Consider the following 107,839-nt stretch of genomic DNA (forward strand, 5'->3'; position numbering starts at 1 on the left):
ATACTACTAATACAACTAATGTACATTATTACGAATCATTATCAATAATCATAATAAAATATATTTTAGATGTTTTTATAAAATGATGCACCTTTTTTGATACAATTCAATAATGTTATATATTTTTAATTATATAAAATTATACTTATTAATAATAATCGATGATAATATTCAAAATATAATAAATTATTAAATCAAAATATTTAACATCTACACACACACATTAATAATAATAGACAATAATACTAATTAATAAATTAAAAATAAACAAAACACACGCACATATATATAAAGATATTTTATTACCATTATTGTTATTGTTACTATTATTACTATTACTACTAATAATATTATAATATTTTATTATATGTTCAGTAATAATAAATTAATAATAGATTAATAATAGTAATATTTAACCTTTTTATGTTAATGTATTGTTACTTGACTGATTGTTATCTCTTTACAAAGTAAAGCTCACAAACTATTTAATGCAGCAAAATTTCTGAAAAGAGCTGTTCTCTTTTTTGTCATCTTTTAACTGTCAAGTGTGTCTGATGATTCAAACATAATTTAGTGCAGCAAACCTACAGATATCCTCAAGTGATCTAAAGATAGGGCTACTTTAATATGGAGTCAGTGCTGAACCCAGAGTTACACAGACTGAGTGTTTCTGCGCCCGTCTGTCTCTAATAGCCTCCTGCAGCGTCTCTCAATGACAGTGTACTTGGCAGGAGGAAGGGACCATAAGCTGTGCTCAGCTGTTGTCTGGCAGTACTTGGCAGCCGCTGTGTTGGCATGTTTTATTTCTGTGTGTACGTCCTAGTGCAGTGCCACAGTAAGCTATTAGTGTCTACCTTCACTCTGTCATGGTCTCGTAAACCATTAATGGTAAAGCTGTTCTCCTGTTATCAAAAAATGCCATGTGGACCCTTAGAAGAATCTACTAATCTTGTTCAAATGCTAAACAAATCCACTATAAACACATTTCAGCTTGCATATTGAGAGAATAGGTCTTAGTAGCTCCATTTTTGTAAGCAACAAAGCAGGTAGCTTCTAAGTGGGATTGAATCTCTATGTAATCCACCATCTGTTGGGCAATGGGCATCATCCCGAGGTGTGTTACGCAGCTAATCTGATGCCATTCAATGCATCAAGCTGTGGAGCATCCAGCTTTACCTTTAAAACTGTGTTTGTGCCCTTGAGAAGCGTACCGTGCAACTCCTGCGGACAGATCTGGGCTTCAGTATGCTGCTATATTACAAAACACAGGTAAGATTGAGCCTGCTGCTTACAGATTTCATTACTGTATGTAAGGGACCACATGTTTTCCCAGAAATGAACTTTAAAAATGTAAATATTAGTTAGAATAGCTATTTATTTCACATCAAATTTCATGCCTTGAATGAGATAATTTGTTAAAATGATTATAAAATAATTATTAACAAATATAATACTGATATTGTTATGAACAGTAAGTAGTAGTTTGGCATTGGTTACAATGCTTTATAATTATAACATTAAATAATTTCTTTAAAAAATCTACGAGATATTACATTGTTAGATAATTTAATAATATATTAAAATAAACGAATACACTAAAAATTGATAGCCTGAATGCACTGTAAGTGGCTTTGGATAAAAGCGTCCGCTAAATGCATAATTTTTTTTTTTTTAAACACACAAATAAGTTTTTTAATTAATTTTCCTTTTTTCGTTGTCGTCTACTTTGTATTGATTTATGTTAGTAAATAAATATGATTTTATTATACATATGTAAAACATGAATAGTACAGTTGTAGAATAAGGTTCAGTGATCATATATTAAATAAAAACATATATAAATAGAGCAGAAATAATACAATTAACAATCTGAATTATCTTTTTTTCTATAAGGTTGTTTCACAAAGAATGGGACAGAAGAATCAGAAAACAGGTATTTAGGTATTTTTTAATCCCTGTATGATTTTCTCAAAAACAGTTGTATGAAAGAGCCCATACATTCATAACCTCACATCTCTTGATAACATCCATCAGAAAGCTCCAGCTGTGCTTCTACTGCATCTCAGCAGACTACTGAAGGCCAGGACGATCTCATCCGGCCGAGGAAACTGTTCAACCCTGTCCTGGAGTCTTCCAGTCGAAGAGCTTTACATCGTGAACTACTAGTCAGCCACAGATGGTGAGCTAGAAATGACAACAGCCCAGACGCTGTAAGAAATGAGCAGTCTATTACAGCTGACTCATACAAAACAGGGCGCTTCTGAGATCTGGTGTGTGTTGAGGCCGTGCTTTCAATTATGTGTGGATGAGTAAAGGCCAATGCACAGGGATCAGAGCATCAGAATCACAACAGACTTCTCTGAGATCTACAGGACACACAGAAAACAGCAACACCAACAGGCTAATCTCGAACTCTTGAGTCCGAATTCTTAAAAATCACGTTTGACGACATTAAAAAATTATAAGCCCACATTGTACTTCGGTTTTGGTTTTTGATTAGTTTGAAAAAGACCCAGTACAAGAACAACAAACTACTGAAGACGGCAGCAAAAACAAACACCCGCAGAAAATTGCCTTTAAAGTCAACTAAATTAGGTTCTTAGCATTCCATTTTATGTAAAATGAAGTTTTGATATATTTACAATAAGAAATTTACTAAATATCTTCATGGAACATACTCCTTACTTAATATCCTAATGATTTTAGGCATAAATGTAAAATCAATAATTTTGACCCATATAATGCATTGCTGGCTATTGCTACAAAGATACCTGTGCTACTTATTTATCTACACTGGTTTTGGGGTCCAGGATCACATTTGGTACTTACCTGGAAAGGTGTGTTTATAATAGATTACATTAACATTAGGCTTTAAGTATTTTTTTATTTACAATTGCCATATTTTGGAAAATTATATTAAATATTTGTATTCCTAATAATAGTGTAAACAATCAAGTGAGAGATAAATATGTTTAAACTTTTCAAGAAATGAATTTCTACTATATTGCATGAATCACGTTTTTTGCTAATAAACAGATGAGGTGTCACTGAAAACTGTTTGCAGGGGTCTCCTGCCTGAAGAGAAGCCAGAGCTGAAGCGGGTGCTGGAACAGAGGAGACTGGAGCAGCACAGAGAGAGAGAACAAGCCTCACATCCGCCGTCTGACCTCGAGCAAGAGCTGCACAAGAGACGCCAGAGACTCCTGGCTGTAGGTGTTCATGCATGATGTCAGTTCTGTCATGACGACTTTCGGAGGGACTGGGATGGTAATATTCATGAGAATGTTAATGTGTTTGGTCTCGGTGGAACTGCTGCAGAGCAAGTACCGAGATGTGCTACTGCCAATACATCCACAACATACTGCTGTGAGCATGTAAAGAATATTGGAATAACCTCCCAAAGCATACATGATCACCTCGTAGCAGATCTATACAGGTGGAGCTGGGGAAGGGGGAGGGTTTCCGAAGTGCGCTGCTACTGCTACAGCAAACACTGTCAAATATTTGAATGTTGAGCAGAGAGCTTATTGGCTACTCATGCAGGAGAGAACCAATCAGCTGTGTCATGTGATAATGATGTCATTATGTCATACTTTGTTAGATCTATCGGACTGCACCATCTAGAGTTTCATGCCAGAACTTTTCAACCAAAGGCATTTAACACTGCTGTCAGTGAATCATACTTTGAGGACTACAATCACAACAATGTTTAATGAGTACAAAACATAAAAAAATCTTGCCTACCCAAAACATTTGTACAGTGATGTACCATCAAAAAAGAGATTTTTTATTCTGTATTATTAGTATTTCGGAGACTCATTGGACCTGTGATTCTTTACTTACAGTGTGAGCAGGAAGAGCTGAGACGCAGAGAGGACCTACAAAACATGCCAGAGTTTGTTCGAGTGCGGGACAACCTGAGACACATCACCATCACAGGCTACTGAACCAACAGAAGAACTACGAAAACAATAAAATACATTTCCTCAAAGAACTGCTTTTTGTTCTGTCAGAGGGAATCATTATCATCAGCATGATTCAGTCATTTTGTGTTGCGCTCTCTCACCGCAACCATATCTGAAATGGCTTTTAAAGGGTTAGTTGACCCAAAAATGACAATTAGCACATAAATTACTCACCCTGAAGTCATCATAGATGTATATACAGTCAGAGTTATATAAAAAACTGTTTTTGATCTTTCAAGCTGTTTAATGGCACTCAGTGGGTGTTGCAGTGCATCAGTCCAAAAGAAGTAAAATAAAAAGCGCCCCTCCTTAACAAAAAGTGTCTCACACGGGTCCGAGGGGTGAACACAGTCCCACTGTAGTGAATCAATGTGTTTTTGTAAGAAAAATATCAATATTCAAAATGTAATAATCACTTTAATTATCTTGCACCAACAGTTGTACACAGAAGCAGTTCGGGAGCATGACGTCTGAGGTCAGCGAAATCCTCCGAAATTCTTCTTTACAAATCCTCGTTTCGTACTAATTAGTAATTAAATCGAATTTGTGACCATTTTGCTTTGATCTCTCCGCTGCGCTTCCATGTTCATCACTTCTGAGCGGCGCATGTGCAACGCCAGCCTTATACGTCATCCGCCCGAAGCCGCTTCCGTGTACAGCAGTGAGCGCAAGCTATTAGTGTGTCTTAAATATTAAAAAAAAAAAACCAATCAATTTGCTACAGGAAGACTTTGTTCACCCCCTGGAGCTGTTTGAGACACTTTTTTTTTTTTTTTTTTTATAAAGCCTGGGCGACTTTTTGTATCATTTAAAAACTTTTAAATGAGCTTTTTTCCCCAGCCCATGCTGTGAGCAAGAGACTGTACTAAAAATCAAGCCTGTCCACTGTTCTATATTCTTGTTCACTCGAAAATACGTCACAAAACTGAAGTTGGTCACAATTTCCAGTTCACATGGACATGGATTTCAAATTGAGACGTGGTCACATTAGCGAAACCTAGGTAAAAATCTACTGTTCACTGTCCATTTATCAATAGTGTTGTGATGCACAAAGTCACTTCAAATTAAAGTAGCTTTAAATTGCTCAACATGGCGAATTTGGGTGTTAAAACTTAAACAAATATGAATCCAATGTGAAATCTGTATAATAAAATGCAGAATTACACATTGCGCTATTTTTAATCGAGATGGATGCATTTTGTCCCACAGAGTTTCACTGTGCAAAGGTAAATATGATCACATCCTAATACATGGTTTTAATTAAAACTACTCTTTTATAAAAAAAAAATCATACAAGGAGACTGATCTGGTGTAAAAACACAACAGAAACATTTAATAAAATTTGAGGTACATTATTTACAATTCAGTCACAACACATAAAATACTAGAAATACTGCCAAACCTGGCGGCCAAGTTCTCTAATCTTCAAGACGGCTTTATAATTATATGGCAGATTTGTGAGCAACACTCACAAAGAAAACCATCTCAGGTTCTCGTCAAAATACTTTATGAACATTTATCTTCAAGTTTCTTTCCTCTCAGTCTGGCACATTCCTTTTCTTATCCATGTAAATTTATTTCAAAAGATATGCTCTAAACATCTAAGGAATATAAATGAATGGATAAGATGGACAATTCTATGGGTGGACGTCAAGTACAGAAAGTGTATGCAGAGAATACAGCAGAAATATCTAATTTCCCCCAAAATCCCAGAGGCTCTCCGTACAAGCTGACTCCACTTCGAAACAACCTAATGAGGGAAAACCTATGTAGATCTCAAAAAGAGCAGCTTTTCGGTAACATCATCGCCCACGTTTCGAATTTAAAAAGCCTTTTCAAAAGGTTAAGAAATGCTGTTTCAGCTCGACACACAACACAGATAATAAATAAATAAATAGCGAATGAAAAAAATGCATCTGATCAAGGGTGACAAAGAGTCAGGGGATGCCATCCTTCCGCTGGCAACACTGGGAAGGCGGGACGCTCCAGTCGTAAATGTAGGACAGCCTAAGTTTGACTTCCTCTTTGCACAGACGCCCATCTCGCTGTAGTGTCTGATGCTTTTCCAACATGTCCTCTAAACTCTGCTTGTGAGTGACCAGGTACTTATTGCTGCAGCCACGCGACTTGTACTCCGTGTCGAAGCGCGGATCGTGGACCCGCTTCACGTCCACTGGGGCCAACCAGGCGCCCAAGGACACGTCCTCACTCTGCCAGGTCTTCAGAAACCCCACGTTGAGACGTACGTAGTGCACGAGGTCAGCGGAAATCACGTAGCCTCCACCCAGGGCATAAGGTAAGTAGTAGTCACACAGTTCCCACGCACTTTCTTTCCATTTCCCACCCGTTTTCACTCTCCCGCGGCCGGAGAAGAAGCCCCAGTAGAGTCGGCTGGGCTCCTTGGTCTTCAGCTCCTCCTTGAGGAGATCCAAGCGGGTGAAGGTGTCGTCGTCGGCCTTCAGAACGAATTTGAACGCCACGTTTTGGTCCAACCAGGAGTACATGTGAAGCAGTTTCTGCGTGAGGTTCTCGTACGAGTCCCGGAGCTCAGGGAGCAGGAGGAGGTCATGGTGACGGACCTGCTCGGTTCTGAGGTTCTGGAGGTCTTCCGGAGGTAAACCCTCGGTGCCAATAACGAACCAGTAGAGCACTTCGGGGTCGTGTTTGGTCAGCCAGGTGCTCCGGATGATACTGCGTCGCTCCGTGTACTTCGGGCCCGTGGTGATGAGAACGACCAGGAACGTGGAGAGCTCTTTGGCGTGAGGAGGTCCTGCCGGCTGCTTCTGATGTGACTCGGCCCGCGGCGCCACACCTGGGGACTCAGCCGGCTTCAGCGTCTCAGACGTACATTTGGCGAGGAACAAACGGACGACGGCGAATAGGAAGAAGACACCGAGCGCCAGGGCTGTCTTGTGACGACACACAAGACGGACAAAATTCATGATGTCACTGAGGGACAGAAGGAAATCATACCACTTTTAAAAACAAGCCTTGATTAAAATGCGTGCAACCTTAAGGCCTGTTCACAACGAGAAGGATGTTTGGTGCACTAAAGCATTTGAATTTCAATGAACGTCCATTAATTATGGAAGCCTGTTTCCACCACTGAATAAAAAAATAAAACAAAATAATTGGGACTTTTTAATCTCGCAATTGCAAGTTCATCTGTTCCAATTCTGACATTATAACTCACAATTCTGAGAAAATAAAGTCTTCATAACTCACAATTCTTTTTACCGCAATTACCGAAATGGGCTTCCATAGTTAATGGGCCCGTTCAGGTAACCAGTCTCACTTTTCCAATACAAATAAGACCAATCTACCTTTTCCAAAACTGAATTTAAAAAGTTATGATCAGACTTGAAGAAACAATTAGATGACTAACTTTTTCAGACTAGTCCAAACAGTTTATGCAACCAGACCCAGCTCGTCTGATCTCTTTTTCCATTGCACTGCAAAGAAAACTGGCTAGCCGATAAGATTGTAGATTTTTGTCACATGCTGTTTGATTGACTTAATTCTCCATGATAAGCAGGTTTAGGTGGAGTCACATTTGCTAAATTTTGTGGCCGAAAAAGGGCCACTGTCCATTCTTAATAGTGTAGTAATGTATGAAGCACGGCTCACACAGAAAACACTTTCAAGCCAAGCAGATTTCTGTTGGTCAAAAATCTGCGCCCTGATGCATTAAGGGCTGGTCACATTACAATTTTTCATTCCATCGACTTCTATTCATACATGCATGAATACAGAAGACAGGAAACAGAAACATTTGCACATTTCACTGCATTTAAAAGTTTAAACTTTAACCAAAAATAAAAATGTGCTGGTGTAAATTCACTTGTAATTGTGGCCGTACATTAATTATTAGAAACAAAAGCTGCTGCTTTGAGCAGCTTTGCTTTGTGTAACCAGTGTTTACTTGGTTAACCAGGGTAACTGCTATATTTATTATTTTCTGTAAGTGCCACCTACTGTAAGAGAATGAATCTGCACTTTCATTCAGCCGGTCTGCCACTTTTTCTTTGGTCAAAGAAGGGGAAAAAAGAAATAAATGCATACAAATTGCAAGCTAAATATTTGAAATCCGTGTAGTTGTGAACAGGCCTTTAAGGCAGATCAAAGAACATCAAAGGCTTAAGTTATTTTTTGCCCTAATTCACTAGTTATCTCAAAATGTCGCGGATATTTTTTAAGAGTACAAATATACTATACAGTCAATATTTTTTTAATTAATATTGCCATAAATCTGCATGGACAATAATAATAAAATAATTACTGTTCTTAAAAAAATGATTAAGTATAGTATGTAAACTGACAAAACAAAACGATAAATAATAAAATCTAATTAAAAAAAATTAAATCAGAAAAACACATCTTGAAAGACCATAGTGCACACAGACACCTCTAAATATTCCTCACATGCACATTACCTGCTAGATTCCCTGCAAAGAGATCATTTAACGTTACTGCGCTTATGGCTCGTCCTGGACATCTTTATTACAAGAGGCGGTTTTGTTTTGCAGTAGCAGTTGATGAGATGGAGATGAACCACAACTCTCCGTCTTCTGCCTCTCCAGACAAAGCGTACAATATTCACACACAGCAGACGCACACACCTCCCGCAACGACTACAAATATCAGACTTTCTGATCGCGTCATTTCTCTCAGCTCAAAAGCACGTACACACTCCGCACTTCCCGTTCACTACCACAGACTGAAGAAGTCTTGATGTTCAGACGGATACATTAATGACCTGCGCCACCCACCGGACTGGATGATCATGTTCATATTTAGCGCGCGCACACACACACACACACACACACACACACACACACACACACACTATAGATATTGTAAAAGAAGCTAAAACAGCAAGACACAAAGTTGGTGGTGGATGGTTTGTTTATTTGATGGAATTACAATGGGGGAAAAAAATGTTCGGTTTTTTTTTCCATAGTTGCTTGACATTACAAAAGGTGTATAGTACTTTCTTGGTTGATGGTTGAACTCAAAAACACTGCCAAACATGTTGGAGAGAATGTCAAGGCACATCATGTTATCGAGACCAGAACAAGAAGGACCGTAGAGGTCAGTCACAGTGTCATTTTGAGCAGATTTCATGTTTGTCACTGAGACCGCATGCAGTGGTCAAGGGTCACAGACATATTTGGTGTACTCTAGTTTGAAAAGCAGACTACTCAGAAACGCAGCAAATTAACCACACTTAATGTCAGAAAACCAATCGGTGTGTGATCGTGGTATTCAAAGTAGCTTTGACATCCCAGCTCTTCTGTTAAATAACCCCCCTGTGGTCCAGGGAGAGTACTGACATGATTAAACTATTTGAGCTAAAAAAATGAACATTTAAAAGAAAATAAAAGTTGACGTTACTCCTCATATTCACTGATATTCCTCACAACATACACTCTACGATTCTACCAGGACTAACATATAGCGCTAACTTAAATAACAATACGACCAGGGCACATAATTTTTTTTTCTCCTTTCAACATCTTGAGTAACTTCCAGTAAAGTGGTTGAGAACCAGTCAGCTTCACAATCAAACATAACTTAAAAACAAAAGAGATCCTACGTCAACAAAAACACGGCACTGAATCTAAAAACAAAAATGGAGTATAAAACAAGTCAACGATTAGTGTAAGGATTTTAGTTGAACAGACAATACACGGCAGCATGATCCCTGTTCCTTTATGTCAGCATTATTCCACTATTGCTTACGAATTAAAAACACGTCAACTCGCCGAACCGGACACTGGATCTCTCAGTAAACGGATGCAAAATGACATGATCGGTTTCTAAATATTAACATTCTAAAACATAAATAGGACAGATAAAACCAGGTGCAGCAGGTGTGTCGGTCGTAAGATCTGAAGATGAGTCTGTGCGTCTCATATGTAGGGGTACTGAGGGACCCTCCGCGGGCTCAGCTGATAGCTGCTGTAAGCCCCGCCTCCTCTAGGGGTGCTGGTGTAAGGATGGGCGGGGTAATGTTGCTGGTAGTGGGCGGGGAGTCCGTGGACCACGCCTCCAATGGATTCCTTTGGGATAAGACTGGCTGCATAGTGACTCGTGGGCGGGACGTGTATGGAAGGGGAGGAGCCTTGTACGAGTAGGTGCTTCATGTGGGACGTGGGGGTGGGGTAGGGGTACAGGCTGGGGGTGCTGGTGAACGACGGGGCCTCCTGGAGACAGTAACGAGATGAGGCCGGAGGGTACGTGTGCTGTCGACGCAGGGAAGACGAGCCACCGGATGATTCTTGGGATGAGGAGACAGTGGTCTGCAAAAAAGGAAAACAGGAAACTGAACCACACGTTCTTTACGATACGTAGAACCCTCTGACTTGCGCGATGCAGAATACAGTCTTAAAAAACGGAATTTACTGTACAACGCGGAATGTCACAGATTTTTGTCCAATTTTAAACGAATTAATCAAAAGTAGGTCATTACACAAATTGTATCGCGATATGGAGTAGTATTTGTAAATAATAAGCTGTAATAATGTAATGCAAGGCAAGTAATGCAGATGCATGGTTTCCATTACTACCGTATTTTTCAGACTATAAGTCGCATTTATTTAGAACCAAGAAAAAACATTACCGTCTCCAGCCGTGAGAGGGCGCTCTATGTCTACAGTGTAAACAACAGGAGCACTGAGCAGCACAGAGCGCCCTCTCACGGCTGTAGATGGTAATGTTTTCTCTTGATTCATTTTTAGTTCATTTCTCTCGATAAATAAGTCGCACCTGACTATAAGTAGCAGGACCAGCCAAACTATGAAAAAAAAAAGTGTGACTTATAAGCCGGAAAATACGGTACACAGACACACTGAAGCAGAAATACATGAACAACATCTCCGAAACTGCTGTGAGAGTCACTTCATGAGCATTTTACCCTTTGATTTGAGTAAAACTAGTGTCATATCAATGTTATCAAAATTAATTTGACTTGAAGACATTGTGCCCGAAATATTACTATTGTTCAGTAGAAAGTACATAATACAACTATTACTTCTACAAAAATGATTAAAACTTTAATTGTTAAGGAATAAATCACAACATTTCTGCCATGTTTTAATGTTAATAGTAAATCTCTTTTGTTTGAAATATAAAATAAATATAAAACGTGTTTATTTTTCCGTAATTAAAAGATAAATGAAATTAATGCTTTATGCCTTCATTTGATAACCAGAAAAATACTAAAATCTAATCTAAAAATGCCATTTTTAGAATAAATTAAGTTGTTTTTACGCATTTAAAATGATAAGATGTGCTAAAACAGAATTTGGTAACAAAACATCATGTAAAAATAAAAATCCAATGGACCTAGACATATCGTTTTTTAATATATATAACTTAAATAGATGTGAAACGGTTTCATGATTTTAACTAATTAGACTTTTTGATTAGTACAAATTAATCTAACAATTAAAAAGGGGTCCAGAAAAATAAATGGAATTTGGGGAAGTTGATTTCATAGGACCCCAGATACGCTGCGGCGAGGAGCATGGACAGAAGTGGTCACCTGACTGAGGTTGAGAGGTTGAGATCTGCTGGGCTCCTGTTGGTGGTCAGTGACACTCTCTCCTGAGCTGCTCGCATGCCTTGCAACAGCAGCTCTCTTGGGCTTCATGTAGTAATTCTGTGGAAGACCTGAAGCAAACACGACGAATGCAGTTTTTAGTTATGTATTTCTTTTATAAAGAACTGCTGACCAAGCCATGTAAAAAAGAGGGAAACCTGCTAATACTCGCCTATAGCCGATGGGATTTTGGCTGATATTGAGCTTTCCACAGGCTGTGCTTTCACAAATGGAGCCACCACTGCCAGGGATTTGAAGAGTCGTGAGGACTGGACTCCTGTGTGACTGTCCTGGGGCTTGGGAGTCAGAGGACTGGCGGTGGAGGAGTCCGAATCATGGACCGTCAGACAGCTGATCACATTAGTCCTGTGGCTGGGGCCAGAGCTGAACAAAATTGTATGAAATTATTTAAAAATTGTGTTTCATTGAAATTATATGGAGCTACTTCTCATTGTGAAAAGAGGAATCAGACATTAGCCCCTTTCACACATACAGACTTTACCGGTAAATTACTGTTAAGAGATCGAGTGTCAACAGGATTTCAAAAATACCGGTAAACATTTTACTTGTATAAAAGGTTTGACCAGTAAATTGCCGGAATGGTGCTGTGCGTAAACGCAGGATGAAGATAACCAGTATGAGCATGTACCAGTTCAGGACGTCTACTGTGGCCCAATCATCACATTCAGACGCAGAGCACGCATTTACACTACGCTGTGTGGTTCGGTTTTGAAGTTGTATAAGGCAGTGTCTCTTGGGCAAAAGTGCTGCATGAATGTGAACGTTTGACACAAAAACGAAATAGGATAACATCAACAAAAACACTTGAGTACACCCATCCATTAACAGCAGTGAGGTCATTTCCGGTTAATGATATCAGAATTACCGTTAAACACACGTGTGTAAAAGTAGTTCTGGTAATTTTAAGGCAATTTACTGGTATTTCTGTATAAAAGGGGCTTTTGCAGAATGTAATTTATTTTGCATTAAATGCATATATTCCTGTTAAATTTTTTATAAAATATTTCTAAAAGAATTGCAGATCAAGGCTACTTCAAAATACTGCAAAATACTGTATCATTTAAATTAACTTTTCTATTTTAATAAATTTTAAAATGTTATTTGTTCCTGTGATCAAAGCTGTATTTTCAGCATCATTCCTCCAGTCTTCTGTGTCACATGATCCTTCAGAAATCATTCTCATATGCCGATTTGCTGCTGAAGAAACATTTCTGATAATTATCAATGTTGAAAACAGTTGAGATGCTTCATATTTGTCTGAAAAAATTGGATTTTTTGTATTTGTTCTTTTCTGGATTCATTGATAAATAAAGTTTTAAATAGAAAGTTTGTTGTGTATGTGAAAACATGGCAATCATACCAGGAAGTGACCTCACTCACCTAGCAGGGTAGAACTTCCTCTCGTCCTCATCTTCAGTGTCACTGTGTATGGTGATGACGCTGACAGCAGGACTCGGGGTGTCACAGATAATGATGGGCTGAGTGAGAATAGCACTGAATGACTGAGAGCTCACCAGAGCACTGCTGGGAATACAGAAACAGAAGATTTCACATTTAAAACTTAATCTATGTCCTTGCATTAGTATGCCAAATCGTTGTTATTTATAAAAAACATTGTGTGGTACACATTCCAACTCAAAAACTTTTTTTTTTTTCAAACTATACTATTTTGAGTGTCATTTGAGTGGCCCAATACCTGCTGGCAGTGTCACAACAGATCCTGCTCCTCTTGTTCTGCGACCGTGTGACCGCAGACGTTCCTCGACTGAGAGAATGAGTGGGATTAAGGCGGCCAAGGATGTGTGGATTCTGCTGGACAACGCCATTGTGCTGACCGCTCTGAGAAACCCTGCAGGATACAACCAACCAATCGCTTTTGACCACATTCAAACATCTATTGTACTCACATTGTGTGCAGATAATGAAAGTTTACGATTCTTCCTAAACATTTACTTCCAGCTTGCCGTCTGCTGCGTGGAGCTCTCAGACAGCAGGGTCTCCAGAGGTGATTCGGTCACTACGGACTGGTGGCTGGGGTTGTGGATGGTCATGCCAGGCACCTGCTGCCATGCAGATGGTATAAGGATCTGCTGGGTTCCCGCCGGCCAAGCCTGCTGGAAGACGACAAAATATCTGCCTGAGTGACAATGGTACTTTTGAAAATGTTGAAGCCACTGAATGTTGATCAAATTTAAAAGAAGTTTCACTGGCAAATCAATAGTGGGTAGAAACAGCACACAATGACTGACACCTGACATCTATGGCCATTTAAATCTGAATTTAAACATTTGTGTCATGCCAGAATGATGACAAACTTCAACTAACATGCCGAGGTGACTGCACACAATTCAAAATTGAACACCAAGAAAATTAAAAATAAATCATTGCACAAAATAAAATAAAAAATCTGCAATTCTCTCCCGGAGCATAAGGCAGCTTTAGATGTAGCTTAGCCATTTTGTATGATTTTTAAAGCCAAGACAAGCACAGCATGCTTAAATCACACACAAGCCTTAAAAATTAAAGATGTGGGGGCAGGAAAGAGTAGTCCGGCGACCTGTTGGGAAGAATCATGGCTGTTAAATAGTCAGAAAACACTGAGCAAAACTGGCCAAAAGATCTGCCATGCCAGTATGGGCAGCACTAGAGTACCTGCGGACAGACATGGCTATATGAGAGGGAGAGGAACATGGCTGCGAGTGTTTCTGAGCTGTAGACAAGGTCAGTCTCCTCCCCTGAGAGAAGGAGGAGGGCCAAACAGACGGTGGGGCTGGCAGGAGGAGGGGTGGGGGTCAAAGGAGGGACAGAAAAAATAAATAAATCACACAACAAAAAGCTGCAAGCAAAGCACAGAAGAGTCAACACATGCCTCCCATGCCAGACCTGCACTGAGAGAGAACGATGAGGGAGGGACTGAGAGAGAGAGAGGAGAAGACCAGAAAGATGGAAAGGGAGATAAAAAAAGGGAAGAACTGAATGACAAAGAAAAAAGAGGAAAAATCTGAAAGAAAAATAAAGTGGTCAGAAATAAAAACAGAAATCAGGAAAATGGGAGAAATTCTAAAGAGGAAAACCATAAGAAATCAAACAGAGAGAGAGATATCAGGAAAGACAAAAATGTCACCGAAAAACACAAAAGATCAGTAAATTTCATGGAGTATCCATAAATTAAAAAGATGGTGATTGGAAAAAGAATCAAAGCTTCACTGAATGAAAACAAACAAACAAATAGTAAAAAAATCAACAAGGGATCAATGAGAATCCAGAATTATCAAAGTCAGATCACAGAAAAAAAGATCAAAGTGCCAATGAAAAAGATAAACAAAAGATCAGTGAAGAGATTAAATAATTATTAAAGAGGTGGAAAACAAGATCAATAAGAGACAATAGATCAGAGAGACCAGGAAAAAAGTATCAAAGAAACAAGTAAATATAAAAGATCAAAAAGTGATCAGAAAGAAATGAGATATGACTAGTAATATGGAGAGACCAGAATAGGAGTAGAGTTAGAAAGAAAGAAAGAAAGAAAGAAAGAAAGAGGCATTTAAGCAGGATTTTGGAAAGTGCCACAGAGGGTCAATGGGAGAATGAGAAATGCTGATGTTAGTGGTAGAGCGCTGGGTGGGTCTCTCTTTACCAGCACTGTGGCTGTCTGCTCCAGCAGGGCAGGCCTTCCTGCCCCACAGCCCAGTGCCAGGGGCAGCGGGTACTGGGACGCCACTCCCGCTGTGTGGGGGTGCAGCGTGGCCACCATCAGAGGCGTGCAGGAGCCCTGTGGAGGAGGGGCGCCATGGAGGGACAGGGGCAAAAAGCATGGAAAGATTAGACAAAGGGTCAGACTCAGGTCAGGGGTACAAGGCTGTGATCTCACGTGCCATTTACAGGCACTTGCCAGCAGCCGAACAGCGGTCCATGCAGACTTTAAGGACTGAAGTTTCCTCTTCAGCTCAACTGGATTAATTAGCAGTTCATCAGATCGCAGTGATGGACCGTCAGCGTTAGACAGAATGCCACCGTTTCACAAACAATGCACTTTATGTATTACCTGCGTCAGCATGCTGGGCTGAATCTGAAGAGGCTGGGTGGACTGGTTCTGCTGGACAACAGGAACACCGTTCTCCATCCGGACAGGATAGCTAGAGGTTTTATTAGAGGATGGAAGCCCTTCAAGAATAAAACAAGAGTGCTTTTCAAGAGTGGGGAAGCCTTGCATTTGTATCAAACGAATAATCCAAGGTTAAACATCTTGCACTAATTGCAAAGTAAACACAAAAAATGATGAATGACTTAAATTAAACCAAATACATATTCACGCTGCCATTGCAGAGATCAAAAGAAAAGAAAGCAGGACATTTTCTCATTTTCATTAAATGAAACAGATATAATGCTTATTCAAGTATTTTGTGGTGATCTGTATGATTAAGTTATCAAAGGTGAGCAGCAAAGACACTGGTAGATTAGGTAAAAATTAATGTTTTATTTAATACAGTAGTTATATTCTTAAGTTCCTTATCAGTTCCATGTGTTTCAGGAGACAATATACACAAATGAACCATGACGCAATCCTTTATTATTATAATTATTATTTTGTTTAATTACACTAGAGGTTAAGGGAAAAGGATACTATACAAAATTCCAGCACAGTTTAAATCTTACAAAAAAAATATAAGCAAACACGGGTATTCAAAATTATGCATTTTTCAAACTTTCAAAACTCTTCTGCGCACCCTGAAATGAGATCTTAATTTTTGTCACCGTTTTCAAGATTAACTTCTTGCAATCCATTTTAATTGCCGCTTCTGAGACAAGGTAATAAAAAAAGAAAAGAAAAAACACTTCCAGTCCAACAATGCACGCAGCTCCGGCTCACCTTGGATAGTGGTGGGGGGGCAGACGATGAGGGTTTGCTGGAAAGGTTCGGTCTGAGCACACAGCTGAGTGGGGCGACTCTGCAGGGGGATGCTGGGTTGGGCCAGGCCTGGGATGTTAATGGTGGCCTGCTGGTAAAGTGCCGGTTGGTAGTTGAGGAGAGGAACAGCTCCACCAGCAGACGGAACCTGAGAAAAATACCAACACCGATAAGATTGAAGCCAACCCTTATGAAAGCGCTTACAGTGCGTGTCTTTTTAACCAGCTGGGTTTCCCCTCACCTGGCTGTGCTGGTTCAGCTGGCTGCTGAAGGTCACAGTCAGGTTTCCTGCAGCTCCAGGAACAGCGTTAGCAGCAAACAGGGATTTCCCACTGTCAAAGCTACTGTTCCTTCTCTTACAGATGTCCATGTTCTGGAAGCACGACTTCACACTACAAAAATATGATACGAGCATCAAATGTACAACATTTCAAGTAATTTTTATAAACGTGTCTTTGTGAAAACATTACTGGTGTGTATCTTGAGGCACTGATACATGTTAAAGGGTTACTTTACCCAAAAATGAAAACGCTGTCATTAATTACTCACACTCACGTCGTTCCAAACCTGTTAGATCAACATCATCGATGTTATTTATGTTCAGCATGCGGACGCCGTCTACTGTGTGTAAATAATGCTGATTACGTTCTGTGGTACTCTCCAAAATGGCGGAAGACAGTAACTCATGGAGAATAAGTTATGTTATTATTGTTTTCTTTTTGCGCAAAAAGTATTTGCGTAGCTTTGTAAAATTAGTACTATTTTAACAATGTCCTTACTACATTTCTGTGCGTTGATCGTGTTAGGATCCTTGCGGTCTATGGGAAAAATATCTTAATTTGTGTTCCCGAGATGAACGATGGTCTTACGGGTTTGGAATGACACGAGGGTGAGGAATTAATGACAGACTTTTCATTTTTGGGTGAACTCTCTCTTTAAGATCAGTCAGTGCAAGTTGCTTTCATTTGAAACAGCTCGGACCCGCATTTTAGTCTGGGACTAGGCTTAAGCCTAGTGGGCACAGATGTCTTAAAAATGACGTACTGTGAGCTGTGTGGGAAGTTCAGCAGGTGGCTCATGGTCACAAACGGATGTGCCAGGGTCTTTGTGGGCGTAATTCTTTTATCAGCGTCCAGCCGCAACATCCTCTTGAGCAGGTCAATCAGCTCCCGGCGGTCCGCCTTCTCCGCCAACATGTCAGTTCCTTCTAAGTGAGTCGGCAGATTGACCTGGAAACCAATCGATGCAGTCAGAAAATGTTTGACAGTTTCTTTTAAACCAATGACAAGTTACATCCTATACATACAAGTATTTCTAATTACCTGCATCATGTCATCCAAACAATTGAAGATGTATTTTCTGGCTTCTTTTGACTTGACGCCCATTTCTGCCTCATGCTCAGATGGGGTCTAGAAAAAGACATACGTGTCAGTCTAATACAATATTAACCACCCTTTTTTAAAATATGAAACTTATTTGCATTTTACGCCACCCCCCAAAAAACCCAAAAGTATGGGTACTGACTTTTAACCTCCACAGCGGGTAGCTGGAGTCTGGTCCTTTGTTGAAGAAGCGGCTTGTCTTCGTGCCAGCACTCAAGAGATACTCAGGAGGCAATCCCTGTGTCTGAGAAATGTACCGAATCTGGAGGGGGGGGGGGGGGAAATAAGAAGTTAGTACAAAGACTAGAGGAGTGTGTGTAAATTTCTGCAATCATAAAGGATTTTTTTTGCTATAGGGTAAAGTCATTCAGTCTTGCCAGTGTGACATGTTCACAGATGGCCAATTAATGGTCTTGGTGATGATTTTTGACGTCCCTCTTAAGAACGTGAGTACAGAATGACGTGTCCGTTGTGCGACCAGCTGTCAGTGCTGAATCATGTTTGGATGTCTTGGCTACAACATAGAGGCTGTCGTCATTGTACAATCTGCCAGGTCTAGCTCCTTAAGGTCACGTTGTACAATCTGTCAAGGTATTATCTGAACCCTCAGGTTGTGTTTCCAGTCACTGACCTGAGGATTTTCCTTTTCCACAAATGCTAGTTAATGTAATCATATTTTGCGGAGTTTGCGGATTCAATCTTTGCGTTTCAAACTCTCAATTTCCAGGTTTTCCAAAAACAAAACATGTAGTGCACAGTTGGCTATGATTAGTGTAAAACATTTCAGACAGTGCAATTTTTGTTCTGGTTGTGGTGGATGCTTTAGACTGCCATACTATGCTTGGACTGTACAATATTGGCATACTGCTACGACCAAGCCCCATATAAACAGTGCATTTTATAATGAGCCTCATTTGCACAGAAACTGCCATATTTATGGATCATAAATACTAAATGCCAAAGGTTTATATGTGTGCATGACACATTTAAAAGGAAACAAGTATAGAAACCATACAGTTATAGAGCTTCTTTATAGGAGAACTGAGAAGGTTGAGAGCTAATAATTTTTCTGATAATAACAGTAACATAACAGTAACCTGGTCATATTCTGAAGCTCCTGGATATAATGGCCAGCCCAGAAAGAGCTCTGCAATCACACAACCCAGTGACCACATGTCAATGGCTTCGCAAAACGGCAGACCAAGGATGATCTCAGGGGCTCTGAAGATAGAAAGCAGAAAACATTTTCGTGAACCACTTCAATCTCATAATCTATGCATTTAGGCTCGATGTTTAGGATTCAATCGGGTGATTATTACAACAACACAATCTCATAACTGTGGGATGTGTGAATCATTACCGCTCACCTGTAGTAGCGAGACTGGAGGTAAGTTGAGCAGCTGGCTTTGGAGACGTGACTGGCTGACCCGAAGTCAATGACCTTCACCCTGTAGGGCTGTCGGATGGGGTCCACCAGCATGATGTTCTCAGGCTTCAGATCAGCGTGGATGAGACCCAGGCTCTTCAGCTTCATCAGGGCCGTGGCCACCTGCTGCAGGATGGGGCGGATGTGCCTCAGGGGCAGTGGGCTGAACTTACTGTGCTTCAGGAAATCGTAAAGGTTCTGCTCCAGCATTTCAAACACCAAACATGTGTGGCCCTTGTGCTGGAAACACTCGTAGGAGCGGACAAAGTTGAACTCGTCAGCGTTCTCTGCACTCAGCCGGTTCAATATGCTCACCTAGAGGAGAAATTAGGAGTCAGCGTCAAATCAAGTAAATAGGAAAACCCCTTCATCTCTTAATTTAGTTGTGCCAGGGTCTTAGAAATGTCTTCTTTGTATTCATGTTGGTTACATCTGTTCCATCATATATCATGAGCTATTCATTCATAAATTTTGATTCAGGAAAAGGCGCTGTTATTTTTAGGACTCAACTTTTTGAATATGCATTTGTACGAGTTTTGCTTTCAGATGCAAAATTTATGGGAGGGGAGTATTAAAATCAATTGGGCAACACTATTTACTAATGATTGCGCTCGTCAAATTACTAGTATTTGTGCCATTATTTAATGCCCAAAAATAGCATATCTTCAAGCAAGGCGGTAATTTGCACTGCTCTTGGTAGATGGCACTGGTCATTGTAGAAATTATTTAGTTGCAGTGTTTTTTATTGTGAGCATTATTAGTAAATCACACGCAGAATTTTCCCTCCCATCTGCGCTTTCATGGAATCGCGCACAAATGCTAATTTGCCCTGTTTAGTAAATCTGGCAAATGGAGTTAGGCTACGTTCACACTTATCGTCTTTTTTGAAGCTGCCAGTGTCTGTTTTACATTATAATCCTATGGATAAACATTGTTTTCAAAAAAGTCCTGAGGGCTTTTTGAAACACCACCACCGGAGTTGGTGTATGCACGCAATTATTGTAAGCACCATACTGCATCGTTCCTTGTATAATGTCGCGCACTCACAAACATCGTTGTGAACTGACATTCTCCTCCCCATTGACTTCAAAAGCCAACATAAGAGCCAACTTTTTACTCAGCAGCGCTAGGTTACTGTAGCAGTTGTTTTGGCAACAAAAAGTGTCCTCGGCTGCTATTTGTAAACAAACACTGCCAGCTTTTTACTTTACTTAAAAAGTGCTCGTCAAGTTTTTCTTGTCAAAAAAAGATGCCAAGTGTGAACACGCCCTAAGAAGTAAAATAGGCAATGCTAGTTGCAATTTCTGCAGTAAAATCAGGCAGAAATGAAATACACTTGATTAGGTGATAACCCAAGATAGGAAAACAATAACCCAAAAACATACTGTAGATCCCATCATAACATACCTCGATCTGTCCCTGACGTGCATATGACGGATGGTTCTTCAGGATCTTGATGGCCACAATCTCACTTGTTCCTCTTTTCCAGCACTTAGCCACCTGCCCAAACGTGCCCCGGCCGAGAAACTCAAGAACTTCGTAGCTGTTGGAGACGGAGCAGAGGATCTCGTGCTGGACCAGCTGGTAGTCCCCTTCCCCGTTGGAGCTGCTGCTTTTGGTGGTGGGGGCTGAGTGGGGGATGGACTGGGCGGTGGTTCCCGCTCCTCCCGTCCGCGCAGAGAAAGCAGGAGCAGAAAGCTCCTCCAGAATCTGAACACTGCCGCTGCCGCTTCCGCCTCCTCCGGAGCTCTCCACCTCCTCATGCTTCCTCTTCATGCCGTACCGGTGCCCACGGGAGGAGTGAGACTCCGAGTGGTGGATGTTGTGGGAAGTTCTGCGGCTGGACCCCCGTGGGAGGCTCCCGGTGCTGTCTGCAGCACGGACCACCACCTGGCCCCGGGACGCTGGGGGGAGGACAAGGCCAGAGGAGCCGAAAGGGATACCTGCTGCGGGGTTGAAGCTGTACTGGCCCACAGAACTGTACGCTTCATTGGAAGCATCCCAAGCACAGCTCTCCACTTTCATTTTTTTCACCCTACAGAAGGCACTGGAAGACACAGATGGAGGGGAGAAAACCTGCAGCTGTGAAGCCATGCCTGCAGATATTGGATTTATAAGTTCGGCAATGTTGAAGACAGAATGAACACAGAAGTGCCCCTATAACACCATTTCCAATATTGTAATCGATCAGCAAAGTTGTAAAGCTGAAAGTGCACGATAAATAAAGTCGTCTCCTAAAATAAAGAATCGACTCTCTACAGCCTAAACGAGTCGTTAGTTACAGGTAACACTTTTGCATAATTCCCACCACCCATGTTCTACATTGTCCAGCAGAGAACAACTTGACCCCGGCCATAAAACAATTTTATTGACAATGGCTTCTCTAATCTAGGGGAGTTGCTGCAGGAACTAGGGCTGCATGATAAAAATCGCATGCTATATTTAATTGCCGTTGTTCACTGACCAGATGTGCAAAACCACGATCATATTTTGCGTTTCAGTGAACAACGGCTCTGTGTAGTTAATGCTGCTCCATGTGAAAGCACGCAGGTGATAGTGATTTACCGCTGATTACAGAACCGGCTTAACTGACAAGATGCGCATTTAATATTGCACGCCTACAAAGTAAACCAATCACAACAAACTGAGCCATCTGACCAATCAGAGCAAAGCAGGCTCATGGAAAGGAGGGACTGAAATCTTTTAACTGCTTCGATCTAATCGTTTGAGAATCACTGGGAAAAAAAAATGGCATGAGAGGGGCACTTAATAAAAATGACTAGGGCTGCAAAACAATTAATCGCAATCAATACAAAATAATGTTTACATATTGTATGTACTGTTTATATTTATGTATATAAATAGACACATACACATAAATATTCAGGGAAAGCATTTACATACAAATACATTACATGTGTATTTATATATACACATAATAAATATACACAGTACACACAAATAGTATGTGAACAAACTTATTTTGAATCGATTAATCCCGATTAATCATTTTGCAGCCCCAAAAATGACAATACGGATTTATCAGCATGATTGAACAGTCAGATAATGTTATAAATATTTACAAGCATTAACGTAAATGTATTGAGATCTGAAAATGGCATTGCAATGACTGTCAGCTCCATGTGGTAAAATTTCGCGATAGCACTAGAGAGAAAATCCTGCCTTGTTGATCAGAGTTTAATATTAAATTCAATAATTCAGTAAGTTGTTTTTCTTTCATTGATTGTTACTACAAAAATAACTGACCTATCAGTAAGCCCCTCCCCTCAAATGCAGATGAGCCAATGGCAATCGAGTATCAGTTGTACAGTTTGAGGAACTCTGACATCTTTAAGTTTCAGCATCATAGAGAAACATAGAACGATCCGAAGCTTTCATTGGTTTGATGGTGTTTATGCTACAAACATGAAAAAACAATGTGCCTGGGGTACTCGTAACACTGATTCCAGGTATCCCCAGTGGATAGGCAATAGAATTTATTACATTCCCTAAACCCAAACAAAACAGAGCCAAAATTTCCCTAAGCAACCCCAATGAAGAAAAAAAAGTTCATTTTCTGATTGCATACTCTCTTAAGTTACAATTTTCATCTGCTCAAGCACAATCTTAATGTTAAACCTTGTGCTTCAGCAAGGGATCTCCGGCTAAAATCTATGTTAAAGTTAGTCAGTCAACGCTAACGTATAAGCATAAATAAACTGTTCTTACATCATGAAAAGTGTCGGGCAAAAACACAAACGAAGATATACATTAAATTATGTACATATACAACTTAAATTTAATTTGATCTGACATGGTGGTACATAAACAGTTGTGGTTCCGGGATGTCATTGTGATTAAAATGGCTGTAACATGAGACTTCCCCTGTTTGCATTATGATCTGTATTTTTACATATTTATTCCCTCCATGGCATATTTCAGGCCCACTTAAATTATGGTCCTTCTGTGTCCAAAATGTATCAAAAACATCTTGGGACAAGACAGCAGCAAAACCTGTTAGTTTATTCTAGTTCTAAATGAACGTAACAGGAAAAAGATGAATGCACTTTTGGACGTTGAATGTAAGGGAAATGCCATTTTGGAATTTCTGTGGTCTAATGTGAGATTGTTTTTCATGTTCTTGTTCATGATGAAATTTTATTTTATTGCTGTAATTAATTTATAGAGTTAACAAGATGACCAGTTGAATTCATGTTGGGATTTTTTGTTTGTTATTATAACCTAAAAATGCAATGTGAAAGTTTTAAACAGAGATATATATATATATATATATATATATATATATATATATATATATATATATATATATATATACACACACAAATATACATATAACAAGAATCATTTTATAATGGAAATGTTGCTAGGTAAACAAATAAAACCTTTATATTATTTATAATCTCCCTATATGATAGAAATGATTTTAAAGTGGAAATAATTTCGAGTTAAACTACAGGCAGGTAAATGCGTAACATGTTTTGTCCCATATCTGAAGCATCAGTGTGTACTGTATTACATGCACCCAGGGATTTCAACGGACGACAGACCAGACAGATAAAATAAACTGAATAAATAATTAGTATTATATTTAGCTTTTAAAAACTGATCGTGTTTCTTAGTCGGCCAAGAATCTGCATTGAGGGTCTCTCTGCCTGAAAACGATGGCTGAAACAACTGATTTACGGTCTTTCTGAATGTGCTCATGTATCTAGAACAGTTAATCCAAATAAAAACCATCAAATCACCATAACAAACCGAAATATCAAACATTAACTACGAGCTGCACAGTTGTAGTGTGTAAACTGAATTATTATCGAGTTTTAACGCGAAACCAACCCGCTGTATGTTTACAACACCAGACGACTCCACCCTTTTCGAGAAAACTGCGCTAATGTCACGAAACCGAATAAGAAAAACTGAAATTAACGGGAAAACCACGGCGTTTGCTTGTGTAAATATGAGCATTAATATCGCAATCACTGAGCTGAGTGTCGTCGAAACTGCAGACGCCATGAGTTTGCTACACTGTATCCGTCAGCTATATTTAACGAATCGTAATACATTATAAATTATATATGTTGTATACTGTTACAATACAACATATATAATATCCAAAATAAAAAAAAGCATTCTTATTCAGAATTAATCATTGGAAAACATGACCAGAGCTCAACAAATCCAACCTCCTTTACAAAAACCCATTTAAACGCATTTCATACCTATATTAGTTTAATTAAAGACACTTCTGCGGGTGTATATATTATGGATGCGTATTGCCATATTCATACCTGAGCGTGTTATTGATCCTTGTCTGGGGCAGAGGAGAGCTTTAAATCCCTCGGATCTGGATACTAGGCCTTCATTGTTAGTGAGCAGCCCCGGCCCTACAGTTAACTCGAAAATAAACCGCGATCGGTATAAAAATACAGCTCCATCTGTCGCAATGAGCGGTGAGCGGGAAAGCTGCTCATGAAATGATCGATTTCTGATCTTCTACTAAAAAGCCCTGTTTAAAATCCAGGCAGAAAGGGGCTGTTGTGCTCCCCAGAACATCCAAAGCCTGATTATCAGCTGCTTCAGTCAGGCTTCCTGTCCACGGACTCGGGACCGCGCATGCGCACACGGCTCACGCGTTTTGTAACACGCACCGAGATGAGCAATTGTGCAACTGTTGATGATGGGAAATACCATGCCGCTGATCAACATATTTCTCGTTACTACTGGAAACACATCACTGACGCACACAGAATCACTTCAAGCCAACTTACATGGAAGAAAGAAGACGAGCATGGCATTTTTGTTAAAAAAAAAAAAAAACGGTTCATGCTTTATAAGACTAGGTTTCCAAAGAAGATGGATGAGAAATACTGGAAATACCGTGTTCAGCTTTTAAACTCATAGTCCACTTACATAATCAGTGCTAAAAAAATATTTTTAGAGATGAATTTATAATTTCTGGGTTTTCAAGTGACTACAATGACTGCTAATGATCCACTGTTGTAAATGTAAAGATTTGTAGTCATGTTTTAATGATAGTTCATTGAATGCCTGTGCAACTTGTTAACGTCAAAATGAAGTTGAATCATTTTCTTGCTTCTGATTCAGATCCAAACAACCTTGGGTCAGATGTGCTAGTAAGTGCAGTAACCTGCAGAATTGTTTTTCAGGCAAAAACAATAATCCATGAAAGAAACAACAAAATACTATTCTGGTAACGCAAAATAAAAAGACAGATATGTGTGTAATCAGAGAGTTAAACACTTTTCCAACAGTCACATATTAAGTAATGTATTCCCAAACTGTTGGGAACTGATTATGAAAGCAGAATTTGAGATGTCATAACTGTAATGAAAGGATCCGAAAAAGAAAATAAACAGGATGAGAATGAATTATAACATGGATAATAAGGGGCTCAACAGAAACACTGTTGACAGTTAATTCTTTAGTTTAACTGGTCTGTCATACAAAAGCTGCTTTTCTTTTCCACCGTGTCACAGTAGAAAAGACTGCTGGTTTCATTTCAAAGTGGCTTTCTGAGGTTTGGCTTTGGCTGATGACTGGCGTCGGGCCACATGATGAGACACACATGAGGAGGAGTCCTTCGCTTCACCTTGATCTCCTGTAAAGGAGAAAAAACCTTAACATGTATAACTAAAGGAAGACCCCTTTTGTTTAGATTTCTTGAGTCAGATTTACCTCCACAACCTCAGGAAACAGCTCAGACAACTCTGTCCTTCAGGTTGAAGGCCAAGCTCTGCGCAGACATTAATACAAATATTAATATCAACTAATGAATATGTTGAATATTATGGAATAAAATTATATGATGATGGTGCTTTTACCTTCCACAGAGAAAAGTTTTGTCTGCAAAACCTTTTGTGATGGAAATAATGAGGAGAGGAAAAGCTATATTTCTGTGCTTTTGTGAGCGAATGCGAGGGAATGAAAACGTTTAGTGAAAGACAGCAGAGGGGAACGTTGGGGTTATGTAAAACTTTTGCGAGAGAATGCAGCGTTTCCTGGGGAACTTAATAGTTCTGCGAGAGAATGATTGTTTTTCTATGGAAAGATGGCAAGTTTCACAGGGGAACGGAGGCAGCATAAACTTTCTCAGGGCAATGGAAACGTTTTGCGAGAGAACACACATTTATTTCTAAAGAAAGGAAAGTTTCTCAGAGGGAAGTTTTTTTAAGTTCAACCACTCAGTGTCAATCACACATATACAGCACCTTTAATTTATAAATCAGTGCATAAAACAGTGACCTGACATTATTTCCTAGCGTAGGCCTAATTCAGTCTCATTTGTGTATTCCAGTATATTAGATGGCAGAGGTTCAGCACCAGATGCAAGGCACGAGCTCTTTCCGTATCCTGAGGTGATCCTGCTTCAGATGCAGTGTTGCTCATCTTCCTGTTTCCACCCACACTCATCTGAAACACAGTTTCATTTAATATTAAAGTCATCATGAAAGAGAAACAGCTTTCTTTAGCAGCATATAGACATACATTGATCCTAATGTCTGAAAAATAATCAAACAAACACATTAGCTGTAATAATTACAATAAATGTGACATGATGTGCTGTTTTAATTTGTGTTCCTAATAATATAATGAAATATGCACTAATGTATAGTATGATACAGAACGTATACACACATATTAAATGCAGGAAATACCGCTGGAGTGAATTCAGAGCAGATGAAGGTGAAGTGAAGAGTGTGTCCTGCTTCACATTGACTCTCAGTAAATACTGGACGTGTCACATAAACAGCACACGCACGAATCCTGCAGTCAGTCTTCATGCAGTGATTTAGGAGAAAGAGAAAATGAAGGCAACATCATTTCTGTCTGCTTTCACTTTTGATTTAATCATTTAAGCAGTGGTACAAGCCATCATTTTACTTTCTTATTATTAGAAGTAAGGCTCACCATATGAAAAAAAAATTCCATCTTTAACATCTTAAATATGCAACACATCTGCATATTAAAACAAAATCATTAAGATTTAACAGGTCACTTATTTGTTGATTGTCTAAAGTTTTTTTTTTTTTTTTAAAGATAAACCAACCAATATTTAAGCAAAATCTCAAATGAGGGCGAGACCAACCTATTATAAAACAAGGCAGCATTTGCTATAAAAGCAAAATGTCCTGCCCCAGCTTCCTGTTTCAATATGAAATATGACAACTTGTGAAAGAAAATGAAATGGCTTGTCAAGTCATTGAATGTTATTTTTAAAGAGCATTGAAAGGTCAAAAAATGTAATTTAAATATCTCATTTCAACTAATTGTAAAAGCAGAAGCAATGCGATAATCAAAAATGTAAATGTTGCAAATTTGTTTCTTGCTCATTATTTTGGATGTTTTAAAAAATTTTAATGATTGAAGTCGTAAAGTTGTTGCAGAAAGTAATACATCTATAACCAAAATCACTAATAATGTATATTCCAGTTGTTGAAGTTATCCCTCCAGCATTTAAAAAACAACAAGCATAATTATTCAACTATTTCATCCATTATTGTGTAGCTTGTGCTCACTAGATGTCACTGTCATCATATTACAGAATGGTTACATGCGAATTAGACTTTTTATTTGCATATAGCATTCACATATAGCACAAATATCACAAATTTAATTATGGGAAGCAAATTCACACAAGGGATGTCAACTTTTAAAAACTTAAAATCCCATACAGAGCTTTAGGAGAGAACCAAATCTAAAAACATCAGAAACCCATCACTATCCCCAAGCTCGTCTTTAGATGTTGGCATATATTATTCTTCTGAATCTTCATCGCAGTCCTTCGTGTCCTGCTTGAGGGCGTCTGGTTTAGCAGGACAGCTGGTTAGTGTTTTGGAGGCGTGTAAAGCCATGTGCGGAAACTCCCGAAAGATGACAGTGCACGAGGAGATGCCTGCGAAACGAAACAAGTTAACAGACTTCAAGCCTTGGACTGAGAATAACAAGAGCTGAGCAGCCGAGTCCCTGCTCTGGAACACCAGAAACTCATTTATCATTATTCTATTAATAGATTATAAGCTAATGTAGTGTAATATAATATCACATGATATCCCAGCATTCTGCAAAACTTCCCCATTAATAAAAAAAAAAAAAACAGTAGCTGGGCAGTTGACATGGGATGTAGAGACGTGACAGTAGTTTTGTAATGAATGTAAAACTATTTTGAACTATTTCCATTTTTTATAAATGCATTTTTTGTCCTTATGTTATGAGACTATATGGAATATTTGTATTTTATGTAAAAAATTATCACACATAACTTGAATAACTAATAAAAAATAACTTTTTTTTTTAAAATATGGTTAAAATGTGAAAAGAAATATTAAACAGTAACTTACCAAATAATAACAACAACAATTAATAATAATAATTGCAATATGTGTAATATATAATGTGCATACACAACCATTCAAAAACCATTTAAATTAAATTAACACTTGTAATGATGCATTAAACATAGCCAAATTGACCGTAAAACTTAAAATTTTTTTACCGTTTTATTTTCTGTTAAATCAAATAATTTAGAGAAAAAAATATACATTTAGAATGATTCTGAATTAAGGATCATGTGACACTGAAGACTGGCGTAAGGATGCTGAAAAATTTAGCTTTGATCCCATAAATATAATATATCCCAAGAGAAAACGGTAATATATTTTTCACAATATTACAGTCTTTGATAAATGCAGATTTCTTCAAAATGTTTTTCAAATTCTAACTTACCCCAAATGTTTGCTTGATGGTGTGTAGATACACTTAGAATGTAAGTAATGTGAAACTAAAATCATTGAATATATAAAAAAAAAAAAAAAAGATAGGAAATGTCAACTACCTAATGTGATTGTGATTTAGGGAAGAGAAAAAGAGCAGCATTTTTAAGCTGAAATTATGACTTTCTTGAGTCTACCACACAAGTATAGGCAGAGAAGCCTTTTAAATGAGGCAAGAGACCCGTAAAGTGACCACCACTGCAAGTGCAAGACCCAAACCCATAGTGAACGGTCTGTAACATCACTCACTCGGGAACTCTTGCGCTTTACCCTCAATGGACTCGCAGGTATACTGGGCTCTAAAAGAGGAATAATACCTAGTAAGACAATGTTACCATCACAATGACAATAAAATCACAGAAATCAACTGCATTATGGGTGAAAAAACCCCACCCCCAAAATCCACTGTCTGCAAAAGCCTTTGAATTCCTTAAGCAAACACAGCTGTTGGAAAGGACTCGCCGACTGATGCAGAGCGTGTCGTAAGAGAGAAGGAGCAGAGCAGAAATATGAGCTCAAGACCTTGTTTTATTGTTTGTCAGTGTTTTTTAAAAGACAAGCTTCTTTTTATAGATTTCTGTCGTACAAAAACAATTGTACAAACAATACAAGAATGTCTCCACACACAGAATGTCATCTAACGGATTGTAGCAAATGTTGCAAGAGAAAAGAGTTAAAGGTCTGAACGCGAGAACCACAGCGAGAGAGCAAGCAGTCGAGAACAGTTCAAAGGTCAAAGCATATTCACAGCACAGTAGTTAAGAAGCATTTCGCAGTTCAACTTTGTTTAAAACACATCCAAATACAACGACTGAACTGGTCCCCTTAATGGCAAGTATCTATTCTGTACACTGTCTCTATTCTCCGATATTAAAAAAGGGAATTTTAAGCTCAGCATAAATTGTTTGTAAAACAACAACTGAAAATGTACAATTAAGCACATTTTTATTGAGATGAATGTTTGCACTGAAAAGATATTCTACTCGTTTAAAGGGGAAGTGTATAGTTTTGATTTCAGCACTTGAATTTTTCACCGTTAGCTTAATAAGTTGAAACAAAGTAAACCGTTGGTAGGTTGAAGCCCCCAAAATGCGTAAACACATTGCTATCAGTTTAACAAAACAATACCATTTGAGCATCACCAGCCTGACACAACAACAGTGGCTCAACCAATGGCACGAGTTTGGGGGCGGGTCTATTTGTTTGTTGACTAATCAAAGACTGGGAGAGTTTTTGGATTGTATCTGCCAATATCATTACTATTATTTTTATTTACTTGCAAAAATCCACCCACAAATGCCAGTGTCGCATAGAATCCTATCCCCCTTACTTCTCAAAGTTATTACTTTAGCTGAGGCAACTTGTTATGGGTACTTTATTCATTGCTTTGTTAGAGATCATTTACTGTCTTTATCATATAACCTTTTAATTTGTATGTTTTATTATTGAAGCTTAAACTGTCACATTAATTCCTTTTTCTGTTTTCTGTTATTTAGCAAGCTAACAGCTTAGCCTACTAGCTTAGCATATAGCTAACTGCTGAATAAAAGTGGTGCATCTGAAATCAAACAGGTACTTAATTTGGTTTGAAATCTGGAAATTTAGACGTTCTACATCTTCTTCCATGGCCTCATGGGATAGTAAAGTATCCATCAGATGCACACTTCAGATCCTCTGTTACAGGACGTCATCTAGGTACTGTTTTAGGAATACTGGACATACTACCTGGCTAACATACTGTTTTTCACCTACTATAAAAGTATGAAGGCAGGCATATTCAGATGCATATTTTTTTTCATCAGGGATTAGAAAGGGAGACAGGATTCTAATGGCTCTTCGAACTGGGATCATCTGAATCAAACGTGGGCAAAAAATTGACAACACTGATGTCTTCATGCATTTTTACATAGTGACAGAATCAGGTGGTTAAAATAAGGAACCATGCTTGCTAATGCAGATGGGCACTTGAGCGGTTAAACGCATGCAAATGCTGACTGCTTCTACACAGACTGCTCTAGACAAGCATTTCTCGTTAAAGATCACATGCCAGTCATTTGGGAGCTTGGCAATACAAGTACAAATATATAAAACAGATGGTTGTTATAAGTTCTATAAATAATTTTGAATAGCTGACATCTCTTTAAAACTTTAAAGGGGTAAAAACACCCGTTTTATTAGCATATAAGGGGAGTCCGATGTGTTTTTGAAATGTAAAAGACAAAAAAAAAAGTCTAGTTAGCTAAACATAAAGGCCTTGTTTTCTTTACTAAACAAGAAAATGTACATGGATACATATTTCCATATTCCAATTATCATTGCACTAATCCTCAGGACGGAAAATAAATAAAAAGCACAACAAACAACATTTACATGACGCAAAATAACATATAAAAAGAAAACAACTCAGTTGTTAAAAAAATACTGTCGGTAGGAAAAGTGCGCACAGTCATATTTACGGAAATGCTGTTTCGAACCGCTAATGAATTCAAATTGGTTTAAACAAATTAGATTAGGCTATTAACTAATCGCATTTGACATTATGTTTGAATGATACACAATTCAATACAGCGGCGTTCTAACCATGGCATACTGTAAATAGCCATTCCATTTCAATATTTTGTGTTAACCACATACTGTACATATACATACATACGAACACGTGTAAACTAATTGGTCAGGTGGGGAGGAGGTTGAAGATAGCACTCGATCCTTGCTAAAGCTTTCCTGTAAAGGGCTACAAACTTAGTAGGTAGTTCTCTTCACAGTCTGTCAGTGCTCGAGAGCGCCCCCTAGCATTCTTCAATGGAGAGGCAGATAAACTCCTGAATACACTTTCTATACTGCTGCTCTGTGGGACTGCTGCTGGGGTATTGACCTGGCTGTCCAAAGGGCCCGTCCGCTTCGCGCATCTCCTCGTTCATCCGGGCTAACCGCAATCTGACCGAGAGAGAGAGAACAAAAACATTGGCTTTCATGTGCAGTGACACTCAGAGAGTATCTACTAAGGGAAGTGAAGTTCTTGACTTACAGCGTGACGATGTCTGCATTGGCTGCCTGAACAGCAATACTTAGAGGGTCCTGCCCGTCCTCATCGACCTCCAGCTGAGAGGCTCCTCGCTTCAGGAACAAACACACCTGTCTGTGGACACACGCATGCAGTACACAATGTTGTTAAATTATAGGTAATTCTAAGGTAGATCGGCGTATTACTACAGTTTGGAAAAACTGTCTTAGAGACAAACAGTGTTGGGGAGTAACTAGTTACATGTAATGGAATTACATAAATTAATTAAATTACAGTTACTTTTAACAGTTACAGAAAATGCTAACGATTACAAATTCGGTCACATCCGACTATTTTCACACACGTACAGATTTTATTTGATGCCATCTTTGCAATGCAGAGGAAACACAGAAGCTGCATTTAGACATTCAGGTGGGATTACACACTGTTTAGTGCAGGACATGAATGCTATTAACCTGCAGTTGCAAATGCATAAATAATGTTTGGATATATTAAACATTAAAACATAACTGATATAAAACTGTTATTTGAAATGTATATAATAAAAACATACTTTAAATGTGAAAGTAAAACCACCAGTAGGTGGCAGCAAGTGACAGTTAATGAGTGAGTCATTGCGATTGAACTGAATCATTTAAACAGTTGATTAATTCAGGAACGAATTACTGTAACACATCTAAAAACACTTGTTGATATCACGTTCAAGTTCATGAGTTCCCCTACCAATGTATGAGAGGAACACCGCTTTCACTCTCAACCAAACAACATTACTAGCTAATCAGAAATTTTTGTATGATTCGCCTTGTGAGCTGTACGATGTGTATGATTCGCCTCGTGAGCTGAACGATGTGTATGATTCGCCTTGTGAGCTCTTGTGAGCTGTACGATGTGTATGATTCACCTTGTGAGCTGTACGATGTGTATGATTCACCTTGTGAGCTGTACGATGTGTATGATTCACCTTGTGAGCTCTTGTGAGCTGTACGATGTGTATGATTCACCTTGTGAGCTGTACGATGTGTATGATTCACCTTTGTGAGCTCTTGTGAGCTGTACGATGTGTATGATTCACCTTGTGAGCTGTACGATGTGTATGATTCACCTTGTGAGCTCTTGTGAGCTGTACGATGTGTATGATTCACCTTGTGAGCTGTACGATGTGTATGATTCACCTTGTGAGCTGTACGATGTGTATGATTCACCTTGTGAGCTGTACGATGTGTATGATTCACCTTGTGAGCTGTACGATGTGTATGATTCACCTTGTGAGCTGTACGATGTGTATGATTCACCTTGTGAGCTCATGTGAGCTGTACGATGTGTATGATTCACCTTGTGAACTGTACGATGTGTATGATTCACCTTGTGAGCTGTACGATGCGTATGTTTCACCTAGTGAGCTGTACGATGTGTATGATTCACCTTGTGAGCTGTACGATGTGTATGATTCACCTTGTGAGCTGTAAGATGTGTATGATTCACCTTGTGAGCTCATGTGAGCTGTACGATGTGTATGATTCACCTTGTGAGCTGTACGATGTGTATGATTCACCTTGTGAGCTCATGTGAGCTGTACGATGTGTATGATTCACCTTGTGAGCTGTACGATGTGTATGATTCACCTGGTGAGCTGTACGATGTGTATGATTCACCTTGTGAGCTCTTGTGAGCTGTACGATGTGTATGATTCTCCTCGTGAGCTGAACGATGTGTATGATTCGCCTTGTGAGCTGTACTATGTGTATGATGCACCTTGTGAGCTGAACGATGTGTATGATTCACCCCGTGAGCTGTACGATGTGTATGATTTGCCTCGTGAGCTGTACGATGTGTATGATTCGCCCCGTGAGCTGAACGATGTGTATGATTCGCCCCGTGGGCTGTACGATGTGTATGATTCGCCTCATGGGCTGTACGATGTGTATGATTCGCCTCGTGAGCTGTACGATGTGTATGATTCGCCTCGTGGGCTGAACGATGTGTATGATTCGCCTCGTGGGCTGTACGATGTGTATGATTCGCCTCGTGAGCTGTACGATGTGTATGATTCGCCTCGTGAGCTGTAAGATGTGTATGTTTCGCCTCGTGAGCTGTATGATGCGTATGATTCACCTTGTGAAATGTCATGTTTTAGATTGTAGGTCATCTTCACTGTCAAGGACAACGCTAACCAGCAAAACTTGATATCAAAAGCATCGTTACATGTGTTTGCACCATATTGTAGTGAGTAACCTTTCTTGTTATTGCTTTTTCAAATATCCCACCATAATCTGTAGTCTGTAGTCAAATTACCCCGTGTATGTGTCCAACCCCACAACCCCCAAGCCCTGAAAATAAATTAGGCTAATTTTTTTTTTGCTTTAACCCCTGTGATTAGCTATATGAAGTGGCATAATACATTTTCTGCCCACATGTCTTGAATTTGAGATCATTCTAGATGTATTTTAATAGACTGAATCATGCAGTGAAAGAGCGCACTGTAAATGTGCATCACAAAGCAGGTGTGCTTTGAATGGTTTTTACAAAATACTCAATAATGTCCAATCACATTGTTAAAACAACAATTTGTCACGGTAGGAAATCCAGTGTTTCCTCCGTGTCATGTTTTGTGGTTGTTTTTGTACTTACGTTGTCTCCATGTGCTCGTTTAGTTGATTGTGGTCACCTGGGTGTTGATTGTCTCGCTCCAGCTGATCCTCATCACCCCTCAGCTACATATACTCACCTCTCTCTCTGTCTGTTGTCAGATCCTCACTCATGTTGCAGTCTCCCTGTTGGATTACCGTCTCTCGTGTTAGTGTTCTGGATTGTGTTCGTGTTGTCGTCTTCGTGTGAGTGTTCCGGTCACTTCCTGGTTTCATCCATCGACCGTCTACACCGTCACCACCGACTTCACCATCCAGCACTTCTCACGCCACTGTAGACCTTCCGTCACCATTGCCCACATCCTGGACTGTGCCTTCATCTTTCAGTTTCGCTGTATTTTCTACCATCAATAAACAACCATTCTAATTACCTGCAATTGCTTCCTCCTCTCTTACGTACCATCACAGTAGGATCTGACACTCATGGAAGCAGCAGGCAATCGCTCCCCATCTCATCTAGAGGACATTCTGCAGAGAGTCGGTGATCGTATGGAGCGCCAAGACAAGGCGATAGATGAGATGGGTCAAGCCTTCCAAGCAATGGTGACGAAGGTGTCCGAGCTCGCTCTCCAGGCTCAACAGCAACAACAACCGCCACCCGCTGCGCCTCCCACGCCACCCACACCGCCGATCGTCTCCGGAGGGATTTCCCAGCCCGAACCACGCCTCCCCATTCCTGAGAAATACGCGGGTGAGCCAAACTTTTGTCGATCATTTCTGTCACATTGTTCTCTACACTTCGCCTTACAGCCCCGCACGTTCACCACCGAGGAGATGAAGGTGGCTTTCGTCTTGTCCCTACTGACGGGGAGGGCTGCCCTCTGGGGAACGGCGGTGTGGGAGAACCAGGACAGCTGCTGTGCATCGTTCCACACCCTTTCGGTGGAGATGAGACGAGTCTTCGACCGCTCCGTCGCCGGGAGGGAGGCGGCTAGACTTCTCACGGATCTATGCCAGGAAGAGAGGTCCGTATCCGACTATGCCATCGAGTTCCGCACCCTGGCGGCGGAGTGTAAGTGGAACGAAGAGGCGCAGTGGGATCACTTCCTGCATGGGTTGGCTGACCGCATCCAACAGGAGATCCGCGCCGCTGAACTCCCCACTTCTCTCAATGGTCTTATTGACTTCACCATCAGGATAGACAACCGACTCGACCAAGCCGACAGACGGAGGGGGAGAGTTGTTCTCGCGACCAGACCGGAGGCTCAGCGTCAGCGCTCAGAAGTTGCGGTCAGCCCACCTGGAGATTCTGAACCCATGCAGGTGGGGCGAGCTCGGCTCTCCCGGGAGGAGAGGATCAGGCGGAGATCCCTGGGACTGTGTTTATACTGTGGCAGCCAAGAACATCACATCCAGCGCTGTCCGGTAAAAGACCAAGCCCGATAGTAAAACCAAGGCTACTATCGGGTGGGATCTCTGCCAAGAAGACCTCATCTACATCGACACTCCTTCCGGTGAGTCTACGGTGGTCTACCCACGCACTTAATCTTCACGCTTTGGTGGATTCTGGGGCCGAGGGCAGTTTCATGGACTGCAAATTCGCCAGGAAGCTCAACATTCCTCTCACCTCCCTCAAACACCCCATTGCACCTTTTGCACTCAACGGACACAAACTGCCGATCATCACACAGACCACTCTACCGGTTTCGCTCATCACAGCTGGCAACCATACGGAAGAGATGTCATTCTTCATCACGGACTCACCTCTATCCCCCATTGTTCTCGGTCACACCTGGCTCCAGAAACACAACCCAAGGATCGATTGGCTTCTCGGATCTGTGGTTAGCTGGATCCTTACGACCTTGCATTGACTACCGAGGGTTGAACAACATAACGGTAAAGAATACCTATCCTTTACCGCTTATGTCTTCAGCTTTTGAGAGGTTGCAGGGAGCGTCTGTTTTCACTAAATTGGACTTACGTAATGCTTATCATTTGGTCCGCATCAGGGAGGGGGATGAGTGGAAGACTGCTTTTAACACCCCTAGAGGCCATTTTGAGTATTGCGTCATGCCCTTCGGGCTAACCAACTCGCCGGCAGTCTTTCAAGCACTCGTTAATGACGTGTTACGAGACATGGTCGATCTATTTATATATGTTTACCTGGATGACATATTGATTTTTTCTTCGTCTCTCCAGGAACACGTGCAACACGTACGACGAGTGCTTCTGCGGTTGCTAGAGAATGGGTTGTTTGTCAAGGCGGAGAAATGCGTTTTTCATGCACAGTCTGTTTCTTTTCTAGGACACATCATTTCGACTGAGGGTGTTCGCATGGACCCTGATAAGGTTAAGGCTGTGGCAGATTGGCCATCCCCAGAGTCTCGCAAGGCCCTGCAGAGATTTCTGGGGTTCGCCAATTTTTACCGGCGTTTCATTCGCAATTTCAGCCAACTAGCCGCGCCTCTGACCGCTTTGACCTCCCCTAGATTGACGTTCAGGTGGTCAGACACAGCCGAGGCTGCGTTTACCAAACTGAAGAGCTGCTTTGTTTCGGCTCCCATTCTCGTCACCCCTGATCGCTCACGTCAATTCATAGTGGAGGTCGACGCGTCAGAGGTGGGGGTAGGAGCAGTGTTGTCCCAGCGCGCATCCTCAGACGAAAAGGTTCATCCTTGCGCGTATTATTCTCACCGTTTATCCCCTGCGGAGGTTAATTATGACATTGGTAATCGAGAGTTGTTGGCAGTCAAACTTGCACTGGAAGAATGGCGTCACTGGCTTGAAGGGTCGGGTGTACCCTTCATTGTATGGACGGACCATAAGAATCTCGAATACATTAGAACCGCCAAAAGACTTAACTCCAGGCAGGCTCGGTGGGCATTATTTTTCGGTCGTTTCGATTTTACACTTTCTTACCGGCCGGGTTCCAAAAACATCAAACCCGATGCTTTATCCCGTCTTTTTGAGCGTTCCGATCGTACTGCTACTCCCGAGCCCATTTTACCGGGGACCATCATTATCTCCGCGCTCAGATGGGAGGTCGAATCGAAGGTTTTGACTGCCTTAGAAGGGGTAACGCCCCCAGCTCGTTGCCCACCGAACCGATTGTTTGTGCCGGAGGGGTTACGGTCAGACGTTCTCCAGTGGGGTCATTGTTCCAGTGTTGCTTGTCACCCAGGGGTTAGTAGAACTAGGTTTCTAGTCATGCAACGATTTTGGTGGCCTGGTATGGCTCGTGACGTCCACGACTTCATCTTGGCTTGTTCGGTTTGCGCTATTGGGAAGACTTCCAATCGACCTCCAGAGGGGTTACTCTTACCGATGTCTGTCCCTTCGAGACCCTGGTCCCACATCTCGCTAGATTTCATTACCGCCCTCCCGCCCTCTAATGGCAATACGGTGATTTTAACCGTAGTGGACCGGTTCTCGAAGACGACTCATTTCATTCCCTTGCCCAAATTGCCATCAGCCAAGGAAACAGCGGTAGCTGTCATTGACCACGTCTTCCGTATACATGGCCTTCCGACAGACGTGGTTTCTGACAGGGGTCCCCAATTTGTGTCCAGATTTTGGCGAGAATTCTGTAAATTGTTAGGAGCGACTGTTAGTCTTTCGTCCGGGTTCCATCCCCAGAGCAATGGTCAAACCGAGCGAGCCAATCAGGATGTCGAAAGGGTTTTGCGATGTTTGGCTTCCAATAATCCTTCGTCCTGGTGTCAGCAACTCTCAATTGTGGAGTACGCACACAATTCTTTGCCAGTGTCATCTACGGGCATGTCTCCATTTAAGTGTAGCTTAGGGTACCAACCACCTAATTTTGTCAGTACGGAATCCGAGGTTTCGGTCCCCTCCGCACACGCACTAGTCCAGAGGTGTCACCGCACCTGGACCAGAGCTCGCAGAGCTCTGCTCCAGGCTAGGTCGCGCACCAAGGCTAAGGCCGATCGCCACCGGTCGAAGCCTCCCCGTTACGTCGTCGGTCAAAGAGTGTGGCTTTCTACCCAGAATATTCCTATGCGTTCCGTTTCTAACAAACTTGCTCCCAAATTTATTGGCCCGTTTTCTATTACCAAAATTATTAATCCGGTAACCGTGCGTCTTAGCCCTCCTCCGGCGTACAGGAGGATTCATCCCGTGTTCCATGTGTCCAAAATTAAATCGGTGATTTCTTCCCGTCTTAATCCGCCTGCCCCGGTTCCCCCCCCCGCCTCGTCTCGTTAATGGGGAAACCACCTATTCGGTTAATCGTATTCTGGACTCTAGACGGAGGGGACGCGGATTTCAGTACTTGGTGGATTGGGAGGGTTACGGTCCGGAGGAGAGAAGCTGGGTTCCTGCTCGGACATATTGGATCACCACCTTATAGATGATTACAATCTACAGGTAAAGCAGGCTGGGAACGTCAGGTGACGTCCTAGGGGAGAGGGTACTGTCACGGTAGGAAATCCAGTGTTTCCTCCGTGTCATGTTTTGTGGTTGTTTTTGTACTTACGTTGTCTCCATGTGCTCGTTTAGTTGATTGTGGTCACCTGGGTGTTGATTGTCTCGCTCCAGCTGATCCTCATCACCCCTCAGCTACATATACTCACCTCTCTCTCTGTCTGTTGTCAGATCCTCACTCATGTTGCAGTCTCCCTGTTGGATTACCGTCTCTCGTGTTAGTGTTCTGGATTGTGTTCGTGTTGTCGTCTTCGTGTGAGTGTTCCGGTCACTTCCTGGTTTCATCCATCGACCGTCTACACCGTCACCACCGACTTCACCATCCAGCACTTCTCACGCCACTGTAGACCTTCCGTCACCATTGCCCACATCCTGGACTGTGCCTTCATCTTTCAGTTTCGCTGTATTTTCTACCATCAATAAACAACCATTCTAATTACCTGCAATTGCTTCCTCCTCTCTTACGTACCATCACACAATTACGATATTACCACAGATGATATCCATCACACACCCCTAATCAATATTCTAGCAAACCTCCCACAATCCCCTTGCACTGTGGCAGTGAGTTGTACTCCCTACTGTTTGGAACAGCCTTGGCAATGAGAACGTGAATCTTACAACTGAACTGTGTATGTAGGCAGATCACTAGGTTTTCGGAATGCAACTTTTTCGTGATGTCTGTGCGAGTCATTTCTTACCCTGTGTGACCCAGACACGTGGCATGGTGCAGAGGTGCCCGTCCTCGTATGTCCCTCTGATTAACATCTGCTCCATTCTGCAGCAGGAACTCACAAGCTATCAGAGAGCCCTATGAGAGAGAGAGAGAGAGAGAGAGAGAGAGAGGGAGGGAGGGAGGGTGAGAGAGAGAGAGAGAGAGAGAGAGAGAGGGAGGGAGGGAGGGAGGGAGGGCGAGAGAGAGAGAGAGAGAGAGAGAGAGAGAGAGAAAGAAACACTGTTAATTTAACCTACTAGCTGTACATAAAGTAAACACTGTCAAAAAATCTTTAGCAAAGTAAAGCCTGGCTCACACTACAGGATTTTTAGTCCCTCTCCCGAGAATCGAAGCAAACATCTTGTTGAGCACCTCGATCTGTCCCGATGTTCGGCGCGGATTTTCTGGTAATGTGAGGCGTTCACCGATCGAATCTCGCACCTACTTGATCCGGGCAGCCCCGATTATTATCAAACATGTTTGATATTTAGGACTTAAATCTGGATGATGATGACTACATGAATACATCAGTACTTTCACAGCCAATGCGGAAATCCACAAAACAGCTGATGTATGGCTTCGCTGGATAGTGGAGATAGAGGAAACTGTTTCTTGACATTTTGTAACAACACAACTGTCTCTATAATGTGTCGAAAGCGCATCAGAAGTGTAAGGAGAAATAGAAGCGCTGGAGTGAAATCACATCAGTTTTGAATGCACTGATTGAGTGCACAAAGCTAGCACACAAAAAAACGAAAAAAACATTCAGTGCCAATCTGCTGCGTGAGATCACGTGATATCTTAATGATTTCTTGCAGTGTGTGATGTGCCACGATGTTCAAATCTTGTAGTGTGTGCACGTTTAATATTTGAGTGAAGATAATGTGCAAAGATCCTCCTTATGTGTGTGCGGCAACCAGATTTCAAAATCGGTAATGATTTGAAAACTCCTATAGTGTGAGCCAGGCTTACGGCATTAAAACAAAAGAATATAAAATGGATATTTCCGGTCCTTGATTCTGATTGGTTGAGCCAGGTTCAAAGCCGTATAAATTATTCTACAAACATGCACCTTTTTGTTTCTGTGTCTGTGTGTTGCTCGGCAACAAATTTGTTGCAACCAGATTCGTTTCTGAGGAACTACGTTGTTTGGCGGAAGAATAATGTTTTTATTAATATCATTATATTTTATTTGCTTTGTTTCCTTATGGGAAACCTTGCTATGTATATGGAATAACGGTTTAAAAGAGCAATAATCCCCAACGAGCCGTGGTTAACAATTAATGCTTCGCGTTGTGCCTAACAAAGCCCCTTATACCTGTTATAAATTCACTCTTAACCACAGCTTCTTGGGGCTAATAGCCAATAATTTTTTTTTTAGTCTTTCTACTCCATGTTTGCCATTTCTTTGGAAATATTTGTGAAATGTTAGCAATTTATGAGTGAAGATGGCTTCACAGTAAATCCTACACCAGATTGTATTCAGTCTCACCCCTGCGACGGCGTGTATTAATGGACTCTTGCTTTCGTCCTCCTCGCTGACAGAGTTGATATCTGCACCGTGTGCGAGCGCCTCTGCCATGACCGGTAGGTTTCTGGCCCGTGACGCCTTATGAAGCAGCGCATTCGGGTCAAGCTCCCTGCCGTCCTCTAGATCCGACGCTTCCTGCTCGATATCAACCTCCCCGCTGGACTCATCCGAGTCCTCACACTCTGCAATAAAACAAAGACATGGGAGATGATGAAGGGGATCAACACACCACAGAGAGATCCCATACCAAAGTAGGACGTAGGTCTTCTCACCTTCCTCAGTGACGCTGTCCACCACTGCGCCAAAAACCAGTATGTCTGTGCTGCCGTCAGTACTGCCGCCAAGCCCACTATCACTGCTGAGACCTGCGGGGCCAATGGGTGCCAAGCGAGGGACACGTTACTCACACCGTGATCTTCTCAATCATTCAGTCCTTGACTCCTCACACAATACATTAGAAAATTGGTCTGCAACAGGCATTTGTGCAGACCAGTGTTTCTCAAAATTAAATCTGCAGGAGATATTTGGGGTGGACTTGGTGGTCTGGGGGTTTTTAGAAGGTAAAGTCTTATTAGGAACTTACTGCGAGGCCCTGAGCCTGTGTCGAAGTATGAGAAGAGAGAATCAAGCTCGTCGGGACAAAACAAGGATTCTCTCCGAAACTTTGCGGCTGCTGCAGCTGAGGATGACAAACAGAGAAGATCATCATGTCAACCTCAATCTCACTTTGTCTAACACTCATAATCCATTCAAAATCTGTATTTTTTCATTTTGCGTCCGTTAAAATCATTACTTTATAGAACATCCATAACTGAATGTTTTTCAACTAAAATATTGTATCTGACCATGAGTGAATGACAAAATAGTTAATGGTATTTCTTTTTTTTATTTAAATTTACTATGTTATTATCATGTTATTACAGAATTCACTTTTTTAGTACTTAAAATTGAGAAACTCTTTGAAATTTCAAAAAGCTATGATGGAAATCAAAAACTTAAGACAATCTGATCATTTTCAGTTTAAAGTACACTGGAATAAATGGCATTTCCTTTGAAATTATCATTTGAAATACTGAAATATGTATATAATATAAGTATAATTCAAAAACAGTCTACATTTATGAAACATACCTATTCGCGACAAAACATCAAAACAACATAAATGTTACTAAAGTATTAAGTTTTCCAACAAACTAAGTTAATTTTACTTACATAGATGTTTACTGTCAGATCACAAAGTCATCAATTTTTCATGCTGCTGTGGCTCATCAATAGGCATACTTATGTTTATAAAAAAATATGGGGAAAGGCTAAATTTTAAGGTATTTTCAAAGTATTTTTGACACCTAATGACCTGCATATATACCAAGTCCAAAATTGTTATATCTTGCAAAAAAGAAATTGTAAAACAAAACTAATAATAAAAATAAATGATGCATATTTTGAGGGTGTTAATGAATTTGAAAAGTAATTTTATATATATATATATTTATTTCCAGGTCTAAATGGACCTGAATGAGGGCTAACTCAGAAAACAGTAGAAGAAATGCGTTCAGAAATGAGCAAGCAAGTACCAGCGGAGAGATTGGCTGGCGACATGATCCCGGCGTCGTGCCTGTATTTCCGGCGTGTTTTAGGGGCTCTGACGGAGCTGTTGTGTCTTCTGCACTTCTTCACGCTCCAGTGTTGTGGTTTTCTGCTCCCCTCCACCAGAGCCTCGGAGCCACACATCTTCTTCAGAAACTTCCTCTCCACATATTTAGCTTTGATCCACGATTCTTTCTCCTGCCTAAATAAAACACCAGAAGCACAAACGGGAGCTTCTGTAAATGAAACATCAGCCATATGAAAATATAATGTCATGGCTATTGATATAACGCCGCACACTGACCTTGAGCTGCTGGGACCAGGTTTCTTAAGCCTCTGTTCCTCACACGCACCTTCATAAATCTGGTTGATTACAGTGTTGCCAAGCTCACACATTAACTACGAAGAAAACAGTCATAAAGTGTTATTTGTTTGATTAAACTAAAAACTATTACATAACCAATTTGAAATCAATGTAATAGCATTCTGAATAATTGAATTGAATCCGTACGTAGATTTGGATGAATAACATAAACATAATTGTGACAGGTTTGTGAGATTCATCTATCTAGTTCTCACTGGGCTCTTACCTTTATAAGCTCTGGCTCCCATGTGTCGAGGGTTAAAGAGCGAACTTTAGAGCAGTGGACGCCCAGACTTCTGCAGAGAAAGAAAATCAACCATAGCTTCAAGCGTGCTCAAGATGGCATTGTCCTAATTTAGGCACACTTTTCGTCGAATGACTTCCATTATATTTTCTCACTGCAAAATAAATGTTTCACTCAAACTACCAAAGACCCATTAGGATCAGCCTCCTTTAGAAACCCGTCATAATCACAGAGCCCCCATCTGCAGCCCCTGTTGTGTCTGAGCACATCAAATCTAATGCCTCTGTGTATTATGAGGCTTCTGTCTAACGTTCGGTCACAGACGCCCATCTCTGAGGAGGCAGGAGAGGTTTAATCTGATTAGCAGGCTGGCGCCGGTAATCTGCAGAGGAACTGATGGAGCAGAAAAGGTGCTTCACCCTGAGGGTGTGACGTGGTGTTTACATGAGCCTCATATGGATGGAAAGCCATTCTGCTGTTGGGTTCAATCTGTCATGAGAGATGCAGTTGGGATAAATGTTCTGACGCAGGTGCTTTAAGGACTGTTTATATCTTCAGTCAAATCAGTATGGAAGCAGATGGCTTTTCAGATGTTTAGATGTTGGGTCTTTATGTCAGCTGCATGATGCTGGGAGCAATGTACATTATACTTTATAGTATAAAACTTTTTCCTATGATCTATAATGCTTTGCCCCAGTTATGGGAGGAACTTCCCGTTACATGTAAACAATAAGCAAAAGGTACAATGAAGAGACATTATTCCACTCAACCTTCAACCACTGATCATTGAAATTTTAAAGTGCAAAAGCATTAACAAATTATTACAACAGACCATGAATAACCCTAAAGTTTGATTTTCACAGCAATATTACAGACACGGTTATCTCATGTAACATTTTGCCTCACTCGCACTTAATTTTTTTGTCATTTTGACAGTATTTACTGCTTTGGAAACATTTAAGTAAAAAAAGCGGGGACAAAATAATTTGAAAGCATCTGTGTGAAAACAAAACTGGAAAGAGACGTGATGAGTTGGGGATGAAAAAAGATTCTCTGCGTATTCATGGGATATATTACAAATTCAATCGGAAGAGCCGACCACAAACGCAGCACATGTTGTAATTTTTCATATTGTTACGTCGGAACACAAATAATGTGAAGAAAAATAATGCAGGGGACTGAAAAGCGCTTTTCCACCGATATTCTTGCTGCATTCAAATACCAAGCGTTACGTTATTCACCTGGTGTCTAAAAACAGAACAAAGGCAAATCTACAGCTCAGGATCAGTATTATTTACACTGCAAATTTATGATTCGAAAGGATTTGTTCCAGTCTATTTGAGTGACATTTAAACCTAAACTGGAAATGCCTCCCATAATTTAAATTGCAGTAGGCTCATGGTGGATAACTTCAATCCTGACTAGAACAAACAGCAGACTGTCACCTGTGAATGCCAGAGCACTCGATGCAGAGCAGAATGCCGAAGTTGATGCTGGCCCAGCGAGGGTCGGCCTGGCCACAGTCGCAGCAGATCTCGTTTCCTGGCAGAGACTGGACGCGCTGTAGGATACTCTCTCCCCTTACAATACGCTCCCGCGGCTCGCTGGCAGAGTCGATACTGCTCGTGGAGGGAGACGCTGTCCTGTCCAAACGCTGTAGAATCAAGAGTTTGGGTTAACTTTCTTAACATTCAAGCTATGTCAAATGCAATTTATGTAATCGGGCCAATGGTACAACACCCATTTTCATGCCCAGATCTATTAGTTCATTTAAAAACACATTAAAAATGCCATTCATACATTGTGCAGAAGTTTTCACCCCCCAACTCTTAATGCATCTTGTTTCCTTCTGGAGCATCAGTGAATGTTTGAATCTTTTAAATAGTTGTGTTTGAGTCCCTCAACTGTCCTCAGTCTGAAAAGATGCATCTCAAAATCATAAAGTCACTGCTGGAAAGGGTTCAAATATGCGAAAGAAGCTGTAAAACTGAAAAATTTTAGGACTTGAAGGATATTTCTGAAGAACAGTTCTCAGTTTAACTGTTCAGAACAAACAAGGGACTCATGCACAACCATCACAAAACAGAAAGACAGTCGAGGATCATCAGGGAACAGAACACAGTATTAAGAACCAAGGGCTCCCAAACTTTTGAATGGGGTTATTTGAATAATTTCATCAATTTTTTTGTCTTGTGGACTAAATGTAAACATATTTTATGTACAATGTCTTACTCAGGACAGTACTAAATAAAAAAGAACATGCATTTAGTATGATCTCTCTTATTTTATTAAAATTATTCACATTTTCACCGATTCTGCAAGGGGTGCCCAAACTTTCGCATGCCACTGTATTTAGCTGAATCCCCTTTACAGTCCAGAAATATTTGATTGGTTTCAAGCCCATATATACATATATATGTATGTATTTGTGTGTAGATGTATATGTGTGTGTATAAATATACACACACAAAAAAATATTCACTGCTTAGTATAAAAAAATAAAAATAAAAAATTCAAACGAAACATACCTTTCCAATGAACGTCAAATATTTTTACTTCTATAGCCTACATTGTACACACACTTATTCATCAGTGACCCAATTTCCAATTTTCATCTAAACTTTAAAATAACTTTTCACCACTTTACATTACATTTTGATGTATAATCCCATGCATTAATGTGACTGAGTAGTTGGACTGACCTCAATGTAATAGTTGTCAGAAATTTCCCTGTAGGCAGAAGCAATGCTCGCCTGAACTGCTTGAATCCAAGCTTGACGGAGCTTCTCAGATTCAGCCTGCAGCATACAGCTCCTGATAGGGGTTGATCTGATATTAGATACTGTGCACACACACACACACACACACACAACACATGTGACAGTACTCACTTTGTAGGTGACACCACTTCAAAACAGAACCTTCTCTCAATGTCCTCACACGGTTTCACAGAGCAAAGCCGCAGGTCCTCCACTACCACAGTCAAAACATCCTACAACATAAAGCAGATCACAGCGTCAGCTCACAATAATCATTTGTAGCACCTGAAAAGTATTCATATCTGAATTTATCTCTGCAAACCACCTACTTTAAGTCGTTTCTGATACACTAATTGACTGTTCTGTATCGAAAACCATCGCCTGGTAGGAGAAGAAAACACACTCAATATCAGGCTTCCTCCATAAAATGAAAGATAAATAGACAGTCGAGCCTGTCCTTACCTGTTCCACGTCTTGAAAGCATTGCTCGCCCTCTTGAAAAGGTATCCCTCCATCACCACACCATTGGGAGCATCAACATTGAATTCCACTTTGGAGTCATCGTATGCAAAATCCTGCCATGCAAGAAACAGAGCAGCTCTAATTGATTCATGCAGGTCAGTGGCACACACCAAAACAGGGCTCTTCTCTCCCGCCCCTCAGTCAGTACTGAGGACCCTTATTGTTCTGTTAAGTCTTCTCCGAGACAGACAAAAGACAAAATTTAATCCCTATCAGTCAAAACATAATCCTCATGACCACAGCAGCCAATCCAATCCCTCTCATTTCAATCAATAATGACTGGCAACCTCTTAAAACATCTCCGTCACAAGTATTGCTCCATCTATATCCCAACTGTGCTGAGATTGAGCTGTTAGAAGAGTTTTCTAAAAGCCGAATGAATCACTCTCCTGCAACATCAGTGACACTGACCTTCCAGCAGCTGTTTCCAGTTTTGCACACACAGAATCAACAAATACAACTCACTCAGTCATGTTTCAAGAGCATTCATCATCAAAATTATATGAAAGAGCTCAAAAAAAATAGCCCACATCAGAGTAATTAAAAAAGCTACAATAAAAACTTTAAATAAAATACATTATATATTAACAATTCTATATTTTAAAAGACATTTTCAAATTAATGTACAATATATATATATATATATATATATATATATATATATATATATATATATATATATATATATATATATATATATATATATATATATATATATATATATATATATTATAATTCAATTCATTTTATTAATACAAAATTTAATTTTCATATTGTTTTACCAAAGCAATAACAACCAAGTATTTAACAAGTCAATACAAATGTTATGTATTTATTAAAAATTAAATGTAAAGCGTATGACTATACATCAATGATGATGATTTTAATGCCTTTGCAATGTAACAAACATAAAGTACGCAAATTAAAAAAAGATTTTTTTTTTTATTGTACTTAGTACATTTAATATTATATACTATAAAAGTGTTTTATAGGTCATATGTAATGCAATGATCATTTCTATAGTAGAGCATATTTCAACAGGACTCCATCTTTCTAAAAATAAGACCTCTAAACTAAATGAATAATGAAATAAATCAGCTATTGCACGAGCGATACCAGTAAGTAAAATACTAACTATACATTCACTAAATAATAAATTAAATATATTGGGGGGAAAAGTGTCAATATGAGATCAATGAAGTTAAATAATACGCAACACGTAACAAACAATAATAATAAACAAATAATATCTCAACAGATTGGATTAACACAAAAAATAATTAAAACTCACCAAAGTATACTTCAGTTTCCTGAATATCTTCATCTTTAAAAAATGTTTATCCAGAAGCATCAGTAATAATGCAGTAACGCGCGCTTTTGCTAAGAGCCTAGTCTTATTTCTCTACAGTGGAGTCATCTCATGTGAAAGTCAAAGGCAGGCACGCGCTTCATCGATCTCGTGCGCACTCCTGACCTCCAGTCAAGCGCGAGCGAATGGCGAACGCGCACCACGCTTCCACCGCTCAATATCCACATGATTAGCATACAGCTGTCGATTTGTGTGCTCTGCTCCGTGACCTCAGTCAGAGAGCCGACTGCGAACATTATTTCACGGCCACGTACAGAAAGCACCGCGTCATTCACGGATTTACGAGCGCGCGGTGTTCTCTTTAAACTCGCTCGTGCATCTGCCTGACAGTGATGCAGAACCATTGCTGTTCAATCAAGCAAGTGTTATTGCCTAGGCCCTCAAGAACCGCTTTCTTCCAGCTCACACACTCTCTAACAAGAGGAGGAGATATTACATTTGATAAGGATTTCAGTCGGTCTATCACGACTGCGTTATGAAGAAAAAAATAGCAGATAATCAATAACAATAGATAATCTCCACTTTGACTTCACTACACCTTAACTGAACCTCAGTTACTGAAGAAATGCATTACATATTTTAAATATGCAAAATACAACAAAGTTTACACTACACACACACACACACACACACATATATATATATACACACACACACACACACACACACACACACAAGTAGAATAATATGAAGGATAATTAGAATAGCATGCAAACATTTTATACAGTATATACACAGAGTTAGAAATATATATTAATATAATAAAAGTAAAAGTGAAATTATTGAAAAAAAAATAAGTTTAGCTGGTAATTAGCATGCCTGCTATTAACATATTGGCTGTTTTTGAACACATATTTTACATGATCATATTCTACATCCCTAATCATACCCAATACCTGAACTTAACAACTACCTCCCTAATTATTAATATGCAGCATATTAGGGGTTTATTGAGGCAAAAGTCGTAGTAAATGGTTTTGTTAGTGAGAATTGGACCTTAACATAAAGTGCAACCAAAAGTGGCATATGGAAGCAGTTTGCCATAATCTCTTAATATTATTTATTTACAATCAATAATATTAAAATTGGGGAGGGCAATATATTATTATACTATACTATTTCGAAATTTCCACCAAATTAAAAATTCAGTTTGGAGTAACCAATATGCAAGATGTCTTTTTTTTTTGGCAAGAAAACTTTCACACTGAAAATGTTATGAACCTTGTATGTCAAGCTCAGCAAATAGTAGGATGATGTGATATTTGAAAATTTTCATGTCAAATTGAGTAACCCCAATGCTTTTGTTTTATATATATATATATATATATATATATATATATATATATATATATATATAAATATATATATATATATATATATATATATATATATACACACAGAATTCTCAGTTTATCATTAATGCAGTTTTGTGTTCCACGTTAGCACTGCATGCTTATAAAGCCTCCCAGAGCAGCTGAGTGTGCGACAGACATACCGTAACTCTGTGAAGGACTGAGAAAGAGAAACCCCAAGGGAGCCACAAGCAGGTTAGACGTGAATAAAAGACCAGTGTGAGAGGAGCGAGTTAGTGTGTGTGTGTGTGTGCATGTGTTACGAGGGACAGATGCAACACGAGGAGGCAGTAAAACGGCGAGGTGGTGGGATCGTAACTCTGTCACCGGAGGAAAGAGGAGGAAGGACAAATCATTCGATAAATCAACAGGAGGCTTCCGCCCACAGCATCGCTCAGGAATGGCAGCTGGCCGCATTCACCGATTGCTCTCATATCATAAGTTTGGAGCTAGATATAGTGACATTTTCTGAGTTTGTCCGTTCACTGTAACAATGGTGGGATGCTACTGGTAGATATACAGATCTGGGTAGTAACTGGTTGCATGTAATCGGGATTACAAAAATTAGGTTGGCCTACTTGTAATTCGGCGATATTACATTTTAAAACACTACTTTTTATTGATTACATGATCACATATTATTCACTCAATAGCAATACGTTATTCATAATTCAATGATTTCTACTTTTTCATGTTTGGATATTTGTTTCTTTTTCTTTGTATTTTTATATCAATATGGTACATGATTATGCAGTTTAAATCAATGCGATAAATGCGTTAAGCCAAAAGTAATCCACAATTTTTGTCATGTAGTTCGGGATCAATGTCAGACTACACTTTATAAGTAATCTACCCAGCACTGTAGATATAATATACATAGATGCGTCCTCAGCAGCTGTTCCTGTGGACTGCCAAACATAAGATACATCTTAACTGGCAATGCAACAAGACAAAGTCAGTAACAATCCTGCCATTAAAATGTTACAATAGTTCCAGGATCCAGGTCAGAGCCCAAGTCTTGTTTTGTGACCCTCTCTGATGAACTGTGTGGGTGGACATGGGCCAACAGGTCACCAGATGACATGCTGTTCTGTGGCCCAAGCGTGCTGTACGCTTTAAGCTTATTACAGACTTACAGCTGTTCTCTTTCTCCCAGTAGTTTCTCACTCTCTTTCATCCACAGTTCAATTGTTCCTCCTCCTTTTCTTTAGCTGTCTGACAACCTACTTTCTCTGTAATTCAACTTCCTGTTATTTTTGTCCCTGTTTTCTGGTCGTCTCCGAGGCCTGCTTTTCCTTTTAATCTCATAACTTTGAAAATCATTACACATACTTTATTGTTCAAATGTTTGAGGTTTGGTTAGAAGGATTGTGAAAGACATCTCTCATCAAGGCTGTATTTATTTGATCAAACATACAGTAAAATGGGTATATTCAACTTTTCTAATATATTTTAAAATGTAATTATTCCTGTGATGTGCAGCTGAATTTTCAGCATCATTACTCCAGTCTTCAGTGTCACACGATTCTGTTTTCTATAAGATGCTGATTTGAAACTCAAGAAACATTTCTTATTATTAGCAATGTTAAAAAAAGTTTTTCTTCTGCTTAATAGTTTTGTGAAAGCATGAAACTTTAATAAATATATGTTTAAAATTATATATATATATATATATATATATATATATATATATATATATTCGCATGCTTATTATTAACATATTGGCTGTTTATTAGTATGTCCAAAGCTCATATTCTCCCGTATTCTACATTCCTAGTTCCACCCAATACATAAACTTAATAACTACCTATTAATGACCAGAAAATTAGGAGTTTATTCAGGCAAAAGTCGTAGTCAATGGTCTATCAATAGATATATTATAAAATAAAGTGTGACCCATTTTTTAAGTTGCATGTGAGAAAGAAAAAAAATCATATGAATATTGAACAAAGTGATGACAGAAATTTATTTTTGGTCCCATTAAGAACTGCGATGTGGACAAAAACAGCACAGCACATTAAAATGCTCTGCTGATGCTCCTTCCAGATTTTTGTCCTGTAAATGTTTATGTCGCCCACTAAAATCCTGTTGTGTTACAGAAACAGGAAGTTGGATTTATCTGCAAGTCATGTTCTAAATTACCCTCTTGGCCTGCGGACAACCACTCTCACACGTGTGCAGCGCTCTTGAAACATGCTCTGTCTGTTTGGGACAGTTGGTGGCACTAATTTGTCAGTGTTTTTGGCGCGGCACCTCTTGCCCTCCCTGCCATCTGCTGTCTAACTGTGCTGGCCAACGTGCCCACAGAGAGACATCCAGACCTCTTCACAGACCCACCTGGAGCCCTCAGTTTCTATCAAAGACTTTGAAAGATATCAAAGACATTTTCACAAATAATAACAAAAAGACTACGCCAGGTTTTTCTGTCAAGAATAGTCTGACCCGGGTATCAACAGAGGCTTCCCACATATTCTGTTTCGATCCAGGAGTTAGATTTGTCAAATATCTCTCATATCTCACCCATATTTTAGAGACTGAATTCGGTCCGTAAACATGAATATGCACAACTACTACTAACAGCACACATCTGGAATCAGCATGACAGCTCTCGTGAGAACAGCAAACACATGAAGAGGTTTGTTTGCAGTATGAATCTAGAGCATTGGTCTCAAACTCAGTTCTTGGAGGGCCACATCTCTGAACAGTTTAGCTCCAACCCTAATCAAACACACTTGATCCAGCTCATCAAGCTCTTCAGGATCACTAGAAACTTGCAAGCACGTGTGATATGGAGCTGGTTGGAGCTAAACCATTGACCATTGATCTGGACTGTAAGACTGCGAAAGCATGGGAGAATTAACGAGAGAGAGAGAGAGAGAGAGAGAGAGAGATGTGGGCATGTGAGGTGAACACGTGTGTCTCAGAGGGAACAACATCAAAACACGCTGGAAAAATGCTTTTGTTTTCCATTTTGCTAATGTGCAAATTAGCTTTTTTTACTCAGAATGAAATATGAGTTTGCTAAGCATTTAAGTGTATAAACATGAATTTGAAATGATGATCTTTGGTTCCACATAAAAAAAAAAAAAAAACGTTTTGGCTTTCATCAGAGCTGCGTAAGCTTCTTAAAGCTGCTCTGAGATGAAATTCCCCAGTGTCCCAGTGACACACACAAAAGCCAGCGGGTGAGGAGGCAGGTTCGGCCTCACGCGGCTCCGAAAGACTCAAAACGCCTGGACATTTTTCATGTTCTCCAAAAATTGCATGTAAACTAAACTTAATCCACAATGCTGCTGTATAAACACCTAAAACCTGCATCAAGCAAACACCAGCTGCTCTGAAAATGTATTTTCCAGGGAAACGTTCTTGTTTTATTGTCACTGTGAACGTGATAAATGCAGCGCTGTCCATGTGATTTTGTGATGTCCTCGTCTCCCCTTCTTACACACACACTCACACTGATTACACTAAACATGGCATGTGATGGCCATAAAACAATTCTTTATAGATCACCAATCAATCTGTCCCTACGGCTGACTGACCTGCCTCATAAAAATGCATTTGTTAATAGACAACTGGAAGCCAGTGTTCCTGTTGAAGCTGTAGAGCCTGATGCTAGCACGGAAAAATACACTACCTAAACACACAAGTCGATAAAAGCATCGACAAAATGCAGAAAAATTTAACTTTATTATTGAACTTCATTTTATTTCATTTAAATAAAAATATAGTAATTCTAACTGAAAATCATTTAACATTTAACACTAAAATCTTAAATAAAGTGAATTTAGATGTCAGAATATTGTATGCAAAAACGTAGTGCTGTCACACAATTAATGGCATCCAAAATACGTTTTCTTTACATAATATATGTGTTATTATGTATATATAAAAACAAACACATACAGTATATAGTTTGAAAGTATTTGCATGTATATATTTATATTCACATAATTTATATTATATATATTTATATTAATTATATAAAAAAAAAAAATTGTGTTTGCATTTATATATATATATATATATATATATATATATATACATAATAAATATACAAAGTAAACACACATAAATATTAAAGTATTTTTGATGCGATTAATCCTTTGACAGCACAAAAAAAGCTATATTAATTTTTTATAAATTAGTGCATAATATACAGTACAGAAAAAAAGGAATTTGCATTTTTCCTGGATTAAGATTACGTTTAACTCTGTTTTTAAAGGATTAATGTTTTAAAAGATTTACTTAAGATTAACTTAAATGTGAATGACAAGTCATATAAGTTTATTGTACAAAAATATACTTTTTATAAAACCCAAAATACGGTTTCATGGTATATTTGCAATTGTTACATTTTCAAATTCACCCAACATTTGCTGGAAAAAAAAAAAAGGTCAATTTTGGACCGAACCAAGAGCAAATATGACCATAGCTTTCATTTGTTCATCTATATAGCCAGAACAAGAATTCATGCTGTGAATAAAGAGAAAACAGACTCACCTGCATCAAAGTCTGGATATGAGCGGCACAATCAAACAGTGAGGAAAAAGAGAGAGAAAATTCAAATTATTCAGTTTTTTTGATTGTTTGGTTTTTATAAATCAAAATACTGCATGCATTTATTCATAAACAACATCATCCAGATCTCACTGATCAAAGCAAACAGTCCCTGTGATGTCACAAAGTTATAAATCGATTTTAGAACTAGTCTCTGCCTTAATTCACATCCAAATCAGATTAAATTTGAAAGTGCTGCTATTATTTGATGATTGTTGCACAAAACTGACCTTTTATGCAGTGTGTAAATGAATGAAAACATCCTGCAAGGTTTTAAATCTGAAAGTGCGCCGTTTATAAAGTTATTGTCTCTCAAAAGAAACAGTCGACAAGTCGTTTTTTAAAATGAATTTCAAGCCATTTCATGTTAACATCATCATGAAACATTTGCATATTGTCCGCCCACGTGTTGGTCTTTTTGCATTGGTCTGAATGAAAATGCTAATTCATTCTTTGCCACTAGGTGGCGCTCTTGGAGCGGTAAAAATAGCGTTTCCTCAGTAACGCTTTACACAAAGCAGCACTGCGCTCACAAACACATACTTAGTCAGGTTTTACTGGCATGATGAAATGAAAATGAGACCAATCAACCAATCACCGCATATTAGCGTCACGCCAGGGAGGGCGTTGGAAAAATGAATCGTTGAGCGAATCGTTTGGGAGTCATTGAGCAAATAAGGCAAAAATAAATGCATACTCTGCATGCATCTCAACCTGTTGTTGGGGACCCCAAAAACCAAAATGTAAACCCATTCATTACCCATAATAGGGGCACTTTAAATCTGCTGTGCTTTGGTCCAGAAACGGCCCATCGATACTACTGGAATCTGAACAAAGACGAGCCGAGACAAAGATTCAGGGTCAGAGGGAAAAGTCAGAGTGTTTCTGGCCCGGATCTGTTGGCTGCGATGTGCTAACAGATGGATGTTAGAGAGCGTGTGTGTGTGTGTGTGTGTGTGTGTGTGTGTGTGTGTGTGTGTGTGTGTGTGTGTGTGTTTCTTGAGGGCCAAATTCCCGGGGTGATCTGGACGGGACAGGACATCATGCATTACTGATATGGTGATGAAGCACTTTGAACAAACAAATGAGACTAACGGAGGTGAACATATGTAGAGAGAGTGTTTCTTAAACAAGCGTTATAACTGTCACAAACATGACAGCAAAGGGCTTGAGTGATCGGACAATATCATGACAGGAAGAGGAAATAACTTCTCCTGACACCTGATTCTCAGCAGAAACCACTTTCTACCAGCTTTTACTTTAGGGTTAATAATTCAGTAGCCCCACCTACTTCTGTCTGATCAGATTCAGCTGAGGATCTGAGACGGAGAGATCGTATGGGACGTGGGTTTCATATATTATGAGTGGAAACTGGTCACATGACCCCTTCGGTGGAAAGAGGCAGTTAACAGAGAACAAAATGAAGATTTAACAGAAGAGAGCGGCAGACAAGAAAGACAGAAGGCCAGAGGGGGAAGATGAAAGAAAAGATGGAAAATGAGGACGGAGAGAGTAAAGAAAGCAGATGGTGTTCTCACTCGCTGCTGTATTGTGGCATGTTTGTGCTCCATCTCTCTCTTCTCCATCGCTGAGTCTATGACCAGCTGATCCAACTGAAATAAAAAGACAAAGCCCAGCGTATTTTACAAGAAAATACTATTTAAGTCTTTCTATATTTAATGTTTTACTTTCTATTTTTGTAATTATTTGTTAAATATAATAGCAGTTTCTGAGCGATTTTTTCATCATATTTAGAACCAGTAGATTTTTATTCACAAAAGGACTCGTTTTATTCTGTGTGTGTGCATATAGGTATTTTATGATATTAATAGAAATTACATTTTTACAAAATAAACTAAAATACAGAACTAAATTTCTCTTTCAATTTGTTTTTGAAACAGTAAGGAGCAAATGCTTCTTTTAAAAAAAGGAAATAATCATTAAATAAGTCTATAAATATTTATTATTATTGTAATATATTTTGTACTTTAATCTGACTTATTACTGTTATAAATTATGTTTATATTAATTTAATTATACCAATAAAGATATTTTAATTATTAACTATATTTTTTTTAATTTGATATATTATTTATTATTATTCTTGTTACTTCAGTTTTTAATAACAATAATACAAAAAATACATTCATAATTTACTCTTCTTATGAATACCACCGTTGACTGCTGCTGTTTAGAGACTTGTGTGTGGAAACTGATTCAAATATTGGTCTTTCTTTACAAAAGGTAACATGAAAATAAATAAGCAACACATTTAACCTCGATAATGTGACATGGCAAAACAGACAATGGCAATGAAGAGCCAAATAGTAATAGTAACATACTAAAATATTATGAAAATAAACTTTAGAATAACATGAGGTGATTAATCCTGCACAATAAGACTTTATTAACGAGGGTGAATTATATTTTCAGCTTGTCTTTAAGCCTGTCTCAGACAGATGTCTGTCAGCCTCAAGAAGAGACATTATCCCTCATTTCCACTCATTAGGCCTGTGTTAGTTTGGAGCCAGGGGCTGGTCACCACATGTCCCGCATTAGACGCAGGTGTCAGGGAGAGCAGGTGAACACAGGGCCCTAATGAGGAGCAGATGTGTAGATCTATCTCACCTCAGCAGCCAGCTTCTTCATGTAGGGGTCGATGTCATCCAAGATGTTGAAGCCCTGCTGGAAGAGACTGTACTGAGCCTGCATGAACGACAGCATCTGTGGAGGAGAGCAAAGAGACAACACTTTAATCCACGGAGGAGGAGACGGCTGGTTTATAATGGCATTTGAACCCACTCACCGAATCCAAAATTTCAAATTTCTTTTTGGCCTGAAGAACATTGATCTGAGAAAGATACGGGGATTATTAGTAGGTGCATGAACAAAAGGGATTCAAACCTACAACCTTTGGTTAACGGCCCACTAAGCCATTTCATCACAAATCTGTTATTGATGATACAAACTAACCATTTTTGGCCGGGCAGAATCATGGTACAATGACGCAAGAGGATCCTGAGACTTTTAGGACCCCTGACAGTGACCCTCAGTCCATTCTTGTCACTTTTAACCCACTTTAGATTGGGAAAACATTCTAAAGCTATTGTCTATGTGTCTAATTTTTATATGTCATGCTCCACACAGTGGCCATTAAAGACACTACAACCTATCTTTGTCCTGATGCATTAACATATTAAATATATTTAACATTATATTAAACATATACTTAACACAAAAGCCTCACAAAACAGAAATGTTCTCAGATATCAATTCAAATTCAACTTATGTCACAACATAAAGGCTGCTCGCCATTTCTCAATAATAAATGAAAAGCCCATCATTTTGCATTGGGTTTTTTACCAAGACAGCTTTTATGGAGGAGGAAAATTAAATGGCCACAAACACTATTAAAGAACTGCAGTGTAAATATATAGTTTTAATACTAGACGTTTTTTGATAAATCTTCCACACTGTAAAAAATACAGTTTCTTTTTATTTTACTTTAACTCATCAAAATAAGTTAAGCAATTTTCAGCTTTAAACTGAAAGACACTCATACAGGTTTGTAACCGCTTAAGGGCTTGTAAACTGTCAGAAATTTCATCTTTGGGAGAACGATCACTTTTATTTTGAAATACCTGTAACACGTAGTCCAGGGCGAGGTGTCGGAAACACTTCCGGGTGGTGATGAGGGCGCTGGTGGCCTCCTCCACCTCATGCGGTTTGTTGCGTGGTGCCTGTGCGTTCTTCACCTGGGCGATCTCCATATCCTCCCGCACCTTATCAAACTGCTTCTTCGTCTCTTTAAACTTCCGAACATCCCTGCGTATAACACATATAGAGCCATGCTGCAGGGAATATATGACAGAGGGCAGGAAAAGGGTTAAAAACAGAAACAAGGTCAGGAGAAAGAATATAAGACTCACTCCTTCACAAAGTTATGCAACTGTTGCTTTACGGATCTCTGGGCCTGGTCGAACAGGATCTGTAAGAGATACAAAATGAAACCAAATGTAAATGGAAACCAGTTTTTAGTTAGTAGCAAGCAATAGCCAGCCAAAGGCTTTGATACCCATTCTGGCTGTAGGCTAGTTGCATGCTAAGGGTGCACTTCTCTGAAATCACCAGCAGATGTCAGAGCAGATGCATGTCTGTTCCTATAAACCCAAAAGACTGCACTAGAGCCCCACACCCACACTCTCACCCTCTCACAGTCGGTCATGGTGGGCGACTGCAGGTCAAGGGTTAAATAGGCCACAGATGCATTGATGCATTGCACAGGATGGGTGCTGGGAGACAGGCAAACACAGCATCATGCATGAGAATCCAATCTGCACATGCTTATGGAGTCAAGCCCTGGGGGTCTTGCAAGTAAGGTCAGAAGAATAAAGGCATGTCCATGCCAGGGTCACTGTGGATCATACATGATTGTCAGCAAAACGAGACAAGAGGAAAAGCTTTACACTGCAGTCATCTCAATTCTGGTCACAAACGCAGCAACATTATGGCAGCGATAAGCTGCAACGAGAGCACATGTGACTGAGCATGTCACATGGAACAGGAGGGCAACATGTCTTGAGGGTAAAGCTGCCATGTGAGGGAGGAAGAGAGAAAGGGAGTACAGGGAAAAGCAGAAGCAGAAAAGCTTAGACATTTGCATTTTGCTCAGTTCCATCAATTCCCAGCCTTTGCATTTTGCAAAGGACTAGACTAGAATCAGCGTTTTCCATCCATCCACCTCAAATGTCCCAATTCTCTCATCAGTGATGTTTGCCAAGTCAAGCATCATTATTACTGCTGCTCAGACATGAACATCCACTGAACCCTTATGCCTAAAGTGTACCCCAGTTTTCACAATTACACTAAATTTCAGCATAGTATAAACCAGATTTTTCTCGCTACAGATTTACACTCAGCTCACACTAATTCGTTTGTCCACTGACCCAACAGTAACAACTCAACTCTATAGACTGTAAAATTTAAAAACAAAGATGGACAATGCATCTCCACTTCCTTCCATGGAGCGTGGTATCATGGTCACGCCCATATTCCTTCAAACTCAATCTATCATCAAATATAGAGATGAAACAATTTACTCACGATGGTCTCACCATACAATTCTCTCGCATTTTTTTCATTTAAGAAACTATAAATTAAAAGGTGTTTTTTTTTCTGTTTCAAAAATCTGCAAAATGTCAAAAAAAATTTTTTTTTTTTAAATAAATCCTTAATCAAATAAATAAAACAAATGAAAGAAATCTCTCTGAAATCTCAAACTAAGGCTTTGCCTGTGCTCTTTCTATTTAAAATTAGAGGCAACCTCCACATTTCAATCACGATCCAAACAAAGATGCTGCAAACATGCAAATTTCAAGCAGAAACATAATGATCTGATTTTAGCTTTGCGAAATGGTGCTACACAAAACAAATAAAAAGCAGGTGTGCTGCATTAAAACACAAATTCACTCTCTGCCAGCAGGTGGCGCTTATGGAACATCAGCATACAGCATTTCCTTAAATACAGCAGCACTGTACTACTTTAATATTTATTATACGGAGGACAGATGAAAAACAAAACACCATCGAAACCTTTCTGAAGGCAGTCAATTCCATTAAGAGAAACATTTATATAAACCCCCACCCAAAAATGTATCACTTTTCATTTAATGATCGAATGAAATTCAATCTCTATCGACTTGAATCGTCACATATTTTTATCAATTTTCAACTGGCTCATGGTGCATTGTTATGTCCCTAATCAAATAACTAAAACCAAACTTATTTGCAAAACAAACACTTGAACATGCATCAGATTTTGATTTTAGGTCATATCGTCCAGCCCTATGAGGAGGAACAAATACTGGTGGACTATATTAGTGGACTAATGTGGGGAATAGTGAATGAGGGAATGGGGGCCATTTCGAACATGGCACAAGTGAACACAAAGTGAAGTTTATTGAGTAGACGTCCTATGTAATAAACTTCAGCAGCACTAGTTTATTTCATGTTTGGCATTAAAACAACCAACAAACCACACAACTTCAACGCAGTTTACAAAACCTATAGCACATTCTTCATAATAAAGTCTAATGAAACAGTTCAGAGTGTGCAACTATGTTGAACTCACAAAGTCACTCAAAGAGAGACTGAGGAAGATCTGAATGAGCCGAGTGAGTGAGGGGAAGTTTAATCGTGCCCTGTAGCCCAACGTACGCATGCTAGTGTCCCACAGAAAGCACAGGCCTTTTATGTAGTGCCAGAGAGCTAAGAGTCAGTGAAGCTTCACAGTCACTGAGATGAGCAGAGCCCTTCAGCAGTGGAACAAAAGAGGATGAGAGAAGGGAAGAAAAAATGAATGCATTAAATGGTAACTTCGACTTCAGGCACTTTTTTGTCTCAGGGGTTGATTTTTATTAAATGAACACAACAAATACATTTTAATAAACTTTTGTTTGTTATATACAATCAAACCAACAATTATTCAGACACCAGATATAATTTTTGATATCTTTTTACTAGCGGCTACAGGACACTAAAGTTAATTTATGTAAGTGAGGATAGCAAAATAAAGTGAAATGTGACCTATTACACCCCAATATTCTTCATAGAGTGGTAAACCAGTACAATTTATACAAATTTGGGGCCAAAACTTTGACCCGACTATGTTTTACTTAACCGTTTTTCTGTAATTGCTAATGCAGACTTTTGGTAGCACTTTATTTTACAGTCCTGTTCCCCATGTACATACTATGTACTTATTATAGTAATTACAATAACTATGTAATAACTAGGTACTAACCCTGAACCTACCCCTAAACCTAACCCTACCCCATGTAGTTACCTTGTATTACCAGAACTTTCTTAGATAAATACACTGTAAGTAAACTATAAGTACATGCAAGTACACATACTGTAAAAAAAGTGCAAACCGAACTTTTTACATCACAGACTGAACAAAATTAATCATTGCTTGGTAATTGGTTGACCTAAATTGGTGTTATCTAATTGTACACTTAAATTTAACAGCTGCATCATTTTGGTTGATTGTAATCCATTACATACCTTTCCATCAAGAATTTATTCCGACATGGTTTAACTCAGAGTTCGTCATATTTTTATACCATTTCTAAACTATAGCGAATAAACGGATAATGTGGGAAATGCCGTAGGTGTCTGATCACATTTTGGTTTGACCATATATCATGCCATTTTTTCAAATTAAATATATTAGCAAAAGAGAAACTTAAATTTTCTAAAAGTCCATCACTGAAGAAGAACTTAATAGCTTCGTAGACAGAGTCTGGAATGGAATAATAGAGAAGTGTTTTCTCTCTCGCTAGGGGGCGCTAGTCTGAAGTTTAAAATCATTGCCAATCAGATACCTTTAGTTATGACGTATGTTATGGGCCTGTACAGCCGCATCGAAGCACAGACATCATGCATCGAACTCAAATCTATGATTGAACTTCCACTGTAAACCTGTTGTAAACACATGATGATGCGAGCGAAATACCGGAGTGAACATGGCTGTAAACGACTTTTGCAGTTTGAAAAAGAGTTGAATGTTCTCCATAACAGAGCGAATTGCATCCCGTGTCTCGTTTCCCATTTCCGCGGTCTTTTCGGTTTTCGATTTCTCTAACCTACAATGTAAAACTCTGCGCTTAGCATCTACGTCACGGCTCTCAGCCCGCCCTCTGTTCGTTGATTGGCCCGGCTGTTTCCAGACCGGTGGCAAACAGAAAGCTCTGACGCTGTATCAGACTGAGTACAGAAGCGAAATGAAATTGAGCGGAAGTAGGAAGTCTGACGTAGTCAGGCTAGGAATTCAGTGTTCACCGCAGTGATGTCTGACAAAAACTGTTTATCGCAAGAATAAACCGAGTCTAATTACCCATAAAAGCAGGGAGAGTGACGAAGAAACTCAGAGAACAAAGGAAACGTCGAACTGTTTCTGTTCAAATGCTGCTGATGCTACAAGCAGGAAGGGATCAGCAGTCTTTGGCTGACAATTAAAAAGCCACACATCTTTTATACCACGGCCCTGGTATTTCCTCTTTCTTTAAGAGTGAAGGTGGCTGCGGTAACAGGAGACATGTCGAGCTCTGCACACTGACTGCCACTCAGTCTCTGTTTTCAATTACGCGATCCTCAAGAACAGGAAAACACCCCAAAACACCAACATGATGACGCGACTATGAGTGGTTTCACATGTACAAACCGTTTTACATCGATCTGTGGCGCTCAAGCTCGAATCCAGCTTGCGACATTTCCAATCCCTCCTTTAGTTCCTAAACATTTCCTGTCCTAACTACATTTACTTTTCAATAAGTTTTCAAACATTTTGAAACTCAACATTAAGATGCCTTTTATGACTTCCCAAATGTCTTTTTGTTTAAAAAAATAATTAAAAAAATGAATCAAGCACATATGATGTTAAAAAGACACCCCGTGTAAAAAGATCCATGTTTTCTGGGTTGAGTTACACCCCACGGCACACGTAATATGGTTTCATCATAAAAACACCCATGAGAGAACTACAGGCCCCGCCAGGTTACGGTAACATGATGAATCACTATGACCTCGGACTGAAACGTGTGCATGTGTGATTTGTTACAGGACATGTGGCCATGCAGAGCGAGCCTGAGGGAAATGTGTCTTACCATGTGATAGTTAACGATTTCCTGAAGGCTCTCGCCACACTTTTCTAGACATCCCTGAAATGAAACGAATATTTTAAAAAACCAACACAGCTCATGACGGTCTGACTATACTTGAGTCATTCAGAAATGAATACTTACTGAGATCATCTCCTCCTTTTTGCAGTGGTGGGAGAGGTCTCGAATGCCGTTGACAAAGAGTTTATTGGCACTGATGTACACACGACCCGCTTCGATCATCCCGCTGCATAGCTTCACCAGCTGATGGACAGAGAGAGACAGATATACAGAATTATAATTATAGAGTTTGAGTCGATTTCTGCTTCTCACGGTTTACGAAACATAATCATCTACAATACTTGCCCTTACTCATAATATTATTTATGAGTGTAAATATGGCAGAATTTTCATATTTGGGTGAACTATCTCTTAAACTATTATAGTGCAGCCCTAAAAAAAATGTATATTGATTACCATTTTTATAGCATAACCATACTTAAACTATGATTAGTGTAGCGAAACGATGATTCATTTATTTGTTTAAGGTTTTTTGGCTTTATTTGTAGCAAATAGAAGTCAAAATGACATTTTCAGCTTCCTTCCTCTATGTTGTTATGCTATGCTTCCACATTAAATGCTAATGCTATGCTATCCTAATGCTAGGCGGAATTCTTTATTTTCTTATTATATAAATGGACAATTACAAAATAGACAATGAGCTAATGTGAGAATGGTCATGTGTCACATATGGCAGTGAATATGTAGGTTTGCTCTGAATCAGCATGCATGGGGCTAATAGAGGAGAAACTTCAAAAGAGTCAACTAACATGTTAATATTTAATGCAGTCCTACATCCCAAGAACTCAAATATTGTTTAATTTATTAGTGTTTACAATTTTAGCATCAGATGAAGGGATTAAACGACTCTCTAGCATGCTGCGCTTTATTCTCATGTTAAATGCAGCTTTGAGAAAAAATATTTTTATTTCAGCCGTCAAAGCAGCACTTTTCTTTATCAGTTTAAGACGTACAACAATACATTTCAAGAACAGCGATATTCTAGCTTAGCCAACAAAAGCTTGTTTAGCCTGTTTATTTGTTGAATATCTGTCTGACAAAGGGCTACGTGAGCTTGCATTCAGTTTGTGCTTCTTACACTAATTTAATGATCATTAAAAGTCTAGGGTTTTTAAAATTGTGATAGACTTGCAATAATGAGTAGACATTGCCCTTGTATGAAGCTTTGTAAGCGTCTGCTGAAACCCTGAAGCAGCAAAGACCTGCAAGACTTCAGTTCCCTGACGCAAATGGACTTCTCTCTTGAATTCCCCTAATCCTGTTTGGCGTACGAGCTGGGATTGAGCTTGGTGCACATTCGTTATGCTGTTTTATTCAAGCAGTAATGCCCTAGTTAGCTGAGCATTAAGGCAACCTCAAACATATCAATTAAACAAGGCAAAGTTATTTCAAACAGAGTTTATTCATACCTTATCCAGCTTGGCTTCTATTTCCACAACATCGGTCTCAACTTCATCGATATTCGCCCTGCAGAGACACAAGAAAAACACATTATTCGTAAAATGATATAGATATATAAAAGTCATTACTGATGGGTTATATCAAAGGATATACAAAACCATACTTTTTTTTTTTTGCTAAGTGTTTGTATTTGTGAACATGCTGATTTCATTTTCCAGCAGGATTTGGCACCTACCCAGACTGACAAAAACACAGAAAGTTGGTTAAATGACTATGGTGTTGGAGTGCTTGACTGGTTAGCAAATTCACCAGACCTGAACCTCATAGAGAATCTATGGGCAATTGTCAAGAGGAAAATGAGACCAAGAGACCAAACAGAGAACAAGAGACCAAACAGATGAGCTGAAGGACACTGTCAAAGAAACCTGGGCTTCCAGACCACCTCAGCAGTGCCACAAACTGATCACCTCCATGCCACGCTGAATTGAGGCAGTAATTAAGGCAAAAGGAGACCCTACCAAGTAATGATTATATGTACAGAAAATAAAGATACTTTTCAGAAGGCCAACAATTCACTAAAAAAGTTTTTTTTATTTTTATCGATTTTATGAAGTATTCTAATTTGTTGAGATAATGAAATGGTGGGTTTTTGTTAAATATGAGCCAAAATCATCACAATTAAAAGAATCAAAGGCTTAAACTACTTTAACTGTGTGTATTAAATTTAATTATTTAAGTTTCACAATTTGAGTTGGATTACTGAAATAAATGTAATTTTCCATGACATTCTAATTTATTGAGATGCACCTTTAATTTGGGGCAGTTGTTATATGCGGTGTGAGTGATAACATTAGCTTACTTTTTCAGGAAAAAGAAAATCTGCTCAGGGTCAAAATGACCAGAACACAATGTGAGGATTAAAATATTAGTTTTTTTTTGGAAATATTTTTCTTGATTGCCATATCAGTGCAGAGTCATTCCATACCAAACGGACACTGCTGACTTCATGTCACCCAAAAAGTAGATAAATAATTTCAGAATTCAGAGAAAGCACTGACCCAGGAACATTGCCATAGCAAATACTAGCAAGTATCTGCTATCAGTCACCCTCTATACGGATGTGCACCCAGGTTCAATAGAGGCTTTTACGCTGTATTTAGTTGACGTGTTGGACTAAAAAGGGATGCATCTCTTTACTATGCTACTGCCCCTTTAACATAAATGACCTACAGTTTATCCCAGAGCCAATCTTCACACCATCTCTCTTCTGCAGCAGGCATGCTCTGAGATTAGGTTACACCTTTATGAACATCAATTTCATAAGTGGATGACGACATATCTAATCTCACACTATCTGAAAGCCTTCTTAATACAGTTTAGAGTCCAGCTAAAAGCTATTGCTCTTAGATCACCACAGTTGGTGCATGTTTGAAGAAACACTAAGGTTTTTCCTCCTCAGCTCATCCTTTCACACAGCATGCTCTGTCACTTAGATTTATCACGTTAGCTAACTGAAGCAGGACTCAGAGGAGTCCAGGCATCGAGCATATGTGTTGCTCTGCTTGCAGTCTTGCACACATATCCAGTATACTGTTTATCACACAGTCTTTTTTCTATAATTTGGGAAATATAAAAAAGTACTATGGTATTGCCATCGCTTTACTGCTACAGTAATTGTTTGTAATGAAATTCTCCCAATTTTCGGTCAAAAACTATTTTTTTTTAACTGGTAAAAAAACTCAAAATCACAAATTTGTATCTTATCCGTGAGGAAGTATGAACAAACACCTAGACAGTCACACTATGTGACCATTTTGATGCTCAGATTTAAATTTCATTAAATGTTGTTTTACTCTTACACTATTTGTATAACAATACAACTCCAGTTTTGATTTGCTGAGCCAAATTTGAAGCCGTTTATTTAATTCTAATGTAACAGTCTGGTTCTGGAAGTAAAAATCCCCAAAACCTTTGAAAACATACCTGCTGTGAGCTATGAGGCTGTTAATCAATGGTACATACTTTTTATTATTTAAATAATCATGTTTAAGAGCAGAATTCCTCAGTAATTATCCATTGAAACACTGTATATATTCATATTTTAGTTTTTTTATACAGTATATACACAATTAATATTTTAAATCAATAATTTTATATTTCTTCACCATTTTTAGTTTGTAATTTGCTATGCTTCATGGGATTGTAGTTCTTTTCCTTATTGAACCTCTTATAATATATATTATTATATATTTTTTGTCTGATTTTAGTTTTTTGCACCAAATTTAATTTTGTAATCTTATGACCTCATAGCTGGTTGGTTTTTGTTACGGCTTAAAACTGTCACGAACATGACTCCTGCTGTTCCTCCTGCTCACCAGGGAACTTTCGCCCGAGTTTTGAACTACAATCTGGTATATATATACACACACACACACACACACACACACACACACACACACACACACCTGGCCCTGATTCCTCCTGCACCTGACTCTCATCAGTGGACTAATTTAAGCAGCTCACAGATACCTCCTGCCTCTTTGTGAAGTCTTGTATTGCCCTGGTGTGCACTTCTGAGCATTTTCCTTCCGTGTCTGATCTCTCTGTATCCATTACCTTGGACTGTCTCACTCTCATCGATTGCCTGCCTCCTGCCCCGAGCTCTCGCTCTTGTTTCCTTGACTACTGATTGTTTGCTGCCTGTCCCGACACTTGACTTTGCCTGTTTAACACGATTTGAATAAAGCTGCAGATGGATCCTCACTCTGTCGATGCGTCGTTACAAAAGACTTCGCTTTTCCATGATCCAGCAGCTTTGGCACAACTCTCCACAGAAGTCTCAACTCAACAAAATGCTCTTTGGAGTATTCACCTTATATCTCCAGAGTCAACGCTTAGTCAGCCAAGCAGCCAACACATCACCTCCTTCCATTCCCATGATGAATCCTCACCTGGCACTCCCAGACAAATTCAACGGAATCCCCATGAGGGGTATGGGATTTCTATTGCAATGCTCTCTGTACATTAACCAACAGCCAGCGATGTATACCACAGACAACAGTAAGATTTCACTCCTACGCTCTCTATTGACTGATAAACCGTTAGATTGGGCAACGGCAGTATTGAAGGATGTTGGATCAACTTTCGCCTGGTTCAGTGATTTCCTCCGATGTTTCCGGGAAATATTCGACCACCCTGAGGGAGTGAGGATGAATAATTATTTGCTTTATGTCAGGGCAGAAATACCGCAGCTGAGTATGCCTTACCATTTTGCACCCTCACAGCTCAGATGGACTGGGTTGAAAGCACGCTAAAACTGCTTTTCCGCAAGGAACTCCGAGCTGGAGTGCAGGGACGAGGGAAGATTGCTTAACCAATTAATTGAACTGGCTATTCAAATTGACAACCTGATTCGATCTTGTCGCCCTACCAGAACGGTTTCAATCAGTCATTCTGTTGAAAACACTTCTTCGTCTCCTACCAAGGAACCTATGCAACTTGAATACACTCACCTATCTCCAGAGGAATGACAACGCCTAATCACTCAACGTCTCTGCCTCTACTGCGGCCAAGCTGGTCATCTCCAGGCTTCCTGTCCCACACAACTGCCTCTTCATAGTTCTTCTGCAGTGAGTCCATGCATTGAGGCATATCACTCCAAGACATGCTTAAAAACACCCATAAACTATCCATAGAGGAGAATAACATCCATCCTAGCACTGTTGGACTCAAGGAGTGGGGAATTTCATGTCACATAAGTTTGCTCGACAACATAAAATTCCTCTAATCTCTTGTAATTCTCTGCTGTCAGTGGAGGTGCTAGATTGGACGACCTCTTGGGGATGGAAGGGTCATGCATACCACCATGGATTTAGGTCTGGAGATTGAGACCCTTCATAAGGAGAACATTAGTTTCTACATCATGTCACCACAAAATCCGGTCATTCTTGGACTTCCCTGGCTACGACAACACAGTCTACTCATTTCCTGGAAGGAGGGTCAGATCAGTCAGTGGGATCCTTCATGTTAAGCCAAATGTCTGAACGACAAACCAGCAGTCGCAGTTCAAGCCATCAAGCTCACGGACGAATTGGATCAAACAACCACACTTCCCTCACCTCATTGACGCCTTTAGTAAATCCAAAGTCTCAGAACTACCTCCTCACTGGGCTAGAGACTGCGCTATTGACCTCCTACCAAGTACAACACCTCCCAAGGGCTGTATCTTCCCTTTATCACAACTAGAATCTGCAGATATGAAGAAATATATCAAAAAGGGACTTTCTAAGGGATTCATCAGACCATCAACCTCACCTACATCAGTGGAAGAAGGATGGAGGTCTACGTCCTTGTATTGAGTACCAGTCAATACAAGGGGTCTCAGTGACATTACTATTAAATTTCGTTATCCATTACCCCTAGCACCAGCTGCCTTAGAACAACTTTGTAAAGCCAACTACTTCTCCAAGTTAGATCTCTGCAACACATACAATCTCATCTGCATCAAAGAGGGTGATACATGGAAGACAGCTTTCTCTACTTGTACTGGGCACTATGAATATTCTGTGATGCCCTTCGGACTTGCTAACAGACCTTCTGTGTTTCAGTCCTTCATCAGTGACGTCACTCGGGAAATGCTGGATCGCTGGGTAATCGTTTACATTGATGGCATCCTTGTCTACTCCAACACATATGAGGAACATGTTGCCGCCCTCCCGTTCAATGGTACATCATGACTGAAGTTGAACAGGCAAATTCACAAGAACCCTCACCACCTGTATTGCCTCCCAACAAGGTCTTTGTTCCTCAGGCACTCCAAAGAGGGTCATGCAACAGGTTCATTCAGGGCTTAGTTCTGGTCATCCTTGGATCTCTGCCACTCTCCATATCCTCCAGAAGAAATTCTGGTGGTCAACCATGAGAACTAACACTACAGACTTTATCCACGGTTGCATTACCTGTAATGAAAGTAAAACTCCCAGATAATTACCATCTGGCCTATTAGGCCCCTCACCAGTTCCCCACCGACCATGATCTCATCTGGCCATTGACTTTATCACCGACTTCCCCAAGTCCAATAAGAACACCACTATACTCACTGTTGTAGATTGTTTTTCCCATGACATTTAATTCCCCTTTCTTAACTACAGCTTTTGAAACAGCTGAAGCTCTATGTAACCCTGTGTTTAGCTTTTATGGTCTCCCTGATGACTTTGTGTCGGATCGAGGTCCTCAATTCACCTCGAGAGTTTGGTCGACATTCTTTCAACAACTAAATGTCAACATCAGCCTCACATCTGGATATAACCCACAATCCAACAGCCAGATGTAAAGACTTAATCAAGAAATCACACAATTACTCAGGCCATACTCTCAACAGAATCAATCTGACTGGAGCTGATACCTCATGTGGGCAGAATATGCTGTGGACTCTCTAAAAAAAAAAACACAATTTGACTCACTCTGTTCAAATGCATATTAGGCTTCCAACCACCATTATTTCCATGGTCAGAAGAAGTTCCCGCTGTCAACAGCTGGCTCCAAAGGAGCGAGAACATATGGGACCAAGCACACACACACACACACACACTAGGGCTGTCAAAATAGCTGAAAAACTAAATTATATTATTATATATATTGCTTTCTTGTGTTAGACGCAAGTCCAACAGTGTCCCTCTAGAAAATGTGTGAAATATGCATTCTGTGTAAACAGCTTGATGTCAGTTTTGATGTAAACAATATCTTTTCCACATTGATGTTCTCTTTTTTTCTAGTGGCTTCAACTGGATAGGCTAACAAAAACCTTATAATGCAATTACACATTGCTGCAACATTTTTGCATTAGAATGTGGATTTTTATTTTAAATTCGAAGAATATTCAAAATGCAAAAAAAATTGACAGTCCTAACACACACTTTCTACATGCTGTTAGAAGACAAAAGTATCAAGCTGATCACCACCATCGTCCCATTCCTGAATACACTCCAGGGTAATGGGTCTGGCGGTCTATCCGAGATCTTCGCCTTTGACTTCCATGCAGAAAGCTCATGGAGTATGGGTATGTGAATCAAGGTATGTGGATCCCTTCCAAATTATTAAACAAATTACAGCAGTTTCCTACCGTTTGGCATTACCCACTATTGCATTTCTCCCACTTTTCATGTGTCACTTCTCAAACCAACGGGTGGTCCGAGAGCGGAGCCAGAGGAGCAGACCAGTGACCAGGGGCCCTTCACCCATTGTGGGATCTCACACAAACAAGACTCCCTCTGTTCCGCCCGCCACCAGAGGGAACTCTCACCCGAGTTTTGCACTGTGGGACAATTGGGGCAGGTCCGAGAGCCGTGTGAACAGAGCAAGGCCGGTGGAGTGATTTGAAAATGAGGGACACCTGCTCCACCCACGGGTTTCGAGTCCCACGGAGGAGATTGGAAGGATACAACAAAGGAGCGACGACTGACGTTTTTTTTGTGTTTGGTTTTGTTTGTGTTTCTGTTTTGTTTGTGCGCGACAGTCGTCGTTATTAAAGTTTCATTTTGAATGTCCGCTGGTTCCCGCCTCCTTCTTCCCATGATTATGAAGTTTGTACTCTATTACACTGGTGCCGAAACCCGGGAGGAAGGAGGCACGCGCTGCCGAAGATCCCTCGCCGCTGGGGTGAATCCGCGGTGCTATCGAGCAGGATGTAGCAGTCTGGCGCCAGGGACGCTCGAGGCGGTGGGCAGGAGTGAGTTGCCGGGGACGGACGAACTCGCAGCCGGCTCCCCGCAATGTGGAGGGGCGGCTGCAATCCATGAGGGAGAGGAGGAGTCAGCGCCGTTCACCAGGGGGCCGGATCCTGCTGCCATCCGTGAAGGAAGCTGACTCCTGCCAGCTGCCCGAAACCGGAGGAGCCGTCGCCGTCCACTAGGTGGCGGAGGAGTGTCGTGCCATCCACTGAAGGCCATACAGTGCCGCCGCCAGGCACCGCGGAAGAGTTCACACAGCTGGTGGAGGGCTGAGCGGTAGTGTGACTGGGAACCGCAACAATTTTCTTTTCTCCTCTCCCCCCTCTCGTCTCTGTCGCTCCTCATCCTTCCATCTCCTTTTCTCTCACCTCGTCTGTCTGGTTCCCGCAGCCACCGTGAGCGACCATTGACACCTTGCACATGAATAGAGATGCAGATTTCATTTTCCAACAGGACTTGGCCCCTACAGACAGAGCCAAAGCTTCCATTACCTGGTTTAAGAACCATGGTATCCCTGTTCTTAATTGGCCAGCAAATTCGCCTGACCTTAACCCCATAGAAAATCTATGGGTATTGGGAAGAGGAAGATGTGATATGCCAGACCCAAGAATGCAGAAGAGCTGAAGACCACTATCAGAGCAACCTGGGCTCTCATAACACCTGAGCAGTGCCACAGACTCGATCGAATCCATGCCACGCCACATTGCTGCAGTAATTCAGGCAAAAGGAGCCCCAACTAAGTATTGAGTGCTGTACATGCTCATACTTTTCATTTTATACTTTTTAGTTGGCCAAGATTTCTAAAAATCCTTTCTTTGTATTGGCCTTTAGTTATATTAAAATTTCTGAGATACTGAATTTGGGATTTTCCTTAGTTGTCAGTTATAATAAAAATGAAAAAAAAAAAAATAAACATTTAAAATATATCAGTCTGTTTGTAATGAATGAATATAATATACAAGTTTAACTTTTTGATGATATTCTAATTATATGACCAGCACCTGTACACACACACACCCATATACCAGGCCCTGATGGATCCTCACTCTATCGATGCATCGTTACAATAACTTTTATTAAGGACTTTTTAAAGGTCCTTATGGAAAAATGTATATGAAAAAATACTTGCAGAACCAAGACTATTGAAAAAGAGGGTGGGCATTAATGCACTATATTAATGCAGCTTGCTTTTTCTCTTGGCAACTGTAAACAGATAACTGATAAACTACTGTGTGTCTCACATTGGTCAACATCTCCAAAACCGTTTTAGCTACTACTGAAATATAACATATTATACAGGATATATATACATACATACACATCAAGAACTGACTGGATTTTGAGATTTTGTATTTTTAATTTATGCCATTTATGCCTCCCGGGGTCACTCAACCATCAGCCCAAAACACACCCACACGAGGAAGAAATACTTAAAAACTGCAGGACCACAGACTGAAAGGTGAGTTGTCATGGCAACCCCTTAAGTGGGGCACAGAGGTCACAGTGGGAGGGCTTCTGCTATGCTTGTGTGTGGATCCTAACAAGACATATTGTTATGAGCAATCAATACTCCACAGACCTACACACACACACATAGACACAATCCCACTTCTATCATCTCTGCTGCAGCAACAATCTTTCTGGGACAGACTGTTGAGCAGCTTTAATTTATTTTAAACACTTCAATGCCACAACTAAATAGATGGAGAGTAAACAGTCAACAGTAAAGGTCAACTGCAACTGGCCAAAACCAGTTCAGGAATGGACTGACAACTGCTGTATATACACTGTGACGAGTCAGCTGCCCTTCACCAGGAGTGGGTGTGTGAGAGGAGGGCTGCTGGACGAGTCAGGGCTGGCGGCGTGTGATGGGGCACACCTGAAGGAAAGGAAGCCTCATCACCGCCGCTGTTTAAAAGCCCACGCGCCTCTCCTCGGGAGACCGGTCTTTTCCCCGTGCATGCACGCTGGTGTCCTCGTGGGTCCAGGAAGGGTGCGTTGAGGGACTCCCGTGCCACAAAAGATGTGAGCTGCCGGACCCCCGATCCGGAGGAGAACCGCAACCGTTTACGCGGCCGACGGGCCAGGATGCCGGGCCGTCCATCCCCTACCAGCACCACACCAGGTGATGCTCCTGTTAGCTAAGAACAGGAAATGGAGGATATAATTCACACAGGCTCACCAAAATCGGACAATAGAAGATTGGAAAATGTTGCCTGGTCTGAGGAGTCTCGATTTCTGCTGCGACATTCAGATGGAAGGGTCAGATTTTGGCGTGAAGAACATGAAAGCATGGATCCATCCTGCTTTGTTATAACAGTTCAGGCTGCTGGTGCTGGTGTAATGGTGTGGGGAATATTTTCTTGACACACTTCGGGCCCCTTAGTACCAATTGAGCATCGTTTAAATGCCACAGCCAAAATGAATTTTGTTGCTGACCATGTCCATTACTTTATGACTATAGACACATTTTCTGATGTCGACTTCCAGCAGGATAATGCACCATGTCAAAGCTCAAATCATCTCAGACTGTTTTCTTGAACATGACAATGACTTCACTTTACTCAAATGGCCTCCACAGTCACCAGATCTCCATCCAATAGAGCAGTATTGGGATGTGATGGAACGGGAGATCCCCATCATGCATCCCACAAATCTGCAGCAACCGCATGCTATCATGCTAATATGGACCAAAATCTCTGAGGAATGTTTCCAACACCTTGTTGAATATGTGCCACAAAGAATTAAGGCAGTTCTGAAGGCAGCCCAGTACTATGAAAACAAAAATGTTTTGCAGGCAATTGCAAGGCTTCTTTGGGAAACGCAAATGTTTTGCAAGTGAATGCAAAGTTTCTCTGGGGAACACAATATTTTTTGTAAAAAAAGTTTTGCAAGAGAAAGTAAAGTTTCAGGGAAAAAAAATAAATAAAAACTAATCAGCAAATTATAAAGTAGGCAGGTTTCCTGCATGACTGTATCAGGGTCCATAAATCTCTTTAAATTTCGTTCAGGCTGACTTACCACAAACAATGATATTTAGTAATAAATAAATTAGGATATTTGTACCCTGAAAAATATATTTAAAAACATTTTAGAAAGTAATAATTAAGATGCATTATGTTTTTTACTTTTTGATTATACCACATCGAATTTTCAGAGTCATTTACTGTAACTTAATCTTCTTTTGTTTTTATAATTTTTTTTCTTTACCATATTAAACCACTATGAATACAAAGAGATGACTCCTATGAACCTGATTAGAACTAGATTTCTTTTAAATAATTGTATTTATTGACACTAATTAGACATTGACTCATTGGCTCTTAGCAATATCAGAGGACATTATGAGAGCCAAGATGCAGAGATCAGACTGTGCCCTGGCTCGGGTTTCAGCGCTGATGGATTTATGAAGGGAGAGGGAGAGTTTGGAGCTGCAAAGCCAAACGCTAGCCTTGCAGTCCAAAACAGCACTTACAATAGGTGTGGACCATCACTGAGAGCATCTCTTGGACTAATCGCAGAGACTGATGCTACAGTATTGTGCAATAACCTGTTAAAAACACAACTCTCAATGTGCATTTGTAATGAAAGAACATCCTTATTTTTGTTCTAAGGGTGAGAGGTCAGGCGTCGTTGTTCAGCCTCAAAAGTGCACTCCACACAGACCATTTATTTGAAACAAAGGGCACAAAATGTCTCATTTAGATAGTGTCACGTGTCACATCCACAAGAAACTGATATGTAATTGCAGCAACCAGCCCTGATGAACAAGTGCTAAGTGGAGATTAAGCAGTCACAAGAGAGGCCATCTTAAATGTACAATGTAAAAATATAAAGGCACAGCTAGGCTGTATATTGTCTGCACGATAATATTGTACAGTAATTGTTGTTTCGATGGTGTGCGATCTGACAATATCTGACACATCGCTAAAACCGAACTAAAATACACCCCGAAAATGCAGACATACACTACATGATGCAGACTAGACTGCCATGTGTTCACATTTTATTTAGTCTATGAAAATTCATATAGATTTCCCCAAAAATTCGAGATATGGGGCTGTATGACTTTGTCTTTTACATTTATATAAACAAATATAGTTGATCAATATCAACTATATATAACAATATATAACTCTATTTTAAGGGCTGTACAATTAATCAAACATCGCCATTGTCATGCATATTTTGACAGTAAAGCCGGTTCTGGGATTAGTAGTAAATCTCCATCACCTGCTTTCAGGTGGAGCAGCATTTACTTCACAGAGCCGTAGTTTGCTGACAAGCTACGCAATATCGCATTCATAACCGCATGCAACTCATCTGCGATTATGATGCGGTATTGCGTAACTTGTCAGCGAGCTACGACTCTGTATATTAAGTGCCGCTCCATGTGAAAGCAGGTGATGGATCACAGAACCGGCTTTACTAAAGAGACACGCATGACAATCACATGCGATTAATCGTGCTGCCCTAATTAGACTTGTATTATTTTATTCAACTGGTCAAGATACATTTATTTAGAAAATAATTACAAATAATAATTTTGAGAGTGAGTAATTAGTACAGTAATTATTTTTGATTCAGGACACACCCTGACTAATAAGTGGATTTCAGAACAACATGGAATCTGCAGCCTGCAGATACAGAATTAGTCCGACACAGTTTTGTTTAGCAAAGGGTCTTGGGCGCAGTATGTTGCCATGAGTCCAATGACGTGATAGTATCACAGTTTATGAGACAATATTTTGCATTTACAGCATCTGGAGAGCTTTAGACCATCTGCTGGTGCACTGGTCCAACACTTGACCATATTTGATGCATTTCTAAATGTGATAATGTTGTCAAAGACATTGACATAATTTACACTTTCATAACTTGGAAATGTTCTAAAAGATGTCATACATTTATGATGTCGGGCGTGTCCTGAATCCTCGCTGCCAAAGACAAAATGTTTCATATCTATTTTTAATTTCAGATCCACTAGATCACAGCACTAACTTCATGGTCAGATGAGGGATTTTGGGTGGATGCCTAGACTGCAAGGTCACACACATCTAGCTATGTTTGCATGTACGTGTCTGTTCAGATGAGACGGGACACTTAACCCCGCGTTCTAACCATTATCTGGTTGGACAGACTGGCTCCGCCCCCTTTCTCTGAGGGATGTGTCTCGAGTGAGTGGCCAGACACTGGTGTTATATTGGGAGGTGGCACGTGTCTTTCATCGGCCATGTAGCCTCCCATCCATGTATCCATCCGCGAGCTATTCTTAGCCCCATGCGAGCATGTATAGTGTATGTGCGTACATGTGCGTAAGCATCACATGAGTCTGCGCTCATAACTCTCCGCCTGACATTTCAGATCAGCCCTGAGGTGAGACTCCATTAAAACAGGACTGTGGCCAAACCCATCACATTATATATATCTTTCAGCTTCAGGCTACAATGATCTAAACAGTGACAGTTTAACAAAGCAAGCACTGATAACATTGGAAACACTGCTGGGTTCAGATGGGTGTAAAATATGCAAAGCATTTTAAAGACAAAATGAATCTTTAATAATGAATCAGTCTGTTGTGATCTCCCACGAACTGATCATATTAAGCCAATGTATTTTTTTTTCCATGTTCAAATATGTTTTTTTTTTCTTTTCTATTTCATTTTACTATGCAGGTTAATTTTCTTGAAAATGTAATACTTTTTAGCTCGGCTTTTCAGATTAAACGGCATGTCCTGGGATGTCCTTGCTTGTCAATAAACATCCTCATCTCATAAATCTCATCCTCATTTCATAAACTGTTAACTGTTATGGTGGAATTTGCTGAGAGAGAAACCGTAAACTTGCAGAGTCATTTGATGGCCAAGATATGCAATTTTAGAGGGTGAAAAATAAATGTTTCTGATAAAAATAAGACTGCTTCAAAAGGACTTTTTTTTTCTTTAATGATTTCCCACAGAACAGATCTCTCTCTTTTAATCACCTAAAATCAGAGAGACAGTTCTTTGTTTTGGCTCTCACCGCTCGGTTTGAATGATCTTGATTCTTACTGTTCAACACAAGCTGACTGTGAGTCATGTGACCTCTAAGAGCGTGAAACAGACAAACACAGCTGCAATACAGCTATATGTTCTATATACTGTATGAAGGATGCACTCAGATGTGGGGATTTATAAAGACACCTGTGCGTCTTCGGGATCCTAGCGCAGCTAAGCACATTCCCTGAGCTGCTTCCGCTCACAAAGCACGGACTGTTAGCGAACAAACTCAATAGGCAAACACAGGGGCTGTTTTCATCCGCTGAATGACTGGGGCCTTCAGGACCCACAGCAAACGGATCACTGAATATCTATCTGTGTCCACATGTGTCCACTATTTACAGGCTTTAGTTTATTAGCAACCAAAACAACAAATCTGAGGCGTTTTATCCGTGAAACTGAAAGAACAGAGGATATTTTTTACGATGCAGACAAATTAGTTTGGTTTCACAACGACTGTTTGGTTTGGGTGCACAATGCCTTCATCTGAAATAGAGGATTTTGCATGTGTTGACATTCTTATTTCTACATTTGCTCTAAAGAATCATTTTTTTTTATTGAATTGTTTCATTTATTGAACGTGCATGAATGATTGCTTTTTTTGTAAATCGTTGATATTTAAATGATGCAATATGTGTCCAATTATGTATTTTTTTTTTTTTTATGTGTGGTATCCCTCCATTCTGATTTACAGCACAGTATACCCTCTGTTATATAAAACAGAGCTTGTGCCAAGTGTGACTGGCACTGAAATGGTCATTACAGCTTGGCTTTGCACTGTCCCTTTTTCTGTCAGCCCAGCAATGACTGTGTCAAATTATATACAAGCTATTTTTTTCCTTTCCCATCAAATTCTCAGCTTGATAGAGACGCCAGCTGGCAAATTGTAGATAATAATTTTAAAAGTGAATTTTTCCGAGGACAGCATGAGGAATAGTCAAGTTTTAAGGAAATTTGGCAGTATTTAAATGAAAGCGAATAAGAAGCATACAGTGAAAAAAATAAAACAAATTGCTTGCTGAATGGACATGCAATAACAACTATGATTGTTTTTGTTTTTCCGCCACTACTAGTTATAGCATGAAATAGACATGAATGAACATCAAAAGATATAATGAAAAAATAAAGAGCCTTGAAATGGTCTATATAGGCAGCACACTGGGTTTTCGATTGAAAACCAATTTGTATGTTTACATGCTTATCATGAGAAAGCTTCTTAAAGGGACAGTGCACCCAAAAATGAAAATACCCCATGATTTACTTACCCTCAAGCCATTATGGGTGTATTTGACTTTCTTATTTCAGACAAATTCAATCAGAGTTAAATATATATATATATATATATATATATATATATATATATATATATATATATATATATATATATATATAGTGTAACGATACACCAATGGCACGGTTCAGTTCGGTTTACGATTTTGGAGCCACGGTTCGGTCCGGTTCGGTTCGGTTTGCTGTGGTGGCAGGGTTCATGTTCTTTAGCATTGCTGGTAAAAGGACAATAGATTCACTTAACTTAATTATAGCAACAAACTAACTTGTCTTTTTCTTTATTAACTTTGGCTTCACATTTTTAGTGCAGTCAGCATACCTGAGTGAGTAAACAAAATTTAAATAAATACTTCCAATGTAGACTAGTCAGAATAAAACATTTATCTCTGTAGTGCAGTCAGCTTATCCGAGTAAACTAAAATTAAATATATTATAAATAAAATGTATATCTTTCACCATTGATATGGAGACATTTGATATGACAAACATTACAAGGTGCAGGAGTGCCTGGCTCCACTGGAACTAACTTTCCAAACAGTTCAGAGATTGGGGCCTGTTTTGCTGGAGGATCATCACTGCTGGATGCCACATCTAACTGCTCCTCTGAGACCAATTTTCACGTCAAAGTTCAGACGCGGGCCAGGCCTACCGCCTGTTTTATACTTCTCCTTACTTTTATATTTTAGACATCCATTAATAAGTGATAAAACAAAATTGCCGCGCTGGTGGAAACTGTGAAGAGCGACTCGACGGAGTTTAGTGTCCCGCAGCAGCAGCGCAGCTGAACAGTTCTGCGTTCAAATACACGCAATAGGCTCAAGCTTGCCGCAAAAGTAATTACCATAAATGTGACTGGTAAATATTAGGGAGATATTTTAATTATTTACTAATAAGCTAGTGTTTTCTAAGTCTGTGTTGCAAGGATGAAGTTGCCTGTCTCGCGATTTCCTCATTAGATGCGCCGAGATCTTCACAGATTATGATTACAATGAGTTTTTGTTTTAGATTTGTTTTATTTCATTAAGTAGTCATTTACAGCTTTCTATAGATATATTTATTATGTCTACTATGTCTGTGAGGCATGTTACGGTTTCACTGAGTGTCGGCTCATTTTTGTATGAGTTATGAATAAAATCCGTCATTCTAAACAGCGGAAAACGGCTGCATATCTAGTGCCATGAAAACACCTATTATGTAATTGTTTGAGCACGGTCCGAGTTAGTTTGTAGCTTCATTCTGAAGGCAGTGGGAAAAGTTTCCTGTTTTTGAGGCTTCTTACGTGTGTCGCTAATATTAATGTTGGGGTGATGTCTCCGATGCGCTTGCATATTAGACGTGTTTCCTGTCGTATAAGTAAGTTTTGAGAAACAGTTACGACAGATTGTGTGTGCTTTGTCTACGACACAAATTCCATTCCTGTACTCCACTGGAAAACCAAAATGTTCCCACACAAAAGACTTAAATGTGTCTGTGGGATCTGCAATCTCAGGCGGAGCAGCCATCCTGCGTATGCAGTAGTAACCGAGTGTGACGCTCACTCCCAAGTCACGTGACATGACATGCACTTGGAAAACAGTAACTTTGGAATATAATATTTAGAACAGCGTTTAAAAAGCTCGTATTAGTTGTTACCAATGCAATTGAATCAAATGTATGGAAATACAATTGAATAAATTAATAGATTAGTTAGTAAGAGATAAGTGACACATCAACAATGGGCAGTAGGAGGCGTGAAAGTACCGCGGTACACCACGAGAGTTCCGCGATTCGTATCGTGGGTGGTGTATCGCGATCTTTCGGTTCGATTTGTGATATCGTTACACCCCTAATATATATATATATATATATATATATATATATATATATATATATATATATATATATATATATATATATGTATCCTAGCTCTTCCAAGCTTTATAATGGTAGGGAATGGGTGTTGAGATTTTGAAATTAAAAAAGTGTATCCATCTATCATAAAAAGTGCTCCATATGGTTAATAAAAGCCTTTTGGAAGAAAATTAAGGTGTTTGTGTAAGAAAAATATCCATGATTAAAAATTTTTATACCAGAACTGCAAGCTTCCACTAACTGTAATATGCCGGCTCATGAAAGAGTAGTGCTTCAGAGGATGACGAAGGATGTACACAAGCTCCAGAGAGAATGTGCTAGTCTCACGAGAACCAAGTTTTGTTTAGAACAAAAAAAAAAAAAAACAGTGTCCACTTGGCTTACATAAAAATCCTTGGACATCCTCATTTTGTACTTCTAATTCATGACCGGTGGTTTGTTCTTCTCTCTGCTCTGCATTTCCGCATTCGTCATTTTTAACTTGAGCTCACGCAACAACTACAGTACATCATGTGTCATCGTGAACGCGCATATGAAAGTAAGGGGTAGCTAGAGATTATAAAGTTTATAAAGTTTAAAGTATGGAACTTTTTCTTAAACCAATCAATTCACTTCAGAAGGCCTTTATTAAACCAAATGGAGCAGCAGTGTGGGGCACTTTTTATGTTGGATGGATGCACTTTTTTGAATTTCAAAATCTCAACACCCATTCACTGCCCTTATAAAGCTTGGAAGAGCCAGGACATTTTTTAATATAACTCCGACAAGATCAAGGACTCTGCAGGTGGCCATGTAGACTGACTAGCATTAACCTCCACATCTCATTGGAGTTTGTTTGATCATCCTGGTATTACTCCGCCTTCTAAATAAGAGAGCGGCACCGAGAGATAATGACAAGTGTCTCACCCTCCAAACCCACAGAGAGTGTGAGAGACTCCCAGATCATGCCGTTGTACGTCAACATGCTAACTGTAACATGAAGGTATAATCCCGTTTATCACCCCTTTAACTGGTCGCACTGGGAGAAGCACGTTAACGGCGTTATAATGACTTTCAGATGGTGTAGAGGAAGAAAAGGAAGAGTCTTCAGCTGCACTGGATGACAGGATCAGATGCCGCCCATCAGCTGGACAACATCTGTTAGTGAGGGTGTGTAAATGTCCTGTTTAATGGAGTGAGCTTTTCCCAATCCCCAAATCTTGGACCATGGGAAAAGGGGCCACAGGAGTTGGAGAAAATCCAGAGTTGAGAAGAGACGACAGTTGCCAGATGTTCCCATCTGTCTTGAGCAACAACTTCTGTATTCCAAGGTCCATGAGAGACACTGTTGTGAGAAGTATTACCCTAGTCCACTTCTGAACAAGGGAATGACCAGATGAGAAGGTGGCTGAACCCTGAGGTGTTTTACCAAAGAGTCCCCTGAGGAGCAGGACTGTTTGCTTGAGTGACAGTTCAGAGAAAAACCAAAGACCTCATTTGTGGTGAGAGCAAAACGAGTACTAAAAGTGTTGGCCAGGCTTGGTTTACTTTGGCCTCAATCTTTCCTCTGCAAACTGCAGGGGAGAAAATGGCACCTTTTCCCTAAGTGAGCTAAAGATCTACGCCAAGTATTAGGCAACACTACGTAGCTTAAAAGCTTGTTAAACATCTGTACAGAGTACATGATCTGTTCTGAGGCAAAAACACAAGCACTACTGTTTATACAGTGCTATATTTGAACTGTTTTTATGGCTCTGGATTCCTATTCCTTCATGTTCAAATATTACATCACCATTTCACTGCCTACACGTTGAATGCAGAGTATGTGTTGAACAAATAAGCATCACGCTTGTTCAGTCTGTCAAATCTGTTTTACTTTATGCATTCACTAGGTTAAACTGTGTTGTAGTAAAGAGTGTCCGCAGTAAATAAGTGCAGAATTTATTTATTTTTTAAACTTGAAGTTATTAGATTTTTTTTTTTTTTTTTTTTTGCATTCACTTGGTTTCATAAGGTTTTGAAAAACATTCATAGATTTTTCAAGGAAAGTTAAAATGTGATTTCTCTAAATGTCACACAGTGTGACTATCAATTAATACAATATTTTCCTTACCCCTTGAATGCATGTGATTCTCAAAAATTCTCTATAACATTTCAAATCCATTTCTTAAGGTAAAACTGTATTTTTAATTCACATATGTCATAGTTTTTTGGGAGTCGCACCACTTGACATGACATTTCCCAAACTGAACGAACTGTGTGCTTTTATTAAAATGTGAAATTAGGTGTTCTCTGTATTAGTTTTCTTTCTTTTTTTCTTCATAATAGTTGCATCATATGACTTTGTTGGTTGCACCTCATGACTTTGGTATGGCAGTAAAGTTTTTTCAACCATTTGGCAAAATATTAGGCAGACAATAAAAAGCCAAATTATGCTGAGTTTCTTTGAAATAACTTAATTTACCAAACTGGTACTCATAACCTGCAGTCATCCAGCAAGGAATTACAGAGCAGCACTGTAGGCTCGACTCATCACATCCTGTTCTGCTAATGGAGTCTGTCACTCACAGCCTCATCTGCACAGTGAATAATCAAGTTGCTCCTTTAACGGCTACTGCCTTACATGAAAATAGTTTTTTAAGAGGATGTTGGGAAATGGTGTTTTTACTGGCTTGTTTTAGCAACCATAGTCTGGGACTAAGTGAGATCAAACTGAAAAACAAGGCATGTTTTCTGCCACTGAAAACATTAACAAGGCATTATCCATCATATCTGATGGAGCCCAAACTTCTGTCAGAGCTTTCTAGCTACTTTAAACCCAACGTGCAATCTTAATTTCAATTGCTTGCTTTAGTTCTGCTGATGTGGAGCACCACAAACCAATAATTACACCTGATCATAAGTCATAAATGTACTTTCGATGCAATTTATGGGGCTTAACAATACACACGACAGATCAACATGGCATCAGAATGCATGGAAATCTAAGAGTGCTCAGGCCCACCCATGCAGACGATTCAAACCAATGCCAGAACGACTGTGGTTTGATTACCCTCCAGAAACCTCAAATATCTCAGAGAGAGGGAGACTGAAAAATCCAGAATAAAACAAAACCCTCTGCTCAAAGCAATCCAGTAATGTACGTCATTAACCAGAATGGTTAAATTACCATAGGACACATTGTTTGTAAAAACACGTCAACATTTCATAAAGCCAGATGCAGTATGGTTTTGCCATCTGGAAGCAGAATTCCTTGGCATCGCCACATATAGATGATCAGTTCTACAACAATCCTCCTTTCTCCAGAAACAAGCTAACTTCTAGAACCACCTGGCAACTTGTTCTTGGCTAGTAAGGTAACAAGTCTTCTCATAATGATGTTCTGAAAAAGTATACTTTTTACTAGCATGGGTCATGAAGGATGACTAATTGTCAATTAGTTTGGTCAACTAGTTCAGCTACATTTTTTCTTGTTTATATTTTTAGGGCTGATTTTAACTACAATGTTTTAATTAGCATGCTAACTGGATACTGTACCCTACATTGCTTACATAGTTGGTGTGGCAACTCTTTTGTAACAACTGCATCATTAAATTCATTGCATTCACTGGAGGCTAAACAAATAGCTTTCAAAAAAAAGTCAAAAAAAAAAAAAAAATCTTCTAAAGTTTTGGTCGTGTAACATGCAGCTTAACAGTCACTAATGAATAAAAACATAAAAAATTCTGGTGATTTAAAAAAAAAAATTGGTTCACCCCAAAATTCACTCACCTTCACTCCATCCAAGTTGTAGGTGAGTTTTTTTCTTCATTGGAATAGATTTGGAGAAATGTATATAACGTTTAACAGATTAAATAACGTTTGTGTGTGTATCCATTGGTGAGGAAGAGATGTCATGCTAAATTCCTCCAAATCTGTTCTGATGAGGAAACAAACTCATCAACATCTTGGATGGCCTGGGGGTGTGCACATTTTCAGCAATTTTTTATTTTTGTGTGAACTATTATTATACAGACCTATTAGTTTACCATTTGTTCAGATTAGTCCAACTAGTCAATTTTAACAATATACAGTTTACACGTTCCTTCTTATTACAGGTAAACCATCAACACATTCCTGCGCTGGAGCCAAGCAGCAGAGATGAGCACATTTCCCAGACTGTAAAGAATGCGCACAGAGTGCTAAATCTTAATCCTGAGAAACGGCGACTGATCTGAGCTATAGAAGACATATCCTGTCTAAAAAATTAGAAAATGACCTTTATTAGCTTCTTTCCTGTAGAACAATTCCTTTACAATCAAAACTAACATTGGTTTCAGTCCACTGGCAACAGATGCTGCATTAGACCGCTCTCTGGGGACAGAAGAACAACTCACAGGAAGTTCAGAGAGAAGCACTGGCCAGTGTGTAACTTTTCTGTCTGGACCGTGCCAAAACTCCAGAGTGAGAGACTAATTCTCTTAGCAGGGTGTTGTGTTTGGCACGGGGACCTGGAGCAGACGGATAAGACTTGACACGTTGCTCCTCGCAGGGAGAGCTGCCCCGAGAGGAAGCAATCTTTAACACTGTCCAACAGACACTGAGAGAATCCACCTAGATGGTGAATGACCAATATGGGGTTTTCAAACATTTTAAAACCCATTTTATATCCAGAAACTTTTCATTGACCTTCTCACTTTAACAATTCAAAGAAAATAGGGCTTTCGCACTGCGTAGTTCTAGGAACTAGCCAGAGCAGGGTTGTTCCTACAGAACCAGTTTCTCCCTCGTTTTCCTGGTTGCATTCACACAGACAACAGGAACTCTGAAGCAGCCGACAGCAGCGTCTTTATTAGCACCATTTACAAACATCAACAACCGGTGAAAGGAAACTTTTGTTGTGTGTTTTGTGATAACGGAGATGGTATGTAAATGCACAATTTACTCGCGATTGAAAGAGGAAAAAGTTGGGCTTAGAGACGAAATCTGTAATATGACAACTTGCGGTGTTACATATCGAAGCTGAGAAAAGAACGCGACACTGCAGACAACAGGTAAATGCTGTTATCAATGTTTTCAATAGGGCCTTTCACACCGCCGGAACCTTTTAATAGTACAAGATCTAATTGTGGAACTACCCACTTTTAGACGTTTTCGCATCGCCGGAACTAGGTGTGATTTTAGTATCGAACTGCCTTTTTTCGAGAACCAAATTATCTCCTACTCTGGAGCAGGGTTTAACCAGCACATCTGGTACTAACTGTGACGTAGACACTGATTGGCCAGACGCATTCGAAAACTCCCTCACCCGCTATCATTTGAAACATTGTTTAAACATACTGTGTACTTGTGTCAACCTAGTTCGCAAGTATGGTGAACAGTGATAAATGTACAGTCGCTGAAGTGCAGGCACTTGTAGCAAGTGTAGCACTGCCAGTTATCATTGGAGATTCTTAGTCCTCCTTTTTTCATAGTTTGGCTGGTCCTGCGACTTATAGTCAGGTGCGACTCATTCATCCAAATTCATTTGACATGAACCAAGAGAAATGAACTAAGAGAAAACTTTACCATCTACAGCCGCGAGAGGGCGCTCTATGCTGCTCAGTGCTCCTGTAGTCTAAACTGAAGACAGAGCACCCTCTCGTGGCTGTAGATGGTAATGTTTTCTCTTGGTTCTTGGGTATAAATAAATGCGACTTATAGTTCAGTGCGACTTATATATGTTTTTTTTCCTCATCATGACGTATTTTTGGACTGATGCGACTTATACTCAGCTGCGACTTATAGTCCCAAAAATACGGTACATGTCCATTATTGTAAAACCCGTGAGACACAACAAAACCACAGCTCAGATCACAGCGTCATCCATCCTCCTGTTGTTAAGGTTCTTTTTCTTTGTTAACGTTGTTGAACGCTGCCCACAAATGACATCGCTGTCGACCGGCTTAGGTCACGTTCATGTACACACTGTCAGTGTGAGTGTAACCCTTTAAATGGTTCTGGGAAATAGTTTGCGAAATGTCGTCTGTACTGTACATTTAGTTCTGGAACTAAAGCGGTGGTAAAGGCCCTAATGTTCATTGAGTAAGTATTTTTACATGCCAGGTAACCGATGTTTCGTATGTGTTTAGCCAATCAGCGTACACTTTCTTCTGTGGTAGTTCCTATAGAACTGTTTTAGACTCTAATCTAGCTCCTCCAACCAGAGTTCCTGCAATTAAAACTGCTCCTAGTTCCTGCGATGCGAACACGACAAAAAGCAGAAACGTCCGCCAATAGGTGTAGGAACTATGAAAGTTTCCTCCAGTGCGAAAGCCCCTAATGACAAATAAATCTGTCTTTAGTACAGTGTAATTTATACTCAGTCAATTGCTTTATATTTTGTATCATTGTATGCTGCTTTGATCATAAAAGTGGTTGTCATCACTGTACACAGTACTTTAACATTTCAAATAAAATGTTATAAAGCATTGATTCTTCTCAGAGCTGTTTTGGTTTGATGCAAGATTTAAAACTCTTTATCAATTCAGTGTTTCATAATTAATATCTGAGGGGAAAATGAATTTGAAATATACATGCCACTAGACAAAATAAATGAGCTGTCACTATTTCTAATCCTAGTGATTCCCATCTTTTTGTAGCTTGATTTTATAGTTCACAATTTTTTCACAGATCGATGAATCTCATTTTTAGAAGCATGTATCTAAATTATAATAATAAGATTCAATGATAGCAAATGTATGACATCATTTCAGTTCCACGCAAAAATAAAAAAAGTCATAATATGTTGAGAATAAAGTAGTATATGCATAAATAAAACAAATCATTCTTAATTTTATATTGCTATGACTTTATTCCCAAAATAGTAGGACAAATGTCGTAATTTTAGATTTTTTGTTTAAACATGGTACTAAAATGCTGTAGTGCAAATCAGACATGCATACATTTTCTGAAATTAAACCAATATTTTACACAATTAAAAGTCACCAAATCATCCATTAACAAGGCTATTAGTAGATTTTGGAGAAAATGCCAAAAATGGTCAAATATCATCAGAATTATTTGCCTGGACAATACTGTATATAGGTTCATTACACGTTAGAACAGGTGGTTTGTTTTTGAAGCAACTCAAGCACTGTGGCAGGCACTGATGTATTTTTGGTTCAAGTGAAGGAGTTCATAACACAGCTGTGTTCACACAAACCCTTATTTAGCTTTTTTTGTGAGGAAAACTCTTGTTAAAGTATGTTAACTTGAGCTTATGGACAGTGACTGAATGTAATCACACAAGATAAATGTGGGAACATGCTGAAGTACACTGTAATCATTAGCCAAAACCCTTATGAGGGGTAAAAATTAAGCACCAATAGGAGAATGAAAACAGAAAAACAGGAATCACTTTAGTTCACTTTTTTTCATGGAAATACGATAAGGATGCTAGCTAGGAAGTGAGCCAGAGACAAAGGGAGAAGTAGGAGTGTGTTGCTCTCTTTTTGTGAAATTTACATAAACTCTCAGGGTGGTCTGACGTTTCTAGAAGAAGACGTAAACCTGACATGACAGTGTGTATGTGTGTGACTGATGCTCATGTATGTTGTGCAGCAGGGTCAGGACAACAGTGCGTTAGCAGCTATGGGGAAAATATGTGTCAGAGTCTATTTGTGTATTTGAGGGCTAAAGCCTTAGCATACTTGGTCGTGTTCCAATTCTCAGATGCAGCAAGTCTGTTTAAATTCTTTTCAGTGTCATGTTATTCAGTATGTACGTTTTTTACTCAACACTCAGCATATATCATCTGCGTTGTACTGGCATTACAACCATGACAAGAGTAAGATGTGATAGTTCAGCAACTAAGCCTATCCACTGACTATCAAATCATAAGACGCTATTCAAAGGGATAGTTCACCCAAAAATGAAAATTCTGTCATTAAAGGGATACTCCACCCCAAAATGAAAATTGTGTCATTAAATCACTTACCCCCATGTCATTACAAACCTGTAAAAGCTTTGTTCATCTTCGGAACACAATTTAAGATATTTTGGATGAAAACTGGGAGGTTTGAGACTGTCCCATAGACTGCCAGGTAATTAACAGTGTCAAGGTCCAGAAAAATACGCAAGACATTTTGATTTTTCAATAAGTTTTAATTAGTGGTGGGCCGTTATCGGCGTTAATGTGCTGCGTTAACAGGAGACTCTTATCGGGCGAAAAAAAAGAACATCGCCGTTAATCTATTATCAAAGTTGGGTTGGGAGTCTATACTACGCGAGCTATGATGACTTTCACCTTGATATTTTAGCGCGGATGTATACCTAGCCGAATCTGTTGGGGGACGAGAACGAGTCTTTAAACCTGTGTCTGTGTGTATGCCTACTGTGAAATTACCACATCAAACGTGACATGCTAACATGGATGCAGCTAAGATGCTGCCAGGTTTGCTTCAGTGATTTATTTTTTATTTTTTTAAGAAGCTTCCCAATGGAAACCTCGACAAGACGCACACCTGTTTCACACATACTCCGTCTGCAGTGCGTATGCAGTCCGTGTGCGTTACGTATGTGGTGCAGAAACTCATACTCATTGTGCTTTCAAAAAGGACGCGTTTGCGGTCCGCTACTCAGTACGTAAATGATCGCTGCACTGCTGCAGACGCAACGCTCCTGGAACGCACTGACGGACCGCAACCGTGTGAACACTGGAATCCGTTAACATGGGTGCGTAAAAAATATGCAACGCATACGCACTGCAGATGGAGTATGTGTGAAACAGTTGTAAGGTTGTTTGCACCTTGTGCAATGTGGAATTCGTTTACAGCTTTTTCAAGCACTGTGCATTTTGGAAACAGGAGATGAGCCCCTGGTGTAATGCACCACCTGTCTTGAGAAACCCCTTCTCAAAGACTTAACGTTACCTTTAGTCATTATTTTATTTGGGTAGCACACATATTCTGAATACCTTTGGCATAATTCAAATGAGACATTTTAATCTAGATTAATTCCAAGATTACAGTGAGATTAATCTAGATAAAAAAAATGTATCATTTAAATCATCAAAAATGTACATTTCTAATGTAAAAAAATATATATATATTATTATTATTAATTCATAAATATCATTGCATTGCACAGCCTGCATTAACTTTGTAATAAAAAGGTCAAATTACCTGATATTTTAAGAGACTTGCAAACCTTGATGCACAGTCAATCAGTGGACATCTCCGTGATATCATTTCCTGTTTTTTGTTATTTTGCATGTTGGTTTGACCACATGATTATTTAAATGAAATATAAAAAGGATTACGCCAAGCTAAAAATATATTCAGTGTAGAAGGTCCATTTTTTATTAATTTAAAAGTGTCACATGATTGATTTCTGTACAAGAAACCTTGGCTACTATTAAGTGGACTTTGGGGAAAATATAAAATGCTAATAAAGTGTTTAAAAACATCAGAAGATTTACTGCGAAATTCCAACTTTAGTTTCTCATTCCCTTCCTCAACAAACACACTCACTTTTGCTCTCTCTCTTAATCAAGCAGTGTCGTCCGCCGTTACCGGGTTCAGTCCAGTCTCTCTAAGCACACACGAGCTTGTTCTGCTACTGGGTCTTCACAGCACACCACGCACCACCTGCGAGACCATCCATTAGAAGAACGACAATGTTTCAGCTGTTCTGATTTTCCACTGTTGGCTCCACGATTTGCTGTTCTTAAAGCACGCGATCTCAAACTGACAGCCCTGGAAACTCTGGAAAATGTATGACTATTAGGCAGCTTTTACATGTTTTTGATCTTGTGAAATTCCCACAGTGGATGTTCATACGGTGTCTAACGCTCTTGCAAGGTCGGTTTAAGTCATCTGTGGCATTTCCATTACTTTATTTGCACAGTAAGCCATTTCAAAGGCTGATCCATCTACTCAAATCAAACACAATCAGTCTGATAATGTATCAGTTCCTTATGGATTACATTCAATATTCTATTCTCTGAACTTCGACAAACTAAATGTATATACACACACACACACACACACACACATTTTAGTCAGGATTGATTTGACATGGAATGACCTAGTACAGAGAAACTATAAATCACCACCCTTCTCAACACAAAAACAGCTTTGGGAGCCAATAGCCAAAGGAAAGCATTAACAGACGTCTAAAAGACAGTCTTAATCACTACACGAATGATGCTTAAATACATGTGTGGGCCAGAACCATCATCGCTTGCTGAAATGATTAAAAGTGGAGTTGCTGTTATTTGAAGATGATGAAACAGATCACTGGTGAAACACTTTATGAATCACACTTACTTTCACGTGTAGCTATGGAAAGCACATGATGCAGGAATAGAAATATAAAAGATAGTCCTTTAACACCCCTGCATCTGCTTGAGATATACTTATTTTAAATATATACAACATTTCAGGGGGATAAAAAGTCTCAAAATTGCCTCAGACACGTCTACATGCCAATGTCTCTTTTTTTCCCCCGTCTTATATTTGACTGATTCATCTGTGGCCAAAATCAACAACGTTAGATAATGTATAAGCTGTATTTGTGAAAGTTGACTACAGTATGGGTTAGTCTTAAACGGCTGCATGTTTTCATGTGTTGGAATGCTAAAGAACTGCATTGATAATGATACGACGAGCGAAACCAGTTCTTTGAGTTTGAAGCCTTAAAAGTGTGAAGTCATTTTGCTTATGGCGTCTTTTCTGTATAATGCAATATTCATTTTACAGAAAATAATGAAGTATTAGTCAAAAGATGACACATTGCTGCAGAGGTCAGGTCACTGTATTATTTTAGTATTATTTATAGTATACAGTATACTAATATTTTGAATAAGCTTTTATTGATCAGTTTTCATTTTATTTGTCGTTTTGTTACATGATTTTTATTTTTTGTTTATTTTAAATACTTCTATTTAGCCTTAATTTTTGTATTTCAACTTCAATAGTTTAAATATTATTCAAAGTTTTATTTTGTTGTTAATTTGTTTTATTTCAGATTTAGTAATTAAAGGGATAGTTCACCCAAAAATGGATGTGAGAACCAAACAGTTGATGGTAGCCATTGACTTCTACAGTATTTGTTCAATACTTCTTTTATGCTCAACAGTATAAATAAACTCATACAGGTTTGACACGACATGAGGGTGAGTGAATGATGACGGTGATGTGCTAGTTTGGCTTCTGGCAGGCCTGTGATATTTTTCAGTCTCTTCTGCTTTATTTGAGATATAGAGTTAGTTTGATCTGGGAAGTGATCAGAGGTTGTATACACAAACATGTTTTCATAAGAGGAACACACAGTCCAGTGACCCAGAAAGGAACCTGTCAGAAGTCTAAATGAAACAGAGCAGAAGCAACAGTCAAGTAATACACAACTGGCGAAAGCTGAAAAAAAAGGAAAATCCAGACACATAGCAGTGCATTATCACCAGAACTCATCTTATATATTGATATAAAGCAGGCGTCCAGATCCCTCCAGTCCATAAAACAGGACACTCAGAAACTTGTACTTTCAGGGTTCTTATGGGACATATTAAGCAAAGTTATGATGTGTACTTTTGCCATTGGTTTGTGGGAAACAAGCTGCCACAATAGAGCTGTTTGGTGACCTGGATTTAGAAAACTTAGAATAACTAAGTAATGCACAATCCCATAAGCAGACCCTGTGCTAGACTCCAATTCCCTTGCAGCTTTAATGCAGCTAACAGCATGAATGGGCATCATGCACTCCAACTTATTTTACTTCAGTAATGTAATGTATAAGGAGGAGAAGAGGAGAAGAGGAGATGAACCTGAAGAGCTTATAGGGTGTCACTGTAACAGAATTAAGCAGTTTCTATTGAAGTAATGTGAAACCCAGTGACACACCGACAAACACATTTTCAATACAAGACCTTTGCACTCAGATATGACCTCAACCTCAACGTACGGGTTCGGGGCTATATTTTAAATGCTCACCTGGGTCCGGATTAGGGCTGTGCAAAAAATCTAATGCGATTTTCATGTGCATCTCATCAGTAAAGATGCTCCTGTAATTAGAAGTATACAGTATCTCCAGCACGTGCGTTCAGATCAGGGTTGCCAGGTTTTCACAAGAAATCCTGCCCAGTTGCTTCTCAAAACTAGTCCAATCGTGTTTCCAGGAGGTTCCCCGAAACAATATTGCTTCCCGGGATTAAAATATCAGTTTTTCAGCAGGGTTGCATTGGTAAAATTTGCATTTTAGGGGTTAAGTATAATTTTATTGGTATTGTCGCTTCGACCCGCAGACATGAAAAACAGCCACAGACTTGGCAACAAAAACTTGCCAATAACGTTTTATTTAGCCCCTAAAATGTGAATTTTACCAAGGCAACCCTTCCAAAAAAACGTATATTTTAACCCCGGGAAGCAATTTTTATCGGGGAACATCCTGGAAACGCGCTTGGGCTAGTTTTGGACTAGTTTTGAGAAACAACTGGGCAGGATTTGTTGAGAAAACCTGGCAACCCTGATCTGAACCCACATGCTGGAGATATACTTTTAATTACAGGAGCGTCTTTACTGACGAGATGCTCATGAAAATCGCATTAAAAAAATTTCACATCCCTAGTCCGGGTCGGGTCACAATCTGCTACTTCGGGTCCCAGGTCTGTTTAACACTGTGTGTAATTCCAGAGACGGTTGGCTTGTAAAATTAGGATGAGAAAGGTGAGTCTTCTGGGGAGGCCCATGGGAATGAGGGAATTCCCCTGAACTTGACAATACTTGAACATTTTTTGTGAAACTGCTTCAGAATTCACATTTCCAGTATGGATGTGTGTAACTAACATTGTCTAGCAAAATATAGTATCATTAAGATCCTCCTTTTACTCATAAATTGAAAAATCCCACAACAAAAAAAACAGTGGTGAAATAGTCTTCCAGGTTTGGATGTCACAGCTGCAGCACTCAATGTAAATTAAAACCATTTCCAGAACAACTGGCATGCATTGTCAATGATTTGATCAAATCTCACAATATCTAACTTTATAAGCACAGCTCACTGTCCAGACCCTTCAATATTAGCAACAATGAGCCCTTTGTAGTAAAGATATGGGTATGCAACCAAGATTAATAGGGTTCTTTCAACAGATCGCACTATCATGAATCTCTCGACTCATATGATGTGCACCTAAGAGAATATGCCTTCAGTATTGTGTAGGACCGACAATAGCGAGCTAATCTCAGTTCTGGTTTCTGTTATTTCTTCTGTTGTATGGACTGAGACACACTGTAATATATCTCCATGGTCCACAAATCCACAGAAACAACAAATTCCTACAGTTCTGGTCTTTCTGAACATCTCTCAACAGATCAACAGACAGCGATACCTCTAAAAAAACAAACCAATCCAAACGTGGCGCAGTGAACAAATGTATTAATCTGTCTGCATGTTTCACTAATCTTCAAAACGTGTTGTGCGAGACTCAGCATGCAGACAGTCCAAGAAATGGGTAATCCATTGGAATGAGGTAAAAATTGCCCAACATGTTTATTCTGGATATTATGTCAATGGACATTGGCCTGAATGAAGAGATCAATGACCAATAACACAAAATAGATGAAGAAAATGTGTTGAACACACAAAACCAACTTTAATATTACAATATTTCATTTTATTAGGAAAAATTATATATATATATATATATATATATATATATATATATATATATATATATATATATATATATATATATACCAGCATGAAGAAGAAAAACACGAGGGCCAGTGTATGAAGGCCAGATCGTCTCACCAGATTATTTGACATTTTATGACAAGGCAAGGCAAGTTTAGTTAACATTGTAATGTCATGTGGTGCGACTCCCCAAAATGCAATAATATCCATAAAATTAATAATTTAGAATATACATAAAATGTATAATTTTGTAAAAAAAAAAAGAAAAATGAAAAACATGTATTCAGGTACTTTTTACTTGATGGTTAAACAGCCGGGTCATGTTGTGTTTGCATCAATAAATAAATATATCACCAATCATTAAATAAACTTGCAAAAAAATATATAAATTTAAGAAATTATCACACGTTTAAAATTCAATAAATTTTTTTTTATATATTTTCCTTTAACACCGACACTTGTATACGTCACTGACCAGTATAAATAGCAGGAAACGTTATTAAATCAGAAGAACAAGAACAACTGAATTCCCCACAGAATTAGTTTGTTTGCTCTCTTTTGTAATTGATTGTACTTTTATTACTTCCTCTCTGAAGCTCTTTAGTACGCGGAGAAAGATGAGATTCAGGGTTTAATACAGGCCTGTGCAAACCTAATGCAAACATACAGTACCTACTGTAAAAACCTGTTCCATAGGATAAATCCATTGGGATTACGGTTTATGTCAGGTATATAGCATCTGATCAAATACTAGGGCCCAGAATGCAATCATAAGTCAACCAACTGAGTACTTTTTTCAAACATTAGAGAATCAGATTTATGTATCAGGTTAATAGCGATCTATTTGGTCCTGACCTTTCTAATGAAATAGCGTTATGGCATTTAATAAATCAAATCATGAAATCGATGTGTGTAAAATCACCAAGGTCACTTGGAAATGGCAAGCAAATGTTTCTTTTATCTTCTGTGGGTTTGGACTGTTCGTCAGTTTGTGATTTGTGAAACACAAGCAGAAAAAGACAGGCAACCACCTACAAGCCAAAAAGACTGGCACTGCTAATGTTATCAGCTCATAGTGTTTTACACAAAAGGAAGTAGAGGAGATAATAATAATGATTATTCACAAAAGGTGATGCTGGAGAGAGCAGATTACATCCTGTTGACATTTGTGATATAATGAGGTTGTATGATTATGAAAGCGGGCATATTAATATTACAGCCTGGAATGAAGATCAAGGCCTTTCCATAGAAACACAAAAGATTTAGACTAACTGGGGCAACTGAATGTGATTGGTCAGCTGATACATTCCAATGAAAAATATTTTAAATTGAAGAAATATCTTAAATTGCATTACTTAAACACAGCAATACTATTAAAAAAAACCACACACACACAAATATTCTCGTAGCTTCATAAAATTACAGTTGAACCAATGTCGCATGGACTATTTTAACACTGTCCATTTAATGATGTCTGGGCCTTGAATGTGTCTATGGAGCAACAGAAAGCTCTCGGATTTCATCAAAAATATCTGAATTTGTTTTGTTTTTTATTGTCTTGGAAGGACATGAGGGTGAGTAATTAATAACAGAACATGACATTTTTGGATTAACTATCCCTTTGAGATTAATTATGTTGATTATAATTATTAATTATGACTGATAACGAATGCACTCTGCTCTGAAAATTCAAAGAATCTTACCTTTAATAACATATACACACACATACCCACACACAGTGGGTAAAGAAAGTATTAAACACCTCACATTTTTATTTTCTAATAATATTTGAGAAAAAAGCTCTACAAAAAGGCTCTTTTTTTGTTCCCGACTTCACATAAATGACAAACAATATTGAGTTGCCATGATTGAAATACATGTATGGATGTGAATTCACTACAAATTCACTACAAAGTAGGGCTGTGCAAAAAATCGAACGTGATTTTCATGCATATGTCATCAGTAAAGACGCTCCTGTAATTAGAAGTATATCTCCAGCACGTGTGTTCAGATCAGGGTTGCCAGGTTTTCACAACAAATCCTGCCCAGTTGCTTCTCGAAACTAGTCCAAAATTGAGTTTCCAGGAGGTTCCCCGATAAAAAATTGCTTTCCGGGGTTAAAATGTAAGTTTTATGGCATGGTTGCCTTGGTAAAATTCGCATTTTAGGGGCTAAATATCACGTTATTTGTATTGGGATCGCTTCGACCCGCGTACATGAAAAACAACCACAGACTTGGCAACACTGGTTAGCATTTACTACACCGAGCCGTAATTCACTGACAATCTACACAAAATAGATTTTAAAATCGGTGGCGATTCTTTGGCGATTTTGAAAGCGATTTTGTGTTAGTTGTCGGTGCACTACGGCTCTTGTGTAGTGACTGCCGCTCCACCTGAACCAGTGTTGCCAAGTCTGCGGTTGTTTTTCATGTCCGCGGTTCGAAGCTGCCCCAATACCAATAACATTATATTTAGCCCTTAAAATGCAAATTTTTTACAAGACAACCATGCCAAAAAACCCCCGTATATTTTAACCCCGGGAAACAATTTTTTTTATCTGGGAACCTCCTGGAATCGCGATTAGTTTTAGACTAGTTTTCATTTTATTTGTGCAAACAAATTTGTTGTGAAAACCTGGCAACCCTGATCTGAACACACGTGCTGGAGATAACACTTCTAATTACAATAGCGTCTTCACTGATTAGATGTGCATGAAAATCACATTCGATTTTTTGCACAGCCCTACTACAAAGTGAATTTAGGAGCAGCAAAGTCCAGCTGGTGTGCTAAAGGATTGTTTGAGCATCATGGCAAAATGCTCGTATCGTGTTCTCCCGATCCCTTCCTTGTCATCTTAACCCATACATTCTTCTCATGCATTCCAGTCAGCCGATTAAGGAAGCGCATCCATTAGAAACACATGCGGTGTTTCAGGGTCACGAGTAACGACCCCTTATCTGTTTTTTCCTCACTGTAGGATCCCAGAGAAAAGTGGTGGTTTCCTGTAACTACAGTGACCAAACTGAAAATATAGTCTTGTGCCGCTCATTGAAAGCATTTCAGAGTCTGTCTAAAAGGCCATCACTTGTTTATGGCAGACTGAGTGAGATGCCGAATGTAACAACAGCGTGAATGAAGCTTGTTAGAATGGTTTACTTTGTGACTTCTTGAGACAAACTTGATTTCGTTGTTTGACGGCTCTGTTTTAATCCACAGAGGAAGTAATGAGGCTTACTGTAAACCTGTCACACACATCAGAGCGAAACCTTGTCATTTGTGGGCCGCTGTGTGTAAACGAGCACATTTCTGTGAAAGGCAGGTGTGACAGGAGTCGTCACATGCCAGTTCTACAGCTTTGTCAAATAAGAGGCCGCTGGCGGTCATAAAATAAGACTGAATGAAGGGTATTGTGACAGGTGTGTGAATGAATTCACTTCTGAATTTCTGAAAAGGCTGTGGTGGAAAACTGTTTGCCACATGTTGTTGCACTAACATTCACTGACAATGAAAAAATACATACACAAAAGCAGACCTCACAAGAGAGGGCCTGTCACTCTTCAACAGGGCCAGCGGGAGGGGCGGCCATATTGAGACACATCAAGATCTGATTCGGGGAATCACAATCTGTTTCCAAACTGAGTCTTGAGAGACATTTTTATCTTATTAATTAATTCATTCATTTGTTCACCGATCTTAAATATCATATTTTTTTTTCGCATTTTCTAATTAAGTTCCTGATAAGTAGGCTACTTTTTAAAAGAATTACAAATTAATAATAAATCAAAACAAATGTTAAGAATTGTAACGCCTAAATAACAAACAAGCAAATATAAAGCAAAGAAACGCATTACAAGCAACAATTAAAAAGTGCTTTTGGCACTTGAAAGTTTCCAGATGAGCGCACTTGTACTTTATTTTTACTGTTTCCTAAATGAAATTTGACTTGCTGAATATGAAAATCACATTGGATTTTATGTATCACTAACAGTGCTCAGTAAAACCAAACATATTATGTTGACAGCTTACACATGCGAAAATATGTATGCATAAAAATTAAATGCTACATTCACAACAGATCATTTATTTATATAGCAACATGAAACAGCAGCTAAATTTGAAGAGAAATCCAGTAAATGCTTATAAATTTTAGTCTATTTGTTAACACTGCTTCCACTGCATGGTGATAAACAAACGTCTTCTTCTGCACTTTGTACCTGTATTTTTGACAGCGCCATCTAGCGGGCTGGATGTGTGGTTGCAGAATGACACAGGGACACGGGATGGCAAAGCCTGTGATTAGGGTTGCAAAAAGGTGGAACATTTTCAGTAAATTTCTGAAACATTCCCAAACCGTGGGTGGTGTATCGTGGTTTTTCGGTTTGACTGAAATATTCTCACACTCCTATTGGTAACCAGCCTGTTGCCTGTTGGTAACCAAACTTCTGCCATCACACTTTTTTAAATGAATGGATTTACCCACAAAAATTTCCTGAACAATAATAAAAAGAAAAGTAATTGTTCACCAAAAAAAGGAATGTGGTAAGACCGGGAATGCATTAATATTACACACCTGCATGCCTGCACAACATACTTCATCAACGGTCTAGATGGAAGTTTTTCATTTCATTCAGGACACACTATAAAAGTTTAGGGCTGGGCGATATATCTAACGATACTGGTTCCGTGATTACCGCTAAATCACCATCAGCTGCTTTCAAATGGAGCGGCATTTAATAGACAGAGCTTTTGATGAATACGCAATATGAACATGATATTGCGCAGCTTGTCAGTGATCTACGGCTATATAGATATATCGCCTAGCCCTTGTTCAGATGCAACACTGTCCCTCCTAGATATATCTGTATTTCAATCAGCCGATTGTACTTTATGCAGTAATCTCTTAGTGAGTATGTACTGCAGCCACACCTGATTTCCCCCAATACTCTGTTCTGGCGTGCCCTGATCCTGTCTGCAGGTTATAGCATGCAGAAACCATGTCTGCACCTCCACCTTTCCTCAAGCTGACAGCCTGCTTGAATGAATCTGCAGATCATTCTGGTTCCTGCCTCCTACTCTCCACGTCCCAGATTCGCTGTGTTATACAACAGCAGCCTGATGTCTGTCAGCACGTCTACATACACACTATGGTGCCCGCCAATTCTGTTCTGTTCAGGTTTTTTTGGGCTAGAGTGACTCAGTGGAGAATCATGCTTCGTGTGAAACTGAGTATTCCTCCAGGAGCTGATTGTTTCTGTAGATGCTCCAGTCACTTTCTAACTGGAAATAGCGATTTTAGAGGAAACTAGACAGAAATTCCTTAAATTCCTTTGTTAATGTCTAATACTTTATTTAGACAAATGAGTAACTTTAAAGTCATTTTACTGTAGTTTTTAGCAAAGCTATATGTGATTGCCACCAAAAGCAGAAATGCTGTCTTGTGTGACATGTTCAGAATACAATACTAGCGTACTAAGTACACATTGTATACTACCTACTACTTTTTTAAACAGTATGTGAAAAACTACTTATTAACCAATCATAAATCTCACACTGCATGCTATGAAATTCAGTTTAGTGCATGTTATTTTACATTTTTATAACTCATTATGTATATAATAATCAAAGTAAATGTACATAAATTATTGGCATTTGGCATGATAATGTTTTGCTTACTCTTATTTGGCTTTTAAATGAACAGCATTAGCCTCTCTGCTGCCCCCACCAGGTCTGGAGCATTATGGTGTTTACGTTAAGTTACAGACTGTACAGTATACATCTACATTTATTCATTTAGCTGACGCACATTGGTGTCTCACAGTGGATTCAAACCCGGGTCTCTCACACCAAAGGCATGTGTCTTATCCACTGCACTAACACCACCCCATAAACTGCACAAGGGCCTATTCCAATACCTAAACTTGTGCCACTTGAGGGAATTAAGAGCACAAGACTGTCCTAGGACTGCTAAATGTCTAAACCCATACTATAGGTGCATCTGGATTTTATGCAGAATTATTGTATAAACAGTGTTGTTCACACTGAAAATTCCAAAAAGCAAAAGCAAACGGATGATGCACTTTAATAACTGAGAAAAGTTAAGTGTGGAATGTGGGACACTTCTTGCACTTAACGGTCATAGCTTTAATTATGAAGCAGAGGGGAAGGAGCTAACAGATTCTGATTATTAATGACAATATAACCTTATTAAATTCACACAGTACACAGTTAAGTACATAGTGCTTAAATTCTTAATGCATACATGCATAGTGTATAATATGCCATTTGGGACACAATTTATCTCTTATACCACTCATTATTTATCATGTTCAGAAATGTACAAGATTTCAATAAATTAATTAGATATTACATATAATTTAGGGGTGCATGATATTTTTATTTAAAAATGTTAAAAGCTCTGTTAAAAAAATGACTTGCATTTTTATGATACTATAAGTGTCACACCGAGTAATCAAAAATTTTAAAAGTGCCATTCATGCTCCCACTAAACATTTGGGACAAATACCTGAAATACTTTGATCTGAAATAAAGAGAAAAAAAAAGCAAAAATGAAACAAGTGTCTGAATGCACTGAATGTAAAGGACACTTCATGACAACATTATTCTATCCATCCATTCACCATTCTTGTCCCATTTAAGGTCATGGAGATAAACAGTCACTTTTCACCTGAATCTACTGTCTGGCTCTTCTGGTATGGTCCCTAGAGTGTGTTAGTACTTAAGCATCAGTGAAGCTGGGAATACTGGATGTCTGCCCAGAATATCAACCCCTCGCAGAGACTCCACATCTCCACAACCCTGCTGCCTGCCTTTCAAAAGTCCTTGAAGCCTCAGAGGCACAAAGAGGCAGAAAAGGGCAAAGCACTGACAGTTTGCTGGATAAATGTCTAGTGCATGATGGAGTACTGAATATTATTGCTGTAGAATGAAGTTCACGACGCCTCAGTGTCTGACATGGAAGATAACAGATGAACTGAACTGATCCAGTATCTCCTGTGTCCTTCTGAACAATCATGTATGATGACGGATCTGATTCACACGACCAGCAAGAGATGAGACTCACCTCATCAGAAATCATCTGAAGTGAATCTGCCCGTGCTGAAAGCTGCACATGTGCCCACTGAACTACTGAAACCAAGACTCTCACTGCGCTGAGAACAAATCCAACCAGTTTATATTGCCACAATTCCTGCTAATAAATAGACCACCAACGCTAGAAAATAAAGAAATAGTAATTAAAATGACCAAAACCAGACTTTATTCGTTCTATGTAAGAATGTCCTGGTAAACATATCATAAAAGTCTTTTGAAGCTATAAGATAAACAGACTAAAATTCTTCATCTAGTGATTCAATTACAACTGTCTGATTCAGAAAGCATATTGAAATAACTGTATCCATCCAATTGGCAAATGAATCCGATTATTATGTTTTTTATAGGGTCAGCCGTTTCATAGAAAGCACAAAAAGATTGGACTTGGCTGCTTTACTCTCATGAATGCTTCAAGAAAATTTGAATAACAAATGATTAAATTTCACTTTAGTTCCCTTACACTGCAATTATATGGAAAAGAGCAACTAGAACATTCTCCAGAATTTCTCATATTGGATTAAACAGAATGAATATAGAAAGTAGTTACGGGTTATGTACAGGTTTGTCTGTAAGCATCTTCACTTGCTCTTTTTAAATCACTCAAAATGTATCTTTATTCTTTGTCTTTAATGTATATTAATTATAAAAATTACCTCACTGTAAAGAAAAAAAGAAAAAAAAGGAAGTTGCTTTTGGAAGTTGAAAATAGAACAAAGACTGAGACGGATTTAAAAGATTAGGATTTCAAATGTCATGTTAAAGCAATGTGTTACTTGCCCTTTCTTTGTAACTGTTAGTGAAAACCATTCTTCCCTCTGTTCACGTAGCAAATAATAATAATTAAAAAAAAAAAAAAAAGGTTATTGAGAGAGTGAATTAAAATGAGAAATACTTAGATTTATAGTTGTTTGGGATTTTTTTTTTTTTTTTTAAGTCATCTTGAGTTCCCTTTGGAGTTTGGAAGTTTGCTGAGGCCATGGTTGAGAATCAATGTTTTAATTCTGTTCTGTCCTCTGTGAAACTTAATAACTAGAATAAACATCTGCAAACAATAATTAGCTTGTTTAGTTATTGCAAACGAACCAGATGCCCTGAAAAAAAAGAGCGAGTCTGCTGATGACTATTATGATTAACAATGACTACTAAATGACTGTACTCTGATCTCAGATAACACGATACAATCTTTAGTATCAATGACTCCAATTAATTTTTCTGTAGCTTATTAATGTGCATATGCATCATACACGCAAATATGCGGCAGAAGGGTGCGTCCTTCAAAACGCAGCCCATTAATTTACTGTAGTTCATCCCATTTCCAATTACAACTACAGTGATAATTCACGTTATTCACAGAAACAGATGACCATAGCCTTCATGAATCATGTAAATGCAGTGTCTCTGCATTAATAATCCTGATACTTGGCAACGCCCCCCTTCATGACTTCATCAGAACATCATCACTGCATTCTCTTTCATCTGATGCTTTTGCATTAGGAACAACCGATTAATCTCATGTAAATGACTCCGCACAGGATCCACCAACAATTATACAATAAAACAGCCATACTGAGACACTGCGGCTAAGCGTGTCCTTAAAAAGCCCTCATTCATTCAACTGGTCCCTGAAGAACACGGCGATGGTCTCATAACCTAGAAAGACGCCAAGCGATGTCCCAAAAATGATGCCTATGTAGCCAGCCTGTGCAGTGTTTACATGTTTTAAGACAATATTGTTATAGCCAACATTAAACAGAAAAACATTAACCTGATTTAAGGCACGTCGTGTTATAAAATTAAACCTGATCCCCAAACAAGCAACCCCATCAGCGGCGTTTTAAAGCGAATCTGAGCGTTCACATGCAAACCGGCGCCAGCTGTGTTCTCACCTGAAGCGGGGCGAATCTTTAATACATTCCTCAAAATCCACCGTCATTTTTGCTGTTATTCCGTCTTTCAGTTAAAAATGTTGCATAGCATTGCCGGTGGCTGTAATACGCCAAAATGTGAAAGGCGAGTGTATCCCTGTCCCCAGTAAAATAGTGACACTGAGACACACTGCTACAGATCTGTGTGGGTCAGTTTCAGCGCTGCGCGAGCTAAGGGACCGTCAACAAACACGCGGCAGAACAATATAAGGGAGCGTCCTCCAAAATGCATCCCATTTATATTTTTACTGTAGTTCATCACATTTGGGATATTTGATGTGGGTGTGTGTATTTATTTCAATTATTTTTATTTCGTTTAACACTTTTCAGTAAGGGCACCTTAATGCATTCGTTTACAAACAATAAGCAACAGCCTACATTGTTATAGCATTTATTATTGTTTGCTAATGTTACTTCGTTTTAGTTCACAGTGCATTCAGTGATGCTAACAGATACAACATTTAATTTGAATGTTTTTTAATACATCATACAATTATTATTAAACGCTGATATAAATATTTACCAAGATTGGAATCTGTAGAACTGTAGAATACATTGTTAGGTCTACTGATAGTTTAGATAGATTTATAATATTAAACTGTGCTTGTGTGTGTGTGTGTTTGCGTGTGTGTACATACTAGCAATAACTCAGTTCCTTTATTTATTGAATTAAGTATATATAAAGTATACACTTCGTTCAATATTATTAATATTATATATATATATATATATATATATATATATATATATATATATATATATATATATATATATATATATATATATATATATATATATATACAGGGGTGCACATAAGTAATCCGCAGGGAATACATAAAGTGATTCTTCTTAGGCAAACAAAGAAAGTAATAGTAAATATTAACATTTTACCAAGCTGAAAAATATATGTGCACCCCTGTGTGTGTATATATATAGAAATAGGATTACGTTTTTTATTAATTATATTTTCATATATATATATATATATATATATATATATATATATATATATATATATATATATATATATATATATATATATATATATATATATATATATATATATATATATATATATATATATATATATATATATATATATATATATATATATATATATATATATATATATATATATTTGAAAATGTAATTAATAAAAACGTAATCCTATTTCTACTAAATATTCTTTTCAGAATTGTTGTGTCCAATACTGTTAAAAATATGAATAGGGTATTCTACTAGAAATGCAATTACGACAATAAATCAACAATAGTTTTCTTCTACATTCCTCAAAACTGACATTTAGTATCACAATCTTTATGAAAATGTTTATTCATGCATTAATTTATTCATTTATTCAATGTTTTAACAGTACCTAGTAATGGTGCCCTTACGAAAATTAACCATGGTTTTACTACAAATAAAACCAAAAAACCATGGTTACTATAGTTAAACCATGGTAAACACAAAATAACCATGGTTTTGCTATATTAACCATAGTTTAACCATGGTATTTGTAGTAAATATGTGGTTATACAAATGGTAGTCAACACGCCAAAAAACCATGGGTTACTACAGTTTTACTATAATAAAACCATGGTTATTTTTCGTAAGGGCGTAGCCGCGGGTGTGCCAGGGTGTGCCTGTGCCAACCACAGTGGCAGCTGGCACACCTAAAAATAGATGCAGAATTATTTTTTATAGTCTTAATAAAAAATGTTTACTAAAGTTGGGCTAATGTTGTTTACTTAAAATATATATATATTTTTTTTTTGTTCGCGACTCTGTTGATTCAGATCGGCACTTCGGAGCCTGTTCGCGACTCGGTTGATTCAGATCGGCACTTCGGAGCATGTTTGCGACTCGGTCGAATCAGATCGGCACTTCGGAGCCTGTTCGTGACTCGGTCTATTCAGATCGGCACTTCGGAGCCATAGACAGTAAAAGAAATGGACACAGCGACCCCATTGGAACTCAATTGAGACAAGTGAAGCCCAGTTTTAGCGTTTTTTAGCACTTCCGTTTCTGACGCGCAGACTCAAACGAAGCTTGACGACGTCAGCAACCTGTCTGACAGATGTAAATCTTCTAGTAGCTGTGCGTGCAAACTGCCTTCGTTAATCTTGCAGAGACGGCGAGCTTGAGCGGGGAGTTCTTTGTCGTGAGCGAGCAGGAGTAAGTATTCTGATTCATTATTTTGTATAGTATTTTAAAATTTAACGCCAGTACGCCATATTAAGTTAATTGCCTTCGAGCTTCTCCACCTGTCTGTACGGTAATGCGACAGAGAGCCGAGTGGTTATGACGCAATCTGAGCCTATTTTTTACAAAAACTGTTTATACGGGGCCATAATGTAACATAGAAGGTAATGGAGCCCTTTATACATTGTCGTGTATCTTTAGAAATAAATAATGGACAAACGGGGTCTTTAAACGCCTCAGATGTAAAGTTATTCGCTGTCAAAGTGACGCCAAAATGAATGGGAGTCAATGGGAATGCTAACGCAAGTGAAGTTCTGCTACAAGATGGCAGCCCCCACCCGACTTCAACTTCCGGTCGAGTTCCTTGCCCCCTGTTCGGAGCCTGTTCGCGACTCGGTCGACTCAGATCGGCACTTCGGAGCCTGTTCGCGACTCGGTTGACTCAGATCGGCACTTCGGAGCCTTTTCGCGACTCGGTTGATTCAGATCGGGACTTCGGAGCATGTTTGAGATTTTTTTAAATTCAAATCTGGACATCGAAGCAGGAAGTGTTTGTCAAACAGTTAATTGGTGATAAATGAATATTTGGCCTTGAGGCTTTTTTTTTTACCTGTCGATTCAGCATGTACATGGACCCACACACAAAGGTGGACACACTCTATATGGGTGTCAGAGGTGTAGTGGTAAAAAAAGAGGTGGGTAAACTATAAATTCTGGGTGACCACATCGTGGTCAAAGTAAGGGGGCCACTGCCTACCGGTGTACGTGTATCCTGATGACATCGCTATAGGCTATCATTTGATATTACTACCAAGGGTATCACTGGTTGTTACCTCATATAGGTCACACAATCACTATTCAGTTCATACATTCATCTAAGTTATTGTTAAAGAGACTCAAGAAGGAATAATAAGGTTGAAATCTATAAAGTTTACTAAATGATAAAACAGAGAAAACATTTTTTTAAAGAGGAATAGAGAGGGAGGCTTATTATTTTCATAGTCGATTAATCTGTTGAATATTTTCTCAATTAATCGGTTAGTTGATTGGTCTATAATATGTCAGAAAAATGTGGATCAGTGTTTCCCCAAAAGCCCAGGAATGGTCCTCAAATGTCTCCTTTTGTCCACGACTCAAAGATATTCAGTTGACTGTCACAGAGGAGAGAAGACACTAGAACATATTCACATTTAACAAGCTGGAATCAATTTTTTTTTTTACTTTTGTCTTTCATATATTTTATCAATGACACAGACTTCAATGACACATATAGCTTCATTGCAGAAGGACATTCTTTTGTTCACGTGAGATGATTGACAGCTTTACAAACTAATGATATTGCACTGATGTCATAGCCAACGCGAATCAATAAGAGGATAGTATTCGCTAGCTCTGTTAGCTGTTTTAGCTCTTCGGATTGCATAAATCAGTGTAAAATGAATAGAAATGATATTCTGTATGACGAAATATTTTACAAACATGTCATAAAATTATTATCTATTCAAATGTGCGCAAAATAGCCCTGGCGGATCGTGGATATCGTACAAACACAAATAAACCGGAGATTAGATGAATGGCTGCTGTATGAGTGATGATTTCTATTCAAAATAACGAACGTTATTATTATTATTATTATCAATATTATTATTATTAATTGCCTGATATCAATTTTTGAATCTTGATGCAGTCTGTTGCGTGTCGTTCATTTTAAACGAATCTTTAATATGACTCAGGATTACCGAGTTGTCTCAGAGAGTGATTCGTTCATTTTGTGTTGATTGCACATGCGGATTACACAACATGGTTCTGAATCGACAGATGAGGTCCGAGTCTTTTATTCTTCATGTCAGTCCCATAGAGATGGGAAGAGAAAAGATAAGTTCATTTTGCTGAACGAGACTCAAAGATCCGAGTCCGTAAAATGATCCGAACTTCCCACTACTGGCAACACCGCAAGCAATTGGTCAACAAGTTGATAAAGTTCAAAATTATCTTATTTGGAAGAAAATTATTACATTTAACAATTAACTACATTTTGACACGACCTGCAAATTAACACTAGGAGTATGGTTGGACGGAAGCAGTGTGACAAAAATACTATCCCATAATTTTGCACAGTAATCTGACAATAAATGTGGCACACCCAGATTTTCATATGCACACCCAGAGTCTCTTTTCTGGCTACACTACTGGACCTAGAAGAGCTTTGAGCTTGGTCCGTCTCTTACGTCGATGCCGACGTCACGTCTCGCCCTCTCCCTGCTCCCGCGATTTTGGAAGTTGATTTTTTGAAATGTTTTTGCTGTCCTCCGACACCGCCTTTAAACTTCCAGCACATAGAAAATGATAATTTGAAAACCAAACCAAACATTGTATACATAGTATTACTCATTGCAAAGTCAACCGATCTAAAGACTGAAAATATAAATGTTTTGAATAACTTGACATTTCAGTGGCTGTTTTCTAAACAGGCATCGCTTTGGCTTCTAAAGGTCAGCCATCAGTGTTTTCACTCACAAGTGTTGTGTGTTTTACGGTATTATTTATTAGTTATATCCAACATCCGATTAATCTTTTTTCATCCGTTACTGATTTTCCAATCCTGTGAATGCCTAGTATTGATAAACATTAAGCGAATAGATCTGAAAGCATGCTAAAATCCGCCGCCCGTTATTTAATATTTTTCCAATATGCAGGGACCAAATATAGTTGTGTCTCTATGACAACCACACTCACGCCTCCAGAGTT

At 39.1% G+C, this 107,839-nt stretch overlaps 4 protein-coding genes across 11 annotated transcripts; 1 reads left to right on the plus strand and 3 right to left on the minus strand.

Moving 5' to 3' along the window:
• The first annotated feature begins 617 nt into the window (after nt 1-617).
• On the plus strand, nt 618-4,326 carry si:ch211-160o17.6 (protein FAM107B). Of its 2 annotated transcripts, none has more exons than XM_052569918.1 (5): nt 618-1,269; nt 1,894-1,933; nt 2,035-2,179; nt 3,065-3,267; nt 3,846-4,326. In XM_052569918.1, the coding sequence occupies exons 1-4, from the start codon at nt 1,246-1,248 to the stop codon at nt 3,225-3,227; spliced, it is 372 nt and encodes a 123-aa protein (XP_052425878.1). In that variant the 5' UTR covers nt 618-1,245; the 3' UTR covers nt 3,228-3,267; nt 3,846-4,326. The 2 variants fall into 2 exon arrangements, with proteins under 2 accessions (XP_052425878.1, XP_052425877.1); XM_052569917.1 differs by having other exon boundaries at nt 633-1,269; nt 3,065-3,209.
• A 946-nt stretch (nt 4,327-5,272) lies between these two features.
• b3galt6 (UDP-Gal:betaGal beta 1,3-galactosyltransferase polypeptide 6) lies at nt 5,273-8,686 on the minus strand. The gene is made up of 2 exons (XM_052569916.1): nt 8,399-8,686; nt 5,273-6,914 (listed from the first exon to the last, which is right to left on the minus strand). Exon 2 carries the CDS (start codon nt 6,905-6,907, stop codon nt 5,903-5,905), a length of 1,005 nt encoding a protein of 334 aa, XP_052425876.1. The 5' UTR covers nt 6,908-6,914; nt 8,399-8,686; the 3' UTR covers nt 5,273-5,902.
• Nucleotides 8,687-8,852: 166 nt separating this feature from the next.
• Nucleotides 8,853-24,980, minus strand: hipk1b (homeodomain interacting protein kinase 1b). 7 transcript variants are annotated; one of them, XM_052568416.1, is made up of 17 exons: nt 24,616-24,955; nt 20,714-21,402; nt 19,248-19,621; nt 18,978-19,101; nt 18,023-18,142; nt 17,821-17,907; nt 17,543-17,727; nt 16,740-16,890; nt 16,460-16,646; nt 15,635-15,753; nt 15,227-15,361; nt 13,543-13,703; nt 13,286-13,438; nt 12,970-13,113; nt 11,741-11,952; nt 11,512-11,639; nt 8,853-10,267 (listed from the first exon to the last, which is right to left on the minus strand). In XM_052568416.1, exons 2-17 carry the CDS (start codon nt 21,398-21,400, stop codon nt 9,878-9,880), a joined length of 3,357 nt encoding a protein of 1,118 aa, XP_052424376.1. In that variant the 5' UTR covers nt 21,401-21,402; nt 24,616-24,955; the 3' UTR covers nt 8,853-9,877. The 7 variants fall into 7 exon arrangements, with proteins under 7 accessions (XP_052424376.1, XP_052424379.1, XP_052424378.1 ...); XM_052568419.1 differs by having other exon boundaries at nt 20,714-21,353; nt 24,616-24,946; XM_052568418.1 differs by having other exon boundaries at nt 13,543-13,700; nt 24,616-24,946.
• Nucleotides 24,981-27,758: 2,778 nt separating this feature from the next.
• LOC127967762 (arf-GAP with coiled-coil, ANK repeat and PH domain-containing protein 3) lies at nt 27,759-103,070 on the minus strand. The gene is made up of 25 exons (XM_052568423.1): nt 102,851-103,070; nt 64,325-64,382; nt 62,979-63,098; nt 62,841-62,894; nt 58,104-58,162; nt 57,816-57,999; nt 56,981-57,025; nt 56,803-56,898; nt 55,713-55,787; nt 46,834-46,946; nt 46,701-46,752; nt 46,504-46,604; nt 46,315-46,426; nt 45,058-45,266; nt 43,595-43,664; nt 43,309-43,403; nt 42,992-43,206; nt 42,001-42,096; nt 41,690-41,782; nt 41,379-41,599; nt 39,873-39,982; nt 32,147-32,257; nt 31,994-32,055; nt 29,368-29,417; nt 27,759-28,241 (listed from the first exon to the last, which is right to left on the minus strand). Exons 1-25 carry the CDS (start codon nt 102,895-102,897, stop codon nt 28,173-28,175), a joined length of 2,517 nt encoding a protein of 838 aa, XP_052424383.1. The 5' UTR covers nt 102,898-103,070; the 3' UTR covers nt 27,759-28,172.
• Between the last annotated feature and the right edge of the window lie 4,769 nt (nt 103,071-107,839).

This window comes from Carassius gibelio, chromosome B11, assembly GCF_023724105.1.
Source record: "Carassius gibelio isolate Cgi1373 ecotype wild population from Czech Republic chromosome B11, carGib1.2-hapl.c, whole genome shotgun sequence".
Taxonomy (NCBI): Eukaryota; Metazoa; Chordata; class Actinopteri; order Cypriniformes; family Cyprinidae; genus Carassius; species Carassius gibelio.

Bases quoted from the DNA above. Each gene is read 5' to 3' on its own strand.
- si:ch211-160o17.6 (XM_052569917.1), top strand. From the start codon at position 1,246: ATGCTGCTATATTACAAAACACAG. The intron at 1,270-1,893 runs GTAAGATTGAGC...TTTTTCTATAAG, and splicing joins TGCTATATTACAAAACACAG to GTTGTTTCACAAAGAATGGG. The intron at 2,180-3,064 runs GTGAGCTAGAAA...AACTGTTTGCAG, and splicing joins CTACTAGTCAGCCACAGATG to GGGTCTCCTGCCTGAAGAGA.
- b3galt6 (XM_052569916.1), bottom strand. From the start codon at position 6,907: ATGAATTTTGTCCGTCTTGTGTGTCGTCACAAGACAGCCCTGGCGCTC.
- hipk1b (XM_052568416.1), bottom strand. From the start codon at position 21,400: ATGGCTTCACAGCTGCAGGTTTTCTCCCCTCCATCTGTGTCTTCCAGT. The intron at 15,754-16,459 runs GTGAGCCGGAGC...TTATTCTTGAAG, and splicing joins CCCCCCCACCACTATCCAAG to GGCTTCCATCCTCTAATAAA. The intron at 13,704-15,226 runs GTAAAGAGAGAC...GTCGTCTTCCAG, and splicing joins AGCAGACAGCCACAGTGCTG to CAGGCTTGGCCGGCGGGAAC.
- LOC127967762 (XM_052568423.1), bottom strand. From the start codon at position 102,897: ATGACGGTGGATTTTGAGGAATGTATTAAAGATTCGCCCCGCTTCAG. The intron at 57,026-57,815 runs GTATTTCAAAAT...TATCTTTCTCAG, and splicing joins CCCTGGACTACGTGTTACAG to ATCAATGTTCTTCAGGCCAA. The intron at 39,983-41,378 runs GTGAGACTGAAT...TCTCTCTCATAG, and splicing joins TAATACACGCCGTCGCAGGG to GGCTCTCTGATAGCTTGTGA.